General features: G+C 40.7%; 1 protein-coding gene across 1 annotated transcript; it reads left to right on the top strand.

The window, feature by feature from the left end:
- Window positions 1-26090: 26090 nt before the first annotated feature.
- On the top strand, window positions 26091-30398 carry LOC132538972 (secreted acidic protein 1A-like). Its single transcript, XM_060192536.1, has 2 exons — window positions 26091-26162; window positions 30090-30398. Exons 1-2 carry the CDS (start codon window positions 26091-26093, stop codon window positions 30396-30398), a joined length of 381 nt encoding a protein of 126 aa, XP_060048519.1.
- Window positions 30399-144179: the final 113781 nt, after the last annotated feature.

The raw sequence follows: 144179 nt of genomic DNA, 5'->3' as shown, positions 1-144179 counted from the left end.
TTCTCTCCCCCCTCTGTCTTCCCCACCCCCCTCCATTTCTCTCTGTCCTATCCAACAACAATGACATCAATAACAACAATAATAACTACAACAAGGGCAACAAAAGAGAATAAACAAATATTAAAAGGTGGTAACCAAGTTGCAATGCACAAGGATATAAATTCAAGCCCCCAGTCTCCACCTGCAGGGGGGACTGTTTGTGGGCAGTGGAACAGTGCTGCAGGTGTTTTTCATTCTCTATCTTTCTACCTTCTCCTCCCCCTCTCTATTTCTGTCTCTATCATATAAATAAATAATTCTTAGGGGAAAAAAAAAAAAAGGGAGTCGGGTGGTGGCATAGCAGGTTAAGCACATGTGGCGCAAAGCACAAGGGCTCGCTTAAGGATCCCGGTGTGAGCCCCCGGCTCCCCACCTGCAGGAGGGGTCACTTCACAAGCCGTGAAGCAGGTCTGCAGGTGTCTATCTTTCTCTCCCCCTCTCTGTCTTCCCCTTCTCTCTCCATTTCTCTCTGTCCTATCCAACAACGACTACAACAATAAAACAACTAGGGCAACAAAAGGGAATAAGTAAATAAATATTTAAAAAAAAGAAAAATCACGGAACAATCCAAACAAGCACCAGACTTAAGAGCGAAAGCAGGGTAAGGTGGAAGCAGAAAGAGAAGCTTGGAAATGAACTATGAATAAAATATTATATGTCCTGCAGAATATTGAAGACTGAAAGCAAGATGGAAAGGGTGTCTTAAGATGAGAGAATTAACTCTTTGCTGAAGCTCACTGTATAGTTCTTACCTGGGAAAATGTTGGATGGACCCATTCATATTAGTCACCATTTGCTTCTGTTGTTCCTCTCATCAGATTAAGAGCATAGCTGCTGGCAGCCAAGGAAACTGCTCCACTGGTTAAAGCACAGAACTTGCATGGCAAATCCTAACAATGGGATTTTCAAAGCTAGCCCAATTTCCAAATAATATAATTATAGCAATAACTATTGCCTTCTTAAGCCCTAAGACTTCCTATAAAGTCCGTATTTCCCCCAGTCCTGGAACCTCTAGAGTGGGGATCACTTTCCTGTATGCTTCTCTCAACTCATGCCAAATGATATTGCATCTGCTGATCCCAATCTAATCAATGAAACACCTACCACCTCAGCATGCCTTACTTTAGACTGTGTCCATCGACGTCAGGTGTGGAATGTCAGCCCTTCAGCATCATTACTCAGGTGAGACCTTTCCTTTCATAGGATTTTCTAATTCCATTCCAGGTGGTTCACTTCCTAACAAAGTCCCAAAACCTAGATATAGACCAGTTCCCATGAGATAGGGCATATATTCATATGTATCCATAAATCAGGGAAAAGTATATACCTGAAAGCAAAAATGCACAATAGTCTGCAGTGAATCAATATATGTAGCAAGCAAGTAGAAAGACCTAAAAAGATACCATGAAGTTCATAATGAAATAGTTTCTACTTAGATCTAAATACCCTCTCAAGTACTTCCTATTACACTTCCCTCAGCCACTCCAAAGCTAACCTTATCAAAGTAACAACTACAAAAGCTGAATAAAGGCAAGAGACTGGCATACTTTTTTTTCAATTTTTTATTTATAAAAAGGAAACATTGACTAAACCATAAGATAAGAGGGGTACAGTGCCCAGGGTCACGTGACGAGGGGGTGGGTTACTGAAACCGCCCACTTGTCCCCTTCTCACCGAGTTTCTTCACCTCCTTCCAGGAGCCCTTCTCGGGATTCGCTCTGGAGCTCGCTGGGCTGAGAGCCCGGGATCCCCCAGAATAGTCGCGGCCTAGGCCTCGGGGTGACCGCGGTGGAGAAGGGGCGGGCCGGGGCGGGGCGCTGTTCTGGGGCTGCCGCGGGGTTGCGGACTCGCCGGGTCTCTGCGGCCTCCATGTCCGCAGCTCCCGCCACCAAGCCGGACTAGGGCAGGGAGCGGGCTTCCGCGAGCTTCAACCCGGAGCTGCTCACCCACATCCTGGACGGCAGCCCCGAGAACACCCAGCGGCACCGGGAGATCGGTAAGGGCTACAGGTCTGGTGAGTCAGGTTCCTGCTAGAAAGAGCTTGGGGTGGCTCTCCCAGGCCCAGACTTTAGGGAAGTCTGCACCCGCACTGCGAGCGGGCAAAGGGGCCAGGCCTGTGGTCGGCCGGGGAGGACTTGTCCATCCCGAGGAGAGAGACCCTGACCAGCAGGCAGCCAGACGACAGGGAGCCCAGAGCTGCTTTCACTCCTGCTGCCCTGGCCCTTCCTTCCAGAGAACCTGATTCTGAAAGACCCGGACTTCCAGCACGAGGACATGAACTTCCTCTCTCAAAGTCAGCAATATGAGGTGGCAGTTTGGAAGAGTGCCACCATGATGAAGAAGATGAGGGAATTCTACATCGCAGATCCTGATGAAATTGTGTGGTTCAAAAAGTAGGCATATCTCCCTCTGATCCCGCAATCCTGTCGAGCCATTATTAAATCACTAATAAAATAGAAAAAAAAAAGAGGGGTACAACTCCACACAGTTCCCACCACCAGAACTCTGTATCCCAACCCCTCCCCTTCACTGATAGTTTCCTATTCTTTAACCCTCTGGGAGTATGGACCGAAGATCATTGTGGGATGCAGAAGGTTGAAGGTCTGGCTTCTGTAATTGCTTCCCCGCTGAACATGGGCATTGACAAGTTGATCCATACTCTCAAGAAACTGGCATACTTTAATGATGACTCTAGTCACTATCAGGCCACCCCATCACCTGGGGCCCTAGTCGGGAGTACTGATATTCCCACACAGACATGATGGGCCTAGACCTCAAATTAATTCCTTTTTCCATTGTCACTGGTCATCAGGAACAACACAATAGACCCCTTTGTGGGCCCCCATAGGACCTTGCTCTCAACTTGGATCAACAACGGTAGAGAATGTTCCATCCTCTGAAGGGAGACTATATAACATACTCTATCACCTGAGGAAAATGGGTCCTGAAATTGAGGCAGCTTGAAACATTCCTACTCATGACCACAGAATGTGAACTCCTATCTACAGGGATGCAGAGGTCACATAGCTGAACATGGACCCCAGCTCACATCAAATCGATGGGGCTTATAGTCAACAATATTTATACACCTTTCCCATATTTGGGAGCTACTCTCTTCCCTGATCCAGCTTTCTAGCCCTTTTTCCAGCAATGACATCTCCCCAGACAATGACTTGAGCCACCTAAATATCAGAGGTCAAGCTCAAGAAAGAACTATTATAGTCAATCCCCACACCTATGGACATCTAATCTTTGTTAAAGGGGCTCAAAATATTAAATGGAAGAAGGAGGCTTTCTTCAATAAATGATGCTGGGAAAACTGGGTTGAAACGTGCAGAAGAATTAAACTGAACCATGTCATCTCACCAGAAAAAAAAAATTAACTCCAAATGGATCAAGGACCTGGATGTTAGATCAGAAACTATCAAATACTTAGGAGGAAAACATTGGTGGAACACTTTCCCACATAAACCTCAAGGACATCTTTGATGATACAAACCCAATTGCAAGAAAGACTAAAGCAGAAACAAATCAATGGGACTACAAGAACTAGTACAGTCATGGGCCCTTCCGAATATAACTAAGATAGGCCTACTAGCTATCTTCAAAACGAAGACCCCAAATCTTCATTTGCAATATTTCCAGCCTTTAGGTTCATGATTACTCAACAATTTGTTTGACTTTATATATTAACTCTTTGTTTTAGCCACCAGGTCCCAAATGATACCATGATGCCAACTGGACTTCCCTGGACAGATGACCCCACCAATGTGTCCTGGAGCTCTGCTTCCCCAGAGCCCTGCCCTACTAGGGAAAGAGAGGCAGACTGGGAGTATGGATTGACCAGTCAACGCCCATATTCAGTGGAGAAGCAATCACAGAAGCCAGACCTTCCACCTTCTGCATCCCATAATGACCCTAAGTGCATACTCCCAGAGGGATAAAGAACAGGAAAGCTATCAGGGGAGGGGATGGGATACGGAGCTCTGTTGGTGGAAATTGTGCGGAGTGGTACCTGTCTTATCTTATGGTTTTGTGTTTCCTTAAAAAAAAAAAAAAAAAAAAGAGCTTGCATGGCCGAGGCTCCAGTGCCATCACATTTAACAGAGTGGTGCTCTGACCTCTCTCACTCACTTTCTCCATCTCTCTCTCTCTCTCTCTCTTTCTCAGATGAAACTCTCTCAGTAGAAAACATGTGAACTGGTAAAGCACAGGACTTCCATTACTGAGGATCCGGGTTCAAACCCCAGCATTGCATGAGCTGGCATAGAGTAACACTCCAGTTTGTCTCTTTCTGTATCTATGTGAAACTCTTTCACATGAAATAAATAAAATATTCTGTAAAAGTAGAAGTAGGAATCTTAAGGCCTTGGGCCGGCTCACAGCCTCTATTGCCACACTTGCAAAGTGGAAATAAAAACTCCTGCCTCAGAGGCTGGCTTTGAGCACTAGAGGAGGAAATGTCCGAAAACCCTGGAGCACGTCAGGAGTCACTCCAGTGATCACTATGTTTCATTGTGTCAACCACTGAGGTGCTTGTAGAATTCATGTGGAGAACCTCACATTTGCATTTGAAAAGAATATTCAAAGACTCTCCACCTCTTGTATTTCCTCCATTTTCCAGGAAAGTACAAGAGCTGTTAGGAACAAAAGTAACAAGAAATGATCCATTCATCTCCCTTCTACTAATATTTCCTATAGGAATAATTTGAAATATTAGTAAAGGTTTATGCACAAAGGGATGAATATGCTTTAAAAATTGCCCTTAGACCAGAGGAAATGTCTAATATCTCCAAAGAAGAATAAGAATAAAAATCTTATCTTTAATGCCAAATCATGTATTTGAAAATCCATGTATTTGAAAATGCATAGAGAAAAAAGAAGGATAGAAACCGTGGTGCACTTGGTTGAGAGTACATGTTACAATGCACAAGGGCCCAGGTTCAAGTCCCCAGTCCCCACCTGCAAGAGGAAAGCTTTGCAGATGGTGAAGCAGTGCTGCAGGTGTCTCTCTGTCTCTCCCTCTCTATCTCCCCCTACACTCTCAATTTCTGGCTGTCTCTATCTAATAAAGATAATAATAAAATAAAAAAGAAGCCATATGGCAGAGCATTGGGAGAGAGAGAGAGAGGGAGGGGGGGGCAAACAAGCTTTGAAACTGAATTCTACACAATACATTGACCACAGGTTTCTTCCGAAGGGGGTGGGAGCATTAGAATTTCATTGTGTTAGGGGGTCAGGTGGTAGCACAGCACGCTAAGCTCACATGGCGCAAAGTGCAAGGACTGGTGTAAGGATCCCTGTTCAAGGCCCCCAGCTCCCCAACTGCAGATGAAGCACATCTGCAGGTGTCTATCTTTCTCTCCTTCTGTCTTCCCTTCCTCTCTCCATTTCTCTCTATCCTATCCAACATCAGCAATAACAACAATAACCAGAACAATAGCAACAAGGGCAACAAAATGGGGAAGGGGAAGACTCCAGGAGCAGTGGATTTGTGGTGCAGGCACCGAATCCCAACGATAACCCTGGAAACCAAAAAAAAAAAAAAAAAGAGCCATAAAGCAGAGAGGCCTGGGCCTGCCTAAACACAAGGAAATTCTTTTTTCTTTTTTTTTTTTTTCCCTTATTGCTGGGGCTTGGTGCCTGTACCACGAATCCACTGCTCCTGGAAGCTAATTTTTTTTTCCTTTTGTTGCCCTTGTTGTTTTATCATTGTTGTGGTTATTATTGTTGTGGTATTACTGTTATAATTGCAGTCACTGTTGTTGGACAGAACAGAAAGAAATGGAGAGAGGAAGGGGAAGCGGGGGAAAGAAAGACACCTGCAGACCTGCTTCACCACTTGTGAAGCACACCTCCTTCAGGTAGGGAGTTGGTGGCTCAAACAGGGATCCTTGCACCCATCTCTGTTTCACGCTATATGCGCTTAAACCGTGTACACCACCGCCAGCCCCCAATGACTATTTCTTGTCATATGGTCCAGCTCTAATGGCTGGTAGCCAGAGCTGTGCTGCCCATACAAATGTGCACTGCAATGCATGAAGCTGTCTTTCCCTATGCAATGGAATTATTTTCTCATTCTTGGTAAATCTTGAAACAATGATACAAGTCAAACTTCCCCAGGATCCTCACTTCCAAGCTCAGAAAGACCTCTTACTCAAGACTGCAGAAATAGCTTCAGGGCACTGTCCTTGAGAACGAACTCCTTATTCTTCACCCGCTGTGCCACTACAAAGAAATGAAATAAAACATCCTAGGCCTAAGTTTTCATGCTAAATTATAAGAGATGCTCATTTCCTAAAGAAGAATGTCTATTCTAGCAATTCTGCCCTAGACTGTCTCAATTTTTTTTTTTTGGCATCCCCCTTCCCAGAATTCCTCTCCACTCCTCTGTCATCAGTGATCTCTTCCTGCCTTTAAATTTTGCTCACATTATTCCTTTTCTCTTCTTCCATCTGATCTCTCAGTGTTGTTAATATTTCGGAGGCTCTTGCCGGGTTGGCTTGCTTCACGGCGGGTAACAGAGACGCGGAGACAATGGCTGGGCAGGGAAGCTGTATTTCTTTATTCAGGAACAACGATTCATAAACTAAGACAAACTAATCACCAAACAGAACTCCGCTGTCTCTTTGCGGCGGCCCAAGCACTCTTTCTTTTACTCTCGAACTCAGGAACCCTCTCCCTTACTCTCGAACTCAGGAACTCTAAAACTCTCGTACTGGGGAACCCTCTGAAACTCTTCCACTGTGGAACTCTCTCTTACTCTGTAACTCTGAAACTCTCGAACTCAGGAACTCAGGAACCCTCCAACTCTGGCACTCTCGAACTCAGGAACCCTCTCCCGGGGTCCCTTTGGGCGGGGCCAAGCGGGCCCGCGAAATTAACTGGACTGATCCAATTCTCTTGACGGGGGAGGGTTAGAACAAACCAATGTAAAGCATACGACAATTTCTTTTTCTTTTCATTTTATTTGGGGTGGAGTTCTGATAATTCACAGTACAGTTGTTGACACATCAGTAAAATATCTCATCTCCCTTAGACAGGTGTCAGCTGAACACTCTCACCCCTAACTCAGTCCCTTTCCAGCATCATGCACCAGGACGCCAATGCCCCCTTCCTCTCCCAATCTTTCAGTCTTCTTAAAAATATATATTTTTATATATTTATTTTAATGAAAAAGATACAGAAATAGAGAGAGAGAAAAGGACCAGCGTTCTTTAAGCTCTGGCTTATGGTGGTGCTGGGGATTGAACCTGGAACCTCAGAGCCTCAGGCATATAAGTTCTTTAAGTAACCATTATACTGTCTTCCCCAGACAAATATTCTGTGCAGAACCAGGAAGACAACTCACCCGGTGGAGCACTTTCCTTGCTGTCCATGAGTTTGAAGGTCTGACAATACAGAAAAGCACCAGGGCACATGGTGTGGTGAGGAGGGGGCTCCAAAGATGGTGGTGCAATACCAGGGTATCTCTTATCTCTCTTTCAAAAACTATTTTTAAAAAGAAAACTAAATAATGAATAAAAACTTGGGTGCCAAGAAGATGTTGAAATGGTAGTTCAAAGGCCCTCATGCAAGAAGTTTCTGATTCAATTCCCAGTGCACTAACAATGGGCAGAGGTAAACATGTTCTGGTAAAAGAAAAAAAGAAAAAGAAAGACTGGTCCAGAGAGGCTACCTTTTCAGTGTCACACTTGCATGAGGACCTGGGTTCATCCCCTAGTGGCCCATAAATTAAATATATATATATATATATATATATATATATATATATATATATATATATATGCTTAAACTGTCTTCAGGCTTAGCTTTCTCACTGCTCTACCTGCTTCCCTGTTTGACTATGTACCTACTTCCTCCACACTGTGTCCAAACTGACCTTCAGAACTAGTTCATTTCATTCAATCATAGCTGATGACCTTGGGATAAAGACTGGAGGATGTGGAGGAAGCCTTTGTCAGCACTTTCCCTTCTAGTCCCCACCATCCCTTTTGTAGTCATTTAAGTTCTTCAAACTCACAGCACCCCCTCACCCTCCAGTCTTCACAACCACCTTGTCCTTCTCCAGAAATTCTCTTCTCCCTCCACTACTTTCCTCTCAAGCTCCTCATGACATTCTCCTTCACACACTTCTAATGTCTCCTCAAAGGTTTTATTTCCCCCCACCCACCCACTTAGGTCTTCTCTAAGTACCTTAAAGCAGAGGCCAGCAGTGTGACTGATCTAAGTTCAGATCCCCAGCTTACCACATGATAAAACTACTGCATCATTGAGAGGAACCTTCCATGTTGTGCTATCTCTCTCTCTCTGTCTCTGTATCTGAACAAGTCACTTCAGAGCAATGAAGCCCTGAAAATGACAAAAAAATAATAAATTAATAAATACCCTGAAAGAATGTCCCTTCCATCCCTTGATTACTCTTTATCCCATTCCCTGGTTTATGTTAGCATTTTTATTTGTATTATGTAAACACTTATTTTCTTGTCAAAAAGACAGTATAATAGAGTATCTAGAACTTGTGCAAAAACAGAAATATAGTTCACAGTCTGTAGTCACTACTCCAGCAAGCCAACCTACTACCTCAAATCAGACTGAGAGGAAGCCACACCACTCCCTCTAACATCCATGTAAGAAGTCATGCATAGCTCCTGGCATATGTTGAACCAAACTGCCAGGACATGATTGGGAGCTGTGGGATTCCCTAATTTTCAACCTGCTTCCATCAGAACTTTGAGCCAAGGAGAAACAGTCAAATATGTGTCCTCTTCCAACCAATCACAGACTGTACAGGTCTGCCTAAAGCTTTGCTTTGCCAATAGTCCAAGCTCCAATAGTCCAAACTAACAGTTTTCAACTGTTAGTCATCTTTCCTGAACAGCATGTAAATTCCATGAAGACGAAGCATGTCTACCTTGTTTACCACAGATGCTCCACTGCAGAGCATGGTGCTTGGGATACAGGCTAGATAAAAGTATGTCGCGTGAATAAATGGATGGGCAGTTCTCCTGAGCACAGCTGCCAAAATATACTTCTCATTCCTGTGATTCCCTATAACCCCCTCAATCACCTGCAATTCCTATCCAGATGCTTCATAGGGAAACAACTTGTAACCTGACATTGGTTTAAGTGTAAACCGCTTGGATACAGAGGATGACTTACAGTCACAGAAACAGCTCAGGCCATCCTCAGCTTACAGTTGATTATCTCATATGGTCAACAAACAAAACTGTTCCCACATAGGCTCAGGCTATAAGCCCAGGACGTTAAACACCACACAACCACACAACAGCTTCCTTGTACCCAATGTCCTCTTTCTCTGCTTAGACAGACACACCACAACCTTGTTCCACCATCAAGGGAGCTTCCTAGGGTGCTGTCCATGGTGTTCCCATATGGGATCAGGGCACAAACCTAGGTTTCAGGCAGACCTGGGAATGAAACCTACCAGGTGAGCTGCCTCTCAACATCATTCTCATTTCCAGTCTCCTTTAACATATGGTGCTACCTTGGGAGAGTCAGAGATTCACTGGCTGTAACTTGCTTATTTGTAAAAGGATTCTGCTGGACCACTAAAGACTCTTTCAAGTCCAGCAAGTCCCAGTTACCTAGGAACTAAAGGTTAAAGACAAGGAAGGTAAAAAGGTTCCAGTTTTGCAAATGACTTTGGATTTAGTGCACTCCATTACGATGCAAGTTATAAAGCCAGTAGTTATGCATTGCAGGTAAGACTTATTTATATTCAGAGCAATGGGGAAATTTTCATGTAAAACACAAGAAATATCTTGCATGTCAATGAAGTTTCTGTCCTTTGAGGACAATCCAACTTGAAAAATAGGACAACAAAACTAAAGAACTGCTAGAGGTAAAGTATGTCAATCTTTCATGTCTTAGGGCACAAACACAAAAAGGGGCTTCCCATCAGACATAAATAAAATCCTTTAATGCAAATATAGTTTCATAGCTTCCATAAATTACACAGCCTGAACACCATAGGAAAATGCATTAGTGGCGGTCGGATGGTAGCACAGCGGATTAAGCACACATGATGCAAAGCGCCAGGACTGGCGTAAGGATCCCGGTTTGAGTCCTCAGCTCCCCACCTGCAGGGGAGTTGCTTTACAGGTGATTGAAGCAGGTCTGCAGGTGTCTATCTTTCTCTCTCCCTCTCTGTCTTTCCCATTTCTCTCCATATCTCTCTGTCCTATCCAACAACGAATGACATCAACAACAACAATAATAACCACAACAAGGCTACAACAACAAGGGCAACAAAGGGGGGGGGAATGGCCTCTAGGAGCAGTGGATTCCTGGTGCAGGCACCGAGCCCCAGCAATAACCCTGGAGGCAAAAAAAAAAAAAAAAGAAAAGAAAAGAAAGTGCATTAGTATTACATGTAAAATTTCTAAGGTTTTTATGACTAAGTTTTTTTCCTGTTTTTTTTTTTGTAAGCTATCTATATTGAGGCTGATACCCAATAGAACATAGATTTTCCAAGCTTTGAACCCCCACCACATGGGAGTAACCTGGAAGGCACCAGGATCACTCCATGGATAGTGAAGCAGTACAGTGGTGGGGTCTCTCTCTCTCTCTCTCTCCTCTCTCAGTAAAAATGAAAAAAATTGGGCTGGTGAGGTCACTAAGTGGTATCACACACATGCACAAGGCTCTGGGCTCGTTTCCCCAGCACCACATTCAAAACAAAATACTACCTACTTGAAAGAAGTGCTTACTATCAACTCATTATACCTTCACTATGTATACAGACTACCTAATGGACTCAGTTCTAGATATTGCCTATATGATCTTGAGCAAGTAGTCTAACTTGACTGTGCCTTGGTCTTCTTCTGAGTGGAAATAATTATGGCACCCAATTCCTGGGCATGTTGTAAGGGCTAAGAGAGGTATAATTAGTACACAGTCCCAGAACATGGATTAGCATGTAAAACAATATTTAAGTAATATGTACTTATTGATGGCACTCAGCTAAAAGTATTGGAGAATGGAAAAAGATATCATGGGATTTCTAAGGCAGTGAAAATAGATTATACTATAATGCTAGATCCATTATACATTGGCCCAAACTCAAAAGGACCAGACCAAGAGTAAACCATAACTATATAGTAACATGCTCATCAATGTAGGCTTATAATGTACAACAGGCAAAACCTGTACCCCAATGGTGGGCACTATTGATAAGATGGTACTGCACCAAAGCAAGGGACTCTAGGGAAGGAATGGAATAGGGAGCTTGGGAAATAAATGTGCTGTAATTCATTATCCCCCTGATTAAAAAAAAAAAAAAAAAGGAGACTGGAGTAAAAAGAATAGAGGCATAAGAAAGACCTCTGTACTTTCCTTCCAATTTTGCTAAAAACAAAAACTCTTCTTGAAAAAATATTTTGCAAAACATAATAGCTATGTCTTAACCCTCAGAAACTTTGATGTTGCAAGTCGGACAGGAGCGCAGTGGGTTAAGCACAGGTGGTGCAAAGTGCAAGGACCAGCATAAGAATCCTGGTTCGAGCCCCCAGCTCCCCACCTGCAGGGGAGTCGTTTCACAAGCGGTGAAGAGGGTCTGCAGGTGTCTATCTTTCTCTCCCCCTCTCTGTCTTCCCCTCCTCTCTCCATTTCTATCTGTCCTATCCAACAATGACGACATCAAAAACAATAATAAATACAACAATAAGACAAGGGCAACAAAAAGGAATAAATATTTAAAATAAATAATTTTTTTAAACTTTGATGTTTTAGTAGAGAAACGATATCTAAACAAAAAGTGAAATTAATAATACCATATGAATAAATAAGGAAAAAAGCAAACATTTTGCCCACAGTTTTCAACTCTGCACCTTAAAATAACATGTGGGTTTGTTTGCTTTCTGTACCTACCCGTTCCCCATAACTGCCTGCCAGATAAACTGCAAAACTATAACAAGTTAGGGAGTTATTTAAATTTTCCAATATCATTCTACTGTAAAGACATTTAGCTCAACATATTTTGAATTTTCCCCAAATTTTACATCATTAATAAGATTGATAGAAAGCACTTCAATTCCATTACTGAAGTGTTATTACACGGCTCATTATTAAAATAAAATCAGAACACTCTAAATGGGAGACAGTCCAGCAGATTGCATGATATCAGTTCCAAGATAAAATTCACCCTATAGATACTGTCAGAAAGAAAGATCTCAGAATAAAGGCTTCACTTAGAAAATTTTATTAGGGATTCTATGACTAAGATTTTCTGTATATCTAGGCCTCTCTTGAATCTTGAGGATTCAACCATAATCTATGCCTTTAGAAAGTAATTTAAGGCAATTGCTTTGCAGTTACACAGAGGATAGAATTAATAAATCAGTCTCTTCTCTCCTGCAGCCTGTGAAAGTGGTGGAAATCAAATGGCTGTCCTTAGTGAGATTTACATACCCTACTCCCCATATTCTTGGAATATTTGTAATGAAGCCTCTCACACTGCAAGGCAAATATTTATTTTTAAATTGATTTCATTTTTATTATATTATTTATTTCCTTCATTTCCTAGGAAATAGTTTGTTTTTCTTCCCTACAAGCTCAGAATAATTGAAATGTTGGTTTCTTATTTTTCTTAAAAGATGATTATTTCTGCTTTGGGCCACTCAGGAATTTATACCTTGAACCCCCTGTCCTAATCTACTGCATAAAATAATATATAGAATACACCACATGCCCCCAAAAAACTCACAGTTTACAAATGCTTTTCTACTCCAAAATGAAAGTCTAGAAAAACCCACAAGTCAAAAATTAATAATGAGAAGCCCAGGAGAGAGCAGAATGTTTATACAAAATCTCTGAGGTTGCAAGGTCCTGGGTTTAATAGTTGGCACTACAATAAGACAAAACTGACCAATCTGTATCTTTCTCTCTGTGATTCTGTCTGATGAAGAGAAAATAAAATATTTAAAATATATATAATGATGATGGCTGAATAGGTAGCATATGGTTATATAATAAAGTAAAGTAAAATAAAATAACAACAACACAGTGTACCCCTTTGTAGGCCCCTACAGGACCTTGCCCTCAATGTGGATCAATAATGGCAGGGACTGCCCCATTCTCAGAAAGGAGATTGGGCCAAAATCTTGTACCATTTGAGGAAGATGGGTCCAGCAATGGGTGTAGCCTAGGACGTTCCTAGCTATGACCATAGGATGAGAGCTCAGACCTATAAGGATGCAGAGGTTACACAGGCTCCTGCATTGAATAGAGACCCCACATCAAATTGATGGGGTTTGCATTATTTATATACTTTTTCTGGATTTGGGAGCTGCTCTCTTCCCTGATACAGCTTTCTAGTCCTATTTCCAACCCTGATACCATCTCCCCAGAAAATACCTTTTGCCCACCTGCATGTTAACTATCAGGCTCAGGCAAAAATTAGTAAAGTCATGGAACATACCTAAAATAGACCTACTAACTTTTTCCAAAGTGGAAACCTCAGATTACATATCATATTTTTCCTTTAGATTCCAGATTATTAAACAATTTGTTATTCTTTATATCTTAGTGCTCTTTTAGACACCAAGTTGTAGGTGCTACCATGGCGCCAACCTGACTCCCCAGGGCAGACAACCTAACCAATGTACCCTGGAACCCCATCTCTCCTGAACCCTACCCCACTAGGGAAAGGTAGAAATAGGCTGGGAGTATGGATCGACCTGCCAATGCCCATGTCCAGAGGATAAACAATTACAGAAGCCAGACCTTCCACCTTCTGCATCCCCATAATGATCCTGGGTCCATGCTCCCAGGAGGTTAAAGAATAGGAAAGCTTCTAGTGGAGGGGATAGGATATGGAACTCTGGTGGTGGTAAATGTGTGGAATTTCACCCCTCTTATCCTATGGTTTTGTAAATATTTTCTATTTTTTATTTTATAAATAAATAAAAAATAAAATCAATAAAAAGGTATTCATGTCTGATGCTCTGAGGCCCCAAGGTAAATCCTCAGTACCACCATAAACAGTGTTCTGCTCTCTATTTCTGTATGTCTCTCATTGAACACATAAACACATTTATTTTTTTAACATAAATAAAATGTTAAAAAAATAACAATGAGGAGAGTAGAACTTATAAAATGTTATAAGCATAGTGAGAAGGAAAATATGAATCTGGAAATATTCTGGAGACAAATTCCAGTAATAGCAGTTTAGGGCTCTGGGTTCTGCAGAAATGGAAACTCAACCCCTACATAACAGAGGGCTAGGACACAGCTCGCCTGGTAGAGCACTCACCTTGTCTAGCCTGAGGTCCTAGCACCACATTGGAGCACCACTGACAGCACATGGGGGGAGTGAGGGTGGGGCTCCAGGGATGATGGAGCAGTGTTGTGGTGTCTCCTTTCTCTTCTATCTCTTCAAAAATAAATAAAATTAATAAAGAACAGAAGATTGTCTTGGGGGGGAGACATGAAATGGTGCCATACATGTGAGTTCATTTCCTGGCACTACATAAAGAAAGATAAAATAAGGGAACTGGGATATGGCTCACCCAGTAAAGCATATACTTTGCTATGCACACGAAACCAGGTCCAAGCCCCCAACCACCACATGAGAACAGAGCACAAAGGTGAAGTTAGATGAGCAATGAGGCAGTGCCGTGGAGTTTCTCCTCATTCTCTCTGTCTCTCTCTCCCTCTCTGTCTTTCACTCTCTACCTGGAAAGGAAAGTAGAAGAGGAAGGGTGGAAGAGAGGGAGAGGAGAACTAGTCTGCAGGGAGTGATAGGGTTATGAAGCGCTGGTGGCAAAAAAGAAAAGAAAAGAAAAAGAAGGCATAAAGAGATTGTCACTATTTCAAGTTAGTATGTTTTTTATTTGTTACACTCAGAAAGAGGGACACTTAATTTTATAAAACACTTTAACACTGAAATACAAAACAAGTGCTAAAGTAGGTTAAATTAGTAAGTGCAGACACACCTGATATGCATACAGCTTATATATTGTATAGGGATATGTGGGTTTTAGTGGTGTCCATGTATTCTCATTACAAATGAGAAGATAGTCAACAAAAGGTTAAAGATTTGGTCCAAAATTAAGAGTTTAATGAGGCAAGTCATCAGAATTAAAATATAAATCTCCAGTCTCCTACCTTGATGCTTTGCCAATAGAATGTACCTTCAAACACAAAGCCGGTTTGAAAGACCTTTGTTTCCTTGGACAGGTCTGAACTTAATTGGTATTCTTCAGAAGATAAATCTAGCATTAATCAGAGCCCAAGAAACTCACATTACCCTAGAAGTCAAATGTTTGTCCCAGTGTCAACATTTATTTTAGATCAAAGTTCCTTTCCTAAGCCTGAAGAAGTAGCATTTTTAATTATAGGCAAGACTCTATCCAAACACCTGGGCAGTGCAGGTCATTTTCACCATTAAGTGGGGGAAATCAGGAGTAAACTACAGCAGTTACTAAAACAATTGTTAAAAACTAAAAAAAAAAAAAAGGATTTTAAGGATATAGTCTATAAGCTCTGAAGAGACATAAAGATAGAGGGAGGATATGTCTTACTCATCTTTCAGTCACAGTTGTTGATTAATATATACTTGTTTAGTTAATTTTGTTTTATAAATGTCACATATTTTGTTCCTCTCATTATACCACTGTCAAATCATAGAGGTACTTTCTAGTGTTCCTTCCAATATTCTAGAGTATAAGTGCCTATCCCCCTTAGTAAACAACTACTACTTGTCTTTTTTTTCTACTTTCTTTCTTTTTCTTTTTTTTCTTGTCCCAGGAATTGAATCAAGGGTCTTATGCATGCGAAATATGCACTGTAACACTTAACAACAGTCACTTCCCATCTTGTAAACTTTGGAAACTATTTCCTAGCAGGCTTCTTGGCTTGGACCAGTTCAGGGTCCCTACCAGGTGTCAGGCTGCCTGTAGTCTCCATAGGCTCATCTTGAGTCTTCAAGGGTTGTCCTAAATTGCCCTCGGTTTTGATTTTTCCCTCATCTACTTCAGCTGTCCAGTAAACAACTAATATTAGTAAGTTACCTAGTCATAACATGGAAAATTTAGTTCCAACATGGAAAATTCATTTTTATAATTTGTATTTATAAAATGGAAATATTGACAAGATCATAGGATAAGAGAGGTACAATTCTACACAATTCCCACCACCAGAGCTCTGTATCCCATCCCCTCCCTTGAAAACTTGCCTATTTTTTATCCCTCTGGGAGCATGGACCTAGGATCATTATGGAGTACAGAATGTGGAGGGTCTGACTTCTGTAATTGCTCCTCCGCTGAACATGGACATTGGCAGGCCGATCTATACCCCCAGCCTGTCTCTCTCTTTCCCTAATGGGGCAAGAATCTGGAGAGGTGGGGTTCCAGGACACATTGGTGAGGTCATCTGCCCAGAGAAGTCAGGTTGGCATCATGGTAGCATCTGGAACTTGGTGGTTGAAAAAGTATTAAGGTATAAAGCAGAATAAATTATTAAATAATCAGGAACCTATGGTAAGAATATAGTAGATGAGATTTGGAATCTCTATTTTGGAAAAAGCTAGGAAGTCTATTTTAGATATATTCCAAGGGGCTCGTAACTTTACTAATTTTTGCCTGAGCCCAATCTAAAACAATTCTAGGATGAACATTCTCTGCCACTCAAGGAAGACTGATCCTGATATGAGTGCAGCCTAGAATTTTCCTACCCGTGGTCAGAATGAGCTCAGATTGACAGGGATGCAGAGGTTCCACAGGCTCCTGTGCTGAAAATGACTAGAGAAGGACCCTAGGACAGATCCACAAGGTTTACAGTTAATGGTATTTATATATTTTTCATATTTGGTAGCTTCTATCTGCCCTGATCCAGCTTTCTTGTTCTATTTCAACTCTGATACCATCTTCCCAGATAATACTCCTCGCCCACCTACATGTTAGCTGTTGGACTCAGTCAAAAATTAGTAAAGTCGTGGGCCCCGTGGAATATACCTAAAATAGACTTCCTAGCTCCTTCCAACATGAAGACTCTGAAATTTCATCTGTTATACTCTTACCTTTAAGTTCCCAATTATTAAACAATTTGTCCTGCTTTATATCTTTATTTAATATTTACTTATTTATTTATTCCCTTTTGTTGCCCTTGTTGTTTTATCGTTGTAGTTATTATTGTTGTTGTTACTGATGTCATTGTTGGACAGGACAGAGAGAAATGGAGAGAGGATGGTAAGACAGAGAGAACTGCTTCTGAAGCGACTCTCCTGCAGGTGGGGAGCCGGAGGCTCGAACCGGGATCCTTATGCCAGTCCTTGCGCTTTGTGCCACGTGTGCTTACCCCACTGCACAACCACCCAACTCCCCCTGCTTTATATCTTATGCTTTTCAGTCACCAAATTGCAGGAGCTACCATGACACCAAGGTGATCTCACCAGTGTGTCCTGGAACCCCACCTCCCCAAAGCCCTGCCCCACTAGGGAAAGATAGAAACAGGCTGGGAGTATGGATTGACCTAGGTAGCATCTGGAACTTGGTGGCTGAAATAGCATTAAGGTATAAAGCAGAACAAATTGTTAAATGCCCATGTCCAGTGGAAAAGCAATTACAGAAGCCAGACCTCCCAACTTCTGCATCCCATAAAGATCTTTGGTTCATACTCCCAGAGGTATAAAAAACATGGAAACTTCAGATGGATGGGCTAGGATGTGGAACTCTGGTGGTGGGAATTGTATGGCATTGTATCCCTCTTATACCACATTGTTGAGCATTATTAAATCACAAATAAAAATGGCCAAAAATAAGATTAAAAGTATTTGGGAAAATAAAAAAATAATAATTCTAAGAGCCATACAAAGGAAGGGACAGAAGGTAAAGTTTTGTTCTTCAAATTAACTTCTGGAAATTTTTGAAAAGACAAAAATAGTTTCCAAAGCAATGATTTCAAACCTTGAAATTATGTGAATAAACATCAAATTCAAATGTGTGGCTAGTCAACACTAGCCAATGGGTATTCTCTCGCGCAAAAAAATTCCCACTGCCCCAACTTAACTTATAAACCTGTCAGATACAGTAATGAGCTTGACACAGCCCTGTACATTACAAGTCCATCAAGGCATTTACACGTGTATAACCTGCTGGGAGAAATTACTGTCTTGACTTCTTGGATTACAGTGTTATTGGAACTTGGCATTTGAGGGAACTGGAACTTAATGAACTTTAGATGAACTGAGATATGGGTGGTTGCCTCAAATGAATCATTGTGACAAAGGCTTATTTCCTTCCTTTTTTTTTTTTTAATAGGAAAGTGATCTTGGTGAGTGTTGCAGTTTATCTGCCTCCCAAGCTCCCAAGATGTGCTAGGTGAGTGGGAGTTTGAGACTTGGTTTTGATGAGTAACTAAAAGGGTTTGCTTACTGAACACTGGTGAGCTGCAGTTCACCGAGAATCTAGAAAATATAACCATATAGAATGTTACAAAATAAACAAGTAAATAAACAAATAAACTGTGAGGCAATTTAGAGGACAGCATTTCTCCAAGCCAGTTCATCAGTCAAAAGCTACCTCACTTCCCACTGTACATACCTGACATCAACCCAGGAAACTGCCTTGTGGTTACTGGATCTGAGTTAAAGTTCTGGCTTAAATTTCTAAGAAAGAAATTTCAAGACAAAATAAAAAAGGGAGAAATTGCACAATTCTGGACCTCAAATCAAGATACACAAATTCAGACACCAAATGGTCCCTCTGAGATTTTCACTGCTAAGTGACAAGTCCTATGTACTCAATGTCTGACTCACAGTGGCATGTTTTCTCTCTTGTTTGTTTTTAACAAAGGAAAAAATGTTTATTCAACAATCTGTTCACCTAATTTTTCTTTCTTCCTTTTCTCCTTTTCTTTTTTCTTTTCTTCTTTCTTTTTTTTTTTTTTTCTTCCAGGGTTATTGCTGGGGCTCGGTGCCTGCACTACGAATCCATTGCTCCTGGAGGCCATTTTTCTCATTTTGTTGCCCTTGTTGTTGTTACTGTCATTGTTGCCACTGATGTCACTGTTATTGGATAGGACAGAGAGAGGAGGAAAGATAGACACCTGCAAACCTGCTTCACTGTTTGTGAATTGACCCCCTGAAGGTGGAGAGCCGGGGGCTGTAACCGAGATCCTTATGCTAGTCCTTGTGCTTTGCACCATGTGGCCTTAACCTGCTGCGCTATCGCCGGACCCCCTCTTTTCTCCTTTTCTTCCTCATACCTGCACTGCAGCTAAAAAGTTTACAGTCCTATCTACATGCCCTTGAAGTATAGGGTAGCTAAGCTGTCATTTTAGTCCCTAGAGCAGACATGGAAATCACTACTAATCACATAAGCAATTAATCTGAGTGCATGTCACATAATAGCTGAAGATCCACAAGGAACTAAAATTTTTTTAAAAGCATCAAGAGAAACATCCTTCTGATGTGATTTTTTTCCCTACACTTCTCTGCTCCAGATAAAAGAGCAATACTTATTAATGGCTGAGATATTATTTAATTTAAAGGAACAAGATGATGTGTTTACATGCTCCAGAAGAAGCCCAGCTCATTTGAATTCAGCGTGGTCAAGACAAGAGCTAGCTGGCAGTGAGAGTACCTCCAGTCTTATTCCCCACACAGAAGTTTGTCAGCAGCTGACCTTGCCAACGCACAGGAATGTGTCAGACACTTCATTCAGTTCACAGCCTCTTAAAAACAATCTGCTAATGTCTATCATTAACTTCCAAATTTCCTCTTTTTTCCTTTTAGCAAGCTACTGGAGAGAGACTCTAGAGGGATTCTCCCAAGATTGTCTCCCAGTGGGCTTGACCTGGAGAGAATCCAGTTTCCCCCTGCTTGGCCAAGTCACCTGTCCTCTTGTAATTCAGCTCCCAGGATTGTGCCATGGGCATGATAATTATCACCTTCAGGGAATATTTGCTATGATCGGTGAAGTTCATTTAAAAAACTTGATTAGTGATTTAATGTTGCTTTACAAATTTATGAGCCAGTAGGGATATAATTCCACATAGTTCCTACCAACAGGGTTCTGTGTCTCCATCCCTTCCATTGAAAACTGCAGTGATTCTTCCAAGATCACAGGTATGGGTTGACTATTATTCTAAAACTATATATATATCCCAACTTTTCTATGGTCCTGCCTTGTTTCTAAGTCACACCTATTACTACTTCTGAATTTCTTTCCTTTTTATCCTCTTATCTCTGCAGATCATGATAGAACTGTAATTCAGAGCCCTCTGGTCATCTTCCCCTAACATTTCTCCTCCTCTGGGAGTATGAACCAAAACTCTTTATGGGGTACAGAAGACAGGAGTTCTGGCTTCTATATAATTGCTTCTCCACTGAACACGGGTGTTGGCAGGTCGATCCATACCCCCAATCTTTTTCTATCTTTCCCTGGTTGGACAGGACTCTGGAGAGTCGAGGTTCTGGAACACACTGGTGGGATCATCTGACCATGGAAATCAGAATGGAATCACAGTAGCATCTGCAACTTGGTGACTGAAAAGTGGTAAAATATAAAGCATGAAAAAGTATTTCATAAACAGGAGCCAAAAAGTAGTAATAGAACAGATGAGAATAGGGATCCTAGGATGGAGAGAAACTATGAAGTCTACTTTAGCTATGTTCTTAGGGGTCCATGACTTGAATAGTTTTTGCTTGAGCTTGATAGCTAACATGCAGATGGATGAAAAATATTGTCTGGAAAGATGATTAAATTAACAGATAAATAGACCAGACCAGACCTTCAGGTGGGGGCAGATAGCATAAAGGTTATGCAAAGAGACTCTCATGCCTGAGGATCCAAGGTTCCAGGTTCAATACCCCACATAAACCAGAGCTGATCAGTGTTCTGGTAAAAAAAAAAAAAAAAAAAAATAGATTAGACCGTCTGGACGTTTTCTGGGTCCTTCACCCAAAGAAACTGGAATACATATTCTTTTTGAGTCCACATAGAATACTCTGAAGGACAGATTATCTGTTAGGCCACAAAGAACATGTCAACAAATTCAAGATCATCCCAAGCATCTTCTCAGACCACAGTGTAACTAAACTAACACTTAACAACAGAAAGAAAATTAATAAAGGTGTCTCTTTTTTTTTTAGAGTGAAATTGGAGGAAAGAAGAGATAGGTAGAGATGAAGAAAAGCACCTATAGCACTGCTTCACCACTTGTGAAGCTCCCCATCCCCCTTGCAAGTAAGGGCCAGGAGCTTGCATCCTGGTTTTGAGCATGGTAACATGTGCATTACTCAATGCCTGTCCCTGGAATCTTTTCTTATAGAAAAAAATCCTTTAGTCCATTGCAGCAGATCTGGAAACTCAGAAGGAGGGTGGGAGGAAGCTAAGGGAAAGCTGAGGTTCTAAGTCTCTATGATGGAAAAGGATTATGGTTTTGTGGAGGGTGAGACTACTGACTGGCACCAACAATCCTGTAAACAACATTCCTTAATAAAAGGCTACTGAATATTAAAGAGGAATAAAAAGTGTATGATACTTGGTGATGGTGGTGTCTAAATAGACTAGATTCCTATGTCTATACTTTCAATAACATAGTGTTTGACCTACAACACTTGCAAAGTCTGCTAGTTAGTCTATGACCTTGACCAAGGCATTTACACCTCTAAGCCAGTGGAAAATGCAAATGAAACAAGAGTCCACTGCTCCTGGTGGCCACTTTTCCCTTTATATTGGATAGGACAGAGAGAAATTGAGAGGGGAGGGTGAGATAGAAAGAAAGATAGATACCTTCAGACCTGCTTCACAGCTTGTTAAGCAGACCACCAGTGGGTAGGGAGCAGGGGTTTGAACCTGGATCCTGGAGCAGTTCCTTGGGATTCATACTATGTGTGCTTAACTGGGTGCACCACCACCTGGCCCCCGCATCATTTCTCAAGATGCTAGTGTTACTGTTTCTTCTCCTACCATTCCTCTACTCAATCTAATTGGCTTCCACAACTCATCGAAAGCACATACCACCACAGGAAACCAGTGACCTCCCTGCTTATTAATGTCAAGAATATACCGTTTTGTAATTCCTCTCGTGGTAATATACCCCAAGGACTCCATAACACCAAACCAAAAAGATATGTGTACACCTATGTTCATAGCAGCACAATTCATAATAGCTAATACCTGGAAGCAACCCAGGTGCCCAACAACAGATGAGTGGCTGAGAAAGCTGTGGTATATATACACAATAGAATACTACACAGCTGTTAACAACAATGAACCCGCCTTCTCTGACCCATCTTGGATGGAGCTAGAAGGAATTATGTTAAGTGAGCTAAGTCAGAAAGATAAAGACGAGTATGGGATGATCCCACTCATCAACAGAAGTTGAGAAAGAATAACAGAAAGTGAAATTCAAAGCAGGATCTGACTAAATTTGTAGTAGGGCACCAAAGTAAAAACCCTGGGTTGAGGGTGAAGGTGGATGTTCAGCATCATGGGGGGGGGGGGATAGGATGGGACATAGTCCTTTGTTGGTGGGAATGGTGTTTATGTACACTCCTAATAATTTATAGTCATATAAATCACTAAGTAATATGAGGGGGAAAAACTGATTGAATGTCTCAAACTTCTTAAACCACAGACTGAGTCTTTTTAATACATAGGCTGAGTCTTTGATATGTTGACTCTCTTAAAAGCTTAGACCAAGGAGAAGAGAAGCAACCAGTGGTATAGCTATATACAAATAATGTCAAAGGACATAAAATATGGTGATGGCATGTATGATACAGCAAATCCTAATAACAAAGGTATATTTCAAAGTTAACCCAATCTCCAAACAATGTGATTATAGCAATAACATCTATTGTCTTCTTAAATCCTAAGACAGCAGGAACCTCCCACTTCCTCTATAGAGCCTGTATTTCCCCCAGTCCTGGAACCTCTAGTGTGGGGCTCACTTTCCTGCATGCTTCTCTCAAGTCATACCAAATGATATTGCATCATTGATTCCAATCTAATCAATGCAACAAGTACCACCTCATCATGCTTCACTTTAGACTGTGTCCAGAGACGTCAGGCATGGATTGCCAACCCTTCAGCCTCATTACTCAGGTGAGACCTTTCCTTTCATGGTATTCTCCAATGCCATCCCAGGAGGTTCACTTCCTAACAAAGTCCCAAAACCTAGATATAGACCAAGTCCCATAAAATAGAGCATATGTTCACATGTATCCATAAATTAGGGCAAAATATATACCTGAAAGGAAAAATACACAATAGGCTGTAGTGAGTCAGTATCAAGTTCATAATGAAATAGTGTTTACTTAGACTTAGATACCCTCCTCACCTACTTCCTATTACAGTTCTTTCACTCACTCCAAAGCTAACCTTAGAAAAGCAAGGACTGCAAAAGCTCAATAAGGGCAAGCAACTGGCATACTTTAACAATAACTCTATAGTCACTATCAGGCCATTCCATTAGCTAGGGCCCAAGTCGGGGAGTCCTGAGAGTCCCAAACAGACTTGATGTGCCTAGAACTCGAATAAATCCCTTTCTCTATTGCTTCTGGTCATTTCTATCAGGAACAACAAAATAGACCCCTTTATGGGCCCCCCATAGGACCTTGCTCTCAACTTGGATCAACAATGGCAGAGAATGTTCCAACCTCTATGCTATACCTCTCTATGCTCTATGCTACACATGAGGAAGATGGGTCGATATTGGGGCAGCTTGGAACATTCCTACTTATGATCACAAATGTGAGCTCAGATCTACAGGGATACAGAGGTAACTTAGGCTCCTAAGCTGAATATGGGCCCCAGATCACATCAAATCAATGGGGTTTACAGTCAACAATATTTATACCCTTTTCCCATATTAGGGAGCTACTCTCTTCCCTCATCCAGCTTTCTGGTCCTTTTTCCAGCCATGACATCATCTCCCCAGACAATAACTTGGATCCACGGGCATATCAGATTTCAGGCTCAGGGGAAAAAAGAAAAAAGAAAAAAAAAAAAAAGAAAAGAAAACTAGTATAGCCACAGGCTGTTTAACCAAAATATGCCTACTAGCTATCTACAAAATGGAAGACACCCCCCCCCCAACTCTTCATCTGTACTATTTCAGCCCTTAGGTCCATGACTGGTCAACAATTTGTTTGGCTTTGTATGTTAACTCCCTTGTCAACCACCAGGTTCCAGATGCTAGCATGATGCTGACCAGACTTCCCTGGACAGACAACCCCACCAATGTGTCCTAGAGCTCCACTTATCCAGAGCCCTTCCCCACTAGGGAAAGAGAGACACAGGCTGGGAATACGGATCGACCTGTCAACGCCCATGTTCAGAGGGGAAGCAATTACAGAAGCCAGACCTTCAACCTTCTGCATCCCACAATGACCTGGGTCCATGCTCCCAGAGGGTTAAACAACAGGAAAGCTGGGAGTTGGCGGTAGCGCAGCGGGTTAAGCGCATGTGGCGTGAAGCACAGGACCAGTGTAAGGATCCTGGTTCGAGCCCCCAGCCCCCCACCTGCGGTGGAGTCCCTTCACAGGCAGTGAAGCAGGTCTGCAGGCATTTTTCTTTCTCTCCCCCTCTGTCGTCCTGTCCTCTCTCCATTTCTTTCTGTCCTAACAATGATGACATCAATAATAACTAACACAATAATAAAGGACAACAAAAGAGAAAATAAATAAATATATAAAAATTTTAAAAAAGAATAGGAAAGCTATCAGGGGAGGGGATGGGATACGAAGTTCTGGTGGTGGGAATTGTGTGAAGCTGTACCCCTCTTATCCTATGGTTTTGTCGATGTTTTCTTTTTATAAATAAAAAATTTTAAAATAAAAAAAGAATTTACTGTTTTGGTCTTAGAGCTATCATTTTCCCATCTCTACAACATTCAATAGGGGGTCTGTTCTCCTTTCTTCTTCTTTCTTTCTTTCTTTATTGCCCCTAGGGTTTTTGCTGGGGCTTGGTGCTGGCAGTACGAATCGACTGCTCCTACTGGCCATTTTATTTTTTACTTTATTTGCTAGGACAAAGAAAAATTGAGGGAGGAGGGGGAGACAGAAAGGGAGAATGACTGACACCTGCAGACCTGCTTCACTGCTTTATGAAGTGTCTACACTGCAGGTGAGAAGTGGAGGATTGAACTTGGGTCATTGCGAACAGCACTATGTGTGCTTTAACTGGGTGTATCACCACCCAGCCACACCACTCTCCTTTTTAAAACTCCCTTTCCTCTGATGTCATACTACTCTGTTATATCTTCCAATTCTAGCCTCATTTTTGCTGGCACATGTATTCCTTGTTGCCTTTGGCGAGGTTCAGTTCTGCTCTGTTCTTTCATCAGCCTATGTTCAAAACTGCTATGTTGCATATAGAATTCTCTAAATTTCAGATCCACATAACAAGTGCCTACTAACATCTAAGATGTCACAAATATACAGTAATTATAAAACTATATTCACATATAAAACAGTAAATATAAAACTGAATTCACCCTCCTCTCTCAATTTCTCTCTGTACTATCCAATAACAACAAGGGCAGCAAACTGGGAACATTGGCCTCCAGGATCAGGAGATTCATAGGGCAGGCACTGAGTGATAAGCCTGGAGGCAATAAAAACTGAATTCATCATCATGCTTCCTTTGCTCCCTATAAGACTCTACTACACAAAATACATAGTAGTTTTCCTGACACCTTGTTTTCATGGATTTCTTAATTACATGTACATATGAATTGTACAAGTATGTGAGATAGAGCTTCCTGGGAGCAGCTTTATTGGGTAGACTGGACTCAAACATGGACTGCATGTATGACAAAGCAATTGCCCTACCAGGTGAACTATCTTGCCATCCCAGAGAGACTAATTTGAAGTGAATCAATCCAGAAAGTGTATGATTTACTCTAAAAATATTAAGCTGCTTGAGGCAGGTACAGAGGTTGAACAGCTGGGATTTGTAAGGTGAGTATAATGGAATAATACAAGGACAAGAGACTGGAGAATTGCAAGTGTGATGATAATGATGGGTCTTAAGGTCAGAGTTAAATAAATGGTGGAGAAGTTCATGTGAAAGGGGGTGATGATTGCCAGAAGTAATGACAGAAATGAATTAAACAGACTGGAGATCATGTATAAAATACTTGAGACCAAGGTATTGAGAAGCCAAGCTTTGAAAAAGGGGAAGACACTAAAGTATTCATCATGATAGTGGAGAAAGGTATCAACACACATTTACTTTACCACTGCAGACAAGTTGATGTAACTATGTATGAAATGTCCAGTGATAGCCCGGTTTACTGCAACACAGATAATAGCATATTTATTTATAGGGGCAGGACTAAATTACTTATAAGGGTATTTCTCATTAAACAAGAGAAGAAGCTGCCTTCTTAGTATGGTAGGCAGTGTGTCAGTGTCATCAACAAGAGAACAACAACACAAACAAGAATATCTACTAAAGATACTTCATGCTTTCCAAAGTCTTATTATTTAAAATAGTTATTTTGGGCCAGATGATGGCACATTTGGTAGAGAGACTACATCGCCATGTATGACAACCAAGTTCAAGCCCCCAGTCCCTCCTATGGGGGGGGAGGGGGAATCTTCACAACAGTGAAGCAGTGCAGCAATTATCTTCCCCTCCCCACCCCCATTTCTCAGTCTCTATCATTAAAGAGAGAAAAAGAGGAGAAAAGGAAGAGGAAGGAAGAAGGAAGGATGGAAGGAAGATGGAAGAAAAGGAAAAGAATGGTCACCAGGTGCAGTAGAGTTATCTTACAGGCATCAACCCCAGAGAGAACCTTGATGGGGAAATATATAAAACATACTAAAGGGACGGAGCCAAGATGACAACTGGGAAGCAGCTACTGGCTTGAGCTCCAACAACATCTTCTGGAAATGGTAGGATTTTTTGCATTCAGAAGGACAGTGAATAAGGGGTCCGAGCTGTGACACCAAGAAGGTGACTGTAGCTCAATTTGGGTTAGAAAATAGAGAAAAAAGAAAGTAAAATTTTTTTATTATTCCCAAAGTGCACCCCTGACCCCGCCCCCATAACCAGACCCTGGGAGCCAGAGAGCTGCTCCTAGCAGGCTCCCCCCTCTGAGCTTTCTTTACCAAGATTCCTGGCTCATCAGGGGTGTCATTCCAATCCTGTTCCTTTCTGAAACCCTTGGTCCTTTTACTTTCTAAGTGGCCAATTGGAGCTACAAATATCTGACCAAGCAGAGCCTCACTCTGCCAGGGAAAGACTGCCCAGAGCTGTTTTTTGTTTTTGTTTTTGTTTTATTTGTTTGTATTATTTTCTTAACAATCAGCTGCCTCACTCAGGGTGCCTGAGGCAATCTGGAGCCATCCAAGCTGAAGACAGGACAGGATTTTTACTCTGTTCTATTTTATTATTAATATTATATATATTCGTATCACTTCCACACCTTCAGGTTGACCAGAATTAACTCTTAGTGTATTTTCAATTGCTAGGGAACTGGATGTCTTATGCATTACAAGAGGAACTTATTTCACTCTTAGTACCTCCTCAACCCACTCTACACCTTCTCCCTCCTCCTAGCTACTTAATGGACTCTCTCTGTGTGTATCTCTACTCTACTTTGCTTTCTCCTCTTGCTACCATAGAATATACAGTGGATAGTAGATTTCCATAATTGTCTATATTTGCTATCCCTTTTTTCCTTTCTCTTTCTTCTTCACTTGGATTTGGTTGCTATTTTTTCTTGGACTGGAGACATTGTTTGGATAACTGGTATTGGTTAAACTGCTTCAATCCTTGCTTCAGATGCTATTGTAATTTCTGAGATTGGTGACTGCATTTGTCAAAAAGGTATTTAGTATAGCGTGGCTTGTACTCAAAACACAACTGAGTAACAACAGAACATAAATTAAAAAAACACATTAATAAAAAAATGGTTAGATCAAGAGCAAATAAAACTGCTACTACAATGAATGAAGACAAGAGCCCAGAAGAAACTAAAAATCAGCCAGAAGTAACCATAGATAAGAAAAGCATGCAAGCAATAAAAAACTTAGTAATCACAGAAATGAAAACAACTTTGGAGGAAAGGAATGGCAGTATTAGGGAAGCAACAGATGAGATCCTGAAGGAAAATACTAATACCTTGAGGCAATTACAGAACTGAAAGCTGAAATAGCTGAATTGAAGAAAGGAGCTGAGGAAAGGGAAAGCAGACTAACAGAAGCAGAAAACAGAATTAGCCAGACAGAGGATGAGCTAGAGAAAACTGAGAAAGAGATGAAAGAGCTCAAAAAGAGATTGAGAGACACTGAAACAACATCAGAGACACATGGAATAATCTCAAAAAAAGTAACATACATAATTGGGCTGCGAGAAGAAGAAAGAAAAAAAAGGAAACAAACATTCAAGAGGAAACAATAGAAGAAAACTTCCCTCTCCTTCTCCCTCTTCATTGACTTCTGCCTCACTGCTATGAACATCATCACATGACCATTGGCACCTCCGTTTTGAAGATCACTAGTACGCATATTTTAGTTATATTACAAAGGACATATTACTAAACTAGTTTTTAGCCTAAACTCTTATATGCAGGGGAACCCATGTTATTGTCAAGGGAGATGATGTCATGGCTGGAAAAATAACCTGAAAGCTGGATCAGGGAAGAGTTTACCTCCCAAATATAGGAAAGCTGTATAGATATTGTTGACTGTAGACCCCATCGATTTATCCTGGTGCCCATATTCACCTTAGGAGACTATGTGACAATCGCATCCCTGTAGGTCTGAGCTCACATTCTGTGGTCATCAGTAGGAACCTTCCAAGCTGCCCCAGTATCACGAAACATCTTCCTCAGGTGTAGCATGAAGTATGTTGTCCAACCTCCCTTCAGAGGATGGAACATGCTCTACCATTGTTGTTCCTCATGGAGGGCAAGGCCCTATGTGGGCTACCAAGGGGTCTGTTGTGTTGTTCCTCATGGAGATGACCAATGACAGGTCCTATGAGATAGGGCATATGAACACGTGTCCATAAGTTAGGGCAAAACCTATGCCTGAAGTAAAATTTCACAATAGTCTGCAGTGACTCAATAAATGAAGCAAGCAAGTAGAAAGACTGATAAAGACACCATAAAGTTCCTAATCAAAGTGTCTATTGAGACCTAGCTACCCTCCTCACCTACTCCCTACTACACTTCCCTCTCTCACTCCAAAGCTAACTTTATCCAAGCAAGGACTGCAAAAGCTGAATAAGGGCAAGAGACTAGCATACTTTAATGATGACTCTTTAGTCACTATCGCGCCACCCCATCAGCTGGGGCCCTAGCTGTGAAGTCCTGAGATTCCCACACAGCCTTGATGGACCTAGACCTCAAATAAAATAACTTTTTCAATGAACAGTTTAAAAAATATTAAAAGAAACAGAGAATGCGGATGGATGGGGAAGAGGGAAACTTCCATGGTGTGAGATATGTGGGTCTATAATGTGACAGAGGAAACATGAACCATCAGCTTTCTGCCTCTGCTCTGCTCCCAGGGACATACTCAGGGCCCGGACACTTGCAGAAATGTGAACGTCATTATCAACCACTAGGCCTTCCCTTCTATCACCCCCTTGCCATCCCAATTTCGCTCAGTCCATCCCCTATAATAAATAATTTTTTTAATTTTTAAAGAAATAGAGTTAGACAAGTGTAGATAGCGTCATGACTATATAAACAGACTCTCATGCTTGAGGTTACAAAGTCCCAGGTTCAATCTGCAGTACCACCACAAAGCAGAGCTGAGTGTTGCTCTGGTAAAAAAAAAAAAAAAAAAAACAAGAACAACAACAACAAAAAAAGCAAAAAAAAAGAGCTAAGGACATATTGCAATGTCTCTTGTCACCTGGCAGTGAGGCAGGAGACAACTTTGTAAGGGACAGAGCTGGTGAAGCTTCGAGAAAGAAAAGGCAGGCAAAAGCCTCAGTTTGCAGGAACTAACAAGGATATAGGATGAGGTCTACTCGTTGATACTGAAGTTCACATTTCTGGACACAGAAAAGGGAGATGCAGATGATGCCAAAGGCGGGGAGCCAGAACATGCAGATTAGGAAGAAGGAGATGATGCAGTCGGCAAGGAGGTTGAAGATTGCATAGAGGGAGAAGGAGATGATGCCGACGGTGGAGAGACAGAAGAGGGTAAAGGAGATGATGGAGATGGTGGCGATGCAAAAGATGCAAAAGAGGAAGAAGGAAATGATGGAGGTGGCTGGGAGGAAGAAGATGCAGAAGAGGGAGAAGGAGATGATGGAGATGGCGAGGAGGCAGAAGATGCAAAAGAGAAAGAAGGAGATGATGGAGATGGCGGGCAGCCAGAATATGCAGAAGAAAGAGAAGATGATGGATATGGCATGGAGTGAGAAGATGCAGAAGAGGGAGAAAGAGATGATGGAGATGGCAGGGAGGCAGAAGATGCAGAAGAGGGAGAAGGAGATGATGGAGATGGTGGGGAGGCAGAAGATGGAGAAGGAGATGATGGAGATGCCGGGGACGGAGAAGATGCAGAAGAGGGAGAAGTGCATCTTCTGCCTCCCCTATATCTCCACCATCTCCTTCTCCCTCTTCTGCATCTTCTCACTCCCTGCTACCTCCATCTTCTCCTTCTCCGTCTTCTGCATCTTCTAGCTCCCCACCATCTCTGTCACCTGCATCTCCCTCTTCTGCATCTTCTGCCTCCCCGCCATCTCCATCATCTCCTTCTCCTGATTCTGTATCTTCTGCCTCCCTGCCATGTTCATTATCTCCTCTCCCTCTTCTGCCTCCCCACCATCTCCATCATCTCCTTCTCCCTCTTCTGCATCTTTGCCTCCGTGCCATAGGCATCCTGTGCATCTCCCTCTTCTGCATCTTCTTCCTCTCAGCTGTTGGCATTTTAGAGTGTGAATATTTCCTCCCATGTTTGTTTCTTGGAGTTTTGTTTTTCTAAATGGTCTTTCCAAAAACTAGAAGCTTTACAGTTGAAGTCCCACACCCCATATTTTGTGATTCTTGCATGTTATGTGATAATGAGACTTATCAGAAATAATTGCTTGGTTCATTTACTAACTCTATGTGTTAGGTTATGCTGAAGTAATATATTCATTTTATTGTAATTTCCTCCAGCTAGACTGAGTTTACTTTTTACTAAACTTTCAAAAACTATCTGAATTCAGTATGTTAAAGTATTATAAGACAAAACAAAACATCAAATAAGTTCCTAGACAATTTGTTAATATAATGAATTCCTGTAAATAAGAGTAAAACACCATTTCAAGAATATTTGTTTTTTTTTTTATGTGATCATATAGTGGCAGTAACACGAGTGGGCCTTGTTTCTCCTGATTTTCCTGTCTCTGTGGAACATGGATTCTGCATTGAGCCAGTGACTTTTCAGACCATGCTGGGGGCTACTTGTTCTTGACACTGTCCCAGGAGTGAATTGTGAAAATAAAAACAGTCTTTTCCTTTAGGTTTGTAAATGCAGCAGATTTACTATGTACTTAAACTGTAGTATGGAAATAAGCAACAGAAGGAAATAAGTTGGTAGTCATGTGGCATGAGCTTTGAGTCCTTAAATGTTCAGCAGCACTAAGCATCCACCATGCTTGAATTCCAGGAAGAGACAAGACAACCAGGCAAAGGTAAACGATCAAAGGGGTAGGAGTATTTTTCCCAGACCATTCTTTAAATAACTCTCAGTCCTCACAATTCCTTTTGAGCTTATGTCTGTTTATTCCTCTACCCATCCCTCCACCTAAGTATTATCTATCTATCTATCATCTATCACTTAATCTACCTATCTCCTTGTTAGCTTCTGCTTTGTAAGATAAGAGACTGTACTGGTAAAGTTTTTTTCCATCGTAAATTCTCCACAAGTGTCCTCCTTACTTTTGTGATACTGACCTGGTTCAAAGAAGACCAGGCCAACTGTTGTCAAGAAGTCACAAATCCCAGATTGGCCCAGATCCTCATCAAATAGCTCAATTCAGAGATCTCAACATCAGGGTCAGGCAGTGGCACGCCTGGCTAAGCATACACACTACAGTGCACAAGAACTTGGGTTCAAGCCCCTGGCCCCCACCTGTAGGGGGAAAGCTTCACAAGTAGTGGAGTAGAGCTGAAAGTATCTCTCTGTCTCTCTTCTATCTCCATCACCCCTCTCAACTTCTTTATTCAATAATAAATACATTGAATTTAAAAAAGAGAGAAAAAATAAATCTCGACATTAAGTAAAACTCCTAAATTTGTCTTGAAAACACATCCATACGATTCACAAGTTTATTGAGTGGTCCAAATAAAATACACCTGCCATCCACGCCTCCCTGAGAAGCTGGAACTCACTCCGCACACAGGGAAGCAGGTGTGTGAGCTCTCAGCTCCAGCAGCAGCCATGGTCACTCCCCTAATTCATCCTACTTCCTAAGTATCAGGTGGTCCGATGTGCCACCAGCAAGGTAGCTCACACCCAATTCCATATGGTGATGTGGGTGGAGATTCTGAGGAAGAAAGAGATTCCCTCATGTCCAGAACCTGTGAGAGGCACAGCAGGGCTGAAAGTGGGTTTCCCAAATCCAGACACAACTCCTTTCACTGTTGTGCCCTGTGTCTTCCCTCCCTTTCTCCTCCAGTATTTCTGCACCCTCTCCTACTCAGAGGCAGAAGATGCCATAGTTAAGGTGACTGCTGCACAAGATGTCTGTCCTAACCACCCTTGTCTGTCCAGCTTCATAACTTCCCTGATCTTCCTTTAGCCACCAGAACAGCTTGTGACGAAATGACTGCATTTTACCAGCTCCCAATGGCAGTGCACCTGCTAAGTATTAAGCAAAAGCTGTTGTTGCTCCTACAGACATCTCTGTTTGGGTCTGTATACATATATGTGCTACACAGGGACGCCATGTTGAATTAGATGCGGCGGTCTGGCTCAAAGCATTCCAAATAGCTGAGACGCTCCACTTCTCATCCTCACTGGTACTCCTGGGGGAGCATCTCAGAAAGGTCCTGGCTGGTGCAGAGCTTGCTGATCCTATTGGGATCTGAAGATACAAGAGCATTTTCTCTCTCCCTGTTTCCCTTTCCTTTTATCTTAATTGAAAAGAAAAAAGAAAAAACTCGAACAAATGTCTTTGACCATGAGCACGTGAGACTCAAGACCATGGGTTGACCAAGCTATTTTCCAATGAAACTGCTCACTCCTGTTGGGAATATTCTATGCTTTATATTCATTAAACAGGGCGTGGCTTGCTTTTTCATTTTCTTTGTTTGTTTTTAATAACACATCTACTTCAGAACGCATCTCAGTCTATACAGGTCTGTTTCATGAGTTTGCATGAGACTGGGGATAAAAGAGCCTCACTCATTTGAAAGGAGTGACTCAATGTGGTAGAGTCTATCCTCAAGGGTGTATGAGAAGCTGTGTAGAATTCAGCTCTGGAGTTATGGAGACAACACAACCTTGTGTGAAAGTTTTTTTTTTCCTCCTCCAGGGTTATTGCTGGGCTCGGTGCCTGCACCTTGAATCCACTGCTCCTGGAGGCCATTTTCCCCCCTTTTGTTGCCCTTGTAGCTTCATTGTGGTTATTATTATTGCCCTTGTTGACGCAATTCAATGTTAGATAGGACAGAGAGAAATGGAGAGAGGAGGGGAAGACAGAGAAGGGGAGAGAAAGATAGACACCTGCAGACCTGCTACACCGCCTGTGAAGCGACTCCCCTGCAGGTGAGGAGCTGGGGGCTCGAACCGGGGTCCTTACGCCGGTCCCCGCACTTTGTGCCACATGCGCTTAACCCACTGCGCCACCGCCCGACCCCCCATGTAAAAGATTTTTTTATGCAGGGTGGTGGCACACCTAGGTAAGCAAACAGGTTACCATGTGCAGGGACCTGGGTTCGAGCTCCCACTCTACACCTGCAGTGGGGTGGGAAAGATGCTTCACAAGTAGCAAAGTAGGTCTGCAGGTGTCTTTTTTTTTTTTTCTTCAGTGCCCAGCCTCAGGCCAAATGACATTTCACTGGGCACCAAATTCAGTTCTCAGCAATTCGAGAGCCCTCACGCCCAGGTGGCAGCTAGAGCTTGCTGGCAGGGGCCTGGGTTTTGTATTAGGATGTTTTGGTGATGAACCTTGGCTGTACAGTGAAACAAAGAGTCCCCAAAGTAGTGGAAAGACTTGCACCTGGTTGAGCGCACACGTTACAGTGCTCAAGGACCTGGTGCTCAAGCCCCCTGCCCCACCTGCAGGGGAAAGCTTGCAAGTGGTGAAGCAGTGCTGCAGACCTCTCTCTCTCTCTCTCTCTCTCTCTCTCTATCTATCTATCTATCTATCTATCTTCCCTTCCCCTCTCATATTTTCTTTTGACTTTTCACATAAGATAAGGTGGATTGGGGGAAACTGGCTAGAATGGTGGATTCATAGTGCCAGCACAGAGCTGTTGACAAAAAATTATGTGTGAGACTCTGAGGTCCCAAATTTAATCCCTGTACTGCCATAAAACAGAAAGGATATGAGCAGTGTTTTGGTTCTCTCTCTCTCTCTCTCTCTCTGCCACTGGGGCTTGATACTAGCACTATGAATCTACTACTCCTGGTGACCAATTTTTCCTTTTTTAAATTTTCCTATTTTATTTGATAGAACAGAGATAAATTGAGAGGAGAATGGGAGATAGAGAGGGAGAGAGAAATATAGACACATGAAGACCTGCTTCACTGCTTGTGAAGTGTTGCTACTGCAGGTGAGGAGCCAGGGGCTCAAACCGGGTCCTTGTGCATGGCACTATGTGTGCTTAACTGAGTGTGCCACCACCAGGCCCTCATGCTCTGGTCTATCTGTGTGTTTCACTCTCTCTCTCTTCTTGTTTTCTTTAAAAAATAATAATAACAACAAGGAGAGGGGGAGATAGAGACGGAGAAAGGCAACTAACACTGCTTCACCATTCATGAAGCTTTGTCTCTGTATGTTACTCTTAGTATAATAAAATAAATTAAATGTTTACAAAGTGAACATCCATGTAAACATGTTCGCCAGAAAAATGCTTATATAACCCATTTTGCTTGAAAGAGCAAAAAGATATCCACTCTGGGTTCTCTCACTAAGTTGAGAATCCAGGGTTTTATTTATTCACTTAGATATAATCTATTTATTGAGGGAGAAGAGAACATTATGTGGCACACGTGGTGCCGGGGATCAAACCCTGGGCCTTACACCTGCAAGTCCTGCACTCTACCCACTGAGCTGAGACCTCCCAGGCCTCACAGTCAGGCTTTCACTCAACCAATTCTCCTTCCATTCTAGACTGGTCAAGTGTAGATTAGACTCTCCAAAGGAAATGTTAAGAGTTCGGTGTGGGTGGAGGTAGATAGCATAACGGTTGTGCAAAGAGACTCTTCATGCCTGAGGCTCCAAAAAGAGTTTGGTGTGGAAAGTATCAGGAACACATATATATTGCCAACAGGATTGTTAACAGAGCTTGGTCAGGCACTACAGCTCTATGGCACCTGACAGCCATTTTTCCCTTTCTCTTCTTTTTTCTTTTTTTCATTTTATTGAATAAGACAGAGAGAAATTAAGAGGGGGGAGCTAGAACTGAAAAGAGAAAGACACCTGCAGACCTGCTTCACCACTTGTGAAGTGACCCCCTACAGGTGAGGAGTGGGTGCTTGAACCTGGATCCTTGCATAAGTCCTTGTGCTTAGTACTATGAGCACTTAACTGGGTGTACCACAGCCTGGCCCAGAAGCAAATTATTATGAAAGGGAATAAGTAGTAGGGGCCCAGTCCAAGTTCTACTTTGTGTTTCCCCTTTCTGTTCTTATTTCTTAACTTCTGTCCATGAGTGAGATCATCCCATATCCACCCCTCTATTTCTGGTTTAGCTCACTTAACATGATTCCTTCAAGCTCCTGTGCTTAAATTTCTATTACATCTTGAAATCAGATGACAGGATCAAAAGGCATATGGATTTCATTTCAATTATTTTTGCCAGATTAATTTTCCATCAGCAACCCGTGCACGTGTAGATGTCTTCTTATCCCTGCTTTGTGAGTTGTTCAGTCTTTGGACCCCTCACAGAATGGGAGAAGATCTTCACATGCCATACATCAGACAAGAGACTAATTACCAAAATATACAAAGAGCTCAGCAAACTTAGCACCAAAAAAGCAAATGACCCCATCCAAATACGGGCAGAGGATATGAAGAAAACATTCACTTCAGAGGAGATCCAAAAGGCTAACAAACATGAAAAACTGCTCCATGTCGCTGATTGTCAGAGAAATGCAAATAAAGACAACATTGAGATACCACCTCACTCCTGTGAGAATGGCATACATCAAAAAGGACAGCAGCAATAAATGCTGGAGAGGCTGTGGGGACAGAGGAACCCTTTTACATTGCTGGTGGGAATGTAAATTGGTCCAGCCTTTGTGGAGAGCAGTCTGGAGAACTCTCGGAAGGCTAGACATGGACCTTCCATATGACCCAGTAATTCCTCTCCTGGGAATATACCCCAAGGACTCCATAACACCCAACCAAAAAGATGTGTGTACTCCTATGTTCATAGCAGCACAATTCATAATAGCTAAAACCTGGAAGCAACCTAGGTGCCCAACAACAGATGAGTGGCTGAGAAAGCTGTGGTATATATACACAATGGAATACTATGCAGCTATTAAGAACAATGAACCCACCATCTCTGACCCATCTTGGACAGAGCTAGAAGGAATTATGTTAAGTGAGCTAAGTCAGAAAGATAAAGATGAGTATGGGATGATCCCACTCATCAACAGAAGTTGAGAAAGAAGATCAGAAAGGGAAACTAAAAGCAGGATCTGCCTAAATTGAAAGTAGGGCACCAAAGTAAAAACCCTGTGGTGAGGAGGAGGGTGGACATGCGGCTTCCTGGGCCGGTGGGAGGGTGGGGTTGGGTGGGTGGGATGGGACACAGTCTTTTGGTGGTGGGAATGGTGTTTATGTACACTCCTATTAAAGTGTAGTCATATAAATCACTAATTAATATGAGAGGGGGGAAATTGATTGTATGTCTCGAAGTTTTTAAAACACAGACTGAGTCTTTTTAATACATAGGCTGAGTCTTTGATATGTAGACTCTCTTAAAAGCCTAGACCAGGTAGATCAGAAGCAACCGGTGGCACAGCTATATACAAGATACTGGGTATTATACAGCAAACCCTAACAAAGGGACTTTTCAAAGTTAACCCAATTACCAAATAATGTGATGATAACAATAACTATCCATTGTCTTCTTGAACCCTAAGACAGCAGGAACCTCACATTTCCACCATAAAGCCTATATTTCCCCCAGTCCTGGAACCTTAGGGTAGGGCCCACTTTCCCGCATGCTTCTCCCAATTCATATCAAATAATATTGTAGTCACTGATTGCAACCTAATCAACGCAACGAGTGCCACCCCAGCATGCTTCACTTCAGACTGTGTCCAGAAACTTCAGGTATGGAATGACAACCCTTCAGCTTCATCACTCAGCCATCAGGTTCCAGATGCCAGCATGATGCCGACCAGAATTCCCTGGACTGACGACCCCACCAATATGTCCTGGAGCCCCGCTTCCCCAGAAACCCACCCTACTAGGGAAAGAGAGAGACAGGCTGGGAGTATGGATCGACCAGTCAACACCCATGTTCAGCAGGGAAGCAATTACAGAAGCCAGACCTTTCACCTTCTGCAACCCACAATGACCCCGGGTCCATGCTCCCAGAGGGATAGAGAATGGGAAAGCTATTGGGGAAGGGATGAGATATGCAGATTGGGTGTCGGGAATTGTGTGGAGTTATACCCCTCCTATCCTACGGTTTTGTTAATGTCTCCTTTCTTAAATAAAAAAAAAAAAAAGTTGAAAAACAAGCTCAGAAGGGAAAATTCTAAGCAGAACTAGAACTTGAGTTGTTGTATTGCACCAAAATAAAAGACTCTGGGGTGGGGAAGGGTTCAGGTCCTGAAATATGATGGGAGAAGAGAACCTAGTGGGGTTGTATTGTTATGTGGAAAAGTTATGCATGTACAAACTATTGTATTTTACTGTTGACTGTAAATCATTAACCCTCTAATAAAGAAAAAAAGACAAAAAATATATTAAAAATATATTAAAATATACACTACAGAGAAAACTTATCTGGAATTTTGTATTAACAAAATTCTACGCATAAAAAAAAAGTCTGGGAGAGATGAGTAAAAATACAAATTAGAAATTATATTTCTGGGTACCCAGGGGACGGTTCAGCAGTAGACCATGTACCAGACCATATGTGAAGGCCTATGTTTGATCACAGGCACCATGGATAGAACCAAAGAAATCTTATGGATATTAGAGTGGACCTTTGGTCTTTCACGGCATGTGCGCATGTGGGTGTAAACACACACACACAAACACACACACACACACATTTTTCTCTTTCAAAAGTAGAACAAAAATTGGGCCAGATAGGCAGTTCAGAGCTTTCACACATGCACAACTCTTTGGGTTCACTCCCCAGCACCACATTAGGAAAGTTGTATTTCTGTAGCAGTACCTTAAAAGTCAAATGTGGCTAAGCAACATAACTTCCAATTCTTTCTATTCTTCAGAAATAATCTATACATGGTACTGTAAAGATATGACACCTCTTCTGATATATAAAAAAAATGTGAGGAATCTGCACTCTCACTAAATTATCTGGTATGACATAATGCATATGGCTTAATGCTTCTCACAGAAATAATTTTGTTTATGATCTGTTTCCTTTTTAACCAAAACAATCTGAGTGAGCAAATGAACTAATCATAGATTAGAAACTCTATTACAAAACTGGTCAAGATATTCCAGCACATTGTGAAGCCATTCCATGTATTCATAACTTTCACTACTTCTGTTAATGTGCTATAATTATAATTTTATTCTCTAAGGGGAAGCTATGGAATAAATTTCTGCTGTGTGTAATGAATAATAACATCTCAAAACAAATTTTGAACCACAATGCTTCCACATCACTTCTAAAATGCATCTAGTTCCATTATGAATATGGTTCTAGAATTCAATTACGTCAAGGTAGTTTCTATGCTCTTCAAAATTCTCTAAATTGGCATTTTTAGACTGAGAAAATTATCAGCTTAGCACATATCAAAACCAACTATATAAATGTAAATATTTTTATAAATAGTAATATGAAAATTTAAGCATCTGACTTAGAGAAATAATTATTAGTGGAAAAGTCTACCAACAGAAACTACTAAAGAAAAATTATCCTTTGAATATCCTACAAGCATGCCTTTTAAAATAAAAATCACCCTTTTAAATTGCCAGACTTTGTTGATAAAATATGTCATTCCCAAGAACTACCCATGTAGATAAGCTTTTCAAAATATGAGCAGTGCATTGCTTTTGAATTTGTATTGAACTTTAACTGCAACAAACCAAGAGTCGGTGCAAAAACTCAGAAGTGACTGCCATGTCTTATCGCTGCTTCCCATAAAATTTAATCACAGAAACAGCACTGAGAGCACACAGACTGATCTTGCTTATTTTTGAGACTACCTAAGAAAAGGGCATTGTTCTAAGATAACTAGTATCTAGTGATAGCATTTTTCATTTAGAACTCAGCATCTTGAATCAGAAGACCACTGTAATGGAAATGGCCAAAATGTCCAATCTGAAGGAAAAAGTGTTATCTCACAAATGTCATGAATCTCCTGCTTAAAAAAAGAGAGTTTAATATACTTTTAGTGCCATAAAATGCAAATTGGACTTTGTGAAGTATTGAAAGAGAACTTGAGGAAGGAAATCACAGAGATTATAGAAAGGAGATATAAGGTGGCTTCCCTGGCTGCCACTCTCTGCCCTAGCCCAGCTTTCAGGTTCTATTCTGCACTCTGACACCATCCTGCCAGGCAGTACTCCTATGCCACCTTCCCATTAGCTATCAAGCTCAAGCAGTGATTACTAAAGTCCTGTGCTCCTAGAAACATACCCAATATAGACATCCTAGCCTCTTCCCAGCCTATGGTCCCTACTCTCACTATCTCTATTCCTACTCCTTTGTCCCTGTTTATTAAACATTTTGTCCTGTTTTATATCTTACTGCCTGTCAGCCACCAACTTTTAGATGCCACTGTGATCCCAGCCTGACTTCCCTAGATAGATGACCTCGCCAACGTGTCTTAAAACTTCACCTCTCCAGAGCTAGAGTTATGGATCAACTGCTCAAAGTCCATGTCCAGCAGCATGACTTTTATGAAAGCCCAATAGCTATGAACAAAGTCTCCAGACACAGTTAAGTCACACCCCACACCAATCTCTGAGAAGACATTCTCCTGACTCACTCAGTCATTCACATTTTTAAAGTCATATTGTCAGGTGGACAGGTAGGTGTTCAAGCACCCAGTAGAGCACACACATGACCACATGCAAGACCCAGATTCTAGTTCCCCAGTCCCCACCAGCAGAGGGAAAGCTTCATAATCAATGGAACAGTGCTGCAGGTGTCTCTCCTTCTCTACCTCTCTTGTCTCTCTTTCTCTCCCTAACTCCCCCTTCCCTCTCAATTTCTCATTGTCCCTATCAAAGTAAAAGGGGTGGGAGAAAGGCCACCACCAGGAGTGGTAGACTCATCATGATGCAAGCACTAAACCCCAGTGATAATCCTGGTGATAATAAAATGAAATGTTTTGGGGCAGGGAGATAGATCACTTCCTAGAACACATATTTTATCATGGGTAGGACCTGGGTTTGAGTCCTTGGTACCACATGGAAGCATCATGCATAGCACCAAGGGGAGCACTATCTGAAATTAAAAGGAAAAAAAGCCCACCGGGAGCAGTGGAATTGAGAATAAGCTTCTCCAGGATCTTCCCCTCACTATAAACTAGCTATAGTAAGCACTGCTCCACTCTCCAAAGGGAGGCTGGGTCATCCCACTCTGCCACTCAAGGAAGACTGGTCATGTAATGAGTACAGCCTAGAATGATCCCAGCTATGACCATGGACTGTGAGCTCAGACTTACAAGGACTTAGAGGTTATACAGGCTCTTATGCTAAAGATGAATATACATGAGCCTCAATGTCAGATCTATGTGGTAAACAGTTAGTTGTACTTATTTATTTTTTCAAGTTTTCTCTGCCATAATCCAGCTTTCTAGTTCTGTTCTCAACTCTAACACTATCTTCCTAGACAATATTTCTAGTCCACCCACCTCCATGTTAGCTATCAAGCTCAAACAAAGATTACTAAAGTTTTAGGCTCCTAGGAATATACCTAAAATAGAAATCTTAACTTTTTTGCACCCCAGGGTCTCTATTCTCATCTTCTCTATCCCTACTCTTTAGTTCCTGTTTATTAAACATTTTTCCCTGGTTTATTTTATTTTATTTATTTTCCCTTTTGTTGCCCTTGTTGGTTTTATTGTTGTTGTAGTTATTATTGTTGTCGTCGTTGTTAGATAGGACAGAGAGAAATGGAGAGAGGAGAGGAAAACAGAGAGGGGGAGAGAAAGATAGACACCTGCAGACCTGCTTCACCACCTGTGAAGCGACTCTTCTGCAGGTGGGGAGCCGGGGGCTCAAACCGGGATCCTTATGCAGCTCCCTGCACTTCGCTATGCAGGTCCCTGCGCTTCGCACCACGTGTGCTTAACCCACTGCGCTACTTCCCGACTCCCTTTGTCCTGGTTTATATCTCACTACCTTTCAGCCACCAATTTACAGATACTACTATGATTCCATCCTGACCTCCCTGGCCAGATGTCTCACCAACATGTCCCAAAACCTCACTTCTCCAGAGCCATACCCCACTATGGAAAGGCAGAAACAGACTAGAGTATGAACTGGCCTGCCAACATCCATGTCCAACAGAGAAACAACTACAGGGGGCTGGGCAGTAGCACAGCGGGTTAAGTGCACATGGCATGAAGCCCAAGGACTGGTGCAAGGATCCTGGGTCGAGCTACCAGCTCCCCACCTTCAGGGAGGTTCACTTCACAAGCAGTGAAGCAGGTCTGCAGGTGTCTATCTTTCTCTGCTCCTCTCTGTCTTCCCCTCCTCTCTGGATTTCTTTCTGTTCTATGCAACAACAACAGCTATGACAACTACAACAAGGGCAACAATATAGGGAAAATGGCCTCCAGGAGCAGTGGATTCATAGTGCAGGCACCAAGCCCCAGCAATAACCCTGGAGACAAAAATAAAAAAAATAAGTAAATAAATAAATAAATAAATAAACCATTATAGAAGCCAGAACTCCCCCAATTACCAAATAATGTGATTATAGCAATAACTATATATTGTCTTCTTAAACCAGAAGACAGTAGGAACCTCCCGCTTCCTCTATAGAGCATATATTTTCCCCAGTCCTGGAACCTCTAGGGTGGGGCTCACTTTCCTACATGCTTCTCTCAAGTCATACCAAATGATATCAGATCCATCGATCCCAACCTAATCAATGCAACGAGTACCACCTTAGCATGCTTCACCTCAGACTGTGTCCAGAGACGTGAAGCATGGAATAGCAACCCTTCACCCTCACTACTCAGGTGAGACCTTTACTTTCATGGTATTCTCTAATTCCATTCCAGGAGGTTCACTTCCTAACAAAATACCAAAACCTAGATATAGACCAGGTACCATAAGACAGAGCATATGTTCACATGTATCCATAAATTAGGGCAAAATGTATACCTGAAAGCAAAAATACACAATAGGCTATAGTGAGTCAGTATCAAATTCATAATGAAATAGTGTCTACTTAGATTTAGATACCCTCCTCACCTATTTCCTATTACAGTCCTCTCGCTCACTCCAAAGTTAACCTTAGCAAAACAAGGACTGCAAAAGCTGAATAAGGGCAAGAGACTGGCATACTTTAACAATGACTCTTTAGTCACTATCAGGCCATTCCATCAGATGGGGCCCTAGTCGGGGAGTCCTTCTTCTTCTAGCGTTTGCCCTTCTTCCGTAGCCAGTTAAATGGCTTTGAAAGTGACTGGGATCCATGTGGATTCAGTCGGCTAGGAAGGATCGTCAGTTTCCCCAATGAATGGGTACTCACGGGATGCACCATGAGAAGGTCGATCCAATGCATCTCAGGGAGTCCTGAGATTCCCAAACAGACTTGTTGGGCCTAGATCTCAAATAAATAACTCTCTCCATTGTTATAGGTCATTTCTATCAGGAACAAAAAAAATAGACCCCATTGTGGGCCCCCATAGGACCTTGCCCTCAACTTGGATCAACAATGGCAGAGAATGTCCCATCCTCCGAAGGGGAGCTGGACAACATACTCTATACTACACTTAAGGAAAATGGGTCGATGTTGCAGCAGCTTGGAATGTTCCTACTCGGGAGTCAGGCGGTGGTGCAGCAGGCTAAGCGCACAAGGCGCGAAGCACAAGGACCGGAATAAGGATCCCAGTTTGAGCCCCCAGCTCCCCACCTGCAGGGGAGTCGCTTCACAGGTGGTGAAGCAGGTCTGCAGGTGTCTGTCTTTCTCTCCCCCTCTGTCTTCCCCTCCTCTCTCCATTTCTCTCTGTCCTATCCAACAACGAATGACATCAACAATAACAATAATAACCAGAACAAGGCTACAACAACAATGGCAACAAAAGGGGGGGATGACCTCCAGGAGCAGCAGATTCATGGTGCAGGCACTAAGCCCCAGCAATAACCCTGGAGGCAAAAAAAAAAAAAAAAAAAAAAGGAATGTTCCTACTCATGACCACAGAATGTGAGCTCAGATCCACAGGGATGCAGAGGTCACATAGGCTCCTAAGCTAATTATGGGCCCCAGATCACATCAAATCGATGGGGTTTATAGTCAACAATATTTATACCCCTTTCCCATATTAGGGAACTACTCTTTTCCCTGGTCCAGCTTCCTGGTCCTTTTTCCAGCCATGACATCATCTCCCCAGACAATAACTTGGATCCACAGGCATATCAGATTTCAGGCTCAGGGAAAAAAGAAAAAAAAAATCTAGTATAGTCACAGGCCCTTTGGAATATAACTAAAATATGCCTACTAGCTGTCTACAAAATGGAGGACACCAACATCTCTTCATATGCACTATTCTAGCCTTTAGGTCCATGGTTGGTCAACAATTTGTTTGGCTTTGTATGTTAACTCTCTTTTCAGCCACCAGGTTCCAGGTGCTAGCATGATGCCAACCAGACTTCCCTGGACAGACAACCCCACCAATATGTCTTGGAGCTCTGATTCCCCAGAACCCTTCTACACAAGGGAAAGAGAGAGACAGGCTAGGAATATGGATCGACCTGTCAACACCCATGTTCAGCGAGGAAGCAATTACAGAAGCCAGACCTTCTACCTTCTGCATCCCACAATGATCTTGGGTCCATACTCCCAGAGGATTAAAGAATAGGAAAGCTATCAGAGGGACGGATGGAATATGGAGTTCTGGTGGTGGGAATTGTGTGGAGTTGTACCCCTCTTATTCTATGGTTTAGTCAATGTTTCCTTTTTATAAATAAAAAAATTTTTTAAAAAAGAAGCCAGAACTCCTTCCTTCTGTACCCTCAAAAAATTTTTGGTCCATATCCCCCAGAGGGGGAAAATGTTAGGAGAAGATCACCAGAGTGCTCTGGACCACAATTCCACTGTGATCTGAAACATTTTGACGCCAGAAATCTTTGGTTTTTTATACCATCACTGAAAAGGAAGTAAATCTGGGAAACATCGGAGGATTTAGGCACTGTTTTGATTATCTGAAAGAGAAGACTTAGTGGTAATAGGTGTAGATGTGACTTAGAAAGGATATGAAGGCAGAACCATAAAAACCACTGGCAATATACAGCCAACTCATCATGTCTGTGACCATGAGAGAACTACTTTAGTTTCCTCTGGAGGAAGATGTGGACAGAGGAAAAATTGTGCCCTTATTATAATATAATTTTGTAAAATACCAATGATATTTTTAAATCCATTGTTAGCAGTGGAATCAAGAATGTGTAAGGTCTTTGTGCAAATAAATAAATAAATAAATCTGAGTTTTTAGGGAAACACAAAGATAGCAAGAGAAACAAAAATACAAGGTCAGCAGGGAAATTTCATTCTGATACCTTCATCTACAATAATAGTAAACAAACATAATTCATAGTCAAGTAAACACTGACTAAAACATTCAGCTTCAGTTTTTTATGTCTAGGACAGCATGTCTGACTTTCAGGGGGAGAACTGCAAAATATTCTACTATTAAGTCACTAAAAAATAAATAAATAAACAGCAGAATTTGAGAAGATAACAAGCATCTGATCTAGACTCAGACATGGCAGGAAATAATGGAATTACCAGAACAACAATTTAAGAGACTCTGATGAGTATACTCAGGAACTAGTGGGAAAGGTAGACATGCAAGATTAGATGACTAATATAAGCAGAGAGACAGAGAGACAGACTCAAAGAAGAAATTTATTCCTGATTCTTAAAAGTAAGCAGGTAAGTGTTTTCTAAGTTTTTTTTTTTTTTTTTTTGGTCGGGGAAAGAACAAATGGGATCCACCAAATAAATGCAGAAAGAGGTTTACCAGAGAAAGAGAGAGAAAGAATTTCCTTTCCTTTCCTTTACATCCCACAAGTTGTTCTTGTCTATTGTACCAGCCCTGCAACTACTGGGTGTGTGAGCACTGGCTTCTCTCACCGATGTCATCTTTGGCGCCTATTCATGTACCTGGAACCTCTCTTCATTCCACAATAATTGTAAAACTTTCTCGTAGAGTGATGCATTTGTTTTCTCCCTGACAGATTTCCCAGTCAACTGTTTGCTTCAACCTGAAGGGACCTAAGACACCCTGGTTATATTTACTGCTCAGAAAAGGAACAGAGAATGTAACAATGCCTCACCCTCCAGGTCATTTCTACAGGGCCACAGGTAGAAGAATCTTTAGGATATTGCTAGGTTGGGGTTTGGTGCTCCACTCACTACGTTACATATTCCTGTGTGTCTTCCATTACACAGAACCCCCAAATAAAAGGCTTTAGTCAACAACTGTTTTCATTACTACAGCAGCAAAAAAAAAAAAAATTCCTAGTGCTAGAGAAGCATTATTGCTAAGCTCATTATTGGGTAGAAAGAGATCATTTAGTGCTTTCCTTGTTTCTAGATTTCTTTTTTGCAGGCTTTTATTGCACTTGAAGGAGCATAGAAAAAAATGTAAACACTGGGTACTTCAATTAAAATATTTATCAAGCACCTCTGTTAATGATCAGCACCATACTGTGGGCTGAGGATATAGAGACAAAGTAAGTTCTGGTTTTAAGATGCTTACAGTTTGGAATGGGTCTTGGGGTAATAAATGCAAATTAAATCTAAAGTTTATAAAGATGGTTTGTTTGCTTGCTTGTTTCCACAAGAGGCCATATCCCAGTTGAGCTTTATAGTTTTTAAGTTGTAGGATAATTAAGTTTTTAAAAATGACAGAAATAGGGGCCAGCAAGATGACTCACCTGGAATGATGCCAGCTTTCCCATGTACTCACCCAGGCTTGAGCCTAGGCCTCACTGGATGAAGCTCCAGTGTTGAGGCATCTTTCCTTCACCCCACCTCCTTTTTATCTTACTTTATGGAGGGAGTTAGTAATTTACAGTATAGATATTGACACATAAGTATAACCTCTCATCATCCCATGATTGGTGTCTGTAAGACACTCCCCAGCAAGGTCCTTTTTCACCAACATGCACCAGGACCCCACTGCCCCTCTTGCCCATCCCTAACCCTCCTTCCCAGAACTGCTACCCCTTCTTTCTGAAAAAGTATGTCTGAGGCAGTACAGCCCTGGTGACGACAGAATAAATGGAAGTAAAAAATAGAACTCATTCATTATCACTCCTCTTAAGCTCTACCAGGCAAATGCTCATTTCTTTCACAGAAAAGTGACATTACACCACAGGGCAGGCAAACTCAGGGCCAGGGACCCAACAACACCCAGAACCAAGGGCAGCTGGACAAGCTGGAAAAGCTTAAAATGTCAAGAAATCTAAAGAAGAAAATATCTGAAAAATGTGGCTTCGAACTACAAAAAACTTCCTCAGTAATAGTGTGTCATTGGTTTTAACATAGTTGTTTCTCACAAAAGTAGAGAAAACAGGGGGCTGGGCGGGGTAGTGCAGTGGGTTAAGTGCACATGGCGCCAAGTGCAAGAACTGGAGCAAGGATCCCAGTTCGAGCCCTTGGCTCCCCCACCTGCAGGGGAAATCGCTTCATGGGCAGTGAAGTAGGTTCACAGGTGTCTATCTTTCTCTCCCCCTCTCTGTCTTCCCTCTCCTCTCTCGATTTCTCTCTGTCCTATCCAACAACAACAACAACAACGACAACAAGAGCAACAACAAGAGCAACAAAATGGGAAAAGATGGCCTCCAAGAGTAATGGATTCACAGTGCAAGCACTGAGTCCCAGTGATAACCCTGGAGGCAAAAGAAAAAAAGAGAGAGAGAGAGAGAGAGAAAATGGGCTCTATTTTGATCTCCATAGATTTAAATTGGTAGCTGTTTGAGTCCACTTGGGCTGCTCTTAGAGCCCACACAGTCAAGCTCATTCATTACTTATTGTTGAGTAGCTGAAAGAGGTCTTATGTTCCCCAACATATTTATTACTTGACTCTACAGTAAACAGACTATTAACTTGTCAGTGCTGTGTCTAAATAAAGAGCTCTATGTAAACTAAGATTAATACCTGGCTGCTTGGAAATCTGCAAAAAAAAGAAATTAAATAGCCCATTAGCTCACTTGAGGCTCAGCACTTTGACAGCAGCTGTCTTCTGATTATTTTGTTCGCTTACATAATCCAATGATGCCTTTGCAGAGAACCCTGGCCATCAAACCCTTCATTATAGGCCAGCATTTACTTTTGTTAGCTTTCCTGTGAAATCTAAAATACTCTGATGTTCTTAGAGTTCTCAGGATGCAAGTGGCATAATAAAACTTTTGAGTCCAGGAGGGTTGGGAGATGGCACATCTGATAAAGCACACACTTTGCCAAGCATGAGGATCCAGGTTCAATCCTGGGATCATCACACAAAGGTGAAACATCACAAGTGGTAAAGCTATGCTGTGATATCTCTTCTCCTTCTCCGAGTCTGTCTCTCTCTCCGTGTGTGTGTGTGTGTGTGTGTATGCCTTTCATCCTCTAGCTGAATAACAACAACAACAAAAGTCCAACAGACAGGCTGGGAGTATGGATTGACCTGTCAATGCCCATGTTCAGCGAGGAAGCAACTACAAAAGCCAGACCTTCAACCTTTTGCATCCCACAATGACCTTGGGTCCATACTCCCAGAGGGTTAAAGAATAGGAAAGCTATCAGGGGAGGGGGAAGGGATACAGAGTTCTGGTGGTGGGAATTGTGTGGAGTTGTATCCCTCTTATCCTATGGTTTAGTCAGTTTCCTTTTTATAAATAAAAAAATTTTTTAAAAACACCATTGCAAATAGGAAAGAAAAAAAGAAGTCCAACAGAAGCAACAGATTCATGTAGACAGAAAACCCTAATGGCAAGTATAAAAATAAGGAGGAGGAGGAGAAAAAATAAATTTTAAAAAACCCTGACTCTAGTTCCATCATCATGTAGCTCCCTCGAGATGCAAGTTCTTTGAGTTTTTTTCTTTGCACTACCCAGATTCAGTAAACCTCATCTAAAAGCAGCCAGTATTTTCTAACATTTTTTTAAAGTTTTCTCATATTCTTCTTATAAGATGGGGAATATCGCAATGCCAATTTGTCACTTCCTGCTTTTTTAAAAAAATTTATTGTTATCTTTATTGGATACAGTCAAAAATCAAGATGGAGAAGGGAGAGAAGAAGAGAGACAAAGAGACAGACACCTGCATACCTGCTTCACCACTCACAAATCTTTCTCCCCCACAGGTGGGGACCAGAAGCTAGAACACGGTTCCTTGTGTATTGTAAGATGTATACTCATCCAGGTGCACCACCACTGGGCCCCTACTTTCTGATTTTTTTTAACTTACCTTTTGACAGCAACTTAGGTGCGCTCATTTGCTTACAAATGCTTTTTTGGGCTACTGACCCTTTAGCCATGTTACAGTAGATGGTTTTTTGTTGTTGTTTGCTTTGTTTTTTGCCACCAGGGTTATCGCTGGGGCTTGGTGCCTGCACTACGAATCCACTGCTCCTGGAGGCCATTTTTCCCCCCTTTTGTTGCCCTTGTTGTTTATCATTGTTGTTATTATTGTTGTTGTTGTTGCTGTCGTTGATGTTGGGCAGGACTGAGAGAAATCGAGAGGGAAGGGGAGATGGAGAGGGTGAGAGAAAGACACCTGCAGACCTGCTTCACCGCTTGTGAAGCGACCCTCCTGCAACTGGGGAGCTGGGTGCTCGAACAGGGATCCTTAAGCCAGTCCTTACGCTTCTCGTCACATGTGCTTAACCCGCAGCGCTACCACCGGCCCCCAGAGTAGATGTCTTAATGCCACTCAATTTGGACTGCCCATCAGCAGCAGGATCACCCTGAACTCGTCCCACTTCCCAAGTGTGGAACTGCCTGCATGAGGCTGAGATGCATGAAAATATTTGCCAGTCCCCAGGCAGATCATCGGGCAGCTGAACAAGGTACTGAAATCTCTTAAATTATCAAGAGGCCCAAAGAAGAAAGCCCAGGAGAAAAAAAAAAGTTTAAAACTCTCAACTTCCTTAAAAATCGTAAAGTCTGGCCCCAGGCAGTAGCACAGCGGGTTAAGTGCACATGGCCTGAGGCGCACAGACCGGCCTAAGGATCCCAGTTCTAGCCCCTGGCTCCCCACCTGTGGGGTGTGTGTGTGTGTGTGTGTGTGTGTGTGTGTGTGTGTGTGTGTGTGTTTCACAAGTGGTGAAGCAGGTCTGCAGGTGTCTATCTTCCTCTCCCCCTCTCTGTCTTCTCCAACAATGACAGCAATAACAACAATAATATGAATAGTAATAATAACAACAGCAATGATAATCAACAAGGGCAACAAAAAGGGAAGAAAATGGCCTCCAGGAGCAGTAGATTTGTAGTGCAGGCACTGAGCCCCAGCGATAACCCTGGAGTCAAAAAAAAAAAAAAAAAAAAAGGAAAGTCACTGATCTTAACAGGTGTTTCTCTTCAAAGCAAAGTGGAGAAAACTATGTTAATGTGGGGTGTTTGGACAGATTCAGATGGGCAGAAGTCAATACAGACTGCTAAAAGAGCACTCACAGACTATGATTTAAGCAACAAACACTGACCTCTCACAGTTCTGGAGGCTGGAAGTCCGAGATGAGGGTGCCAGCGTGGCTGTGTTACAGTGAACGCTCTTCCTGGTTACACTCTGCTGTGTCCGTGAGGCGCAGGTTTGGGAGCTAGACACAGAGAATTTTCAGGAGGTGTATGCAGTTATTCTTATAATACTGCTCCAGAAACATTCTAAATAGTGCTAAGTCTAGTCACTGAATTATTTATGTTGATTTTTAGGAAAGTCAAAAATTTATTCTGAAGTTTCTAGGAGAAAAAAGCAGAGCTAATTTGTCTAGCTTATAGTATTTCCTTATTTCAAGATCTGGTAATAGAATGCAGCTCAGTAGGGTTTTTTATTATTACTACTTTCATATGTTTTTACACAGTAACAATAAAATGGAAAAATAAAACTAATTCCATTATATAACCATTGTCTTAAAGGATATTAATTCATTTATATTTTACCCATAGAATGTATTGTTTATTTAGCAATTAGTTTGCTTCCCATTACTTATTCTCTTTTGAACTCTCGTTTTACTTATTTAATTATGTATTTATTTTTGTCACTGCTGGGAGGCTTCACCACTTTGGGCTGACTTTTTCAGACAAAATGAGACAGAGAGAAGGAGAGCAAAACAGGTACCCTCCCCTGCAAGTGATCTTGTCAGCCCTGAACTCTCCCACAGTAAACATGCCTATTCCGGTTGAAGTGCCACTAGAACCATCCACCGCTTTCCCAAGAATTTTCCCAAAAATTCATGATTTTTAAAACTACTATAGGTCACTATTTTTTCAATAAAATAATTTTTTTTCACTTGACCATCTGATGCAGACAACTTTAGAATAGCATCAGGAGAACAAGCAGTGTGAGCTGCTCTCTCTGTAACAGTATCATGTGTGAAGACCTGACATCCACAACAAAAAAAAGAAAGCACTATGTAAACTCTTAAAACATCAAAATTGATTTTTTTTTTCCCTCCAGTGTTATTGCTGGGGCTCGGTGCCTGCACTACTAATCCACGGCTCCTGGAAGCCATTTTTTCCCCTTCTGTTACCCTTGTTGTTTATTGTAGTTGTTGTTGTTATTATTGTTGTTGTTGTTATTGCTGTCATTGTTGTTGGATAGGACAGAGAGAAATGGAGAGAGGAGGGGAAGACAGAGAGAGGGAAAGAAAGATAGACACCTGCAGACCTGCTTCACCGCCTATGAAGCGACCCCATGCAGGTGGGGAGCTTGGGGGCTCGAACCGGGATCCTTTCACTGGTCCCTGCACTTCACACCATGTGCGCTTACCCCGCTGTGCTACCGACCAGCCCAATATTGATTTCTATACCTCACTTTAAATTGTGACCACTTCAGAAATATCAAGGCCCCTGTATACATACTTTTAAGATTCCTCATTTTATTTATTTCTTATCAAAGAGAGAGGGAAGGTGGGCAGAGAGAGAGAGAAGGTAGAGCAGCATTCTGGGAGACACAGCACTGGGGATCAAATCAGGAGCCTCCGGCATGTAAGTGCTGTACTCTACTAGCTGAGATATTTATCCAAATGTTGTATAACTGCTGTATGACATTAAATATTGCCCTCAAACTGATTATATGTTATATATATATATATATATATATATATAGTTTGTTGTTTTTTTTTTGAATAACAACAGAAAGAAATCTAGGGGGAAGGTGGAGACAAAGAAGGAGATAAAAAGACACCTACAGCACTGTTCACCACACACTAGGCTTTATCCATGCAGGTATGGACTGGGGGGCTTAAGCCAAGGTCGATGTCAAACTGTGACATGTGTGCTCTACTGAGTTTGCCAACACCTGGCCCCTCAAGTTGATTTTTAAATGTCAAAATATTCCACTGACCCAAAGAAGTGAAAGAGATTTGTATACTGAAAATTATGAGTCATTACTCAAGGAAATTGAAAAAGACACAACGAAGTGGAAAGATATTCCATGTTCATGGGTTGGAAGAATTAACATCATCAAAATGAATTTACTACCCAGAGCCATATACAAATTTAATGCTATCCGCATCAAGATCCCACATTTTTTAGAAGAATATAACAAATGCTACAAATGTTTATCTGGAACCAGAAAAGACCTAGAATTGCCAAAACCATCTTGAGAAGAAAGAACAGAACAGGAGGCATCACACAGGTCCCAGATCTCAAACTGTATTATAGGGCCACTGTCATCAAAACTGCTTGGTACCGGAACATGAATAGACACACTGACCAGTGGAATAGAATTGAGAACCTGGAAGTGAGCCCCCACACCCATGGACATCTAATCTTTGACAAAGGTGCCCAGACTATTAAATGGGGAAAGCAGAGTCTCTTCAACAAATGGTGTTGGAAAAAAATGGGTTGAAACATGAAGAAGAATGAAACTGAACCACTATATTTCACCAAACACAAAAGTAAATTCCAAGTGGATCAACGACCTGGATGTTAGACCAGAAACTATCAGACACTTAGAAGAAAATATTGGCAGAATTCTTTTCCGCATAAATTTTAAAGACATCCTCAATGAAATGAATCCAATTACAAAGAAGACTAAGGCAAACATAAACCTATGGGACTACATCAAATTAAAAATCTTCTGCACAGCAAAAAACCACTACCCAAACCAAGAGACCCCTCACAGAATGGGAGAAGATCTTTACATGCCATACATCAGACAAGAGGCTAATAACCAAAACATATAAAGAGCTTGAAAAACTAACAATAAGAAAACAAATGAATCCATCCAAAATGGGGAGAGGACATGGACAGAATATTCACCACAGAAGAGATCCAAAAGGCCGAGAAACACATGAAAAAATGCTCCAAGTCTCTGATTGTCAGAGAAATGCAAATAAAGACAACAATGAGATATCACTTCACTCCTATGAGAATGTCATACATCAGAAAAGGTAACAGCAGCAAATGCTGGAGAGTGTGTGGGGTCAAAGGAACCCTCCTACACTGCTGGTGGGAATGTAAATTGGTCCAACCCCTGTGGAGAACAGTCTGGAGAACTCTCACAAGGCTAGAAACAGACCCACCTATGATCCTGCAATTCCTCTCCTGGGGATACATCCTAAGGAACCTAACACACACATCCAAAAAGATCTGTGTACACATATGTTCTTAGCAGCACAACTTGTAATAGCCAAAACCTGAAAGCGACCCAGGTGTCCAACAACAGATGAGTGGCTGAGCAAGTTGTGGTATATATACACAATGGAATACTACTCAGCTATAAAAAATGGTGACTTCACCGTTTTCAGCCAATCTTGGATGGACCTTGAAAAATTCATGTTAAGTGAATTAAGTCAGAAACAGAAGGATGAATATGAGATGACCTCATTCTCAGGCAGAAGTTGAAAAACAAAATCAGAAGAGAAAACACAAGTAGAACCTGAACTGGAGTTGATGTATGGACTAAAGTAAAAGACTCTGAGATGAGTGGAGGGGAGAATACAGGTCCAAAACAGATGACAGAGGACCTAGTGGGGGTTGTATTGTTATGTGGAAAACAGAAATGTTATGTACAAACTATTGTATTTACTGTTGAATGTAAAACATTAATCCCCCAGTAAACAAACTCTTTTAAAATTTCAACAATAAAAAAAATATATTGCACTGATACTAGTTTCATAGTCCAACATATTCATCTATGGAGTTCTGTTGAAAACGTAAACAACGCAAGGAATGGCTTAAGGATCCTGGTTTGAGCCCCCGGCTCCCCATTTGCTTGGAGGGGAGTCATTTCACAGGCGGTGAAGCAGCTCTGCAGGTGTCTTTCTCTCCCCCTCTCTGTCTTCCCCTCCTCTCACCATTTCTCTCTGTCCTATCCAACAACGATGACATCAACAACAATAATAACTACAACAACAATAAAAAACAACAAAGGCAACAAAAGGGAAAATAATAATAAAAAAATTAAAAAGAAAATGTAAACAAAGTGCATTCTGTAGGAAAAAGCAAGTCCTTCCACATCTAGTATTTACCTGAGCAACTCTAGACTCATAGTTTCTGCATTAGAAATTATTATTTCTTTTTTTAATTATTCTTTGTTTATATTTATTAATTATTGGGGAGAGACAGAGAGAAATTGAGAGGGGAGGGGAGATAGAGAGGGAAAGAGACAGAGAGACACCTGCAGCCCTGCCTCACCACTTGTGAGGCTTTCCCTCTACAGGTAGGATCAAGGGGCTTGAACCCAGGTCCTTGCACACTGTAATGTATGCACTTAACCAGGTTCACCACCACCTGGCCCTCAGAAATTGTTATTTCTAAAGGATGAAATTTAAAATTAAAATAATGACCACAGTATTCATTTTCATTTATTAAATCTGTTGGAAGTTACTCTGATAGCCCGCAAACAGTAAACTTACCATTCTACTAGGTTTATTATGATGAGAACAGAAAAAGTATCCTAATATTTTCTCCATCACTGTGCAAGACCATAACATTAGACAAAAGTAAAAACTCATAAATAAAAAACAAAATATGAAACTTCCAAAATATAGTATATTATCATTTGTACCAAAAATACTAATATAAGAGCATGAGGAAACAAATTTTTATAGTAGTATTCTTAGTCTCCCCCTTCCTTCTACACACACACACACACACACACACACACACACACGTGCACACACAGATCACCGTTGCTGCTCTTCATATGAAGAACTGAGATGAAAATTCTGAAAAGAAATATAACCTGATCTAGATTTTTCCCCAATTATTAGCAGGTGTTTTTAAAGACTTGTCAGTGTAAAAGTGAGGTATGGATATTTTAAGCAAAATATTCAAAGTTTCTCTTTAATTAACATTACCAAAGATATTCAACAGTACATACCAGTAATTAGAATGTGGAGCTGTTTGCTCTATAACATTAAAGAATTTCAAGGCTTCCATTATTTATAAAGCTTTTTTTTTTTAGTTTCTCATTGCACTTGCTCAAATTGGTTCTGAAAAATATATGTCAAGATATCTAGCTCTACCATTTAGCAAGAAATACTTTGAGAATCCTAGTTGTGATTTCACTGCTAGAAATGGTCACCACACATAAATACATAAGAAGTGATTAACCTCAATGAACAGTCAAGCAATCACCTCCAACAGTTATTAGAAAAACAATATTGACTGCTGGAAGCAAAAGAAAAAAGAAAAGAACAGAGAATGGGAAAGGAAAGAAAACAAGACAAATTCTTAGATTATATGAACAAAATGGTAGCCACCAGCAGGGAAGGGGAATGAGCAGCATGTAAATGCAGCCAACTACATAGTGCTGAAAGGAAACTAAACTTTTTTTAATTAATTAATTAATTTATTTATTCCTTTTGTTGCCCTTGTTGTTTTGTTGTTGTAGTTATTATTGATGTCATCGTTGTTGGATAGGACAGAGAGAAATGGAGAGAGGAGGGGAAGACAGGGAGGGGGAGAGAAAGACAGACACCTGCAGAGCTGCTTCACCGCCTATGAAGTGACTCCCCTGCAGGTGGGGAGCCGGGGGCTCGAACCGGGATCCTTCCGCTGGTCCTTGTGCTTAGCGCCACCTGCGCTTAACCCGCTGCGCTACCGCCCGACTCCCATGAAACTAAACATTTCTACCAAGTCCACAGTAATTTGCAAAATTACTGTAGCACACAGAGATGTCCAATTATAAAGTGCTACTCTATATTATATCATGTCATAAACAATGTGCTACCCAGGTAGCAAGGAATATCCCCAAGAGGAGGCTGGTGGTGCTGTAAACAGTTAACCACACATAGTACTAAGCACAAGGATACCCACAAGGTCCCGGGTTCAAGCACCGGGTTCCCCACCTACAGCAAGGATGTGTCACGAGTGGTGAAGCAGGTCTGCAGATCCCCCCCCCCCCGTGTGTGTGTGTGTGTGTGTGTGTGTGTGTGTGTGTGTCACCTCCAAGGTTATCACTAGGGCTTGGTGCCAGCACTATAAATCCACTGCTCCTGGAGGCAATTTTCCTCCCAATTAGGACAAAGAGAAATTGAGAGGGGAAAGGAAGATAGAGGGAGAAAGAGAGACAGAGACACCTGCAGACCTGCTTCACTACTCATGAAGCAGACCCACTGCAGGTGGGGAGCAGGGGTTCTAATCTGCTCCTTGCACTTAGTACTATATGCACTTAACCATTTGCGCCACCGCCGGTCCCTTCTCTCTCTACCCCTTCCCTCCCCTCTCAATTTCACCAGAAGCGCTGGGTTCATAGTATCAGCACCGAACCCCAAGAAAAAGGAAGTACAAGTTCATCTTTACATTTTCTTTTTTTTTTTAGTATTTGTTTTTTTCATTAGTGATTTAATATCAATTTAAAAAATTACAAGATAAGCAGGGGTACAACTCTGTATCTTTCCCACCACAAGAGTTCTGGATCCCCAATCCCTTCATTGTAAGCTACAGCAGTTCTCCCATGGTTGCAGATAAGGGTTAACTATTATTTCCACAACTATCTGTCTATATTTGCCCATTTTCTTTTTTTTTTTAATATTTATTTTATTTATTTACTCCATTTTGTTGCCCTTGTTGTTTTATTGTTGTAATTATTATTGTTGTTGTCGTTGTTGGATAGGATAGAGAGAAATGGAGAGAGGAGGGGAAGACAGAGAGGGGGAGAGAAAGACAGACACCTGCAGACCTGCTTCACCGCCTGTGAATGCCCATTTTCTTAAAGTCCTATCTTCTCTTCCTTTCCAAGTCACACATACACCTATTACTACATCCAAATGTCCCTCCTTTTTGCCTCTTTTCCGGTTCCCATGGAGTTGGAGTTCAGAGCCCTCTGGTCATTATCCCTCATCCTTTTTTCCCCTCAGAGAGTATGGACCAAAATTATTTATGGGGTACAGAAGGAAGGAGTTCTGGTTTCTGTAATGGCTTCTCTTCTGGACATGGGCATTGGCAGGTCGATCCATACTCCCTACCTGTTTCTATCTTTCCCTAGTGGAGTAGGACTCTGTGGAGAAGTGAGGTCCTAGGATACGCTGGTGATGTCATCAGCCAAGGGAAGTCATCATCTTTACATTTTTCCTTGAGTCCTTTACATTTTCAAATGGAGACCGAGACTGAAAACCCCAACAGAAGGTAGCAACTCAGTAGCAGAAAAAATGGAGCAGAGTTAAACAGGATCTCAAGAATGAGAATGCAAAAAACTGAGATGAGCATTCACCAAGGGGAGGACGCTGCTAAACACTAGAGACTATGCCGCAGGAGAGAAAATAAATATAAATGAAATGAAATGAAATGAAATATAAATGAAATGTAAATGAAAATACAATAGGTCTCAAAAACTTAAATATAGCTCAACTCCAGAAGAGATTTAAGTATTCTTCCCCTAAATTTCCTACATGCCAGAAGCAAAGGGAAGTTCTCTTTGCAGAAAATCGCATCATACCAGTGGGGAGATAGCTCACTTACCAGGTGCAAGGCCCCTGTATTCAAGACCTGGCACCACATTAAGAGCATAATGGATGCTCTATGGATGGTGGCGTCATGCTGTATCTCCTCCAATCATATATATAATTTTTTAAAAAATTTAAATCACCCTAGCAATGGTAGAATCATACATGTGCAAAGTCCTAGTGCAGCACACACACACACACACACACACACACACACACTAAAGATAACATCATGAACTGCCCCCAAATCACTTTGTCATTTTTCATACACAACCACAAGAAATTAATCTCAATTAAATGGGGAAAACAAAATTCACTCCGTGGTATAGTTAGTTATAGGGAATATAAAAGAGGTCTATAACCTATTACCTTCTGCACCCCCCAAAAGGATTTTGGTCCCCAGAGGGGGAGAAATGTTAGGGAGAAATGACGAAAGGACTCTGAAACCCAATTCCATCAAGACCCAGAGAGAGAAGAGGAAAAAAAGGAAAGACATTTGGAAGTAGTAATATGTGTAGCTGTGACTTAAAATGAAAGAGAAGCCAAATCTATAGAAAATATAGGGAAATAGATAGATAGATAGATAGATAGATAGATAGATAGATAGGGGATGGAAGGCAGGTAGGCAGAACAGACATAGAAATGATAGTCAACCCCTATCTGTGACCTTGGGAAAATCACTGTAGTTTCCAGTGGAGGAAAGGGGACACACACAGAACTCTGATGGTAGGAACAGTGTGGAATTGTACCCATTGTTTTTTAATTTTGTAAATCAACAATAAAAATTTTTTTAAAAAAAAGGTCTGTATAGGCTGGGAGTATGGATTGACCTGTTAACACCCATGTTCCATGGGAAACAATTACAGAAGCCAGGCCTTCCACCTTCTGCTCCCCATAATGACCCTGGGTCCATACTCCCAGAGGGTTAAAGAATTGGAAAGCTATCAGGGGAGGAAAATATGGAGCTCTGGTGGTGGGAATTATATCCCTCTTATCCTATGGTCTTGTCAGTGTTTCCATTTTATAAATAATTTTTTTTAAAAAAAAAAAAAGGTCTGTAAATTACCCAGCACACAAAATCTCGACAAATGACAAGTCTGTTGATGGACATTGAGACAATATTTATAAAATGTGTCATATAAAAAAAAAACTCTTCTTAATTATTCTACCAGAGTCATTGGAAATCTGATGAATAACTTCATCTCTCGTATGAGAGAAAAGATATGCTTGTTTACAATTAGATGAGTAACAGCATGGAGAACTAGAGATGGATACTTTCTCCATGTCAGTACATCCACCAGACACCAGAAGTCAGCAAAAATGGCAGTTCTACACTAGTGAAACAAACACAACTTGAAAAGCACTTAAAGCTACTTCTCTAACCACTGTCACTATGTCAAATTCCAGGCTGTTCTGTTTTAATGAAACAAAATTGCTGCATACAGCATCACAAACTAATGTTTCATAATTAAGAGGAGATGATTGTCTTTCACTATTAATGACTGAAAATGGAAATGCATAACAGAAGTTTCAAAATTTTATGTATTTATTATTGGACAGAGACAGAGAGATATAGAGAGGGGAAGACAGAGAGAGACTGAGAGATACCTGCAGCTCTACTTCACCACTCATGAAGTTTTCCTTCTGCAGGTGGGGACCAGAGGCTTGAACCTGGGTTTTTGTCCACTATAATATGTGCACTTAACCAGATGCATCACTGCCTGGCCCCCAACTCAAACTTTTTAAAGTCTCTAGCTCTCAATGTGAGACATAGAGGCTAGGAGATATAGCTGACACCTAGCTATGTGAGAGGTTGTGAATTCAAGTTCCTGACACAATATGGAAGCACTCATGGATAGGAGATGCCACTGTGGAGCTGGGTTTTGGTGTCTCTCTTCTCTTAAAATAGAGAATGAAAAGAAAACAAACAAAAAAAAACTGGGCCACCTGCAGCTTCTACTGGTCCTGTTCTCTGCTTCCACTGGGGCATCATCTGACTAGGAGCATGAGTCACTCTGCAAGGTGCAGGGAGCCTAATCTTGACCTGCAAGGCTGACGTGTGGAAGAATATGCTGCAGTGAAGAAGATTTGAAAAGGAGGTGGAGCTGTGACTTGCCCCCAGGAGATGCAAAGTCAAGAAGTGGAGACCTATCTGGAGCTCCAAGGTCACAACCATGCAGCCTCGAGACGAACCCAGCAGCCAGGAGCCACCACATCCGGGTGCATGACCCTGGGCTTACACGAAGTGACCCAATGGCTCCTCCGTCCCTGCCACCCCAGCAGCAGCATCGGAAGTTGCCCGTCTCTAACCCAGAGTAGGTTTGCTGGTTGGACCTGGTCCCTAGGCCAAGGCCACTAATTGAGCATGCAACGCATGAACACTTTCAAGGCGAGCCTGGAACCGAGAACTAGGGTCCCTGAAGTCCCTGGACTGGAAGGAACAGCTCTGAGGCTTAAACTAGGGATTCCGAGGCCACCAGCTCCTGAGGGGCTAAACCCGAGTCCCCTGGAATCACTAAAACTATGGACTCCTGTTTCTAGCTCTGACGCCCTGGAGCCTGTGCAGCCTGGCGCCACCTGGAGGTTGTTCCTGAAGCTGCGCTTTCAGAACCTGACTTTCCAGGGACCCAAGACCAAAACCCACAGCCAGTCCACCCTGATGGTAGCTGTAATGATTAAAATGGCAACACTTAAATACTATTTTTAAACATTTGCTCACCTCTGGAATATTCAGTACTAGGGGTTGAACTAGGAAGTTAGTTCTGTGTCTTAAGCCTTGATACACTGAGCTATCTCCCCAGACCCTGAAAATAAAAAGAACTAAACAACCACTTAAATAATATAATAAATAGCTATTGGTAACCACTATGCCACAAGCACTACGTTGATCTGGACACTACAAAGGGTTGAAAGAACTGCAGTTATCTAAGAATCATGGCTTACTTGTAATTCTCATTCTGGAACTGCAGTAAGAGTTGAAGTATGGTGTCCTTCAGTGCAACAAAATTGTTGTACTCCCTGTGATGAGCCTCTCTTTCCCCCATGGCCAAGTAAGTAAAGAGAAAAATGGATGGATGCAAAGAAGACTGGTTACCTCTAATGAATACCAATAAACAAACGCGAAGAAATGAGAACAAGGAGCTAGAAGGATGAGATGACAGGTACATACATTCACAACTTCAAGTGCTATTTGTTATATCAGATAAAAGCATTTGCTGACAGGAAAATGAAATATTAGAACCTTGATTTCTAAACAATTTCAAAAAGCCACTTAATACTAAGATACATTCTAAAATGTGCAGACTATTGTATGATATCTATAATAGTACTTGAATAGTTCAACAAATGAACAGTATTTCTTTTTTAACTCTTTTTAATTTTTATAACTGAATTAATAATGACTAACAAGATTGTAAGATAACAGGGATACAATTCCATACAATTCCCACCACCAGAGTTCCGTGCCCCATCCCCTACATTGGAAGCTTTCCTAGTTTTCTTTTTATTTAACTTTATTAGTGATATAATAATGATCAACAAGATTGTGGAAAAAGAGGGGTACAATTCTATATGGTTCCCACCACCAGAGTTTCATATATCCTCCCTTCCACTGGAAGGGTCCCTAGTCTTTATCCCTCTGTGAGTATGGACCAAAGATTTTTATGGGGTGCAGAAAGTGGGAAGTCTGGCTTCTATAATTGCTTCTCTGCTGGACATGGACATTGACAGATTGATCCATACCCCCAGCCTTGAACAGTATTTCTTGGTTGAAACAAACTTCCTTGCTTTAAGAAAAATCCAGTATATGACAGCAAAAAAAAAATAAACAAAAAACCCTGAAATGCTTATGAATTAACATGAGAGTTGATGTACAAGGGATATAGAAACCCATGAAATTTAAACTTTATTCATGTACATAAAACAAACTCTGAATACATAATTACATTATCTTCTGGATTAAAATAAAAATACTGCAAGGTTACAACTATACTCAAGTAGTCCATAAAACTAATGAAATCCTAAATTCAAACAAACTTCATTGAGCTTTACAATGTGCTTCCAGACCTCAACTGAAAAAGTAAATAAGCAAAAGAAACAACACAATCTAAGTAAATAAGAAAAAATAGTGAGTCAATTTGACAATCCAAATACTAAATATGTAAAAAATATTCTGAAATTCCTGTCTTAGAAACATTGATGTAGATATATGAAACCAATTTGAAAAGAAATCCTTTGCATGTGAGGATGAAAGGGTTGACATATCAGAAAACTGAGAAAAGTAGCATTAAAATAATGCCATTAGCTATCCATTAAAAAATAAGTTAGAGAAATGTTACCCATTTACAGAAATAAATTCCTGTCATACTAAAGATGTAAATGTAAACAACAAAATAAGAATGCTTTAGAAGAAATTTTAAGTGTTGCAGAGATAGCATAACGGCAAAGAACTTTCATACCTGAGGCTCATAGGTCCCAGGTTCAGTCCTCAGCACCACCATAATCTAGAGCTGAGCAGTGCTATGGCAAAAAAAAAATATATATATATATATATATATATATGTGTGTGTGTGTGTGTGTGTGTGTGTGTGTGTGTGTGTATATATATAATTTTAAATAACAATAAATTAAATTTAAGAAAATATAAAAATCTAAATCTCTATAAACAAAACTAAAATCCAGAAGCCATGTAAATAATTTTATGATGTGACATAAGAAAAGTGAATTTGAATAACAAATATTCCTTAAGATAAAAATAACTAAAAGGAAAGAAAATTTATAAATGATTCCATAAGTTCCTTTTTTTAAAAAAACAGCAATGTTGGGGGTGGGCGGTAGCACAGCGGGTTAAGTGCACATAGCGGAAAGTGCAAGAACCGGTATAAGTACTAGCCCCCAGCTCCCCACCTGCAGGCAGTGAAGCAGGTCTGCAGGTGTCTATCTTTCTCTCCCCCTCTCTGTCTCCCCTCCTCTCTGTTTCTCTCTGTCCTATCCAACAACAGCATCAATGGGCAACAATAACAACAAGAAGGGCAAAAAAAAAAAAAAAGGGAAAAAATGGCCTCCAGCAGCAGTGGATTCACAGTGCAGACACAGAGCCCCAGCAATAACCCAGGAGGGAAAAAGGAAGGAAGGAAGGAAGGAAGGAAGGAAGGAAGGAAGGAAGGAAGGAAGGAAGGAAGGAAGGAAGGAAGGGAGGGCAATATTCCTAGGACATAAGAAAAAAAGCAAATTCCAAATATACATATAATATGGTGATAAAAATCATTAGCACTATGAGAATTCAGTTTATCAAACTCAAGAAAGCTATTAAGGCCTAAAGTAGTCATCCTCTTACTGGGTAAGAACATCAAATGTTACAACTATTTTAAAGAACATTTGACAGAAATCATTCAAAAATTTAGATGGGCATAAATATAAATTCTCTTTTTTCTGTTCTTTACATTTATCCTTCAGAGGGCTGGGGAGACAGCATAATGGTTCTGCAGAAGACATTCATGCCTGAGCCTCCAAGTCCCATTTTCAACCCCCAACACTGTAAGTCAGAGCTGAGTAATGCTTTGGTGTCTATTTTTTTTCATTAAAATAGAATGTTTTTAAATGAATGTCCTTTAAAATATATATATATATATATATATATATATATATATATATATATCCCTCAGAAAAATTTGAATAAAGGGACAAGGAAATATGTACAAAAGAATTCAGTCAAACATTGTCATAACAAAAATTCAAACTTAAATGCCTACCAATTAAATATTTCTTTTTTTTAATTTTTTAAATTATTTATTTATTCCCTTTTGTTGCCCTTGTTGTTTTATTGTTGTAGTTATTATTGTTGTTGTCGTTGTTGGATAGGACAGAGAGAAATGAAGAGAGGAGGGGAAGACAGAGAGGAGGAGAGAAAGCTAGACACCTGCAGACCTGCTTCACCGCCTGTGAAGCGACTCCCCTGCAGGTGGGGAGCTGGGGTTCGAATCTGGATCCTTATGCCGGTCCTTGTGCTTTGCACCACCTGCGCTTAACCCGCTGCGCTACAGCCTGACTCGCTTAAATATTTCTTATATGTTGCACAATCATCCATTCTGTGTCAACATTTGTAGTCATTAAAAAGAAAAAAGGGAGGAGACTTCCAGAGGCAGGGCTATGAGCAGGAGCAGATCTGTTCTCTCCCCTCCTCTCCCAGATCAACTAGGAATACCAGAGGAGACCACCTGGGACCCAAACAAGACAGGACTAGAACAACTTCAGGAACCCACCAAATCACCAGTGAGTGCAAACACGTGTGGCTGGTGGACAGAGAGGAAGTGACTGGTAACATTCCGGCAGTTTATCAGTTGAGACACCACCTCCAGTCTGTTCCACCAACAAGGGGACAGCTGAAGGGAGGAGAGGACTCCCCTGAGACATACCAAGTGCACTCTGAGTCTCCATTGCTACTGCCCTAGAGCAGTGGCAGGGAGGCCCTGGGCTGACACCAGGGAACAGATAACTAACCAGGAAACTCAGAAGACCTATACCTCCATGGCATAGCAGTGGGGCTGTGAAAGTCTCTTTGCATAACCACTGGATAATCTCTGCCACACCCTGCTTTATCTCTTGGTCCGGAGATTAAGCTAAGAAGCTTACTTATAGTTTAAAAGCCCTCAGGCTCCTATAGCCTACAGGGAAGAAAAAACACAAAAGAGGCTTTTAAGCCACTGAGCTCCAAATCAGGGATTAAAAGACTATCCCTGCGGCTACAGACAGACTATGACCCACATAGTCAAGGACTGCCACCTCTCCAGATTCAAAGGAGGTCTCAAAACTTTACATCAGGCTCAACCTGATGCTGTTGACTGGCTACGGAAGAAGGGCAAACACTAGAAGAAGAACTGTTAACTTCCACAACTGTGAATTCTTTAATTTACCTTACTTAGACACAAGTCAATCCAGGCAATAGTGATCAGTAATTTGAAAAGTACTGACAGGGGGAACTCATAACATAATATATAAAATGGTTAAACCAACAAGAAGAAATATTGGAGAAATGAACCAGGACAAAAGTCCAGCAAAAAGCCCCCCAAAGGGTGAAGCATAAAATAATGAGGTCAACATCCAAACACTAGCTAAGGAAATAATCACAGGAGTGAGTAAAGAGTTTGAAAGAATTGTCATCAGAACTACAGAAACAACAAATGAGACTCTAGAAGAAAACACTAATTATCTCAAGGTTATCAGAGAGCTGAAAACTGAAATAGCTGAGCTAAGAACACAACTAGCTGAACAAGCTAAAACAGTATCAGAACAGGGTAACAAAATAGATGAACTCCAGATAACAGTAAAGGGGATAGAAAATACATCAATGAGGCTGAAGACAGAATTAACAAGATCGAGGACGAATTAGAGACAAATAAAATAGAAGTAAGAGATCTCAAAAAGAAATTAAGAGATACTGAAAACAACAGAGACCTATAGGATGATTTCAAAAGAAACAATATACGCAGGGAGTCGGGCAGTAGTGCAGCAAGTTAAGTGCACGTGGCACAAAGCGCAAGGACCGGCTCAAGGATACCGGTTCAAGCTCCTGGCTCCCTACCTGCAAGGGAATCACTTCACAGGCAGTGAAGCAGGTCTCCAGGTGTCTGTCTTTCTCTCCCCCCTCTGTCTTCCCCTCCTCTCTCCATTTCTGTCTGTCCTATCTAAAAATGATGACACCAATAACCACAACAATGTTAAACAACAAGGACAACAAAAGAGAAAATAAATATTTTTTAAAAAATCGTTTAAAAAGAAACAATATTCGCATTATTGGCTTACCAGAGGAAGAAAGAGAGGGAAAGGAAGAAAGCATTCTTCAGGCCATAATAGCTGAAAACTTCTCTAGTCTAGACATCAAAGACATAAAAATTCAAGAAGCCCAGAGGGTCCCAAACAGAATTAATCCAGACTTAAAGACACCAAAACACATCCTATTTAGAATGGAAAGGAATAAGGATAAAGAAAGAATCCTGAAGACTACAAGAGAAAAACAAAGCATCACCTACAGAGGAAAACCCATAAGATTAGCAGCAGACTTCTCCACACAAACACTACAGGCCCAAAGAGAATGGCAAAGTATCTATTGAATACTCAATGAGAAAGGCTTTCAACCAAGAATACTTGATAGGACAGAGAGAAATTGAGAGGAGAGGAGGAGATAGAGAAGAAGAGAGAAAGAGAGACCCCTGCAGACCTGCTTCAGGGGCTCATGAAGTCCCTCTCCCTGCAGGGTCATTGCACATGGTAACATGTGTGTTCAGCCAGATGCACTACTGCCTGGACTCATTCACATTTCATGCTAAAAAATGAACTACCAGAAAGATTAAGGGAAAAGCTCTATTTATGGAGTCAGAAGATAACACATCTAGTAGAGTGCATGCCTTGCAGAGCATGAGGTCCTGCTTCACAGTGCCAGTACCACACTGGATGGCACCAAAGCAAACCACATGTCCAAGCACTGATTTAAAAGATGTGAAAATAGAATCTAGTCCCTGATGAACACTAGGGACACTGGAAAGACATAAAGTAGTCTACATACATGGGTGGAAGTACTTACACCTATTATTATTATTATTATTATTATTATTATTATTATTATTATCACCAGGGTTATCACTGGGGCTTGGTGCTGGCACTATGAATCCATCAGTCCTGGTAGCCATTTTTTCCTTTTTATTTTTTCTTTCATTTTATTTGATAGGACAAAGAGAAATTGAGAGAGGAAGGAGAGAGTGCAGGAGAGAGGAGACACACTTGCAGACCTGCTTCACTGCTCATGAAGCATTCCCCCCACAGATGGGGAGTGGGACCTAGAACCAGGGTCCTTGTACATGGTAATGTGTGTGCTATACCAGGTGTGCCACTGCCCAGTCCACCTGTGTCTATTTTTATGTTACTGGGAATCCTGTAAAAATAGATCTGCTGGGGGGCGGGAGGTCACTGCAGGGGGGTCATTTCATAGGTGGTAAAGCAGGTCTACAGGTGTCTATCTTTCTCTCCCCGTCTGTTTTCCCCTCCCCTCTCCATTTCTCTCTGTCCTATCCAACAACAACAATATCAATCACAACAACAACAATAATAACAACAATGACAATAAAAAAACAAGGGCAACAAAAGGGGAAAAAAATAGCCTCCAGGAGCAGTGGATTCACGGTGCAGGCACCGAGCCCCAGCAACAAAAAAAGGTCTGCTGGGCCAGGTGGTGGCACACTTGGTTGAGTGCACATCTTATAATGAGCAAGGACCAAGGTTCAAGCCCCCGGTCCTCATCTGCAAGAGAAAAGCTTCACAAGTAGTAAAGCAGTGTTGCAGGTGTCTCTCTCTCTCTCTCTCTCTCTCTCTCTGTCACCCCTTTCCCTCTTGATTTCTGGCTGTCTATATCCAATAAATAAATAAAAACAAAAAAATTTTTAAAATACAAACCTCTAATCATTTAGATTAAACTAACCTACTGCACCTACTAGAAAGTTAACATTTTGAACTTAGATATACTTTGTTCTCCCCAAAATAAATTTAATCCTGTGCTTATTTCAATTTTTTCTTCACAGAATTATTAGTGCTAGTAAAATAGCTCACTTGGTTAGTGTTCTGCTTTGTCATGTGTATAATCCACGTTCAAGCTCAGCCCCCTTCACATTGAAGGAAGCTATTGTCTTTTTTACTGTCTGTCTGCCTCTATGCCTCATGGGAAAGAAAGAAAAGAAGAAAGAAAGAAAGAAAGAAAGAAAGAAAGAAAGAAAGAAAGAAAGAAAGAAAGAAAGGGAAATAGAGAGACGGAGAGAGGGAGGGAGGAAGAGAGAGAAAGAAAGAAAGGAAGAAAGGAAGGAAGGAAGGAAGGAAGGAAGGAAGGAAGGAAGAGAGGGAGGAAGGAAGGAAAATAGAGAGAGAGAGAGAGAGAGAAGGAAAGGAGAAAAGAATTTTTATCTCTGAGGAATTCCTGTGTTTCTCTGGCCATATGAACTGTATCATATAAGGTGTCTGGAGACATTTAAGACTAAATTAAAGGAGTTTTTAATTTTTTATAATCTTTATTTATTGGATAGAGACAGTCAGAAATTGAGAGGGAAAGGAGGGATAGAGAGGGTGAGAGACAGAGAGACACACCTGCAGCACTGCTTCACCACTTGTGAAGCTTTCTCCCTGCAGGTGGGGATCAGGGGCTTGAGCCTGGGTCCTTAGCATTGCAACATGTGTGCTCAATCAGGTAAGCCACCACCTGGTCCCATTAAAGAAGGGGCTTTTTAAAAATTTTTTTTTACTTTTTTATTTATAAAAAGGAAACATTGACAAAACCATCATCAAAGAAGTTTTTAAGTTGTCTTTTTTTTTTTTTGAAATCTCTGCATGAAGAGTTATCTATAGCCTAGTGTGAAAAGTGAAGATCACATTTGATACTAAAATGACTTGCTTTACTCCATCATTTTCTGCCCAGTCTGCTATCTGTCCTCTGGGTATCAGAGACTGGCCATGACACAAGCAACAATCACTACCAAAATTGACTGATGTTATTTCACAGCAGAAAAGCATCAGAGGCAGAGGACTAAGAAAATGGAGAAGCAATAGTAGTAAACCAAAGGTGGAATGTCCTCCCTGAACACTGTGTCAGAAAATATAGAAACCAAAATGAGAATGCATGGTCATTTGCTACTGCTTTCAAAAGAATAGATGGAGCTTTGTGACAGTCATGGTTGAATCAGTATGAATGCACATTTTAAACATTTATTTATTTATAACACAGAGAGAGAGAGAGCCAGAGCACTGCTCGCATACATGGTGCTGGGGGAGTGAACTCAGGACCTCAGTCTTGCAAGTCCTGCTTTCTTCCTATTTAAAAAAGGGAGGGTGTATTCGCCTTTTTAATAGTTTTCTTTATATGAGAGTGGATGATTAATTTTTAGACAATAAACAAAAACAAAGATATACAAAATAGAGAACTACTTAAAGCAAAGTTGAAAGTATCCTGTATATATATATGTATATGCAAAGAAAAAGAACCAACTTAAAAATTTCATGAATGTTCTCTGTAATGTCTCCAGACATCTTATAAAATACAGCTAAGCCACGTCTACCTATGAATTCTCAGGAGAGGGCAAACAAATATTTGACCCTTTTAGAAAAGAAGCAATCGGGAGTCGGGCTGTAGCGCAGCGGGTTAAGCGCAGGTGGCACAAAGCACAAGGACCGGCATAAGGATCCCGGTTCGAACCCCGGCTCCCCACCTGCAGGGGAGTCGCTTCACAGGTGGTGAAGGAGGTCTGCAGGTGTCTATCTTTCTCTCCTCCTCTCTGTCTTCCCCTCCTCTCTCCATTTCTCTCTGTCCTATCCAACAACGACATCAATAATAACTACAACAATAAAACAAGGGCAACAAAAGGGAATAAATAAATAAAAATAAATATTAAAAAAAAAGAAAAAAAAGAAGCAATCACCTTTATAAGCATGTAAAAGAATGACCAGGAATTTGATATAGTTGCAAGCCCTGTGGCCTTACACCTTTCTCAGCGAATCAGTAACTCCAGGAGTAGAACCGGCCGTCTGTTTGAACAAGTCCTCCAGTTGATTTGATGAATGTTCAAGTGGAGAACTACTAAATTAGGAGATAATCTAATGTGATTATTACATTTAAAGGAACCACTAGAAGCCAATTATGTCTGATGATTTTAAATGATCTGCTTCAGTAATCTTCATGGCCCACTCACTTTTTTTTTTTTGTATTAAATATTCAATCAAGAATTTCTACTTACTGGAAGACAAATCGACTACTAACAATAGGTTTGATTGGCAAATCACCATGATATGAATACCTGCTCTCATTTCTTATTCAAGTTAAATGGAATCGGTGTAGCGATGGAAGCATTAGTTAAATGTGCAAAGTTAGAACAAGGAAGTGTGGCAGAATTTATTTCATTTTCTACAATAGCTTCCCAGAGGTATATAGGCTTTCTCTGACTCCAGGGGATCAATTTGAGTGCTGAGAAGAGTAACAGAAACTTGTCAGACTGCCTTTAGAGCATTAAAATCACACACTAGGAAGCTAACATAAACAAAACAATGACAAAAATACCATTACTTACTCCACAACTATAAATGAAACTTTTCTTCTTCTAAAGAAAAATCTAATAAATAGACACTCAAAAATACTGGAGAGAAAGGCAGATAACTAGATGAAAAAACAATTTAGCAAAATGACGGATGGAGAGTCAAGTGGATATAATATGGGGTATCAAAGAGCTCCAGAAGTCCATGAAATTTTATTTATGTGGTGGCTCCTATAAGAGAGAGTGTTTTGTAGATATATATCATGGGAAAATGAGAAACTGTACCCATGTGTATACAATTGTAAACCATTAAGCTCCCATTAAAAGGATTTTTTAAATTTGTTTTAAATGTATTTAGTTTTGCTATTTTTCTACCTTCCTGGATGAAATTACACATAGCTAAGATATTAAAGGCCTAGATCATGTGCTATTTTCCAACCAGTTCTCCTACTTTGAGTCACTTTCCACATTCCATTCTCACCCTTGAGTGTAGTATTATAGTGAAAGCACATACTCCATACAACTTTGCAATAGTTAACTTAATAGTAATCTCTTTCTTTTAAAAATATTTTATTTATTATTGGATAGAGAGAGAGAAATTGAAAGAGGAGGAAGAGAAAGAGAGGAAGAGTGACACAGAGACACCTGGAGCCCTGCTTTACCACTCCTGAAGCTTTCCTCTTGCAGGTGGGGATCAGTGTCTTGAACCTGGGTCTTTATGCACTGTAACATGAGAGCTTAAACAGGTGCACCACTGCCTTGCCCCAATGGTAATCTCTTTCCAAACACTTCTGGACCTGACGAGGCATGGGATGACATTATCCAGTTTATTGACCAGCCTATGAAAAATCCAAGCCAACTCTGTCCAGACAGAATAGAGAGAAACAGAAATAGACATAGGGGTAGAGGGGAAGGCACCATGGCACCAAAACTTTCCCCAGTGTGATGAGGGCCTGGCTTGAACCTAGGTTCAGTGCATGGCAAAGTATGCAGTCACCTCTCCAAGTGAACTATCTTGCCAGCCCCCTACAAAAAGCTTAAAGCTCAGACAATGCAGGAGTTCCTGGGGCTCAAGACACTAATATATGGGTTTCACTACCTCTAAAATATGGCTCCTTGATATAGCAAATACAAACAAAACTGAAAACATAAGAAGGTCATTCTGATCTTTCCTCACCTGTATGCCTGAAAACGAGCCATAAAACCCTTATGTGATAGGTGCACTCCCCATGAGGGAGGGGAAGGGCATCCTTTACCCCAAAGACAAAGACACTCCAAGAAAAGTTCTAGAATCTTCTGATCTGTCCACCACATCACTGATTCTGTACCCAAGAATAATTCTAACAAACAGGCCTCGCAAAGCTTCCCTCTGTTTCCTACATGTACCTCATACTTTTCAGCAAACCCAGAATAAAAAATCTTGGATCTGTTTCTCCAGGACTTTCTTTTTAATTTTTTTTCTTTTTTTTTTTTTCTTCAGGATTTTGTTTTCTTTTGAAGGCACCTATGGTGCCTAAACTTAATTTAAATATTTGTGTGTGTGTTTCGTCCATTAATCTGTTTTTCACTAGTTACATTTTCACATCCAGCCAGAGACCCTTAAAAGGTCCAGTGCAGGAGTTGGATAGTGTCACAGCTGGTTGAACACTCATGTTACCATGCACAAGGACTGGGGTTCAAGTCCCTAGGCCCCAGCTGCAGGTTAGGGAGGCTTCACAATTGGTGTAGCAGTGCTGTAAGTGTCTCTTTCTCACTCCCTCTTTATCTGTTCCTTCCCTCTCAAATTCTCTCTGTCCTATCAAACAAAAGGAAAGAAAAGAAAGGGGAAAAAAAAGGCCATCAGTAGCAGTGGATTCATTGTACAGGCACCAAGCCCGAGAAATAGGCCTGCTGGGAAAAGGAATCCAGGGAAACAACATTCACAAATTTTAAAAAATAATAGAGATGCAAGAGCATAGATATAGATTTAAGCTTAAGCTGTGACCATGGTCAACCACTAATATGTCTCACTGAATCTACTAAAATGTAAATTTCTCAGTCCATCGAGTTTATTATCTTTTATAATTTGTATTCACAACAAAAAGCTAAGTTACATATACTTTTTGTGGGGAGGGAAAAGGGATGTTGATGTTAATAAAAGTCTAAAAGATCCACTTGTATAGAAGACAGCAAAATCTCTGCATAGACGGACAATGTCACCAAATTCATATATAGAAAATATAGGGAGTCGGGCAGTAGCACAGCGGGTTAAGCACAGGTGGCGCAAAGCACAAGGACTGGCATAAGGATCCCGGTTCGAGCCCCCAGCTCCCCACCTGCAGGGGAGTTGCTTCACAGGTGGTGAAGCAGGTCTACAGATGTCTATCTTCTCTCCCCCCTGTCTTCCCCTCCTCTCTCCATTTCTCTCTGTCCTATCCAACAACAATGGCATCAATAACAACAATAATAATAGCTACAATAAAAAACAACAAGGGCAACAAAAGGAAAGAAAGAGAGAAAGAAAGAAAGGGAAAGGAAATATATAGCAAAATGCTGCAAATAAGTCTATGTCATTAAATCAAAGCAGTATAAAATATAGTATGCATGTAGCATAGCATGTACTTGTATTCTTCTAGTGTTTGCCCTTCAATGTACTTGTATACATGAAAGCAATATAAACAAAATTCTAGGTGTTCTTAAGTTTGTCTATGACTTTTGAGAAAACTACTAGTGGAACAACAACAAATGAAAGATATGCTTCATTAAAATTCAAAACTACCCTCAGGAAAGCACCAGAAGAATTAAAAGACTAGCCACAGACTCGGAGTGATTATTTGCAAAACAGTTAGTAAAAGATGACATGCAAATATATGCAAAGAAATTGTTAAAACTTGATACAAAAGAATACAATTCAGTAAAATATGGGCAAAATCCATTGAGAGACATCACACCAAGAAGAAATGAAATTTCAAATAAGATTAAGAGCAGGTGTTCAATAGCGTGTGTAGTTAGGGGATTACAAGTTAAAATAATAGCTCTACAGGCTATGATACAAAACCATGGCAAATCCTAGGTATCCATCTTAAACCAGTTAAATACCTATGTCCAGGAGAGTCTGGAAATGGATGGTTCACCTGGTAGAGCTCACATTTTACCAAACACAAGGACCCAAGTTCAAATCCCTACCACTACATGTAAGTACTACATGAAGTGAAATCAGTGCTGTGGTGTCTCACCTCCTTCTTTCTTTCTCACTGTTTACCTGAAAAGAAAAAGAGTCCTCTAAGAGCAGAGTAATCATATAGGCACAAAACCCCTGTAAAGCCTAAGCAACAAGGAGGAGGAGAAAAAAAAGGAAGGAAGGAAGGGAGGGAGGGAGGAAGGAAGGAAGGAAGGAAGGGAGAGAGGAAGGAAGAAAAAAAAAAACCTAAGTTCCAAATAAATATGTTCACAGCAATATTTATAGTCACTTGCTTTATTAAACTTGTCAAAATTTGAAAACAAGAAAGATGCTTTCAGATTTTTCTTCTTATATGAAAAGGCAATTTACCTATTCATAAGCTGTCCCATATTTCCTACTAGATTGTTGGTGTTGTGCTTACAGATCGTGTAATAATTACACAGAAACATAGAGAGACCAGAGTACTGTTCAGCTCTGGCTTACAGTGGTCCTGGGGATTGTATCTGGGACATCAGAGCTTCAGGCTTGAGAGTCTTTTGAAGAGCATCTTTCTTGGCTTGGCAAGACAGCTCATTTGGATAGTGTGCTTGCTTTGTCATGCACATGACCCAAATCTGAACGTGGCCCCATTGCATTAAAGGAAGCTTTGATGCTGTGATCTCTCTCTCTCTCTCTCTCTCTCTCTCTCTCTCTCTGTGTGTGTGTGTGTGTGTGTGTGTGTGTGTGTGTGTCTTTTCCTATTTGAAAAAGTTGTCCTGGAATATGGAAGCCCAGTGACTGAGAGGGTGTGTATTTCTTTCCTTTCTTTCTCTCTCTCTCTTGTCTGCTGGCCTTTTTTTTTTTTTTTTTGCCACTGAAACTGATAATACTTTTTTGGTAGAGTACACACATCACCAACTGCAAAGACCTGGGTTCAAGCCCCTGCTCCCCCCTGGAGGGAGGGGGATACTTCTTTACTTTACTTTTCTTTTTTTTTTTCTGGTCCAGGGTTATTACTGGGGCTCAGTGCCTGCACTATGAGTCTACTGTTTCTGATAGCCATTTTTTCTATTTTTATTGGATAGGACAGAGAAATTGAGAGGGGGAGATAGAGGGGCAGAAAGACATCTGCAGATTTGCTTTGCAACTTGTAAAGCATACCCAGTCCCCGCCCCCCCCCCAGGTGAGGAGAACCATGAATAGTGAAGCAGGGCTGCAGGTGTCTTTCTCTTTACTTATCTATTTCCCCCATCCCTCTCAATTTCTCTATCTCTATCTAAAATTAATAATAAAACAAAGAAACTGAAAGGCAAAAAAGAAACATAATTGTATGTCTATTGAAATAAATCCCTTAAAAGTAAATTTAGAAAGTGGTAGTTAATTTATATCAGTCATATACACACAAAGAAAACATAAGTAAAATAATTAGGTAATGGGATTGCTATAACAAAATTTCAACACATTCAGAATCCAATGCTTTGGATTCATTTTTTTTTTTTTTTTTTGCTTTGAGCTGTTGATATTCATTTTTTTTTTCTACATCAAAAGGACTGGCAAGACAACATTTATTAAAGAGTTTCACTCCCGCCTCCAAAATTTCCTTCGAAGCTACTGACACTCTTTCTTCAAGGTTTGATGTCAGTGCTTTCTTAATCTTCACTGAAGATTTCAACAGAAGGTTTTCAAACAACTCAAACTAAAATTTCTTTCAAATTATCTCTAATGATTTGTTGACCGAAACATCAAAAGGTGGCTGTTGTTCAATCATGCCATCAGGAATACTAAGCAAGTCGCACAGCCCAGAGGCAACTCCATTACAGAGGCTGCCTAGACATGTTGTGAGGTATTTGGCAATTTCAGAGTTGTCAAATGGGAAAATTATATGCATCTTAGGATCAATGAGAGAGGGTTAGGCTTTACTTTCTTTAATGAGTCTGAGGTTTTTGTGCTGATTTCTATTTCTAGTTATAATGAACATTGATACATATGGTCTTATTTCTGCAACTGTTTAAGATGGCACAGGAAATTTAATTTCTGAAATATGCTTTTTAAAAATTCCTAATGCATTATAGGGGGAAAAAAGTCAAAATATTCTCAGGGCCAATGAGATATCTCACTGGGCTGGTGACCTCCCTTGCCATACACACAACCCGTGTTTAAGCCCTGATAAGCCTCATAGGAAGACTACAGCACTGGGGGAAGTTCAGTGCTGTAGTGTCTCTCTCTCTGTTTCTGTCTATCTCTCTTTATATATATAAATGTTTGAAAAATTAATCTGAAAGCAGTGAAATCACACATACATGAGGTCCTGGCATAGAAAATAAATAAGTAATTTTGAAAAAAATCAAGTTAATCTTTAAAAATTTGTTGTCACAAAGCTCCCTTAGTGATAGAAATTACTTGCCATATAGTGGCTAATAGTACACATTTAAATATGTAGTTGGGGAAACCACTATTTTTGTTTTCAATATAATACATTTTCCTCCTATAAAGAAAGAGTAAATATCTTCTGAATTGAAATAGTGACTACACACTGGTGATTTCAATCAATAAGACTGTACTTCTTTTCTTGTAAGAACCAAACTGATTTCATAGATTCTACACATTGAGTTGATTTAATTCAAATACAAACCTTCTTGAGTAAAATATTGAGTTATTTCACCTCAAAATGGGGTTCATTACCTTTCGTTGCCTATTTTGAATAATAGCATAAGACCTGATTTGGGTGTAGCTGAGAAGTAAACGCCTCCTAGCTTCAGGAGTTATTAAAATAACTGCAGTTGTTGTTAACTTTCAACTATGACACTGCTTTTTAGGAAATCATGAAGCAGAATTTACTTTGAGAAAAATGCAGCTTTATTCCTGATGGTTTTCAAACCCAAATTTTCTTCAAAGGATATGCACTATACTTTTAAATAAAATTCTTGAGTGTTTTCCCAAAATTCAAAAAGTGGTATGAAGCGGGAAAGGACTATTATTTCTACTCTGACTCTGTTCTTTCTCTCTAAGCCACTAGATATATGAGAAATAGAAGAACTTTCAGGAAGGAGTGAACAAACTAACAAAAAATAAAATGAAAGGGTATTCCCCCCCTCAGAATTGGGTTCTCATTAATTGATGTCTAACTTCAAAAATCTGATAACCTAAAAAGCATCTTTTCCATTATATTACTACAGACCAAGTACACACCATATTCCATAAGCTCACGGACTACCGAGAGGCACAGAAACTCCTAGGAGAGGCAAAATTGGAGGGAATGACTATTGTCTATTTTCCTCTACAACTATTTCAAATGAAGGAAGTAAAAATATTCATTCATTAGTTATTTTGATTTTTTTTTTAAACCAAAAGACTAATCAGCCGGTTTGAGCCCCCAGCTCCCCACCTGCAGGGGAGTTGCTTCACAGGCGGTGAAGCATTATCTGCAGGTGTCTATATTTCTCTCCCCCTCTGTCTTCCCCTCCTCTCTCCATTTCTCTCTGTCCTATCTAACAATGACGACAATAATAATAACTACAACAACAGTAAAAACAACAAGGGCAACAAAAGGGAAAATAAATAAATAAAATTAAAAAAAAAGAAAATAAGAAAACCATACAAAAGATCAATGAAAGTAAATGTTGGTTCTTTGAAAGAGTGAACAAAATCAACAAACCTTTAGCCAGACTCACAAAACAAAAAAGGGAGAAGGCCCAAATAAATCGGATCATAAATGAAAGAGGAGATATCACAACAGACACTGCAGAAATTCAACATATCATGCGAGGCTTGATATGAACAACTATATGCCACCAAGCTAGAGAACCTGGAAGAAATGGATGATTTCCTAGATACCTACAAACTTCCAAAACTAAGTAAAGAAGAAATAGATAACATGAACAGGCCCATCACAACTTAATGAAATTGAAAGTTATCAAAAATCTCCCCAAAAATAAAAGTCCTGGACCAGATGGTTTTACAAATGAATTCTACAATACCTCTACTTTTAAAATTCTTCCAGAAGATTGAAGACACTGGAATACTCCCTGCCAGCTTCTATGAAGCCAACATCACTCTGATACCAAAAGCAGACAGGGACACAACCAAAAAAGAAAACTACAGACCAAACCTCTGATGAACATAGATACTAAAATATTGAACAATATTCTAGCCAAATTCTAGATAGAGCAGTATATTAAAAAGATTGTTCATCATGACCAAGTGGGGTTTATCCCAGGCATGCAAGGTTGGTTTAATATATGTAAATCAATCAATGTGACCCACCACATCAACAAAAGCAACACCAAAAACCACATGGCCATATCAACAGATGCAGAGAAAGCCTTTGACAAAATACAACATCCCTTTATGGTCAAAACACTACAAAATATGGGAATAGATGGAAAATTCCTCAAGATAGTGGAGTCTATATATATAGCAAACATACAGCAGACATCATACTCAATGGTAAAAAACTGGAAGCATTTCCCCTCAGTTCAGGTACTAGACAGGGATGCCCACTATCACCATTATTATTCAACATAGTGCTGAAAGTTCTTGCCATAGCAATCAGGCAGGAGCAAGAATTAAAGGCACACAGATTGGAAGAGAAGAAGTCAAACTCACCCTCTTTGCAGATGACATGATAGTATACATAGAAAAAACTAAGGAATCCAGCAAGAAGCTTTTGGAAACCATCAGGCAATACAGTAAGGTGTCAGGCTACAAAATTAACATTCAAAAGTCAGTGGCATTCCTCTATGCAAACACTAAGTTAGAAGAAGTTGAAATCCAGAAATCAATTCCTTTTACTATAGTAACAAAAACAATAAAATATCTAGGAATAAACCTAACCATATAAGTAAAAGACTTTATGCTGATAATTATGAGTCACTACTCAAAGAAATAGAAAAAGTCACAACAAAGTGGAAAGATAATCTCTGCTCATGGGTTGGAAGAATTAACACCATTAAAATGAATATACTACCCAGAGCTATATACAAATTTTATGCTATCTCCATCAAGATCCCAACCACATTTTTAGGAGAATAGAACAAATGCTACAAATGTTTCTCTGGAACCAGAAAAGACCTAGAATTGCCAAAACCATCTTGAGAAGAAAGAACAGAACTGGAGGCATCACACTCCCAGATCTCAAATTGTATTATAAGGCCATTGTCATCAAAACTGCTTGGTACTGGAACATGAACAGGCACACTGACCAGTGGAATAGAAGTGAGCCCCCACACCTATGGACATCTAATCTTTGACAAAGGTGCCCAGACTATTAAACGGGGAAAGCAGAGTCTCTTCAACAAATGGTGTTGGAAAAAATGGGTGGAAACATGCAGAAGAATGAAACTGACCACTTTATTTCACCAAATATAAAAGTAAATTCCAAGTGGATCAAGGACTTGGATGTTGGACCACAAACTATCAGACACTTAGAGGAAAATATGGGCAGAACTCTTTTCCACATAAATTAAAGACATCTTCAATGAAATGAATTCAATTATAAAGAGGACTAAGGCAAACATCAACCTATATGACTACATCAAATTAAAAAACTTCTGCACAGCAAAAGACACCACTACCCAAATCAAGAGACCCCTCACAGAATGGGAGAAGATCTTTACATGCCATACATCAGACAAGAGGCTAGTAACCAAAATATATAAAGAGCTTGCCAAACTCAACAACAAGAAAACAAATAACCTCATCCAAAAATCAGGAGAGGGCATGGACAGAATATTCACCACAGAAGAGATCCAAAAGACCGAGAAACACATGAAAAAATGCTCCAAGTCTTTGATTGTCAGAGAAATGCAAATCAAGACAACAATGAGATACCACTTCACTCCTGTGAGAATGTCATACATCAGAAAAGGGAACAGCAGCAAATGCTGGAGAGGGTGTGGGGTCAAAGGAACCCTCCTGCACTGCTGGTGGGAATGTCAATTGGTCCAACCCCTGTGGAGAACAGTCTGGAGAACTCTCACAAGGCTAGAAATGGACCTACCCTATGATCCTGCAATTCCTCTCCTGGGGATATAGCCTAAGCAACCTAACACACACATCCAAAAAGATCTGTGTACACATATGTTCTTAGCAGCACAACTTGTAATAGCCAAAACCTGGAAGCAACCCAGGTGTCCAACAACAGATGAGTGGCTGAGCAAGTTGTAGTCTATATACATAATGGAATACTACTCAGCTATGAAAAATGGCGACTTCACTGTTTTCAGCCGATCATGGATGGGCCTTGAAAAATTCATGTTAAGTGAAATAAGTCAGAAACAGGAGGATGAACATGGGATCTCACTCACAGGAAGAAGTTGAAAAACAAGATCAGAAGAGAAAACACAAGTAGAACCTGAAATGGAATTGGCGTATTGCACCAAAGTAAAAGACTCTGGGGTGGGTGGGAGGAAGAATACATGTCTAAAAAGGATGACAGAGGACCTGGTTGGGGGGGGGGTTGTGATGTTATATGGAAACCTGGGAATGTATGCATGTACAAACTATTGTATTTACTGTCAAATGTAAAACATAAATTCCCCAATAAATTAAAAAAAAAAAAAAAAAGAATGGTGGAGTCTTTGTGTAGGCACTGAGTAACTTAGTCCCAGTAATAACTGGTGTTAACAAAAAAAAAATGGATTTACAACCCACTCTATTGCAACAGATATGGGGAGTCAGGGGCGGAAACAAAGAGGTGGTGAATAAGGGGGAGGTTAGGGATACAGGGCTCTGTGATCACGGAGGATGATAGTTTAGTGCAGGTTAAAGTACCTGATGACTACCTTGGAGAGATGTGGAACTGTTTCTCTGTGACACCAACAATCCTACAAGCCATCATTTCCTCAATAAAGTGAATTATGACCCATGACTAGGAGATGACTCACCCTATAGAGTATAAGAGTCTTTGGTTTAAGATCCAGCACCACATATTAGTGCCATGAAGAGCACTAAAGAAGGGTGGGGTAGATAGCATAATGGCTATGTAAAGAGACTTTCCTGCCTGAGGCTGCGAAAGTCCCACACCACCATGAACCAGAGCTGGGTTGTGCACTGGTTTAAAAAAAAAAAAAAGCACTGAAGGGAATTCCATGAATGGTGAAGCAATGTTGTGTCTATCTCTCTCTCATTAATAAATACATCTTTAAGGGGGTCAGGCGGTAGTACAGCGGGTTATGTGCATGTGGTGCAAAGCACAAGGACCAGTGTAAGGATCCCGGTTCGAGCCCCCAGTTCAAGCCCCCGGTTCAAGCCCCTGGCTCCCCACCCGCAAAGGAATTGCTTCACAAGCTATGAAGCAGGTCTGTAGGTGTCTTATCTTTCTCTCCCCTTCTTTGTCTTCCCCTCCTCTCTCCATTTCACTCTGTCCTATCCAACAACAACATCAATAACAACAACAATAATAATAATAACAATAAAACAAAAAGTGGGGAAAAAGTCTCTAGGAGCAATGGATTCATGGTGCAGGCACCAAGCCCCAGCAGTAATCCTGGAGGCAAAATAAATAAATAAATAAATAAATGCATCTTTAAAAAACTAAATTGTTAGGCGGTGAAGCAGGTCTGCAGGTGTCTTTCTCTCCCCCTCTGTCTTTCTCTCCTCTCTCCATTTCTCTCTGTCCTATCTAACAACAACAACAACAACAAAAACTAAATTGTTTTTTTTGGGGAGAAAGAATTAAAAGTTGGTTCACTAGGGAGAAAAGGGTCACCCGGAGTGGTGGATTCATCATGAAGGCACCAGGCCCCAATGATGCCCCGGTGGCAATTTAAGAGGAAGGGAAGAAGGAAGGAGATAGAAGTATAGAAAGAGAAAAGATAAGACTGAAGTTTTTGGACAGGGAGGGTGATCCAATAAAGTTAAAAAAAAATTTAAAGAGTAATAGCAAGGGTGCCATAACAACATTTGGGCAGTTTTCAACCAACAGATCTGGGAAGGTACCCTATTCACATTCAGATCAACCACTGCCCAGACATCCTGGTCCTAAATGAGCCATGCTCCTAGATTGGCACCTAGCTCCTCGACTTCAGATGTGACTAAATCGACTTGGTCAGTCCATGCAGATTTGTCCTGGGGATGAGGATACCACCCAATGCTGGGCATCACAGCACTTAGATTGGTTCCTCCCCATTGTTAATTCAGTCATGAGACAGACTTTCATATCAGTGAAGTCTCACATCCCAAGATAAATACCATCTTATCCACTCATCCATTTAGTTAAGCCTCACTAAGCCTTTCCAATTTTGAAATAAAGCTTTTGCTCTGACTGGCTGGTGTAGAAGCCTTGTGGTGTGAATGGAAGTCTATAAATAAACAAAATTTCAATATCATCACATGGCTGTGACATTACATGGAGACTTTTCTGAGTCAAATAACATTCCAACATACTCTTATGTAATCTTCACAAATCCAAATATGCCCATATCAGATTTCATTCCTTACAAATTCCTACTGAAAGTAAAAAGATGCTTTTTGTCTTGGCTGACCTTTCAGTCTTTTTTTTTTTTTTGCCTCCAGGGTTACTGCTGGGGCTCAGTGCCTGCACTACAAATCCACTGCTCCTGGAGCCTATTTTTCCCTTTTGTTGCCCTTGTTGTTTATCATTTTTGTTGTTATTATTGCTATCACTGTTGTTGGATAAGATGGATAGGCATCGAAAGAGGACAAGAAGATAGACACCTGCAGACCTGCTTCACTGCCTGTGAAGCAACCCCCCTGCAGGTGGGGAGCCACGGGCTTGAACCAGGATCCTTACATGATCCTTGCACTTTGTGCCATGTGCGCTTAACCCACTGCGCTACCTCCCAGATTCCCTTTCAGTCTTTATTTTAGAGGACATCTTGGATTTTGTTTAAAATTATACTCCCTAGAGTGATACGAGAGTTATTAAAAAACAATGTCAAGAGCCAGGTGGTGGCGCACCTCGTTGAGCGCACGTATTACAATGCACAAGGACCTGGGTTTGAGACCCCGGGCCCCACCTGCAGGGAGAAAGCTTTGCGAGTGGTGAAACAGTGTTGCAGGTGTCTGTCTCTCTCCCTATCACCCACTCCCCTCTTGATTTCTGGCTGTCTCTATCTAATAAATAAAGATTAAAAAATGTCAAAGGCCAAACAATGCATTGGCTAGAACACTGACAGAGATGAGAGACAGAAGAAAGATAGGTACATAGGTAGGTAGACAGACAGACAGACAGACAGGCAGGATATGTAGCTGTCTAGAGATACAAATCGAATATAAATATACATTTGTATCCATCTAATTCCAGCTGATTCTGATCTGATATTTCAAGTAAAATTTCAGGAAACAAATAATATTTACCATTGTTTCAAGCTTCCATTTGATTTTGCTCTCATTTAGAACATACGAGTCTGGACCAGGCAGTGGCATACCTGGCTGAAGGCACACAATAATGATGTTCAAGGAACTGGGTTCAAGCCCCCACTCCCCACCTGCAGGGGGGACACCCACAAGCAGTGAAGCAGGTCTGCAAGTGTCTTTCTTCCTACCCTCTCTCTACCTCTTCTTCCCCTGTCAATTTCTCTCTGTCCTATCAAATAAAATAGAAAGAAATTAAGAAAGGAAAAAGTGGCCGCTGGGAGTGGTGAATAACTCTAGTGGCAACAAGAAAGAAGTAAATAAATAAGAATATACAAGTCTGGGGCAGGGTAAATAGCATAATGGTTATGCAAAGAGACTCTAATGCCTGAGGTTTTGAAGTCCCAGGTTCAATCCCCCGCACCACCATAAACCAGAGCTCAGCAGTGCTCTGGTAAAAAGAATAAAAAAGGGAGTCGGGTGGTAGCACAGTGGGTTAAGTGCAGGTGGTGCAAAGTGCAAGGACCGGCGCAAGACCGGCGTAAGGATCCGGGTTCTAGCCCTGGATCCCCACCTGCAGGGGAGTCGCTTCACAGGCGGTGGTCTGCAGGTGTCTATCTTTCTCTCGCCCTCTCTGTCTTCCCCTCCTCTCTCCATTTCTCTCTGTCCTACCCAACAACAACGGCATCAATAACAACAACAATAACTATAACAACAATAAAGAGACAACAAGGGCAACTAAAGGGAAAATAAATGAATAAAAATTTTTAAAAAAGAATAAAAGAGGGAGTCGGGCAGTGGCGCAGTGGGTTAAACGCACGTGGCGCAAAGCTCAGGGACCGTTTTAACCATCCCGGTTCGAGCCCCCGGCTCCCCACCTGTAGGGGGTTGCTTCACAGGCAGTGAAGCAAATCTGCAGGTGTCTGTCTTTCTCTCCCCATCTCTGTCTTCCCCTCCTCTCTCCATTTCTCTCTGTCCTATCAAACGACGACGACATCAATGACAACAATGATGTAAACCACAACAGTGGAACAAGGAAAAAAAAGGAATAAATAAATAATATTTTTTAAAAAGGCATTCGTTTAAAAAAAAAAAAAGAATAAAAAAATGTGCTAGTCTATCTAATTGCTGAAGAGGAGGAGGAGAGAACAGAAGATGCTTCAAATTTGAGAGAACTTCCCAAGAAAACTAACTAACTAGTAATAGGTCAACTTAATGTTCACTATCCCTCTTTTCACTTAGAGCACAACCACACTTCCTCCCTGCTGTGGTGTCCAAGACCCCACCTGCTCCTTCATGTAGCTACAACCGCCTAAGGAATCCTGAAATAACATAGCCACCTAATCAAGAGTCTTCATTCAGAATCTGAACAAATGGCTCCATTTTTTTTTTTCTGTTTTCCTGATGCAGACACAAAGGAGAAAACATGATCTCAAGGCCAAATCTGTCAAGTAAAATTGGAACAGTTTCACTGTCATTCTCTGTAACCTGTCTTTGTTTTCCCATGACTGCTACAACAAATTACCACAAATTTGGTATCTTAAAAGAGAAAAAATGCTTGTTTTTGAAGTTGTGGAAACCAGAAATCCAGGATCAGAACCACTGGGCCAAAACCAAGGGTCAGCACAGTCACACTGCCTCCAAGGACTCTAAGGAGAGATTTGTTCTTGTTTCCCAGCCGCAGGTGAAAGCCAGCATTGCTTGGTGGGATGGCTGATTTTACATGTCAACCTGACCCGGTTAAGGGAGTGTCAGAGAGTGGGAAAATCATGATTTGTGGGTGTGTCTATAAGGGTGCTTGTGGAAGAGTTTAGCATCTGAATCAGTAGACTGAGTATAGAAGATTTACTTATGTGGGTAAATCATTGAGTCTGTTAAGGGCCTGACTAGAACTTAAAGTCAGAGGAAGGACAAAACTGTCCTATGCTTAAGCTGAGCCAGTCATCTCCTGCCCTTTGGCAGCAGAGTTCCCAGTTATTAGCCTTTCAAATCCACACAAGGACTTACATGATCAATTCTTCCCCCCAGCACTTCATCCAATTCTCAAGTCTCTGGACTTGGACTGAATTATAACACTGAGTTATGTGTCTCCACATTGCAGGAGGAAGATAATGGAACTTCTCTACCTTCATTAGCACTGAATTGACTGGAGTCAATTCCTATAACTGACAGAAATAAAAGGATAGGATAGGGTAGGGTAGGGTAGGGTAGGGTAGGGCAGTGTAGGGTAGGGTAGGATAGGGAAGATGAATAGAGAGAAGTAGGTGTATAAAGAGAATGAGTTCTGTTATTCTAGACAGTCCTGAAAATACACCTAGCTTTCATCAGAAGGAGGATATGATGTCCTTCTGCCTAGCTCTTTATACAAGATGATACTCATAATGGCAACTGTTCCCAACCAAATAATAATAATACAAATAATTTCACCATCTCAAGACCCTCAATTGCATCTGTGAAGCTCCTTTTTCCATATACAATAACATTTCAGACCCCGGGATTAGTACCTACTGTCTTTGAAAGTCATTACTCTGTCCTGTTTTCACTGTGCAGCTTTTCAAAATTCTCTTCAAATCTGAGCCCTTCCATTAACAGGAGAAGAACACGTCTCATGTAAGAGACAAGACTACTGTCAAGAGAAGTGGGATGAGTAACCTCTCAGTTTAGAGATGTTTGTCCTTGGGGATCCTTCCAATTATTTTATCTTATCACATAGACTCTTAGTTTCTCACAACATAAAACTACAGCCACCTGGTTCTGAAATGAGCAATTCTGAATTCCAGGAGCTCATATTTTCAAACGTTAATAAGTCCGTTCATAAAGCTATGATCACGTAGTTCTAACTTGTTAAAGGAGCAACTCTCAGGATAGGGGAGATGGCATACTGGTTTTGCAAAAGACTTTCATGCCTGAGGCTCTGGGGTCCCACGTTCAATCCCTAGCACCACCATAAGCCAGAGTTGAGCAGTGCTCTGGTCTCTCTGTATCACTCTTATTAAACAAACAAATATATATATTACTTTCAAGTGTCCTTCCTTTTATGAAACACAATTTTGACTTTTAACTGCAGGTGTATTACAAAGGAAATAAATGTACATATATTATATATTTAAATTTATTTATAAAATGGAAATATTGACAAGACTATAGGATGAGGGATACAATTCCCACCACCAGAGCTCCATATCCCATCCCCTCCCTTGAAAGCTTTCCTATTCTTTATTTCTCTGGGAGCATGGACCCAGGATCATTATGGGGTGCAGAAGGTGGAAGGTCTCGCTTCTGTAATTGTTTCTCCGCTGAAAATTGTCATTGGCAGGTTGATTCATATTCCCAGCCTGTCTGTCTCTCTATTTTTTTTAAATAGGAGCAACTTTCTCACCACCACACATGTGTAACCAGATAATTATATTGAGATTAGCAATTCAACATGAACTACCTTTGTCCTAAAGTGGTAATTGTTGTTAGTGGAGGAAGACAAATCTCATGATCAAACCAGGTTGAAATATCTGGGATTTTAAAATGCCAAGGACTCATTCTCCTATGGGTCCACTGAGAACCTTCCTTCCATGGGCTGCTGACTACCGGGATTTTCCTAGGAAAGGTTGGTGTCAGTAGCTTTATCCAGTCATGGTCTCCTTTTTTGAGAGGTTAAGCTCAAAGAATAGAGAGGATGTACACACCCTACTTTATGAGACACAATTGTTTGTTTTTTTACTAGTGATTTAATATTTATTTACAAAATTATACAATAACAGGGGTTTAATTCCATACCTTTCCCACCTCCAGAGTTCTGTGTTCCCATTCCCTCCATCGGAAACTGTAGTAGTTCTCCCAAAGCTATAGATATGGGTTGATATATGTACATATATTTCCATTTTTTCTATAGTCCTGCCTTCTCTTCCTAAGTCTACACCTATTACTACTTTCAAGTGTCCTTCCATCTATGAAACAGAATTTTGACTGCAGAGGTATTACAATGGAAATAAATGTACGATAGCTACAGCTATAGTGAAAGAGAGCTGTGGCCATTTCCTCCTGGGAGCTGAAGACAAGGAAAAAAGTTTGTGGTAAGTTCAAAAAACTTTGTGTGTTTAAGCACCAGGTTAAGCACACACATTATTACCAAGCACAAGGACCTGAGTTCAAGCACCCACTCCCTGCCTGCATGGGGGAATGCTTCAGAAGTGGTAAAGCAGGTCTACAGGTCTTTCTCTCCCTATTTCTCTATCTTCCCTCCCTTCTCCATTTCTCTCTGTACTATGCAATTAAAAAAAAAAGTATAAAATAAGTGGGAAAAAATGACTGCCGGGGATAATGGATTTGTAGTCCGGCACCAAGCCCCAGCAACAACCCTGGTAGCAATTAAATAAATAAATAAATAAATAAATAAATAAATAAATAAAATTTTAAAAATCAAAACACTGTGGACCCTTGAATAACACAGATTTGAACCACACAGGTCTACTTATATACAATTTTTTTTCAGTAAATGTAAAAAGTATATTGCAGTAATGATTCTGCTTCTTCACTGGCAATATGTGAACTGTTATATCTATAAATAAGCATAAATTTATTTTCATTTGATCATTTTCCTAGTTTGTACAGAAGGAAGCCTCACTGCATTGTAACACTATCTAGGTTCCAAATGTGCATTGTTGATAATCAGCATCCGTGCCCCCTTTGTCCTACAATCCCATCATTGAGGCCTCGTGTTTGTAATATGCAGAACATCTACAGTGTTTTGGATCATATACAACTATATTGATGGGCCACTCATCATGTAAAGAGACAATTTAACATTACGGTATTGATAACTACAGTCCGCATAGTGTAAATGTATTTTCCCCTTATGACATACTTGATAACATTTTATTTTTCTCTAGTTTCCATCTTATGGTAAAAATACAGTATCTGTAGTTGGGGGAAATATCTAAGCAGGTAGAGCACAGGATCCCTGGTGTTGCTTTTACCTCAGTGGTGCTCTGATCTCTCTGGTCTCTCTCTCCCCTGTGAAACTCTATCTCTTGTGAATTTAATAAAATAAGTGTTTTAGAAGAATGCAGTATATGACATATAAAGCACACAAAATATATGAGAGTACAGACTACTCATGTGATTGTCAGGGGCTTGGGGCCAACAAAAGGGCATCAGTAGTTCTTTGGGGAGAGTCAAGTTTATACAAGAAGTTTCATTTCCATGGTAGGATGAGGTTGATGTTTCTAACCCTGCACTGTTCAAGGTCAACTGTATTTCCTGACCTCTGCCATCCACCTCTTTAAATCAAATACGTTCTACATTACCCACTTGCATTCCAGACACCTATTTTGGCTTGACATACATGATGCAAATAATGAGAGTAATCGAAGTCAACTAATTACAAAGATTTCCCCTATGCATATCAATCTATGGAACCAGATAGTAGCAGAAAGTGTTTTCTGAGTAGATCGATCTGTAAGGTAGCCGGAGCCGGAGAAAAAAGAAAAGTGTTTATTTATTTGCTAGTTTGTTCATGGAGCCATAGAAAAGTGTTCAGTGGTCTTCAGTATCTGGAAAGAAAATTTACCCAGAACTTGTCCATCCTGTTCCTGGAAGTAGTCCAATAACAATAATAATAAATTAGAAAAGGATAGGGAGATAGTTCACCCAGTAGGGCACAGACCTTGCCATTCATTGGGGTTGTGTTCCTGAACTGACTCCAATGGGAGCAACACTGAAGACCATGGATGACATGGTAGAGATGCCAGACTGGTGCTGTAGTGTCTCTCTCTCTCCCTTTCCTTCCCCCTCTCCTTCTCTATATCCCTCTCCCTCTACTCTCTGTTTTTCTAAAACAGAAGAATAAGAAAATTGGCGAACTGCGAACTGCCCCTGCGGCTACAGACAGACTATGTCCCACATAGTCAACGACTGACACCTCTCCAGATTCAAAGGAGGTCTCGAAACTTTACATCAGGCTCAACCTGACACTGTTAACTGGCTACGGAAGAAGGGCAAACGCTAGAAGAAGAAGAAGAAAATTGGCCTGGGGAAAACTACTGAATATGCTTGAGGCTCAGTGAAACAAAAAAAGAAAGAATTGCAAAACTACTGATCAGTTTCTGTCATGTCTCTGACAAGTAAATGGGTAAGGTTTTCTGATTGTCAGATTTTGTTGTAAATCACTACAGACAATAACAAAGATTAGGACAAATAGGACATTATAAACATTACAGGAACCTTGAATGTAAATGTTCCCTGGGTTACCTGGAAAGTTAAAGAGCCCACTGACTTACTCAAAGAGACTCTCTAGAAAGTGTCAGAGACAGGTTAGGCCCCCAGGAGCAGGTCTGACCAGTGAAACATCCCCACAAAGTACTCAGATGCTAGGAGAAATGAAAAAACAAGAAAGATATTGTTTGTATTCTAGCCACACATTTCAGAAGAAACCCAGCTGCTAAAACCGGAGCAAAGAGAAGCCTGTAATGGAAAGGACTGCGGCACCACCAGCCAAGCAGAGTGCACACGAAAACATGCACTCTGACCTGCCAGGGATGCTCACTGTTGGCTAGTTAGTTAGTTAGTTAGTTAGTCAGTCTGAACTTGTCATTTAATATTGGAAGAAGAGACTCCATAGCCCCACCCCACAAATGGGTGTGTGAAGTGTATACCCAAACATCCAGACACAGAACAGGGCTCCTCTTCCCTCTCCCAGCTCCCCATCCCCCACCCCTGACACATGGGGGTTGGAAACAGCAAGGCCCTGCTGAAAAGTAAGGTGGGACAGGTGCCTGAGCATCTGTTCTGGGGAGGCAGCATAGCAGGATACTCCTCGCTTCCCAATCAGGGTCCCAAGTCCCTAACACAAACTTCATTGTTCTATAGAACTCTTCTTACTAGCACAAACCCAAAGATGAAGTTATGAAGAATATCAGGAGGGTGAAGCTGGTGATAACTCAGTGATGGCATCTAAGACTTCCATGTGGGAGGTCCCAGGTTTAATCCTGCACCATAAAGCCAGAGCTGAGTGCTGCTCCAGTATAAACCAGTAAACAAAGAATGAAAAGAATGGCAAGAAGGCAGTTGCAGTCTTGGAGCCCATGTGTCTGCATTGCCCACAGCTGTGAAGCAGGTCCTGGTAAAGATTATCGACAGCCAGGATACATGGGACGATTAGATGAGTGAGTACAAATGAGAACTGACAGAGCAGAGCCAAGTGACTTAGAAATGGCTAGTCTGGGGCCAGGTAGACAGCTCAGAGTGTTAGAGCACAGGACTGCATGCCTGAGGGCCTAAATTCTGTTCTGGCTGGACTCGGCCAGAACTTAACAATGTCTCTCTCTGGGGCTGGGTGGTTGAGTTAAGCAGGTGGGGGGCCGCTTCACAAGCAGTGAAGCCAGTCTGCAGATGTCTATCTTTCTCTCTCCCTCTCTGTCTTCCCGTCCTCTCTCGATTTCTCTCTGTCTATCCAACAACGACAGATTGCTTATTACAACAGTAATAATAACAACAACAATGATAAACAAAAAGGAAAAAATAAAATCAAATAGCCTCCAGGAGCAGTAGATTCATAGTGCATGCACCAAGCTCCAGCAATAACCATGGAGGTAAACAAACAAACAATATTTCTCTCTCTCTCCCTCCCCCCTCTGTCTCCTCTCCCTTAAAAATAAATAAGTTGGGGTTCAGGCGGTTGCACAGCAGGTTAAGCGCACGTGGCGCAAAGCACAAGGACCGGCATAAGGATCCCAGTTCTAACCCCCCCTATCTGCAGGGGATCGCTTCACAGGCGGTGAAGCAGGTCTTTAGGTGTCTGTCTTTCTCTCCCCCTCTTTGGCTTCCCCTCCTCTCTCCATTTTTCTCTGTCCTATCCAACAACAAACGACATCAACAACAACAATAACCACAACAAGGTCAACAAAGGGGGGAAAGTGGCCTCCAGGAGCAGGCACTGAGCCCCAGCATTGCCCTGGAGGCAAAAATAAATAAATAAATAAATAAATCATCAAAAATAATAATAGCTGCTTTGGCACAAGAAAACTCTTTATTTTCTGTATCTTTCTCTGTTCTGCCACGAAAACTCAGATTTAACCAAATCTTCAATGAACTCAAAACTTCAGAACTTATTTAAATGTTTTGCTGTTTGTTTGGTTTTGTCTGGTTTTGCCTCCAGGGTTAGCACTGGGGCTCAGTGTCTGCACTACGAATCCACAGCTCCTGGTGGCCATTTTTTCTATTTTATTGGATAGGGCAGAGAGAAATTGAGATCCTTGCATGATCCTTGCATGATCCTTGAACTTAGTACTATGTGCGCTTAACCCGGATTGCTACTACCCGGCCCTTGGGTTCATTTATTATTGTTAGTATTGGTGACACTTTTAGCTAACATCTATTCTATTACAGGATACCTTTAAAAATGTTTTGGAAGTAAATTTATTCTTTTTAACCTCTTTCTACTTCTAACACAAGCTAGTTTTTTTAAAAAAAATTTTAATCACAGTAGTGCCAAGGAGATCTACAAATTTTAATCTAATTTTAATTAATTTTAATCCCCCTTCAAATTTAACTGGAAAAGGGAATTTATGAGTATAAACATAGTGGAAATAAAATAATTTTGTGTGATCATTTCATATACCTAATGAGGTGATCTAGAAAAAATTTCATTTATTAATTTTCCCCATCTGACTAGTAAAAAAACATTCACAGCACAGGGGTTGAGAACAATAAACCACAAAGAGGACAGTTAGTGAGGCTTTTTTTTAAATGTAACTTCTTTTTGCCAAACTCAATCTAGAGCATATTAAATAAATCATCAAAAAAATTAAGTCCCCACAAGTAGAAGAGACTGTTAATAAAAGAGGGTTACAAAGGAAGATAGAAAAGTTTTATTATAACTTCCTGAACCACACTCAAAATTATGAAATGATTTATAGGGTTCTGACAAGGGAAATAATATGACATCAAACATAGTCATATTGGCTGTAAAGCATCTAACTTGTGAACAGATGCACTATCCCTTTAAACACCTCCAGGGGCTAATTCAACAGCACAAGGTCTAATTTGAGGGCAAAAGTGAGTACTTTTTTGTTTTAATAATATTATGATCCCAGCCTACTGTGCTGCACTTTCCAAAAAAGGACACAGGAAAATAGCATTGTTTGAAGACCTGCAACAAAAACATCCAAAGGGAGGAATATGTCCTGGGATTTTTGTCTACTATTGCTTTCAACCTGAAAATAGAGATCTGGAAAGATCACTATAAAGTCTAAAGTGGATAAAAACATAGCAAAGCTGAGTTCCAGACAAGAAGGACATTCAGCAGGAGACAGGCTTCATAATCTTTGCTGAGTCAAGTGATAACAAAAGATTCCCAGGAAGAAAAATTCTTCAGAATGTGCTATTCAAACTGGCTCACTTAATGATGACCATTTTGGTCAATACCAGGCCACTCCATCACCTGGGGCCCTAGTCAGGGAATACTTGGATTCCTATGGGCTTAGACCTCTAATAAATCCCTCTCTCCACCATCTCTGATCACTTCCACCATGAACATGATCACAAGCCCTCTTGTGGCCCACTCCAGGACCTTGCCTTCACCATAAAGTAGCAGTGGTAGGAATTGCCCCACTCTCTGAAGGAAGACTGGGTCATCCTACCCTGCCACTCAAGGAAGAATGGTCCTGATATGAATGCAACCTAGGGTTTTCCCAGCTGTTACCACAAACTGAGAGCTCAGACTGACAGGGACTCAGAAGTCACACAGGCTCCTGTGCTAAATATAAGTATATATAAGTATATATATAAGTATATATATATATATGTATATATATATATATACATATATATATATATATCGGCCCTGTGTCTGATTGATGGAGTAAACAGTTAATCGTGTGTGTGTGTGTGTGTGTGTGTGTGTGTGTGTGCGCACGAGCTTTTTTTTTTTACACCTGCAGACCTGCCCCACCGTCTGTGAAGCGACTCCCCTGCAGGTGGGGAGCCGTGCCAGTCCTTGGCGCTTTGCACCACTTACGCTTAACCACCGGATTCCCAACAGTTAATCTTATTTATAATTTTCTTCAAGATGGAGAGATAGTCTCTACCCTAATCCAACTTTCTAACCCTATTCTCAACTCTGACACCATCTTCTCTGACAACATTTCTAGTCCAACTCCATGTAAGCTATCAAATTCAAATAAAAACTACCATAATCATAGTCCCCTAGGGATCATGCTAGGCAAAATAAGTAAAGGAGGTCTTGAAGCTTTACATCAGGCTCAACCTGACGCTGTTGACTGGCTACGGAAGAAGGGCAAACGCTAGAAGAAGAAGTAAAGAGATGAAAGATTACTACCAGGTGGTCTCATTCATATGTGGAGTCTACAGATCCGATTTACATGAACTTGTAAAAATATATATATATAATGGGGGCTAGGTTGTAGTGAAAGGGTTAAGCGCACATGGCGCAAAGCGCAAGGACCAGTGCGAGGACCAGCGTAGGGATCCAGTTCAAGTCCCCAGCTCCCTACCTGCAGGGGTGTCGCTTCACAAGCGGTGAAGCAGGTCTGCAGATGTCTATCTTTCTCTCCCCCTCTCTGTCTTCCCCTCCTCTCTCCATTTCTCTCTGTCCTATCCAACAACAACAGCTACAACAACAATAACAATAGCAACCACAACAAGGGCAACAAAATGGGAAAAATGGCCTCCAGGAGCGGTGGATTGGTAGTGCTGGCACTGAGTCCCAGTGATAACCCTGGAGGCAAAAAAAAAAAAAATCTAAAAAATAAGAAAAAAGCAAACTATAATACTCATGAGAACTATCTTTGGGAAGTAGGAGGATGGCAATACAGAACTTTGGTGGTGGGTGTTATGTGGAGCAATACTTTCATATACTATAAATAAAAAATTGAATGGAGGGCCGGGTGGTGATACACCTGGTTAGACACACATATTACCATGCAAAAGGACACAGGTTCGGGGCCCCACTCCACATCAACAGGGGGGATGCTTCATGAGTGCTGAAGCAGGTCTGTAGATGTCTATCTTTCTCCTCTCTACCTCCTCTCATCTCTCAATTTCTCTCTGTCCTATCAAATAAAATAGAAAGAAAAAAAAGGGAATGAAGTATTCATAACACACTACAACAGAGGTAAACTTTGAAATCCATTATGCTAAATGAAGGAAGCCCCTCAAAAGAACATGAATTTTTTTTTCCTTAGAAACATAAAAGAAAAAAGAGTAAAAGAGATCACAGCACTGAAGATTCCTTCAATGTGGTGGGGACCATGTTTGAACCTGGGTCACGCATTTGTCAAAGCAGCACACCATACTCATGAGCTATTTCACCTACCCATATAGAGATTATTTTTGAAATGAGGAAGATATTTTTAAAAATATTTATTTATTCCCTTTTTTGCCCTTGTGGTTTTATTGTTGTTATAGTTATTAATATTTTTGTTTTTGGACAGGACAGAGAGAAATGGAGAGAGGAGAGGAAGACGGGGAGAGAAAGACACCTGCAGACCTGCTTCACCACTTGTGAAGCAAATCTCCTGTAGGTGGGGAGCCAGAGGCTTGAACCAGGATCCTTACACTGGTCCTTGCACTTTGCGCCACCTGCACTTAACCCGCTGCGCTACTGCCTGACTCCTGAGGAAAATATTTTAAAGTTGACTGTCGGGGGCTGGATGGTGTCTGCCAGGAGCTGTGGAGTTGTGCAGACACCAAGCCCCAATGATAACACTGATGCAAAAAATAAAAAAAGTTGACGGAGAATGGATCAACCTGTCAACGCTCATGTTCAGCAGGGAAGCAATTACAGAAGCTAGACCTTCCACCTTCTGCATCCCACAATGACCTTGGGTCCATACTCCCAGTGGGTTAAAGAATAGGAAAGCTATCAGGGGAAGGGATAGGATATGGAGTTCTCATAGTGGGAACTGTGTGAAGTTGTACCCCTCTTATCCTATGGTTTTGTCAATGTTTCCTTTTTATAAATAAATAATAAAATAAATAAAAATAAAAAATAATAAAAAGTAGGGGCCTGGTGGTGGCACATCTGGTTAAGCGCACACATTACAGTGCGGAAGGACCAAGGTTCAAGACCCTGGTCCCCACCTGCAAGGGGACAGCTTCATGAGTGGTGAAGCAGTGCTGTAGATGTCTGTCTCTCTCCCTATCTATCTCCCCCTTCCCTCTCAATTTCTCTCTGTCTCTACCCAATAATAAATAAAATAAATTATAAAAAAATAAATAATTCTGGTGAATTCTAAAAAAAATTTAAAAGACTGCTAACTTGAAGACTAGATTACTTAAACTAACACTATTTTTTAAATTTTAAATAACCATTTAAGTTTTTTTTTTTTTTTTTTTTTTTAGTGAGAGAGATACATTGAGAAAAAGAATAGAGCACTGATCAGTTCTGGCTTATGGTGATGCTGGGGACTGAACCTGGAAATCAGAGCCTCAGGCAAGAAAGACTTTTGCATAACCACTATGCTGTCTCCCCTGTTGGGGCACTACCACTGTTTTTATGGCATCCTTTGATACATTCCATTTAGGCAGGTAACACAAAATGACCTCACCCTATTCCATAATCAGTTTGCCTTTATTATGAAAACATTGTGTGAAGTTAAACTAACTTTCAGTAAAAGTACAGTGTAGAAAATTTAAATTGGGGGGAGGGTGGTTCTGGGCAGTGATGTACCTGGTTAAGCGAATATAGTACTATGTGCAAAGACTCAAGCAAGGACCCTGGTTAGGGCCCTTCCGCCCCTGCCCCCAATCTGCAGCAGAGATGCTTCACCACCTGAGAAGTTGGTCTGCAGGTATCTACCTTTCTCTCTTCCTCTCTGTCTCCTCCTCCCCTCTCAATTTCTCTCTGTCTTATCAAATGAAATGGGGGGGGAGGAGTAGCCCTAGTGGCAATAAAAAAATAAAATAAAATTTAAATAAAAACAAACTGACACAACTCAACTCTTTCTTAGAAAAAACAATTGTATGTGAATATTTTTTGTCAAAAAATCTGATCATCTGATGTCACACTGAAGTTCTTAAAAACAGAAAGTTCCATCCTCTAGCCTAGTATAAAGCAAAAAAAAAAAAAAAAAAAAAAAAACACTGAACCTTATAATGGCAGACAGCATTTATTACACACATTTTTATCAGTTTACCAACTTCAGACCCATATCTACTTTCAGAGAGCATGATGTAGAGATTCTCCTGAACGAAATGAATGAATCCTAGTTTCTAATTTAGATCACATTCTTATAAGTTTGATTTTTTTTTTTATGCTATTGTAGGGAAGCTTTTCATATTTATCAGTCACTTACCAGTGCTAAGAAATGGTAACAGTATTGAAAAATCAGTTAACATACTCCCTCTGCTGGTTAATAGGTATCTTTCTCAAGTGTATGACTTCCAAGTCCACCATCTCTTCCTTGCTTATGTGGGCTCTCTGCATATCTGATTTGTATATAAACACTGTTTCAGAGATAAATCATACAGCTCAGTAAACTTGATACTAGATCATAGATTCCAGATATGAATGAAAAGAGGCGTAGCAGGAAGTCAGAAGAGAAACAGGGAAAGAGTTGCAAAGGAAGAAGGCTGCAGAGAATATGTGAGATGTAAAACTAACAATTAGTAAAAAAGGAAGTCACTCTGTACAGCTTCCCAGCTGATGACTTAAGTGACACTTCAAACAATAATTTTCTTTAAATGTCTCATAAATTATTCTAATGTCTGTTGAAATGATAAGTAGTTCTCAAACCTAACTGAATCACCAGATGCAATTTAGTTTTTTTAATGTTTTTATAATATGTCATAATAAATAAATTTATTTATTTATGAGAAAGAAACAGAGAATCAGAGCATCACTCTGGCATATGCAATGTTGGGGATCAAACTTGAGATAAACTTGAGACTTGCGAGTCTAGCACTTTATCCACTGCACTACCTACCAGGCCACACAATTCAAATTTTATTTATTGCATATATGGAAACCTTTGGTCACCTATATATCACCACAGAGGGATGGGGGATTCCTGCTTCCTTGCCCTGACATCACAAGACATTTTCTATAATGTATTGTGCTGGAGGTCCTCAACCTTGACTGGCTTAAGAAATAACAATCCTTGAACCCCAACTCTGCCAGCTAAGTATATATTGGGTTGAATCTGAATGTTACCCAAGGGCCATACTAATCTTCTCTGTTGCAAACGTATGTGCTGCCAAAATGAGTACCAAATTCTTCTTTTAAGCAGATAATTCTTGCTCTTTCTCCAAAAGACTCTGAACTGCAATGAAGTCCCAGAGCTGATATCAGTAAATGATTCCTAGGCAGGTCAAGTTGATGACTGAGAACTGCTGATTCAGATATCCAGAAGCAAACTGCTTCCATGTAAGATGGGTCCATTTCAAGGACTCTCAAGTTGACTTTTTCAAAACACACATTCAGATTCAACCTAACAGATGATCATTCAGCACGGGGAGTTTGTGGTAAAGGGTCACTGTTTCTTAAAGTACATAGTTAAGAGATGTCCAGCATATAAAAAAAAAAAACAGATAGTGGGGGAATTCCCTCAACCCTCTAGACTCTTCTCAGGCTAAACTGGTGATTGAAACAGCATCAGATATATTAACAAAGGAGAATTCAATTTCGTAACATGCATGGTGGTGGGAGCTGAGGCTCCAAGAAAGAAGTGGGTTCTAATCTGAAAGTAAAGATGAAATTCTCAGATTGTGAATTTTTCATACTTGCCTGCGACTCTAGAAGTCAAGATTTAGAAATACTGAATGAGGAGGGATGTGAAAATCAGCCAAGACAAGAAGGGAAGGTAAGTAAACAGCCAGTGTTTAGTTTACTAGAAAAGAACAGGCAGCGGGTCATCGCATAACTTAATGTAGACTGCAAGGTGTCGAAACAAAGACAACAGGATTTCACCATGGTTTATGAAATAGTTAAAAAGCACAGCTCTTAGGGGCTGCGTGGTGGCGAACCTGGTTAAGCACACATATTACAATGTGGGTTTGAGCCCCTGGTCCCCACTTGCAGAGGGAATAGCTTCACACGTGGTGAAGCAGTACTGCAGGTGTTTCTCTGTCTCCCTCCCTATCTCTCCTTTCCCTCTCAATTTCTGGCTGCCTCTATCCAATAGATAAGTGCTGGGCTAGCTTCACAGGAAAGAGACCAGGAACTCGTGGTGGCATGGTAATACAACTCTTTATTCATGCAGGAGCTCCAGAGTTGGATGGGAGCACAGCGGGTTAAGCCATGTGGCGCCGAACCGCAATGGCCGCCTCCTGCTCTGCAGCCAGCCCTTCTCCAGGTCTGTACACGGGAGAGAAAAGAGAAGAGGAAGAGAAAATAGCAAAACCAGGAACAGAAGTGGGTTTTATGGGATTAAACCGAAATGGCAAGTTGGGATGGAGATGGCTAGTAAAGGGGATGGAGAAAAGAAAAGGGCAGGCTGGGAACTTCCTTAGCTACTGTTGCTATGGTTTTAGCTGGTGGGAATTAGCAGTACCCTGAGGGGATAACACGGTGGGGAGGAGACCTTTAGTTGTTTATAAGACAAAGCAGAAGATTGGTATGCATAAAGGGATTGGCCATACTAGCACAGGGTGGTTTGTGGGCCCTGCCTAATTCAACCACATCTGCACAATTTCCCAACAGATAAAGATAATTAAAACAATATTTTAAAGCACAGATTTTTAAAATAACTAATCATGCTTATTGACCAACTTTCCACTTTGGACTAGCTAGCAATGAAACCACAAGTACATAGACATTGGGCAAAATTAAAATGTCTATTTTTGAAGGAGTTATTTTTTAAAGATTTATTTATTATTTTTACATTTTTTCATTATCTTTATTGGGTAGAGACATTTAGAAATCGAGAGGAAAGGGGCTATAGAGAGGGATAGAGACAGAGAGACAGCTGCAGCCCTGCTTCACCACTCTCAAAGCTTTCCCCCTGCAGGTGGGGACCAGGGGCTTGAACCTGGGTCCTTGTGCATTGTAGCATCTGGACTCAATCAGGTGCACCACCACCCAGCCTCAAGGAGTTATTTTTAATTAGTGACTTACAAAAGTATAAGATAGTAGGTGTTCAATTCCATATCATTCCCACCATCCTTCTCCAGTGGACTACAATAGTTCTCCCAAGGTCATAGATACGGGTTGACTTTATATCCATATCTATTTAAATGTGTGTGTGTGTGTGTGTGTGTGTGTGTGTGTTCTTTTTCTGTTGTGAGGGTTCATGCGTTACAGTGCAATCATTGATATATGAGAATAATTTCATTATGCACCAGGACCCCACAGGTCTTTTTCACCCCTCCCTCCCACTCTTTCCCCCAAGTCCTTTGTTTTGCTGCAATACACCAAAATGTCATTTTATAATGATTATGTTATGGGGCAGCTTAGGGAAAGAACACCTGGAAGTTGTAATAGGTGTGGGTGTGGCTTAGAAAGGAAGTGAAGGCAGGGCCTTAGAAGTTTATAAAAGTCAGTCACATTGTGTGCTTGGGCTCTTGACCTGCTCATCTATTGACACGTAAGCCTCTTTGTCTCTCTGTGTCTCTTACAACCCACATGTACTCCAGTGTGTGTGCTCTCACCTTTCCTGAATAAAAGTTTAAGATTCCTGAAAATCATGCTTTCCTCTCCAATTCTTTATTGAATTTAAATGTAAAGAATCTATAACCAAGTGTGGGGGTGGGAGGTATTTCAGCCTCTGTCCTCCCCATTCAATGAGAATGATGGGGCTAGGGAGATAGCAAAGCACATTATACAACATATTTTGATGTCTGAGGCTTGAAGGTCCAGGGTCAATCCCTAGTACTACTATAAGCCAGAATTGAGTAAAATAAATCCATAACAAATATTTTTTTAAATTCTGACTAATGAAAGCTATAGTATTTGTATTCAAAGATTGGTCCTGGACTTCCTAGTAACCTAAATAATGGGGGCATTTTGATTTGATAAATGACTCATTTTCTAGTAGGGAAAAAAAAGTATCAATTAATCAGAAGAAACAAATTTTTTCTTAGATCTGAATGTTAGTAGCTGTCCCAAGGGTCTTTATATAAGGAACACTGAGAATGTAATGAACTATAAACTCAAAAGTAATAAAGAATGAAGAACATCATTTAACATATGGCTGTATTTTTTATTTCAAAGTCTCAGTGAAAACAGAGCATAAGTCTAACAATTCTGTAAAGATTTAAGATAACTTCCTCCAATAGAAGAATGATTAGTATCTCTTTATAACTCAGAAAACGCAGAGAAATCCCCAAGTCCACTAAGCCTGCTTCCTGAAGTAAATTATTTGTAAGAATTACACAGTAGCTTTTAAAAATATATAAAATTCTAATGCTTTACCAAAGCACTTCTGGGCTGTAACTAAACATTTATATATAGGATAAATAATTCTTGAGTTATTATGAAACCACATCTGAAGACCTACCACCTAAAAACTCCTTCCTCTTCTCTCCTCTCTAACTCTCTCTCTCTCTCTCATATTCTTTCTAATGTGGTACAGACAAATGAACCTAGGTCTTCTAGGCCCAATATTTCATTCTTCAGTTTTTTTTTTTGTTTGTTTTTTTTTTGTGAGGAAGAGAAAAGAGATGACACCACTCCACTTCACCACCCACAGATCTGTCCCCTAAAAACTGCCCCTTTCAAAAGCTAATTTTCAGTACTGGAATTGTCTTTTATTCAAAATGGAAGCTAAGGATGGACTGGCAGATACACTGGTTGAAAATAAGAGGAAGTTTCTGAGGTCTGTAAGTCTTGAAGATCACACTCTTCAAAGACGGTTACTCTACAGGTGACTTATTAAATATACATATTCCTGTCTCACCCCAGAGGTGGTGAATCCCCGTATTCACCACAACTTTCAGATGTAGGGAATGTCCTGGTATAGTATCAGTTGGCATAACAGACCTGTTCCTTCAAATATAACGGTTCTTCTTCTAAAGAGCCACAGTTGAGAAGATGGCTTAACTGATAGAGCACTAGACTTAATAACTGTGATACCCAGCTCCACCCCCCAGCGCTGCATGTATCAGAATGAGCTCTGGCTTCTCTCTTTACCTCATGTGGAACCTTCTCTCAAATGTAATTATTAAAATAGATCTTTAAAACAAGAAGAGATTTTTCTAGTTTATCTAATTAAATTCTCTCAGTATTCAAATGAAAAGAAAAAACCCTGAAATGCAGAGGCCATATCATAGGGGACATGAGTAATTTTGACACATACAGGTCAGAACTATAGGTCCCTAAGACTACTGCCACTCAGTATTTTCTATTATAGCCTTGCTAATACAAACCAAGGTTGTTACTGCCTTAATTTGGAAGATATGAAAGCAAAGGCCTAATTATTTCAAAACTTGGGTTTTATATAGCAAGAAGAAACTAACCTATTCTCAGTAAATGCTTTTTCTTTTTTTCCTTTCCTTTTTTTTTTTTTTTTTTGAGAGATAGTACTTTTACATAAAGCTCTAGCTAAATTCTCTACCCAAACCCCACCTTTACAAGTCTCATGTTATGAGTTGGGGTAGAACCTGTGCTTTTGTAAAAACCAACCCCAGTGGCCTGCTTACTGATCCTGAATCTCATCTTGACCTTTGCCATGTGATGTTTTTGTGGGTCAGACAGACAGCTACCCTTCATAAAAACAGCTCATTCCTTCCTGACATTTTCTAACAATACTGTCCAGCTTTCTTGATGTAAATTCATCCTGCCTGTGCATTTCACCCCAACACAGACATAACCTTGACATTATATATTCTGGCTTTCTATTCAGAAAGCATTTAAGAAGAAATTGTGGGGGTTTTTTTCTTTAGTTGTTTTATCCACAAGACCTCCTAATGATCTCCAGACCTGCTTTAAAAAAAGTCTTCAAGGAAAGAAACTCAAAGTAAACACTATTTTCCTGAAAGATGTGTTTATACATATCAATACAGTCCTTTTCTTTATCCTCTTAACTTTTCTGAGGTTTTGTTAGGGTCTGATTGGAGGGACCTGAAGGCCTACTAATGGCAACTCTGTGGAATGAGGTATTAGCACTCATCTCAGGAAAACAGACAGTAAACAGGCCTCAACAGGGGCTGAGGAACTCTTAACAGAAGTGCAATTTCACTTGAGACTCTAGACAAGGAAAAGACTATAGTTTTTTTGAAACTTTAGAGAAAGGTGTGGCAAACAAACATCTCTTGTTTTGATATCTGGAACTGAAGAAAACCTATCAAATAGGACACTTTTAATCATCACATCCTGCCCATCAAAAAATGTTGACAACTGGGATTGCAGGCCATAGCACAGCAGGTTAAGCGCATGTGGTGCAAAACACAAGGACCAGCGAAGGATCCCAGTTCAAGCCCTGGCTCCCCACCTGCATGGAAGTCGCTTCACAAATGGTGAAGCAGGTCTGCAGGTGTCTGTCTTTCTCTTCCCCTGTCTTCCCCTCCTCGCTCCATTTCTCTCTGTCCTATCCAACAACAACAACAATAATAACTGCAACAATAAAAAAAACAAGGGCAACAAAAGGGAATAAATAATTTTTTTTTAATGTTGACAACTAATACTGATGACCTCACTCATAAGTGGAACTTGAGAAACAAAGAAAAGGAGAACAAGACCGAAACTTTGACTAATTGTGGTCTATTGAAGCACAGCCAAGGACTCAAAACATGGTAGGCAGGAGGGAACTGAGAGAGCATTGGAGACTGGGGAGACAGCATAATCATTATGCTAAAGGCTTTCAAGCCTGAGGCTCAGAGGCCCCAGATCCAATCCCGGTACCACCATAAACCAAAGCAAAGCAGTTCTTTGCTTTCTCTGTATCTTTTTGGCTGTTTCTCTCTTTCATTTAAAAATAAGTAAAATACAAGAAAAAATACTTAAAGTGTTGAAAATAAAACACATGCTTTTCAAAAAGAGAGAGAGAGAGGACCCAGTCACCACAGTGGAAGAAGGCTTCAGTTGGTGGTGGGGATGGTGCACATATATCTAACACAGGGAGGTAAGAAACTGTACACATGTGACAGCTGCCTTGTAAACCATTGTCTCCAATAAAATGATTTGGAAAATAAAAAGTGTTGACAATTGATATGATTTCTGTAGTCTCGATAAAAAAAAAAACTTCTAAAGTGCAATGGGAGAAATTTACTCATTCACATTTATGCAGTGCTGCAAATGAAGTAGGAGCCTCACACAAGCACAGTGCTGCCATATGACCTTCCAGGACCTGACCATTCCTACTTTTAAAAAAATTTTATTAGTGGTTTATTATTGATTTACAAAATTATGAGATAACATAGGTATGATTCCACATCATTCCCACCACCAAAATTTGTGTCACCATTCCCTCCATTGGAAACTACAGCAGTTCTCCCAAGGTTACAGATATATAGGTTGACTATTATTTCATATATATATATATATATATATATATATATATATATATTAAATGTTTATTCCCTTTTGTTGCCCTTGTTTTATTGTTGTAGTTATTATTGTTGTTGTTTTTGATGTTGTCATTGTTAGATAGGACAGAGAGAAATGGAGAGAGAGGAGGAGAGAAAGATAAACACCTGCAGACCTGCTTCACCGCTTTGAAGCGCTCTCTTGCAGGTGAGGAGCCTGGGCTCGAACCAGGATCCTTACGCCAGTCCTTGTGATTTGCGCCATGTGCGCTTAACCGGCTGTGGTACCATCCAACTCCCGGTTGACTATTATTTCTTTTTTTTTTAATATTTATTTTATTTATTTATTCCCTTTTGTTGCCCTTGTTGTTTTATTGTTGTAGTTATTATCGATGTCATTGTTGTTGGATAGAACAGAGAGAAATGGAGAGAGGAGGGGAAGACAGACAGGAGGAGAGAAAGACAGATACCTGCAGACCTGCTTCACCGCCTGTGAAGCGACTCCCCTGCAGGTGGGGAGCCGGGGTTCGAACAGGGATCCTTATGCCTGTCCTTGTGCTTTTCACTACCTGCGCTTAACCCGCTGCGCTACTGCCCGACTCCCGACTATTATTTCTTTTTTTTTTTAAATTTTTTTTTAAGTTTTTTTTAATTCCCTTTTGTTGCCCTTGTTGTTTTATTGTTGTAGTTATTATTGATGTCGTTGTTGTTGGATAGGACAGAGAGAAATGGAGAGAGGAGGGGAAGACAGAGAGGGGGAGAGAAAGACAGACACCTGCAGACCTGCTTCACCGCCTGTGAAGGGACCTGCCTGCAGGTGGGGAGCCGGGGGCTCGAACCGGGATCCTGACTCCGGTCCTTGAGCTTAGCGCCACCTGCGCTTAACCCGCTGCGCTACAGCCCGACTCCCCCGACTATTATTTCTATAGCTATCTATCTCTAGTTATATTTTCTTGGCAATTTTTTCTATGGCCCTGCCTCTATTTCTTTCTTTATTTAATTTATTTAATTTAATTTATCTATAAAATAGAAAATATCAGCAAAAGCATAGAATAAGAGGGGTGAAATTCCACACATTTCCCACCACCAGAGTTCCATATCCCATCCCCTCCATGGGAAGTTTTCCTATTCTTTTTTTTTTAATTTTTTTATATTTATTTATTTTCCCTTTTGTTGCCCTTGTTGTAGTAGTTATTATTGTTGTTGTTATTGATATCTTTGTTGTTAGATAGGACAGAGAGAAATGGAGAGAGGAGGGGAAGACAGAGAGGGGAGAGAAAGATAGGTACCTGCAGACCTGATTCACCACCTGTGAAGCGACTCCCTTGCAGGTGGGGAGCCGGGGGCTCAAACCAGGATCCTTAAGCCTGTCCTTGCACTTGCCGCCACCTGCACTTAACCGGCTGTGCTACCGCCAGACTCCCGGAAGTTTTCCTATTCTTTATCTCTTTGGGAGCATGGACCTAGGGTCATTATGGGGTGCAGAGGTGGGAGGTCTAGTTTCTTTAATTGCTTCTCCAATGGACCTGGGCACTGACAGGTTGATCAATACTCCCAGACTGTCCCTATCTTTCCCTACTGGGGAAGAATTCTGGAGAGGTGGAGTTCCAGGGTACACTGGTGAAGTCGTCTGTCCAGGGGAGTCAGGCTGGCGTTATGGGAGCATCTGCAATTTGGTGTTTGGAATGTGTATTTCTTTGCTTCCTCCTTTCTTGTGGAACTCCGTTCAGTTATTCTTGTAAGGTGGGGTTGATTCTGGGAAATTCCTTTAGTTCTTAAATATTTGAGAAAACCTTTATTTCTCCCTCATATCTGAAAGATAATTTTGCAAGATACAATATTCATGGCTAGAAGTCTCTCTCCTTTAGAACTCTGAATATGTCATTCCACTCTCTTCCTGCCTCTAGAGTTTGTGAAAACTGATGAACGTCTTATAGCTCTGCTTTTGTATGTAATTTCTTTCTTCTCCCTAGCAGCCAGCAAATTTTTTTTCCTTGTCATTGACTTTCAATAGTTTTACAATAATGTGCTTTGGCATTGTTCTTTTTGTATTTATAAATCTGGGTGACTGTTCTGCCTTTTGAATGACAATGTTCTGAGGGTTTCCTAAGTGAGGGAATTTCTCAGGTAAAATTGCTCTGAAAATGGACTCTGGGCTTTTGGCCTTGTCCTCCTCTTCAATATACCTATCACTCTTCTAGTCTATCTTTTGATGGAATCTGCAATTTCACAGAGAGTTGCTTCAGTCTTTCTGAACCATTCCTCTCCCTCATCTTTGAATTGAAAGAGTGAGCTGACTGTACCTTCTAGATTGGAGATTATTTCTTCTGAATGTGTGGATCTACTTCCTAAGCCTTCTACTTGGACATGGATTGCAGTTAGAGTGTCTTTTACTCTCTAGAGTTCTGACTGAAGCTCTTCTTCAAGATTTGAAGATTCTTAGTGAACTCTGTTATTAGTTCCTCTCTTGTGTATTTTAATTCCATAGTAACATGCTCTTTTAATTCTTGCTTAAATTCTTGGAGAGTCCTCATAATGAGCTCTGTGTAGTCTGTCTCTGAGAGCCTCTCTAAGTATGCAATTCCTTGGATTTCCTCTGTTTAATTTCTGTCTGGCTGATATGTTATAGTTGGCTGTTTAGTTCTGTTTCTCTGCTTGTGCATTTTTTTGTGTGTGTGCTGGTTATTGATGCCTAGCAGGTGGTGCCATTGTGATCTCTAGGTTTCTCTTCTTTGTATGATCTGCAGCGGTGGGATGTGGTGGGGGGGTGGTTGCTTTGGGCTGTCTTGTGATCACAAATGCCCTGTTTTATGTTGTGCCCTTGCTTTAAATTCAGAAGGATAAAAATTCTCTGAGTCAAAGATTGAGAGGTTTTAAGCCCCTGTCTCTTTTCTTATGGCACTAGTTACAATGTTACGTGCTTGCTGTGCTTAAAGTGAAATTGACAAAATGACGCAGCTCAGCGTCCATGCCATCCAGAGCTCTGAGTTGACTTTGCTGTTCTTCAACCCTGGCCCATGCCCCTTTTTGCTCCAACTGCATGTAAGTGCCCGCCTTGCAGAACTTTCAGCTGCAGATTATGACTTCAGTTGGGTCTCTTGTTGTATTTATTTGTTGTTTTGGGAGGAGAAGTGATCTGGTCCCAGTTACTCCACGGCCCCCCATTCCTACTTTTTAATCTAAAGAAAGAAGGGACCAGTGGTGGTGCATCTGATAGAGCACATATGTTATAATAGGCAAGGAGTCCAGTTCAAGCACCAGGGCCCTACCTACAAGGGGTAAGTTTCCAGAGTGGTAAAGCAAAGTAGTGCTACAAGTGTCTCTTTTTCTCCCTATCTTCCCTTCCCTTTCAATTTTCCTCCATCTCTACCCAAAATAAATACAATTTAAATAATCAAGAGATGAACAGACAGAAAGAATAGACCCCACAGCACTGTTACACCATCCAGGAACTACCCCGGTGCCACCCATAGTGCTCCCATGCAGTCAGTACTGGGACTTGAACACAGGGACTTGCACATGGTAAGGCCTACCCTCTACCTCTATCTCTACCTCTAGGTCCTGGGATTTTTAAAACTTTGATCTGTTATTAGTTGTTTTTTTTAAGTACACTTACATGGGGGCTGGGGATAATGATTGTGCAAAATGACTTTCATATCTGAGACTTCCAGAACCAGGGATAAATCTCTAGCACCATCATAAACCAGAGCTAGGATCACCAAAACAATCTTGAGAAAAAAGAACAATACTGGAGCATCACATTTCCTGACCTCAAATTATACTACAGGGTTACTGTAACAAAAACTGTCTGAGACTAGAACCAAAATAGACAAACAGAACAGTGGAATTGAATTGAAAATCCAAAAATAAGCTCCCACACTTATGGACAACTAATCTTTGATAAGGGGGTACAAAACATGAAATGGAGAAAGGAGGGTCTCTTTAACAAATGATGTTAGGAAAATTGAGTTAAAATGCAGATAAATGAAATGAAACACCGCATATCACTACGAACAGCAGTCAACTCCAAGCGGGTCAAAGACATGGCTTTCTAGAAACCATCAAGTACATAGAAGAAAACATTGGCAGAAAACTTTATGATCTATGCTTCATGATTGTCTTCAAAGACTCAAGTCTAGCAGCAAGGAAAAAAAAAGTAAACCAATGGGACAACATCAAACTGAAAAGCTTCTGTATAGCAAAGGGAATCATCAACGAAAAAGAAGAACATCCTACAAAACAGGAGAAGAATCTTTATATGCCACACATCAGATAAAGGTTAATAACCAAAATAAACTACAAGTTCAGTAATAACAAAGAAAACTAAATAAGGCAAAGACATGGACATAATCTTCATAAAACAAGAGATCCAGAGGGCCAACAGACATATGAGAAAGTGCTCAAAATCACTAGTTATCAGAGAAATGCAAATAAAGACAACAATGAGATATGATTTTAGAAGGAACAGTAACAACATATGTTGGAGAGGCTATGCGAGTAAGGAAATCTTTCTACGTTGCTGGTGGGAGTGTAAATTGGTCCAACCCCTGTAGAAAATAGTCTGGAGATTTCTCAGAACACTAGAAATGAACCTACCCTATGACCCAACAATTTTCTCTCTTGAGGATTTGCCATAGAAAACAAAGATACCAATTGTATGGAGTTGTACCCCTCCTACCCTATGGTTTTGTTAATTAATCCTTTCTTTAAAAAAAATAAAAAATAAATTAAAAAAAAAAAAGAAAGAAAGGGAGAGAGACAGAGAGACATCTGCAGCCCTGCTTCACCACTCATGAAGCTTTCCCTTTGCAGGTGGGGACCAGGGGGCTTGAACCCAGGGCCATGTCAATGCTTAAGCAGGCATACCAATATCTGGCCCTGAGCAAATAAATTTTTTTTAGACAAGACCCTTGTAACTTAGTTTACAGAACTGCTTTGTGCCAACAGGTTGACAGCAACACAGTCCTCCTCTCTGATTTCTAATAAAACTGGTGTTCTTTCTCAGAAAAAACAAACCTCTAACAAAGCAAGTTCAGTACTTTTTACCCTAATGACCAAGGTATGGGGTCAGCCCTGTTTGCTTTGAGCAACAACCTTCTGGCTATGCCTTCAAATACCCTGTAACCTCAGCTCTCCTTTGACAGCATCAGCTGTTGTTGAAGGTGAGGGATAGGGAGGGAGAGGCAGAGAGAAGGAAAGACACCACAACACGGCTCCACCTCTCGTAAAGCCTCCACTGCCCCACCACAAATGGGGACCAAGGACTTGAACCCCTGTCCTCATTCATGGTAATGTGTGCTCTACCTGGTATGCCATCATCCAGCCTCCTCAGCTCTCCTTTGATGTCTTGATCCCTCCACCACTCTGTAGCCTAGGCAGAGAATACCCCCCCCCAAAAAAAAAGAAAGAAAACAAAGATACCTATCCAAAGAGACCTACCCATACCTATGTTCATAGCCGCACAATTCTAATAGCCTAAACATGGAAGCAACCCAGGTGTCCAATATCAAAGGAGAAGCTGAGCTAACTGTGATACATATATGTATATCAGCTATTAAAAATAGTGATTTTCACCTTCTTCACCTCATCTTGGATGGAGGTTGAAAAAATCATGTCAAGTGAGATAAGTAAGAAAGAGAAAGACAAATATGGGGTGATCTCACTGATAGACAGAAATTGAGAAAGAAAAACAAAAAGGGAAACACAAAATAGAACTTGAACTGAGTCTCGGCTATTTCACCAAAGTAAAAGTCTCTGGGAGGAGGGAGGGTTTTCAGATCTACTATATGGGGACTAAGGTGGGGACACAGACCCTAGGTGGTGGCAACAGTGCAAGGATCAGCATAAGGATCCCGGTTCGACCCCCAGCTTTCCATCTCCATGGGAGTCTCTTCACAGATGGTGAAGCAGGTCTGCAGATGTCTATCTTTCTCTCCCCCTCTCTGTCTTCCCCTCCTCTCTCCATTTCTCTCTGTCCTATCCAACAACAAACAACATTAACAACAAGAATAATAACCACAACAAGGTTACAACAAGGGTAACAAAAGGAAAAAAAAAAATGGCCTCCAGGAGCAGTGGATTCATGGTGCAGGCACCAAACCCCAGCAATAACCCTGGAGGCAAAAAAAAAAAAAAAGGAAAAAGATACAAGAAAAAAGAAAATTAGATATATTTTCTAATCTCTTCGGACACCCTTTGATAATTTTTTTTCCTCCAGTGTTATTACTGGGACTCATTGCCTGTACTACAAATCCACTGCTCCTAGCAGTCTTTTTTTTTTTCCATTTTATTGGATATGACAGAGAGAAATTGTGAGAGAGGAAGGGAAGATATATAGAGAGAAGGGGAGACCTGAAATCTTGCTTCACCATTTGTGAGGCAACCCCCCTGCAGGTGGAGAATGAGGAGGTGGGGGCTCAAACCAGGATCCTGGAACAGGTCCTTGCACTTCATACTATGTATGCTAACCCGGTGTGCCACCACGCCCCTCTTTGATAATCTTTAGAAGAAACACTGTATACAATTGGCCAAGAAATGCTTTAACAACTAGGAGAAAGTCTAAACTCGTCAGGTAAAGAAAGGACTACAAAAGCTGGATAAAGGCAAGAGACTGGCTCACTTAATGAGAGGCCTTTTTGGTCAATTCCAGGCCACCCCGTCATCTGGGGCCCTAGTCAGAAAATACATGAATTCTCACATATATAATATAACCTCTAGTAGATCCCTCTCTCCATCACTGGTCCTGTCCATCAGGAACACCATCAAAAGCCTCTCTAGGATCTTAACCTCACTATAATGAAGCAATGTTAGGGACTTCCCACTCTCTGAAAGGAGGCTGGGTCATCCTATGCTGACACTCAAGAAGACTGGCCATGAAATGAGTGCAGCCTAAGATGTTCCCAGCTGTGACCATGAACTGAGAGCTTAGATTGACAGGGACTTGAAGGTTACACTACACAAGCTGCAGTGATGAATATGAATATATATGGATCCTAGGTCATATTGATGGAGTAAACAGTTAATGGTCTTTATATACTTTCCTAAAGTTTGGGAACTACTCTCTGCCCTAATCCAGCTTTCTTATCCTATTTTCAACTCTGACACCATCTTCTCAGACAATATTTCTTTACGCCGGCCCTTGCACTTTGCTTAACCACATGTGCTTAACCCGCTGAGCTACCGCCGAACTCCCTTCTCAGACAATATTTCTAGTCCAACTCCATGTTAGCTGCCAAGTTCAAGCAAAAATTACTAAAGTCATGGGCCCCTAGTCATGGGTTCCATAGTCATGGGAACATATCTAAAATAGACTTCCTAGCTTCTTCTCATATGAATATCCCTAATTTCATCTTCTCTATTCTTACCTTTGGGTTTCTGTTTAGTGAACAACTTGTCCTGCTTTATATCTTACTGCCTTTCAGCCACCAAGTTGCAGATGCCACTATGACATCATCTGGACTTCCCTGGACAAAAATTTCCACTGTAAACTTCCTTGTTTTTCACCTCTCTGGGAGTATGGACCAAAATTCTTTATAGGGTACTGAAGATGGAAGGTCTGGCTTCTGTAATTGCTTCTCCATGAGACATGGATATTGTCAGGTGATCCATATCCCTAGCCTGTTTCTATCCCTAGTGGGGTAGGGCTCTGGAGAAATGAGACTTTTAGACACATTGGTGATGTCATCTGCCTATAGAAGTCAGGTTGAAATCATGGTAGAATCTGCATGATTCTACCATGTTGCAGAGTATTGGAGCTGGAGCATTGATATCCCAGGTCTGGCATCACTTGATACTGGCTGCGTCTACCCACCCAACAAAACCACTGCTCCCAGCAGCCTTTTTGTTTCTTTCTTTGTTTTGATAAAGCCAAGAGAAATTGAAAGAGGAGGGGCAGAGGTACAGGGAGGGAGAAGGTCCTTGCACATTATAATATGTGCACTCAACTAGATGTGCCACTGCCTTATCCACTACCACCAATTGTTTTAAAGGGATGTGTGTGTATGTGAGTGTGTGTGTGTGTTTATAAAATTTGTTAGAGAAATAAGTGTAAAAAACAAAGAACTGAAGATAAGTTTATTTAGAAAATAGTACACACCCCTAAAAGGCGACTTGGGGAGGGGAGTAAGGAGGGGAGCCAAGGAAGAGGGGGGAAAAAATCTAAAGAAATCCTTAAAAACAGGCATTGTCTGTAAGTATTTATTGTTTCTGGGATTAGGAATACAAAGAAAAATAAGATCTGAGCTCTCCATGTCACAAGCCTGTTAACGTGTAAAAAAAAAAAAATCATATTTCCTAGTGGTAAATGCTAGATGTTCAGATGAAAAGGAAGCCTTTAAAACACACAACTCCTGTCCTGAGGGGGAAAACATCAGAGATTGAATTCAAAGCCCTCTCCAAATTGTGGTTTACAGCACAAGGAGTTGATTAGGAAATATGCAAGACTTTCCCAGCAAAGTGTTTGTAATGGCAGCATTACCAATGGACTTTGCGTGTTGAGATAATCCACAGCTTGTATTTGTGTCTATGCTGAGGAGAAAGATGATAGAGAAAGAAGAGTGGGGCAGAAGAAAGGAAAATCAAGGTTTTGTTATGCTCATAATTGTAAGGAATTTTTTTTTCCAAATTTAATAAGGGGAGTGGTTTGCAAAGAGGACGTAAACTCTGAGGTCAAACTAGGGATAACACGTTTGTGAGCTCAATGCTTTACCCACTGCATCACTTCCTGGGCTATGAGAAACTTTAGTTTTAAATTGATAAGACATTAGCAGAAGCAGTACAGATTAGTAGGAGCAGTACAGATTTCAAAGAGGGAAGAAGTGTTCAGTTTCACAAATGTGACTAAATCCCTAAGATTAACACACCTCTGAACAAAGGTAAATATGAAGCAACCTTTTGCTTTGGCATTTGCTAATAAATTTAACTTACAGCTATAAATTTCTGGGCAAAAAGTTAGGGGCAAGAAATGACAGCTATTTTGCACTGATGCTAATGTTTATGCATCCACTGGACATAGGTGCTTCTAGTTCTTCATGCCTGTGATCAATCTCAGTTCCTTGTTTTTACTGTTTTATATTCTGATTTCTACAATTCCTTCTGCTTTTTTGATTGAATGGGTCCTGAATCGTCACTCTTCCTCAGCATCATTGGGAGAGTTCTTCTGTAAAGCAGTGCAGGTGAATGTCAACTAAATACACGTCTCAAAATAGAAGTACATAAATATGTATTGAAAGCTTTAAAAATTGAACTGTAAAGACCTAATGCTAAAACAGAACCATAAAAACACAATTTTTCAAGGGCTTTTCAAGGTCTAAGAAAGATACTCCTCATAGAATATAGACTGACAAAAATACTGACCTTAGAGGTTCTTCCAGAGCTATTTTATCTTCTCAACAGATATTGTATTATTATCAATTTCATTTCCTTCCTGCTTCACCACCTTTCCAACTCTGTCTCTTATTCTCTCTCTCTCTCTCTCTTTCCCTCTCTCTCTCTCTGACACACACACACAAACACACACACACAAGTATACACACATGCATGCATGATTAAGAAAACTTCAGAGCTAGTCAAAATTACGATTCAATTTATTTTATTTTACTGTAATATCTGGGCTTTACTACTCTGGCCCAACTTTTTCAGACAGCCAGAAACAGATACTGAGGGAGAGAGAGTGAGAGGGAAAGATACCACAAGTACTGTAGTAATCTCCAGAGTAGTGGGGCCTGGACTCAAACCAGTGTCACATTCATGGCAAAACAGGCACACTCCCAGATGAACTGTCTTGCCAGCCCAAAAAACTTATTTATTTATTTAGTTAGTTATCATGAGAGGGAGAATGAAAGAAGAGGAGAGACCAGACTATTGCTCAGCTCTGACATTTGGTCATGCCAGGGATTTTAAGATGTACAGTTACAGGAAGTCAGCAGGATATATAGCAAGTAATCAGACTGTATTTGTTGTTACAAGTCTGAACTGGTTTAATTTGCAAAGGTATCTATTCTGAAAAATACTGCAATTTGAATAATGGGAATCACTGAGTAAATACACAAAGAAAGCTTTCTGGAGAAGAAACAACTTTCAGTTGTTTATCGTTTCATCCCTTTGTCTAGATAACGGTGGTGCCTTTAAGCTCTATAGTTTGGTGTTTTATCTTCTATAAGTTCTGATGTTCACTTTGCCTCTCCTATTTACACATTATAGAGGCACCAAAGCCTTCCACCAACAAGCTTTAAATCTTTTTACAACTGGCTTATCTAGACAATTATCCCTGAAGAGAAATAAAATTATTTGATTTAATAAAGTAGCACAAGCAAGAGTTAAATGGCCAATAGAACTCCCAAGACAAATACTAAAAAGTTCTGGAAAGAGGTTTTTTCCTAAAAGATGGGTCTTTCATCAAGAGTTTTTTACTATCCTTGTCTTACTTTGAAAAAAATCATAAAAAGAATAAAGAAGCTACTGTAGGGTGGCAGATGGTAGTGCACCAGGTTAAGCACCCATAGTATGAAGCATAAGGATTCCAGTTCGAGCCCCCAGTTCCCACTTGCTGGGGGGGTTGGTGCTTTGCAAGCTGTGAAGCAGATCAAAAGGTGTCTTTTTCTCCGCCTCTCTATCTCCCCCTCCTCTTTCAATTTCTCTCTGTCTTATCCAATAAAATGGAAAAAGTGGGGCCTGGGTGGTGGCAGACCTGGTTGAGCGCACATGTTACAATGTGCAAAGACCCAAATTCAAACTCTCAGTCCCCACCTCAGGGGTAAGGCTTGACAAGTGGTCGAGCATACTGCAGGCCTCTCTCTCTCTCTCTCTCTCTCTCTCTCTCTCTCTCTCACCCCCTTCCCTCTCAATTTCTAGCCGTGTCTATACAATAAATAAATAAAGATTTTAAAAAAGGAGAAGGGAGCCGGGCGGTGGCACAGCGGGTTAAGCGCAGGTGGCGCAAAGCACAAGGACCGGCGTAAGGATCCCGGTTCGAGCCCCCGGCTCCCCACCTGCAGGGGAGTCGCTTCACAAGCGGTGAAGCAGGTCTGCAGGTGTCTATCTTTCTCTCCCCCTCTCTGTTTTCCCCTCTTCTCTCCATTTCTCTCTGTCCTATCCAACGATGACATCGACAATAATAATAACTACAACAACGATGGAAAACAACAAGGGCAACAAAAGGGAATAAATAAATATTTAAAAAAAATTTTTTTAAAGGAGAAAAGGAAAGAAAGGAAAAGAAATGAAAAGGAAAGGAAAAAGAGAAAAGAAAAGAAAGCATGACCTCCATGAGCAGTGGATTTGTAGAGCAGGCACCAAGCCCCAGCAATAACCCTGGAGGCAAAAAGAAAGGAAGGAAGGAAGGAAGGAAGGAAGGAAGGAAGGAAGGAAGGAAGGAAGGAGGGAGGGAGGGAGGGAGGGAGGGAGGGAGGGAGGGAGGAAGGAAGGAAGGAAGGAAGGAGGAAGGAAGGGAGAGAAAGAAGCCATTGTACAGAAAATGTAACGTGTCGGGAGTCCAGCAGTAGTGCAGCAGGTTAAGCGCACGTGGTGCAAAGCACAAGGACGGCTCAAGGATCCCGGTTCCAGCCTGTGCAGGGGAGTCACTTCACAAGTGGTGAAGCAGGTCTGCAGGTGTCTATCTTTCTCTCCTCCTCTCTATCTTCCCTTCCTCTCTCCATTTCTCTCTGTGCTATCCAAGAACAATGACATCAATAACAACAATAATATCTACAACAATAAAAAGGACAACAAAAAGAAAATAAATAAAAAGTTTTAAAATAGTGCTGCAGAAAATGTAACATGTCAAGCACCTCAATAACATGAAATTTTCTTTAAAAAAAAAGTTAAAGTGTTGCATCGTACATTAATAAGATCATTTTCTGGTCTTTAAAAAATTATTGGGCTGAGTGAAAAAAGATCCCACATCCACCTGCAAGAAGTTAACTTGGTAAGCAGTGAAGCAGTGTTGCAGGTATCTCTCCTTCTCTCTGCCCCTCACCCTATCAAGAAAGAAAGAAAAAGAAATGAACCCTAGTAATGGTGGAGTCATGCAGGCATCAAATCCCAGGAGTGACCCTGGTGGCAATAAAAATAATAATAGTAAAGATAAAAAGTAAAAAATGGGGTGGGAGAGATTGCATAATGGTTATACAAACAGATCCTCATGCCACAAGCTCTAAGGTTCCAAATTCAATCCCCCACACCACCATAATCCAGAGCTAAGCAGTGCTCTAGTAAAATATATATATATATAAATATATATATAGTAAAAAAAAAATAAAATGAAACATACCTCATATAAGTATCAAGTTAAAAGAAATTATAAATGTAGCAAGACTGATAAAAATTTCACACATTCATTCTCTAAATTCTTGAATACTTTTTCTTTCTCATCATTAACCTGAAAAGCTATCCAGTTAAATATGGCATGAATGAAAATGTTCTATACTTCTATCAGTACCAATCAGTCATTAGTATAAAATTTTTAATATTCCCATAAAACAATCAAACTGTTTGCCCCAAAGTAAGGTGGAAATTACAAATTTAATAATAGGCAGCAAGTGCATGTTCCAGGATGTTGCACAGTGGATAAAGTGCTGGACTCTCAAACATGGTGTCATGAGTTCCAATCCTGACAGCATATGTACTAGAGTGATACTCTGGTGTGTTTTATTTTTCTCTCTCTCCTTATCTCTCTCTCTTCCTATCCCTCTGATTAAATAAGTATCTTTTTTTAAAAAAATATTTTATTTATTTATTTATTTATTTATTAATGAGAAACATAGGAGGAGAGAGAAAGAGCCAGATGTGACTCTGGTACATGTGCTGCTGGGGATTGAACTGAGGACCTCATGCTTGAGAGTCCGATGCTTTATCCACTGCGCCACCTCCCAGACCACGGAATGAGTATCTTTTTTTTTACCCATGATCGTTTTTAATTTATTTATAAAATGGAAATATTGAAAAGACCATAGGATAAGAGGAATACAAGTCCACACAATTCCTACCACCAGAGCTCCATATCCCATCCCCTTCCTTGAAAGCTTTCCTATTCTTTATCCCTCTGGGAGCATGGATCCAGGGTCATTATGGGGTGCAGAAGGTGGAAGGTCTGGCTTCTGTAATTGTTTCCCACTGAACTTGGGCATTGACAGGTCTTTCCATACTCCCAACCTGTCTCTCTCATAAATAAATATCTTTTAAAAAAAAAAAAAAAAAGATAGCATGTGTAAGATCATCCTCTCTCTAGTCATAATGCACTAAAGAGTAAAAGTTAGAGAAATTATGAAAATACCTGTTTTTGGAGGTTTGGGGAGTTTGCTTCTTGTTCTGTTTTCAAACAGAAGAGGGAAGAACATAACACACACACACACCCCAAACATGCCTCGTTAGTCTTGAGATTATTTTGAATGGTTATTATCAGACACAGTAGGCAAAGGGAAAATTCTGAAAACCAAGTATAAACTACAGTCTCCTAAGAAGCATCTGCAGTGTATTATTCCTCTCTGGGCCAGGAACAGAAGAACAGAGCTCTGGGAACTCTGGTCAATGGAGAAGATAGCTGCTTATGCCTACATTTACTGGCCATATCACTGTGTTTTTCTTGAGAGCCTTCCTTAGCTGCCCTTCTCCCAACATCTTCTTTTGCCTGAAGCTAAAGACACCTTTAAGTGGTGTCTTAAATTTAAGTGGTCTGGGAGGTAACGCAGTGGATAAAGCATTGGACTCTCAAGCATGAGATCCTCAGTTAACTCCCCAACAGCACATGTGCCAGGGTGATGCCTGGTTTTTTCTCTCTCCTCCTATGTTTCTTATTAATAAATAAAATCTTTTAAAAAAATTTTTAAAAGACACCAACTTAATGTTCTTTTATTGCAAAACATTACACAAAAGATATATCATATTATCATATATGGCAATAAACTATATTATAAATTAGTTATTAAAAACAGCCTTACTCATTTCAAGGGGTGACTCCATTTTCTGGGTCTCACTCATGTACACAAGGAGGTTTACATGTTATGAAATTCATTTGGTTTTTCTCCTGTAAATCTATCTATTTCAAGTATTACAGAGCAGGGGAGTGGTATCAGTCAAGAAACTAGAAGGGTAATGGGAAAATTATTTTTCCTTCCCTTCTTTCACACAAATTGAGCACTCACTGCCGTGAAGCTGAAAGCAGGCTATTTATTGGCACATTAGTAACTTACTCAAAAGCTTTTTGGCAAATTGCCTGCCTTCAGAAGGAAAATGCCTGAGTTTTCTACAAAACCTATAATCAGCTAATCTAATATGTATGAAAAGCCTCATTTGGGCTCTGCATAAAATACGAGTCAATCATTTATCCTTACAAATGCAAATTGCATTTCTTTTCTTGGTCTTTGAAGGGGATTCACCACTTCAGGTCAATTTTTTCAGATAGAAAGAGAGAGGCAGAAACAAAGACAAAGGGAGAGACACCACAGCACCAAAGATCTTCTACTATGAAGGCTGCAGGGCTCGAACCCAGGTCTTGCACATTGCAAAGCAAGTGCACTAACCAGGTGAACTACTTTGCCAGTCCACAAGTGCATTTTTGATAAACCATCAACTCAAAATGCAATATTTATTTATATATTGAAAACTGGTTCCAACAGACTCTTTCCCAACTCCCACCTCCCAAGACTCTGCTATCTCTCCTTTCAGAATGTCCTCCGACCATCTCTCTGCGTACCCAACTCCTACTCACATTTCAAAATCCAGCAGGAGGGTCTGCCATGTGGTGCCACAGAAAACATATGCTGCTCAGCCAGCTTTTGTGTGAGGGGGAAATGTTCACTGACTGCTACTGGATCCCACAATAGAATAAATTACTATTCAAATCAACCTCTCTGGATCTCTAGAGAGTCAGAATTTATGCAGGTGAATGTGAAGAAAGGATGAAAAAGGGAGAAAAGCAGGAAAGGTTGGAGCTCTTCCTGATTCCTGGATCATTCTTCTTCTAGCGTTTGCCCTTCTTCCGTAGCCAGTCAACAGCATCAGGTTGAGCCTGATGTAAAGTTTTGAGACCTCCTTTGAATCTGGAGAGGTGGCAGTCATTGACTATGTGGGTCATAGTCTGTCTGGAGCCGCAGGGGCAGTTCGGGTCGTCTCTGGCTCCCCAGCGATGGAACATAGCGGCAGGCGCACTGGCCATGGCCTGTTCAATAGCGATTGAGGAGGGCCCAATCATAACGTGCTAGGTCAAAGCCGGGTTGACACTTGCAGGGGTCTGTGATGAGGTGTTTGTTCTGGATCATGAAATTATGGAACATTCTAGAGTGATGCCCCTAACATGAAGTCTTAACTAGTCTTTATTTTATTTTATTTTATTTATTATTAGATAGAGACAGAAATTGAGAAGTGTAAGGGAAATAAAGAAGGAGAGAGATGGAGACTACCTGCAGCTCTACTTCACTACTCATGAAGCTTCCCTGGGCAGGTGGGACCAACGGCTTGAACCCGGGTCATTATGCACTGTAATATGTGCACTTAACCTGGCCCCCTTAACTAGTCTTTATTATTTCAAGTGTGCCAGCAGACATAGGGTGGGAATGTATCCCTGATGTGATCCTTTTACTCTCCAAATCTGGTTTTATCCTACTAACTGCTGAGTCCAGATCATTCTGGTCAGCTCCATGTGTCAGCCTTCCTCTCCCCCAGGGCACGGTCAGAGTTTCAATGTAGCAATCTCATCTAAAGTGTTATTCCCACTGTGTTTAGGGTTTTTCTTTTTCTTTCTGTCTTTGGTGGGGGCTCTAATGACAAAGGAAGGAAGCACTACGCCAATCTGGGCCTGCGTGTTCTGACTAGTACAACTGTCACCCTTGAATGCCCCCTGCCAACCCCCCCCACCACCACCCCAATCACTAACTGCCTTGGCAGTGTCATTACCAACCTATTTAGAGACACATCAAGAGGGTCAATCTTGGGGGTGAAGGTGGATGTGGCACCTACTCCCTCACGAGCACACCTCTGAACCTACGTGACTCTGATCTCATTTAGAGGCATGGTAGATGTGGCTGGTGTTAGATGAACACAAATGTGGGACCACCAAAGAAAGCTGTACCTAGGCTTCCTCTATCTGTTGATAAAAGCCAAAAAGTTACAGGCATGTACCATTGCACAACTCCAGGCTGTGTTTTCATTCAAACACAGAGAGAAGAGGAGACACCATAGCACTAGAGTGCCCTCCAGTATCAGGAGACCTCCTGCGTGGTGTCTGGACTCCAACCTGAGTCTCGTGCATGACACATACCCTTTCCACCCTTTCATTTATCTTTAAATATCAAGTCTGACCTTCACCCTCTCACTCATGAATACACTAGTCTTCTTCTTTCCTCACTGGTGAACATACTGCAGTAGTATTGTATATTTATCACTTCAAGACACTTAGAGTACCTTGAAGTTAGAGAATAGATAGATAGATAGATAGATAGATAGATAGATAGATAGATAGATAGATAGATATCTGTATCCCCAGAATTACACTCTCAAGCCCGCTGGGATGCAGGCTTTGGCAAGTGGAGATGAGAGCAAGAGAGGGGCAGGGCTGGCCTCCTCCAATGCCTGGATGGAGGGTTGGGGAAATAGCATAGTGGTTATGTAAATAGACTCCCAAGTCTGAGGCTCTGAGGACTTAGGTTTAATCCCCATCACCATAATGCAGAGCTGAGTAGTGCTCTAGAAGAAAACAAAACAAGACAAAACAGCAGCACCTGGTGGAAACACCATAAAAGGCTGACCTCCCAGACAGATGCAAGGGCTGGCACCCCCTCTTAAACAGTAAGACTTCTCCAGAGAATGTTCCTTTTCTCCCCACCCCCAGCCACAATTAAGGAGCTGGGAGATCATACTGTCAATATGTCCCATATGAGGCATGTGACACTAAAATGGACTTCCCTGCCCAGAAAGCAAGTCCTCTGAGGAATGACAGCAACTCTATTCCGGGCTGCAGAAAGCCCAACATTATCATCATTATTGTGTGGAGATAACAGCCTGCCACCTCAAAGGCTAGTGATAAGGAGGCTGGTTTCTGAGCCAAAGGAGATTGAAGACAGGAATAATTACAATCTTTGGGGGGAAATCTGCTTCACAACTCTGAATGAGGGAAACAGGAAACATCTCAAGTCAGACCTCTGCAGAAGCTTATTCTTACACTGCCTGGGGCTGGCTGTGCTTTCGAAAGCACAGACTCTGGGAAGAAGGAGGTTAGTAGGAGGGTAAAGAGAGCCTGAGGTGTTGATGTACTAATGTGGCAATAAATGTATTATAAACCATCAACAACCCCACACACACAATAAAATGGAAAGAAAGGAAAAATGGCTGTGCTTCATGAGGAGGAAAGAGAAAAAAAAAAAAAAACAGGATCTTATTCTTGGTTTGCACAATATTTCTTAGAAATCATGCTTATGAATGTCTCCTCTGACTCCTTGACCTCAAAAGGTACCACCCACTTTTATGCTTTCAAATATCACTCATCAGACCAGCTCAGAGGAATGAACAAATCCAGTAACACTGGCCAGCTTAAGTAATAGAAGTAGACAGGGTAGAGCAGTGGTGCACCAGATTAAGTGAACATAGTATGAAGCACAAGAACCTGCACAAGGATCCCACTTCAAGCCCCCAGCTCCCCACCTGCAGGGGGGTCACCCCACAAGCAGTGAAGCAGGTCTGCAGGTGTCTATCTTTCTCTCTCTCCTTCTCTGTCCCCCCTCCCCTTTCAATTTCTCTCTGTCCAAAAAATCAAGAAAATGGCCGCAGAAGCTGTAGATTCGTAGTGCAGGCACCAAGCCCCAGCAATAACCCTGGAGGCAAAAAATAATAATAATAATAGTAGATGAATTTTATTATTAGGTCTCACACCCTAGAATTCTGATAAATAGATCCACTTTTATTTAATCACAAATATTATTCAAATTATCTGTTTTTTTCCTTCAAAAGAAATACAACTCATCATAAATGTTAAAAATAAATTACACTGAGCAAAGAATGTGAAAAAACAAAAAGGTTGAGAGAAAGACTTTCCAACAATAATCAATCTGGGCACTATCTTTCAAACTGTACTCTTCAGGATGATAGTTTTACAGGACGCTATGGGGCAAAGTAATTCAACAACAACTACAAAAAGAACAAAAACAAAAACCTCATTTTGTTTTTCAGATAGAAAGGGAGGGAGGGAAAGAGGAAAAGCCACCACAACACCAAAGCTTTCCCCACTGCCCTGGGGTCCAGGCTTGAACCTAAGTTTTTTGGGTTTTTTTTAATTAATTTTTTATTTTTGAGAGAAATGCAGAAAGACACACACAGAGAGAAACACCAGAGCACTGCTCAGCTCTGGCTTATGGTGGTGCGGGGAACTGAACCTGGGACCTTAGGAGCCTCAGGCATGAGAGTCTCTTTGCAGAACCATTATCCTTGTCTCTCCAACCCTGAACCTAAGTATTGTACATGGTAAAGCACATACACTACCGAGGTATCCTGCTGGCTCCAGTTGCATATATATAATAAACAATCCCAGTTGGAGTATGGCACCAAAGTAAGAAAGCAGAAGTACACTAGAGTTTGCAGTGAGTACCTCCCTAACACTTTCTCTCCACTTTTCCAAGCTTTGGGTCCATGATTGCTCAACAATTTGTTTGGCTTTGTATGTTAACTCTCTTTTCAGTCACCAGGTTCCAGGTGTCATCAGGATGCCGGCCAGGCTTCCCTGGATTGAAGACCCCACCAATGTGTCCTGGAGCTCAGCTTCCCCAGAGACCCACCCTACTAGGGAAAGAGAGAGGCAGACTGGGAGTATGGACCGACCAGTCAACGCCCATGTTCAGCGGGGAAGCAATGACAGAAGCCAGACCTTCTACCTTCTGCAACTCACAATGACCCTGGGTCCATGCTCCCAGAGGGCTAGAAAATGGGAAAGCTATCGGGAGAGGGGGTGGGATATGGAGATTGGGCGGTGGGAATTGTGTGGAGTTGTACCCCTCCTACCCTATGGTTTTGTTAATTAATCCTTTCTTAAATTAAAAAAAAAAAAAAAATCCCAGAAAAGTGCCCCAGACATAATCCTAGTGGCCAAAAAAAAAAAAATTCCCATTTACAAATAGTATCAAATTGTATCAAATACGGACAAAGAGGAATTCTCTCAGCACACATACTCCTCGGGGGTCTTTTCAGGTTGACCAAGCAATCAGATTAATGTCAGGGATTGGAGGTTGGGGTGAGAAAGGAATAAATTTAATTACAAAAGTATGAAAAATCTACATGGAGATAAATTCTGAAGGAAATGGGACAATGGAAATCTTTTTTAAGGAACAAGAAACCTAAGGCTTTAAGGTGAGAAGGGATGACTCATATGATAAAATCAAGATGCTCTGTGACTAGATGTTCACCCTGCCATAGAGCATGGTTACTCCTGGAGAAAGTCCTAAATATAAGGAATATGACTAATCGTCACTCTTCTAGTAGTGAAGGGAGTAGAATGGTTTCTCTTGAAACCCACAGAATCCGAACTTTAGCTCAAAATAATTCACATGCCAAGGTGACATGTCTTTAAATGTTTGTTCTTGGGAGTCCGGCGGTAGCGCAGCAGGTTAAGCGCATATGGTGCAAAGCGCAAGGACCCATGAAAGGATCCCGGTTCGAGCTCCCAGCTCCCCACCTGCAGGGGAGTCGCTTCACAGGCGATGAAGCAGGTCTGCAGGTGTCTGTCTTTCTCTCCCCCTCTCTGTCTTCCCCTCCTCTCTCCATTTCCCTCTGTCCTGTCCAGCAACAACGACAAGAATAATAACTACAAAAAAAAAGGCAACAAAAAGGGAAAATAAATAAATATTTAAAAAATACAAAAATTTTTTTTTAAGTTTGTTCTGAACATACTGGGTGAGACTAACCTTCAGTTATAACTTCCTGTATTGTGTAGTCATTTCACAACATAAACACAGGTATTATGCCTTAAATGTGTCATTTCAATTATATCTCGAATTGGTACTTTTTTAAAAGAATTTATTTATTTATTCATGAGAGAGATAGGAGGAGAGAAAGAACCAGACATCACTCTGGTACATCTGCTGCCGGGGATCGAACTCAGGACCTCATGGTTGAGAATCCACTGCGCCACCTCCCAGACCACAATTGGTACATTTTTTTAAATAAAAATAATGTAGAAGTGGTCCAGGAGGTAGCGCAGTGGATAAAGCACTGGATTCTTTTTTTTTTTTTTTTTTCCTCCTCCAGAGTTATTGCTGGGCTCGGTGCCTGCACCATGAATCCACCGCTCCTGGAGGCCATTTTTCCCCCCTTTTGTTGCCCTTGTTGTAGCTTCGTTGTGGTTATTATTATTGCCCTTGTTGACGCAATTTGTTGTTAGATAGGACAGAGAGAAATGGAGAGAGGAGGGGAAAACAGAGAAGGGGAGAGAAAGATAGACACCTGCAGACCTGCTTCACCGCCTGTGAAGCGACTCCCCTGCAGGTGGGGAGCCGGGGGCTCAAACCGGGATGCTTACGCCGGTCCCTGCGCTTTGCACCACATGCGCTTAACCCACTGCGCCACCGCCCGACCCCCAAGCACTGGATTCTTAAGCATGAGGTCCCAAGTTCAATCCCCGGTGTACGTGTGCCAGAGAGATGTCTGGTTCTTTCCTCCTGTTTTTCTCGTTAATAAATAAATAAATAGGGAGTTGGGCGGTAGCGCTGCAGGTTAAGCACACGTGGCACAAAGCACAAGAACCAGCATAAGGCTCCCAGTTCGAGCCTCGGCTCCCCACCTGCAGAGGAGTCACTTCAAAGGCAGTGAAGCATGTCTGCAGATGTCTATCTCTCCCCCTCTCTGTCTTCCCCTCCTCTCTCCATTTCTCTCTGTCCTATCCAACAACAATGACAATAATAACCACAACACTGATAAAATAGCAAGGGCAACAAAAGAGAATAAATAAATAACTTTTAAATAAAAATAAATAAATAATGTAAGATAAAAAGGATAAAGCATCGTAGCAAATTTAACCAGAGACAAAGACCAAAAAGGATGACAGAGGACCTAGTGGGGGTTGTATTGTTATGTAAAAAACTGAGAAATGTTATGCATGTACAAACTATTGTAATTTACTGTCAAATGTAAAACATTAATCCCCCAGTAAAGAAATAAAAGAGAGACAAAGACATGTACACTAGAAACCTAAAATTGTTAAAATACCCAAGGTGATCTATATATTCAATGCAATCTTTATGAAAATCCCAATATTTTTTTTTCCAGAAATAGAAAAATCTATCCTAAAACCCAGAGAGCCTCTCAAGAGAAGTTCTCGAGCTAAACTCAAATATCTGGCAAAACCTCATAAGAAGCACCACATCCAGGAATATCACACTTTCTAATTTCAAAACTTACAACAAAGCTATAGTAATCAAAACAACATAAAGACAAGCATATATTATGATGTTATAAACTATAGACCCCCAGAAGAAACCCTCACATAGATGGTCAAATTATTTGACAAGGGTGCCAAAACTACTCGGTGAAAATGGACAATCTTTAAAAAAAAAAATGATGCTAAGAATAGGAACTGGAGAGACAAATAATGGTTACACAAAAGACTTTCATGCCTGAGGCTCCCAGGTTTGATTTCCAGCACCACCAGAAGCCTGAGTTAAGCAGTACCCTGGTCTCTCCGTGTTTGTGTCTTTCCCTCTATATCCCTCTCACATTAAAATAAATAAAAACATGAACGAAAGAAAGAAGAGAAAAGAAAAGTGAGTGGTGGGAGTCAGGCGGTAGCACAGTGGGTTAAGCACAGGTGGCAGGAAGCTCAAGGATCAGAGTGAGGATTCTGATTCGATCCCCCAGCTCCCCACCTGCAGGGGAGTCACTTCACAAGCGGTGAAGCAGGTCTGCAGGTGTCTTTCTCTCCCCCTCTCTGTCTTCCCCTCCTCTCTCCATTTCTCTCTGTCCTATCCAACAACCACCACAACATCAATAACTACAACAATAAAACAACAATGACAACAAAAGGGAAGGGAGGAAGGAAGGAAGGAAGGAAGGATGAAAGAAAGAAAGAAAGAAAGAAAGAAAGAAAGAAAGAAAGAAAGAAAGAAAGAAAAGGAAAGAAAATTGAATAGTATATGCAAAAGAACAAAATTGAGGAACCACTGGTTTCGCACCCAGTAAAGTGCACATGTTACCATGTACATGGTCCCAGGTTCAAGTCCCTGCGAAGAGGAGGGTGTGTTTATGAGGAGGGAGGGGAAACTCCACAAGCAGTGAATCAGTGAAGCAGCGTTGCAAGTGCTTCTCTTACTCTCTCATTCTCTATCTCCCCTTCCCCTCTCAATATCATTCTGTCCTATCAAACTACAAAAATAAAAGTTGACACCAGGAGCAGTGGTAAATACGTGGACATAATTATTGTTTATTTGCATAATTCATAACCCATGTCATTTATAATTTATTTCATTACTTCCCTTAAATCCTTAAAATCATGTATTATTGTTTTGGTCATAAATAATTGTGGCTCATCTATCTCAACAAAGCTTAGCTTTTCAATTACAATGCAAGGCCAGTAAAATGGCTCCCTTGGATAATGTACTAATTGCAATTACAATGCAGTCCACTAATGGAAAAAGAAATCACCTATTGTTCCTTGTCTACCACCTTACAATTAATCCAGATGAACGTTGTTCCAGTGATGTCTCAGTCATTGGGAATGAGAAAGAATAAAATATCAGGAGTCGGACGGTAGCCAGCAGGTTAAGTGCACGTGGCCCAAAGCACAAGGACCAGCGCAAGGATCCCGGTTTGAGCCCCCGGCTCCCCACCTGCAGAGGAGTTGCTTCACAGGCGGTGAAGCAGGTCTGCAGGTGTCTTTCTCTCCCCCTTGTCTTTCCCTCCTCTCTCCATTTCTCTCTGTCCTATCCAACAATAACGACATCAATAACAACTACAACAATAAAACAAGGACATCAAAAGGGAATTAAAAATATTTTAAAATTTTTTTAAAGAATAAAATAATAAAATATCAGTTTTCAAAATCTTAGTGTCATTGATATTTTCTTCATGGTTTCATAACAAATAACAGAACTGGCAAGTAAAGCTCTATGAATTTGAAAACACTGTTACCACAGTCATGCTCACTGAGAACCAGCAATGCCTCTGCAGATTTCTTCCAACAGTTGTAGGTTTTGTGTGTGTGTGTTTGTGGGAAAGGGATTTGCAACTTCATTTCTCCAAGCCATTCTGTTATTCAGACAGAAAAATGAACAAAGGGAGAAACAGCATCATGGAAGTTTCTGCCATTGCTCTACTACTGAGCCACCTTCCAAGATGTAACTCTTCTTGATAGTCTTTAAACTCAAAAATCTCACATGATGACACTCTGGCTCTTCTAACCTAATGTACTTTTAAAAGTTTTTTTAATATTTATTTATTTTCCCTTTTGTTGCCCTTGTTTTATTATTGTAGTTATTATTATTATTATTATTATTGTATTGATGTCATCATTGTTGGATAGGACAGAGAGAAATGGAGAGAGATGGGGAAGACAGAAAGAGGGAGAGAAAAATAGACACCTGCAGACCTGCTTCACCGCCTGTGAAGTGACTCCCCTGCAGGTGGGGAGCCCGGGATCCTTATGCTGGTCCTTGTGCTTTGTGCCACATGCGCTTAACCCGCTGTGCTACTGCCCGACTTTCCCTAACCTAATGTATTTTATAATATATAACAAAAGTCTATCACTTTGCCTACTAAGCACGCACTACTTCAATGAATTAAAAAGCAAAGGACCACCACTTTTTATATTGCTTTTAGAATTTATAAGACTGATTTGAAGAATTTTAATCATCATCCTGATATAATATTTATTTCACAAAGACTTTAATAATAATTTTTACTGAAAGTAATTCTTATGTCAGTCTTGAAAGTTATTTATTATAGCTATGGCAATCACTGCTAGAGAAGAACATATCTTATCAAATATTTAAAATTATCTACAATTTCTACATTTTGTGATTTATTTGAGATGGCAGGTTTAATTTAATTTCTGTCAGACTGTACTTTGAAAATATATACATCATAGAAAAATCCTATAAGATCTTGCAGGGCGAGCAGTAAAATACATGCCTCTGGCATTTTATTTGCACTGCAAGTGATTTTGATAAGCACTAAATAGTCCATAGAAACATTGACTCCAAAGTCAAATGTGGACATTTTGGTGAGACTATAACTATTTCTGGCATATCATTGCTTTAAGACAGTTTAAACATTTTCTCTCGGAATCTTCCCATAAAGTAATAAAATAATGATTCTACAAGTCCAATTTCCAGAAAATAGATGCAGTTGAGAAGAAAACCTGTTTTTGTGGAGAAGTGACTGGGTTTTTTGTGATCTTCAATCACTTAAACCCTAATTGTTGGTGTACTAGTAGTATTTCATTGATGCTTCAAAATTAATTTAAAGGCAGAGAAGCCAAGGTTTTCTGAAATTTTGAAATATGAACCCAGATTTTTTTTTTCTTGCAGAATAATGTATATATTCTACCTAGTGAGCGACCTGGCGACTCGGTTCTGTTTGCGGCTATATTCCATCACATTATCACTGCTTAGAACAGTGTCTGCTTCAGAGTGAATACCCGATAAAAATCACCTCCAAATTTATTCATTCAAGGGGCCACAAGCTGTCACCAGCCAGGGCACTGCTCTGCCATGTGCACAGCCCAGGTTAAGCCCCAGCACACACACCTGGCCGCACTAAGGCACTGGGGGAAGTGAAGGTGTTGTGGAGTCTCCTCCCTCTCCCTCCCCCTCCCCCTCCCCCTCCCTCTCCCTCTATATGAAATAGCTGGCCGGAAGCCAGGCGGTGGCGCACCTGGTTAAGCACACACACTGCACCGCTTAAGGACCCAGGTTCAAGCCCCTGGTCCCCACCTGCAGAAAGCAAGCTTCACAAGCGGTGAAGTAGAGCCATATAGGTGTCTCTCTGTCTCTCTCCCTATCTCCCCTCCCCTCTCAATTTCTGTCTCTATCGAATAATAAGTAGATAAAATTAAAAATAAATAATATTTTTTTTAAAAGTTGACCGGACACTCACCTCAGGTCACCTGGCCCTCCTCAAAGTTGCAGCGGTCACAGTGGTACCTGACCCAGAACCCCTTGTGCTCCACCTGCGAGGCCATCTCGTGGCCAGTGGCCCCGCCATCCCCTCCGCACTGAGACGCCCACCTGAAGGAGCAGAGGCGACGGAGGCGCTTGCGCATGCGCACTGGACAGGCTTTCGCCACCGCGAGCAGGTCTCAGCAACACGTGTCAAACATGGCGGCTGCAATTGACAACACCGTGTCGTGCAATTGGAGTTCATGAAGAGATTAGAACTCCAGTGTCACCCCCCCCCCCCAAAGAAAACTATATGGGATGGGGGAGATAGCATAATGGATATGCAAAGAGACATCAAGCCTGAGGTTCCAGGGTCTTTGCTTCAGTCCCTCACACCATCATAAACCAGACTGAACAGTACTCTAGTTTAAAAATAAGCAAATAAGGAGCAGTGCTCTGGGAAAATAAAATAAAAGTACATGAAGTCATGAGCACATTAATTAGCCAAATAGGAAACCCTTTCACAATATATAGATATTAAATTACCACAAAGTAATTTACATACACTTCATACATTTACATTTACATACACTTCATACATTTACATACACTTCATATGTTCTATTATTGTATACGTCGATTAACCTCCCAGTAAAATCGAATAGAAAAAAACAAAAACCATCCTTATTCTGGAGCCATCCTTGCTGGTGTATAGGAACTTTCTCAGTGTTTATCTGCTCACCCTTCCACACCAATGATTGCTAACTGCTGCTGCTTTGCTCCCCTGCCCCATCCCACCACCACCACCAGCGTGATCACTTGGGCTCTGTTCCTGCACTAGGAATCTACCACTCCTGATGGCCATTTCTTTCCTTTTATTTTTTTTTAATTGGATGAGACAGAAATTGAGAGGGAAAGGGAAAGAGAGACACATACAACACTGCTTCATTATCAGAAAGCTTCCCCACAGAGGGTGGGACCTTGGGGCTTGAACTGGGGTCCTTGCTCCTGATAGCATGTGTCACTGCCTGACCCCACCAATAGTTGCTTCTTTTTTAAAAAAAAAAAAAATTATTTATTTCCTTTTGTTGCCCTTGTTGTTTTATTGTTGTAGTTATTATTGTTGTTGTCGTTATTGAATAGGACAGAAATGGAGAGAGGAGGGGAAGACAGAGAGGGGAAAAGAAAGACACCTGCAGACCTGCTTCACCTCCTGTGAAGCGACTCTCCTGCAAATGGGGAGCTGGGGGCTCCAACCCGGATCCTTATGCTAGTCCTTGCACTTTGCACCACCTGTACTTAACCAGCTGTGCTACTATCGAACTCCCTTAATTGCTTCTTCTTATGATGGACTTTGAAATATTCAAAGTCCTTAGCCAAGGGAATAGCATAATGGGTATGCAAAAGAGTTTCCACTCCTGACACTCTCCAGTATCAGATTTCATCCCTGGTACCATTATAAACTAGAGTGAGCAGTGCTCTGGGAAAGGAAGGAAGAAAAGGAAGAACAAAGGAGGGAAGTGAGGGAGGGAGGAAGGAAAGGAGGAAGGGAGGGTGGAAGGAAGGAAACAAATTCCTCTCTAAACAAAATATAAAATGAGAACATTCTCTCCAAAAAGATAACTATTAAACAAGTTTCTTTCTATGGGATGTAGTTTTTATTTTCTTAGACTCAAAAATTATCCAAGTACATGGCCTACACTCTCCTATTTTCTCCACAAGGCTTATAACAGTAGGAAAAATACTTTTCTTAGCTTTTCATATAACTTTCTCCAAACAAAATCAAAAGTGAACATCACCTAGGACAAAATCTTTTTAGTTCACTGCCTACAGAGATAAATCTAAGAACATCTGCAATTATGTCCTATGCCATGATGAAGACTACCAAGGTCAAAGATTCCAAAGGAAGATTTTCACTTCAGTGTGTGCCGGGAAGATAGAGGAAGCATGACACACTGATATTGAAGCCAAGAAAGGATTCTGCAGCTGAAATACAAAGGATGAGAAGACTTATTTATACTCATGAAACAAGGCTATTTCTAAACCCAGTGAAGCTAAGAACATCCACAAAAATGAAATATCATCAATGCCCAAGAATTTAGCCAAGTACATTTTATTGAGTTCTACTAGTCAGTGTGAAATGAACCCATGGAAGGTTTACTGCCCAGTCTCGGCTGCTTTAGATCACCAATTTCCCCTGTGTGGGAAAAAGACACATTCTTCATAATGTTTTATGTTAGAGGATTTTTCAAATGTGCGGGTTCCTAGTAAGCTTGGACTTCTACATTTCTTCTCTATTAATATATACATATGTCAAGCTGAGAAAAATCATTAGTAAATAACAACATGTATCATTAAGGAAACAAACCAAGGTTGTTTCCAGACTTTGTACTGTCTAGAGGGATAAACATATTATAGCAGTTAGAACTGGATGGATGGGCTTGGCTGTGTAGTATTCATTTGGTTGCAATCTAGTTACCCAACAGCCCTGTATTTTAACCAAGGCATGAGCATGCATGTATGTACACACACACACATACACACACACACCTATATACAACATTCATGCTGAATTTCAAAACAGAAGCATTAAGGAACAGAGCAACAAATAGATCATATCTTGGAAATTATTCCACTTAGATTTAGAAGGCATAAATGGCTTACTTCCATAGAAGCAATCCTATTACAAGTACTATTTGCAAGGCCCACAAGTTTTTATTAGCACTTTATTATGGGGAGGATTGTAATGGGCCAAGGCAATGACAGAGAGACACTGTGACTTGAATACTTTCTTCATGAATTAGTCCTCTTTGTATGTCTTATATTGCCTTACAAAGTGAATGCTGGGGGCATTCAATAATCATTTTTGTAACTGCATGGAATAAAGTCAGTTATGGCATAAATCATTCAGAGACCATGGTGTTCATTTGAGAATGGCCAAATAGGTCTGATGACTCAAGAGTCAAATTTAAAACTTACAGTTTATGCCCACATCTTCTCTTGACCACAAAATAGTCACGTGTTCTTTAATGAAGTGCATACATCCTGAGAAATGCTTTAAAGTGTTTTTGTTGTTGTGTGAATATCACAGAGCATGTATATACAAACCCAGATGGCATAACCTACTATGCACATAGCCTCTATGTAGAGGCCACCATCATCTGTGCAGTCAGCCATGGACCTCAACATTGCTTTATGGAAAATGCATGAGGTTTAGACTTGGAGAACTTGGCTGTGAATGCCATGAAATGTCTTAAAAACAGGTTTCTGGTGAATGGACGTGTAGAATCCTTAACTTATAACTGAAGCCAGCATTCCTAATAATCTCTTCCTTCTAAATGGCTATTCATTTTAGGGCAAATTACTCTCCCCTGATCAGTAGTGATCAACAAGTTAGATGACCTGTCTGTAACTGGTATGATTCTTCCATACAAATCCTTGCTGAATATCTTAACTCAGGTATTCATCTGCATGGGGGAGCATCAAAAGATCCTCTCACCTAAGTTCTGCCACTTACCGTTCAACTTCCCTACTACCCATTTCATCCAACTTATCTTATACATTCACAGTTAGATTCCTTATTCTCCTACTAAAGATTGTCAGTTTTATTCACTACCAACAGAGTAAATTCCAAATGTGTCAAAATAGACAGTTTTGGACTAACCCAACATTTTACTCTAATATTACATTCTCAAATATATACACATAGCCATTTCCAGACCTTTCTGATTCTTCAGTTGTTTCCCAAATGTCATAATGCTTTTGTTTCCAAGCCTTTGTTTTCTTCATAGAATGCCCCTCAAGACTTAGAAAATTCTTACTCATTCTTCCATGCACAATTGTCGATCATTGTCCTTTAAATAGAAATTTCAAGGTTCCAGGCATAATAAATTAATATTTTATTCTATAATCTCTTGGTGTCTGTGTCTTCCAGTGAGATGATTTTTTTCTCTATATTCCATATATGAATGATCTTGTAGTGAGTGAATTTACTAGCTTGATTTTATAGTTCATGAAAATGAGGAATTCATTCATTCAATAAATTATTAGTATTAGTATTACATAATCATATTCACTACCTACTAAATACCAGACCATGTTCTTTTTTATATTTATTTGTTTATTTATTTATTGGATAGAGATATAAAGAAGTTGACATGGAAGAGGAAGAGAGAAACAGAGAGACCTGTATCACTGCTTCACCATATGTGAAGCTTTCCCCCTGCAAGTGAGCACTGGGAGCTTGAACCCAGGTCCGACCTGTAATAGCATGCTCAACCAGGTACATTACCACCCAGGCTCTGGGCCATATTCTTGAGACTGAGGATATAGTAATGAACACAACAAATCAGGTCTCTGCCTGGTAGGGACTAACATCTTCCTCTGGGTAAGAGACAGTAAACTACATAAATTTGATGATAGAAGATGTTAAAAGCTGCAAGAAAGAAAAAATAAAATTTAAATTTAAACTAAAAAGTTCTTGGGAAATTAACATGAAAATGTGAAATAACATTAGCAGAATATTAATGAAAATAATTCAAATTATCATTTAAAGGAATCATCATATATACTAAGACACAAACCCTATGGGAAAATGGATAAAAATTAATTTAATTAAAGAAAAAATAATAAATAGAAATACAGCATTGGAAAAATATAAATATTGCAGAACTTTAAGATGAAGCATTCGGGGCTAGGTAGTGGCCTACCCAATAGAGTGTATATTTCTATGCATAAGTACCCAGGTTTAGGCTCCCAGTCCCACCTGCAGGCGGGGAGCTTCACTAGCAGAGGAGCCGTACTGCAAATATCTCTCCTTCTCTCTGTCCCTCTACCTCCCTATTCCTATCGTAAAAGAAAAAAAAAAAGAAATAAAATGGCCACTGGGAGCAGTGGAGAAGTCTTGCAGGCACTAATATCCAACAGCCTTTGTGGTAAAAAATAAATAAAAGAAGAAGCAATTGCATATAGTGATGGATGTTACAGTGACTAAAGTTAAGGAATTGAACTAAAAATTAATCTAGAGCTCACACAATTTCTCCTAAGGATAAAGCTTAAGTCTGTACTGTAGGCTGTTGAAATAGCTCACTCAGATAGTACACTGCTTTGCCATCTGCATGACTCAGATTTGAATCTGTCCCCAATCACACTGAAGGTGGACTCAGAGCTGTGGTCTCTTTCACTCTCTTTCTCCACCTCTACTTCTCCGTCTCTATAGTCTCCTGAATGTGCCATATATCTTTATCTAAAGATCAATTCGCTTAAAGCAGATGCAAAAACATATATGTGATACTGGGCGGGGGTAGATAGTTTAATGGTTATGCAAACAGACTTTAAAGCCTTGAGGTTCCGTCAAGTCCCAGGTTCAATCCCCTACACCACTATAAGACAGAGCTGAACAGTGCTCTGGTAAAAAAAAAAAAAAAAAAAAAAGTGGTCTGGGAGTTTTTTTATATATATAAAAAAAAGCACTGGATTCTCAAGCATAAGGTCCTGAGTTCAATTCCCGGCAGCACATGTACCAAAGTGATGTCTGTTTTTTTCTCTCTCTCCTCCTATCTTTCTCATGAATAAATAAATAAAATCTTTAAATGAAAAAAAAAAAAGCTTCCACTAGGGAGTTAGGCGGTAACTCAGTGGGTGAAGCGCACATGGCACAAAGCGCAAGGACCAGCATAAGGATCCCAGCTCCTAGAGGGGAGTTGCTTCACAAGCAGTGAAGAAGGTCTGCAGGTGTCTGTCTTTATCTCCCCCTTGTCTTCCCCTCCTCTCTCCATTTCTCTCTATTTAGTAGAACAGAGGGAGAGATAGAGTGTGGGAGAGAAAGACATATGCAGACCTGATTTACCATTCATGAAACATGCCCCCTGCAGGTGGGGAGCAGGGGCTTGAACTTGATTCCTTGCACTTGGTAATATGTGTGCTTAACTGGGTGTGCCACTGACCAGTCCCCCCAAGTTATTTTAAGATTTATTTATATTTACAAGGAAGAGAGAGAAAGAGACCAGAGGACCATGCTGCTCTGCCATATATAGTCCTAGGGCTCAAACCCAGGGGCCCACACATTCAAGCCCGCCACTTTTACTCTGAGAAACCTCCCTGTTACAGTAAATAGGTTTTTTAAGTAAAAACCACAAAGCTGGTGAGGTAGTTTACTTGGTAGGACAAGTGCCTTCCCACTAGGCACTAGGGGAAGCTTTGGTACTGTGGTGTCTCTGTCTCTGTCTGTCTGTCTCTCTCTATTTGAAAAAGTTGGCCCAGAACAGAGAAATTGCGTGATTATTAGACCTGGAGAGTAAAAAAACAGAGTTTTTAAAAAATCACATATAGTTATTAAACGACATAGTCAATAACACAGCAACTCTTTTTGATAGGTAACATTCAATTCATTTCAGATTTGAGCTACTAAAAAATTTGTGGTGGTACAGATTAATTTTTAAAGGGTGTCATTTTTAAAAATATTAACCACTGGGGAGTCGGTAGGTAGCGCAATGGGTTAAGCGCACGTGGTGTGAAACATAAGGACCGGAGTAAGGATCCCGGTTCGAGCTCCCGGCTCCCCTCCTGCAGGGGAGTCGCTTCACAGGCAGTGAAGCAGGTCTGCAGGTGTCTATCTTTCTCTCCCCTTCTCTGTCTTCCCCTCCTCTCTCCATTTCTCTCTGTCCTATCTAACAGTGACGATATCAGTGATAACAACAATAATAACTACAACAACAATAAAAAAAAAACAAGGGCAACAAAAGGTAAAATAAATAAATATTAAAATATTAACCATTAGTGATTCTCTTTCTCTCTCTTTAGACAAAGAGAAACTGAGAGGGGAGGAAGAAAGAGAGACACCTCTAGTACTGCTCCACTGCTTATGAAGCCTCACCCTGCAGGTAGGGACTGCAGTTTTGATCTTGGTCCTTTCATGTTGGAATATACACACTAAATTGAGTGCTCTACCACCTGGCCCCAACAAATTAACCAAAATGGCCACTGGAAAGAGTAGAGTTGTCATGCTAGCAAGCCCCAGGAATAACCCTGGTTTAAAAAGAAAGAAAAGGCTGCCTGGCAGCTGCATACATAACAACAAACACAAGGACTTGCATAAAGACCTTGGTTCTAGACCCTGCTCCCCACCTGCAGGGGGATGCCTCACAAGAGTGAAGCAGATCTGCAGGTCTCTCTCTCTCTCTCTCCATATATATATATATATATATATATATATATATATATATTACCCTCCCCTCTCAATTTCTTTCTGTCCTATCCAATAAAATGGGGGGAATGGAAAAAAATGGCCACCAGCATAGTGCCAGCACCAAAAGAAAGGAAAAGAGAAGAAAAGAAAACTAAAGAAAAGAAGGTGAGAGAGATAGCATAGTGGTTATGCAAAAATACTTTTTTTTTTGCCTCCAGGGTTATTGCTGGGGTTTGGTGCCTGCACTATGAATCTACTGCTCCTGGAGGTCATTTTTCCCATTTTGTTGCCCTTGTTGTTGTGTTGTTGTTGTTATTATTATTGTTCTCATTGCTGTTGATGTTGTTGAATAGGACAGAGAGAAATCAAGGGGAGGGGAGACAGAGAGGGGAGAGAAAGATAGACACCTGCAGACCTGCTTCATCGCTGTGAAGTGATGCCCCTACAGGTGGGGAGCCGGGGGCTTGAACTGGGATCCTTACACCGTTCCTTGCACTTACAAAAAGACTTTTTTTTCCAGAAATGGAACAGATAGAAAATTGCCTTACATCTAAAGTATGAATGCACAACTCCAATTATAGACTTGAAAGTACATGCCAAAAACTAATGACTTAGAACTATTTTACTCATGCAAGGGAGACAGCATAATGGTTATGCAGAAAACTTTCATGCCTGAGGTTCTGAGGTCCTATGTTCAGTCCCCAGCACCATAGTATGACAGAGCTGAGCAGTGTTCTCCTTTCTCACTCTCTCTTTCTCCTCTCAAGCTCTCCCTCATAATAAATATTTTAAAAATATACTTAGGATATTGATGAGCATACATGCAAACTCAAACCATGGATGTAAATTATTTCCCAGTAAATGCTTATCTTAATCTCTCAAATTAAAAATGCATAATTCACTGATATGTTTGTTTTTTTAAAAAAAGAGCGATTAACTTTGTGTGCATGCTAGAAATAATTATTCACCCAAAAGACTGAGAAAACTGCTAAAATTGGCATATATAGACAGAAGATAGGATATTGACCAGTGCACATTGGTAAATCTAGTGCTCAAACTTGTTTGATATGTGACAATATCAGAAATTCAAAGTTTCTATAAGAAGAAAAAAGGTAAAATGATTCTGCAGTGAGATTAGGTACCAAACTTCAAAATAATGAGAATATCGTCTCTGTGGAATACAGGCTTAAAATTGACATGAGTAGAATAGTAATAAAATGTAAGCTTTCTCTCTGTCTATAAGCTTTGCCATTTCTGTAATATTACTCATCAACCTAGAGAAATGAAATGGTTTATTTTTACTTTTTCTTCTTTTTTATTGCCACCAGGGTTGTTGTGGAGTTTGTTCCCTTCACAATAAATCCACCACTCCTGTTGGCCATTTTTTCCTCTTTTCTTTCTTTCTTTCTTCCTTTCTTTTCTTTTCTTTCTTTCTTTTTTTTTTTTGTTTGCTTGCTTGTGTGTTTTCTTTCTTTTTTTAGTGGATAGGCTAGAGAAGAATTGAGAAAGGAGGAGGACATAGAGAAGGAGGAAAAAAGAAAGATAACTGCAGATCTGCTTCACTGCTCATAAAGTGTCCCCAGGCAGGTGGGGAACAGGGGCTTGAACCCAGGTCCTTGAGCATGGTAATATGTGCACTTAACTGGGTGCACCATCCCCATTTCTTTTTTCTAACATCAAAACTGTCTTAAAAGATTTGCTTCACAACTATCGAATTCTGCTTTGTTAGGGAAACAACTGGAATTGCAAAGTGACTGGGGCCAGATTTGGGTGAAACAGAAAGGAGACTTTTATTGTGCACCAAAAAGCTCAAATCATTCTGCAAGCTTTTGCCTCCAAGTTCAAGTCTGGATTCATTATATACCCCTTTAGCAAAGTGGAAGCAAGTTTACAGAAGCTGAAGTTGCTAGATATTATTTTTAATTTTCTCTAACCCTCTCCACATACCCACACTTAAGCTGCTAGATACAGGGAAAGCCCCCTTAGATTCTCAGAAAGCCCCGGCCAAGTATGACAGTTGGCAGTTGCTTGCTACTTGCGGTGGGCTAGTTACATCCTGTTTTTCTGTCCTATTTCTCACTTGTTCAATTTTCCTCTCATCTATTTTTGTCTCTTTGCTCAGCTTTCCTCTCAGCTTCAAGTAATTTTGATATCATTTTGAAATACAGATTCAATTTCTAAAGATAGTTGTTAATAGTTTGAGTGGGACTGTTTGTTTGCCTTTAGGGTTATCGCTGGGGCTCAGTGCCTGCACTATGAATACACTGCTCTTGGTGGTCATCTTTATTATTATTGTTGTTGTTGTTGTTGTTAGATAGGACAGAGAGAAGTTGAGAGAGGTGGGGAAGACAGAGAGGGGAAGAGAAAGGCACCTGCAGACCTGCTTTACTGTTTGCGAAGTGACAACCCCCATTCCCTCTCCCGCAGGTGCAGAGTGGGAAGCTCAAAGCTGGATCCTTGGATGGGTCCCTGAATGGATCCCTGTGCTTCATACTATATGTGCTTAACCTGGTGCACCACCACCTGACCCCTTTAATATAAAGTTTGTTCTTTGCAATATTATCTCTAGTTAATTTTAAAAGTCTTTGGTTTCAAGGACCCAGGTAGTGGCTCACCCAATAGAGTGCACATATTGCTATGCTCAAAGACTCAGGTTCAAGCCCCTTGTCCCGACCTGCAGGGGAGAAGCTCCATTAGCAGTGCAGCTGTGCTGTAGGTGTCTTTCCTTCTCTCTGTCCTCCATCAAAAAAAAAAAGGAAAAACTGACCATGGTAAATGATGGAGCTGTCAGGCACCAAACTGTAGTGATAACAGTGATGACCCTGGTGGCAGTAGATAAATAAATGCCTTTGATTGCTTTGCAACAGATGGGCCCAAATTATTCATCTCTACTAAATCAAAATTGCTCCAAATTTTCAGGTGTGTCTTATGTATATAAGGTCTTATCCAACTTATAAAACAAACAGCTTCAGATTCTAAATTGTATAGTGATTAAGGGATAATTGTAGAGAGTTTCAACACTAATGCATATATCATAATGTAACAATTTATATTATCAAATTTAATAGAATCAAATGTAGTGTGCAGCTTCATTTTCTGCCCACACATTTGGGATCTATAACTAATACTCCAGTTTGAAGCAAGTTAAACTAAAAAAAAAAAAAATCACTTTCAAATGCCTACATCTAATAAGACGGTAAGAAATTTGCAAATCCTGTGCTCTCTCACTGCACTACTTCCTGGGTTGCATATATACTCAAGCCCCAACATATTGTGGCACTTTCTAAAATTCTGTACCTAGCCACCTCAACACTTTCGGTTTCTTACCAAGTATTTAACAAGACTAAGCCTTGTCTCGTTGATGCTGGATGACCTCATCTAACCATTCCCAGAACTGTGGCAGAGATAAACTTATCTTTCTAGGTAAACTTAGGTTTGTTGGACCTTGGGCCAGTTGTCCTTCATCTTTGACTTTTTTTTTAATTTGAATATAACTAGTTTACAGCCTAGTTGCAGTACAAATAATAATTTTTTTCCTCTTCTGAAGCATGTAAGAATAAGTTGTTGACATTCAGGTTGTTCTGACTACAAAAAAAAGAAAAAAGACATACGATAACCACAATACAAACATCTAATCAGAAAATTAACACTGGATTCTCAGAACCTCTTCAAGTTTCTTTAGTTATCCAGCAAGCTATTTTAGATCAACTATCAGTCTGCAACAAACAATGTGCTCATTCACATCTCTCTAGTACCCTATGACATAAGCATTTTTCCACCTTTCTTTGACCCTGATGAAATTCCAACATTCAGGGGGTTGGGGGGGGTGGAAATCCATGCCATCTTTAGTGAAATGATGTGCAGATTTTGAAGAGTTGTCCCTTCCCAAGCCACATCCAGAGGAGGACAGCTCCAAAGAGCCATCCTAAATTTAGCACTTCCCAAAATGTTGTCTATACTGCATTCTTGCCAGCCTTTTCTTTCTATAGATGTTGATCTTTTTGGCATTCCCTTTAATCCTTCTCCATGGTAATTTGTATCTTAGTGTCTGTTTTCATCACACTAACAGCCCAGATATTTGGGGGATATCAACACCAGTCACCAATGTTTCCTTGGTGTCTACTTCCCTTTCTCCCTCTACCCACACACACACGTCCATGTTTCAAAGGCTCCTGTACCAGTCAGCCTTCTGGGAAGACTGAAGGTGACAGTGACTAGTGATGGCTTCCTTCATCACTTCTGGATATACTAAAACCTAGAAATTATTCTGACATTCTTAGTAATTTTTATATGCTATTGATTTTTCTACCCTAATTTGATTTGTTAATTATGGTCATTTCCTTAGAATAGATCTCTTGATGTAAATAGCAGAATCAAAGAGTGTGATGAAGGGTAGTAGGTGTTCAACAATCCATCGCCCCTTTTCCTCTGTCATACAACTATCCTGAATTTCCCAGCTGCCTTTGCAGTATAGTGTGCCCACATGAGTAGTCAGGGAGAATGGGAGTTATTTCTAAGTCCATTCACATAACTTAAGTGCACAATCACCTGTGCTGTAATTCTGTTAAATGACCCTGGACATCTTCATTGAATATGGGCAAACATTCATTACTACCCTGCATGAACAACACATGCACATGTCTGAGACCATGGAGAATTCTGAAAAAATCATATGAGTCAGAATTAACTTTTCATTTTGTATGAGCCATTATACTATATATTGTACAATTTGTTTAATAATCAGGAATAATAATAATTTATAATAATAATAATTTAATAATCAGGAATCTAAAGGTAAGACTATAGCAGATGAGATTTGGGGTCTCCATTTTGGAAAAAGTTAGTAGTTCTATTTTAGGTATATTCCAAGGGGCCCATGATTTTACTAATTTTTGGCTGAGCCTGACAGCTAACATGCAGGTGGACCCAAGGTATTATCTCAAGAGGTGGTGTCAGGGCTGCAAATAGAGGACTAGAAAGCTTGATCAGGGAATAGAGTAGCTCCCAAATCTGGGAAAAGTATCTTAATATCATGAACGTTTAACCCATCGATTTGATCAGGGGCCTATATTCAGTGCAGGAGCCTGTGTAACCTTTGCATCCCTGTAGGTCTGAGCTCACCTTCTGTGGTCCTAGCTAGGAACATTCTAGGTTGCACCCATTGCCAGACCCATCTTCCTCGGGTGGTAGAAGATTTTGGTCCAATCTCCCTTCTGAGAATGAGGCAATCCCTACCACTGTTGATCCACATTGAGGACAAGGAGCCCACAAAGGGGTCCATTATGTTGCTTCTGATGGAGATGGCCAGTCATAGTGGAGAGAGGGATCTATTAGAGGTCTAGGCACGAGAGGTAAAATCTTTTATTACCAGTGGCTGAGCTTGGTCACCAGTCACTCTGACCACCTGGAGGTCAGTGGGTGCACACTGAGCCAAGTGCAAACAACCATGAGTCTTTGAGTGAAGGAACGGATATGTGAGAGAGAGATTCAATGTTATATCAGCACCTCACAGTAATACCAAGACATGCTATGGTCAAGAGCCTGCAAAACAGAGAGGCTAAAACCTTCCACTGCTTTGGAATCGTTCACACTCAAACAGAAGCTGTGAAGCAGGAGTGATCTTTGCTTAGCAGCTAGCGCGCAGGTCAGGGGTCAGGCCGTGGCACACCTGTGACAGCACGCATCACAGATAGGGCATGTCCACCCCCGTGGTGCCCATGGAGCTCAACCTTGGTTCTTGAGTTTGGTGTACTGCTCACTCTACTGCATGAGCTAGCCCCTGGCTCCTAGATAAACTCTTAATGACCCCATGATAGCATGCTAGTGTCATTTCATTTTATAATTCTCTCATTCAGAGAGATCATTGGTTAAAAGACCAGAATGGAACCTGCAGTAAAATAAAAAGTAAAACAGGACTTTGCCCAGACTTTGCTCTGTCTCTGTTTCTAAAGCTCTGGTTGAGGTCGTCAGGAGTAGTTTCATAATGGTGCATGAATCAATTCGTGTTCATGATCCCTATTTGCACAGAAGAGGAGGAAGGAGTCATAGATCTGATGGTAATGTTTTAGCTGTCCATTCTACTTGTGGTCACATCAGTGAGCAAAGTGACTCATCAAAGGAATTTTTTGTTTCTGGTTAGAATGAGCATGACCAGACGTGGGGAGTGAGAGGAGGTTTCCATGAGAAGTAGATAGGTGGCATGTGTTGTAGATTATGATATGTGTATGTGGTTGATAGGAGAGAGGAAAAGTATAAGGGGAATTGTGTGATGTCGTTCGTGTAGAAAGGGATGTAGAGGATTTGTGCTGGAAGAAAACTGTGGAGTGAGTGGGGTCTCAAGATGTGGAGTGTGGGCATGTGGAGGTGCAGGGAGAGCATAGGGAAAGGTTTTTGTGTTTCCTAGGCTAAAGGGGGATAGGTGGATTTCTATCTGTATTGTTCTATCCTTTGGCCATGTAAAGGGCAAGTGGGATATGTAGGGATGGTTTGGTCTTTGTCAAGGTAAGGCATAGAAAGGGAAGAAAGAAGGCAAGAGTGAGATAAGATAGATAAGTGAAAATATCTGAAAAGTGTGATCGGAAGCAGGAAGTGGGTGTTTGCAGGTTTTCTTGATTATGGATAGAAGCTAAGGTTACTAGAAACCTTCCCTTCAGCATGGTTGAAGGCTGTGAATGAGTGGTGAAGTTGCTGGATCTGAAGCCACAGGCCCATGATTGAATCCCTTAAGTAGGATGTCTCTACTGTAAAGTAAGAGGATGGGGATGGGGGAAGAGCCTTGGGCAAAGTCCTGTTTTATTTTTTATTTTACTGCAGGTTCCATCCTGGTCTTTTAACCAATGATCTGAATGAGAGGATCATAAAATGAAATGACACTATCACATTATCATGGGGTCATTACGAGTTTATGTAGGAACCAGGGCCTCCTAGTGGTCATCTTTTTTTTCTTCCATTGTTGTTGCTGCTATTACTATTGTTGTTGGACAGAGAGAAACTAAAAGAGGAGGGGAAGCGAAAGACACCTGCAGACCTACTTCATCTCTTGTAAAGCAATCCCCTGCCGGTGGGGAGCCCCAGGCTCCAACGGGGATCCTTGCTCTTTGCTCTTTGTGCAGTTAACCTTGTGTGCTAACACCCGGCCACAGATGAGGAATTTTTTTAATATATTTTTTAATTTATTCCCTTTTGTTGCCTTTGTTGTTGTTTTTTTCATTATTGTAGTCATTATTGTTGTTGTTATTGATGTCATTGTTGGATAGGACAGAGAGAAATGGAGAGAGGAGGGGAAGACAGAGAGGGGAAGAGAAAGATAGACACCTACAGACCTGCCTTACCGCTTGTGAAGCGACTCCCCTGCAGGTGGGGCGCTGGAGGCTCCAACCGGGATCCTTATTGCAGGTCCTTGTGCTTTGCGCCACCTGAGCTTAATCCACTTTGCTACCGCCTGACTCCCCATAAGGAATTTTTTAACTGACAGTGCTAAGTGATCAGAAAAAAGCAGAGCAAGGAATTCCTGTCACTCCTTAGTAGAAATTTAAAATGTAAGGTACTCAATTTGGAAAATAGTTTAGAAGTTTCTTTAAAATTAAGCATACATTCACTGAACAACTCAGCACTTTTACTCCTAAGTATTTATCCAAGTAGAACTAAAACCTAGATTCACATAAAAACCAAAATACACGCCATTCTAGCAACTTTACTAATAATTACCCCAAACTAGTAAACAACCTAAATGTTCCTCTATGGAGGAACAGGTAAACAACAACAAAAATATATTATCTTTCAGTGCTAAATTAGACCATTTATGGGCACATAGCAAAGGTTCAAAATTTTTGGATTTCTATAAATTAGCTCACTTTAAACTGTCATTTTAACTTTTCACTGCAGCCTTAGAAAGATAAGTTTAGGGAGACGGGCAGTAGCGCAGCGGGTTAAGCGCACGTGGGGCAAAGCACAAGGACCAGCACAGGGATCCGTTCAAGCCCCTGGCTCCCCACCGGGTCACTTCACAAGCGGTGATGCAAGTCTGCAGTTGTCTATCTTTCTCCCCCCTCTGTCTTCCCTTCCTCTCTCCATTTCTCTCTGTTCTATCCAACAACGACAACATCAATAACAACAATAATAATAACTACAACAATAAAAACAACAAGGGCAACAAAAAGGGAAAATGAATAAATATTAAAAAAAAAAAGAAAGATAAGTTTAGGGAGTCCGGTGGTGGCACAGCGGGTTAAGCACAGGTGGCGCAAAGCGCGAGGACCTGCATAAGGATCCCGGTTTGAGCCCCCCACCTCCTCACCTGCAGGGGAGTCGCTTCACAGGTGGTGAAGCAGGTCTGCAGGTGTCTATCTTTATCTCGACCTCTCTGTCTTCCCCTCCTCTCTCCATTTCTCTCTGTCCTATCCAGCAACAACGACATCAATAATAACTACAACAATAAAACAACAAGGGCAACAAAAGGGAATAAATAAATAAAATATAAAATATATAAAGAAAGATAAGTTTAGGGCAAGGGTATATAGCACAATGGTTATGCAAAGAGATTCTCATGCCTGAGGCTCAGAAGTCCCAAATTCAATCCCCCCTCCCTACCTGCACCACCATAAACCAGAGCTAAGCAGTGCACTAGTAAAAAGAAAGAGAGAAAGAAAGAAAGAAAGAAAGAAAAGAAAGAAAGAAAGAAAGAAAGAAAGAAAGAAAGAAAGAAGCATGAAAGACAAGTTTTACTGTTTTGTTTCCATTTTCCATCTCAATGAACCATCAGTTCTCTTCAAGGAAACAATGGAAAAGAAAAGAGAGTTAATCTGTTTGACAAATGAGTGCTACTGTTAGGTCCAAAAAGACTGAGGAAAATTACTTCAAAAGAGACAAACACTCATCAGCACAAGGCAATTTCAGCTGTGTCCTAGATACAAAACCAGTCAATACCCAGCACAGTGCTTCTGCAAAAGCCCACAAATCTCTTATTGATGACCATCTCTCACAATGCATAGCTACTTCCCAATCATTAGACAAAAGTAGCAGCCAATAAATATATTGTTAGAAAAATCAGCCAATGAGAATCTTAAACACAATTAAGATTGTGCCTAAGCATAAAGTGAAAATGATTTTCTTAAGTGCCTAAGCATAAAGTGAAAATGATTTTCTTAAGGAAAGGCTTGTTAATTGTTAAATAATTCTCATGTACACTTAGGGAAGTCTACTTTATACATTTGTCAGTGGGAAGTTTTGTCACCTATGCACTGTGAACAGTCCTATCTAGTTTTACCACAGGAAATTCATAGAAGAGTTTTTGCTGAAGAACTAATTGTCCATAAAGCAATTCTGTTGTTGTAAAAGAGAAAAGGATTAATTGGTTGATGACAATTTG

The sequence above is a fragment of the Erinaceus europaeus genome, chromosome 6, assembly GCF_950295315.1.
Source record: "Erinaceus europaeus chromosome 6, mEriEur2.1, whole genome shotgun sequence".
Taxonomy (NCBI): domain Eukaryota; kingdom Metazoa; phylum Chordata; class Mammalia; order Eulipotyphla; family Erinaceidae; genus Erinaceus; species Erinaceus europaeus.
This window is presented reverse-complemented; position numbering and strand designations above follow the sequence as displayed.

What these genes read in the sequence shown, in the direction of transcription:
- LOC132538972 (XM_060192536.1), top strand. Translation starts at nt 26,091, where the DNA reads ATGATTGCCAGAAGTAATGACAGAAATGAATTAAACAGACTGGAGATC. An exon ending in ATAAAATACTTGAGACCAAG is followed by an intron (nt 26,163 to 30,089) that starts GTATTGAGAAGC and finishes CATGCAGATTAG; the next exon opens with GAAGAAGGAGATGATGCAGT.